Source organism: Ceratotherium simum, chromosome 27, assembly GCF_057802395.1.
Source record: "Ceratotherium simum simum isolate JZ-2026a chromosome 27, ASM5780239v1, whole genome shotgun sequence".
Taxonomy (NCBI): domain Eukaryota; kingdom Metazoa; phylum Chordata; class Mammalia; order Perissodactyla; family Rhinocerotidae; genus Ceratotherium; species Ceratotherium simum.
Window position 1 is genome coordinate 5,437,986 of NC_141926.1, and position 144,179 is coordinate 5,582,164.

Genomic DNA, 144,179 nt, shown 5'->3' on the forward strand with positions numbered 1-144,179 from the left:
GTGTTTTCTCCCAGGTGAGCTGCTTGCTATCTCTAGGAATAGGCTAACCCTGGGAGTCCAATCTCTCCTGGGTCAGCCAGGTCCCAGATGTCAAAGCACCAGAAAACAGAAAATAAAAGACATAGTTAACACATTTGGCTTATTTGTACGAGATTTTTTTTTTTTTTGTGAGGAAGATCAGCCCTGTGCTAACATCTGCCAATCCTCCGTTTTTTTTTTTTTTTTTTGCTGAGGAAGACTGGCCCTGGGCTAACATCTGTGCCCATCTTCCTCCACTTTATATGGGAAGCTGCCACAGCATGGCTTGCCAAGTGGTGCATCGGTGTGCGCCTGGGATCCAAACCGGTGAACCCCGGGCCGCCGCAGCAGAGCGTGCGCACTTAACTGCTTGTGCCACCGGGCCAGCTCCACACATTTGGCTTATTTGTATGAGATTTTTATATGCGAAGGACAGAGGGCCTTTTGGTTTTGTTTCATGTTGTTTACCACGATGACACACTTAAGACCTCAGCCTGTGGAATCTCATCTTGTGGGGTGAGACCTTCCTTTCCCCTTACTCCTTGACTTGTTTGAATCTGTCCTCTCTGTGCCCCCTGCCTTCCACCCCAGAGTTTAAAAATATTTTTAGTAACAATGTGTACCGGATAGGGCTATTCTGAGGATGAAATGTCATAATGCATCTAGTATGCATGGCCAGAATTTGCTGCTTAATAAATGTTAGCTTTTGTCCTTACAGTTGTTACAAATATTTTCCCTTGTAACATTTTGATTTTAGCATACATCATGTTTAATTTTTAAAAATAATTTTTCTTTCAATTTCCAGTTTTTAACCTTATCAAGACAGTAGCAAAATGGTTGAGATCATAGGTCTCGTAATCAGACAAGCTGGCTTTTTGAATCTGGACTCTGCCACGGATGGGGAGACCCTGGAGATTTTACAGCCCCTCTCCGTGACTCAGTTTCCTTCCCTCTGCGAGAGCCAAGTAGACAGGCCAGGGGCTGGAGATGTGTATTTGGGGATTATTTCCAAGATTTCCTATGCATCTAGCTAGCATATTTTGCAGATTATATTTTGGAGAAGAATGGAGGAGTAGACATCCTTGGATAGTTGCTGGGATAAACTTTAGTTACACACACACTTGATAAAAGTTGCTTTTGAAAGCCACACAGAATGAAAAAAATAGAAGCGCAAACGTCAGACCACAAAGTTTTACAACAGCACCACCTAGTGACAAACGTGCTAAATCACATTTGCAATGCCAGCCACCACTTAGGGAAGGCAAAATAGGAAAAACCAGCATAGAAAACACAAGTGAAATGAAATCAAATTCTCTCCTTTGTTATTAGGAAGCAAATATCCAATTCTGTTTCTCCAGTAACTAGTTCTTCACCTCATAACAGTCTGAAATCCCTTTCCTTTTTTTTTTTTGGTCTGGGTATTGTCCAACAAGAAGTGTCTAGTCATCGAAAGAAGCATATTTCCCAAGGATTGGTGTAGCAGCCAGATCACGGCTCATGGGTGATGTCCGTCTCCATTAATTAAGTGCCATTTTTGCTTTGCACAAGTTGGCGCACACCCCTCTCTAGACTGACCCACTCAGCTGGGTCCTTACTGCCCAAATGATACATCACACTTCTGGAAGGTGTGATTCCGCATCGCACTTGGGCTAGAATGTGGTGCAGAGAAAGAGCTTGGCTTTCGGAGGCGGACAAAGTTGGGTCCACCTCCATGGCAAACACTTTTCTGACTGTGTTTTCCTCGGTATGTGAGTTGGAGCTGATTTCCCGTCTAGAGAATGGGGAGAAAACCATCTCTTTGCGGGGTGACCGTGTGAGGGAGACGGCACAGGCATTTGCGTCTGGACATATTTGGTCCCCAGGACGAGGCTGAATACCCTGTCCAATCCTTGTGGCTGCTTACATCTGCTTACTGGGTGTCTGATCCACACTCGGTTTCTCTCTGCTCCTGGGATGGTTCTCACATCTACAGGACTTCATTCTTCTCTCATTTTCAGAACAGTTTACAGCTTAATGAATGGCCCTGGACCCTCCCTCCATTCGATTCTATCTTGGATACTTCCCAGGAACCCACAATAAAGTGATAGAGGTAAGCGGACCACGACACGCCACCAACAGCAATTTCAGGCGTGTGACCTGAACCTAGTAATAAAAAAATGCCAAACCCAACAAGTTGGAAGTATTATTTATTCAAACAAACCAAACTCTTTTATTTCCTTTTCAATGGTATACAACATCTTAAACTGGTGGAACATACAAGTATAAAAATAAGATCATTTTAGAAAACTCCAGGTTTGAAGCGCACAACAATTTGGACACAGGTCAGTAGCTACAGGGCCACTTCTAGGATGGAGTGGATGCCTCTTTACTGCTACTCTTGGTCCTACCATGACTTGAATTTAAACCAACACGGTATACTAAAAACAGAGGAAAATCCCAAATGGCAAATAGAAAATAATCTTAAGCATTTTCAGAAATACAAATTACACTGAAGAATTGTGTATTAAAGGATGTTCATCTGAGATACACACAGAAATCCGTTTTGCAAAGCACTGTATTTAGCATCCTTTTTAGAATACAAGGCTTACAGCTCTTTGGCCAGTACAGACACACTGCTAGAGCAACAAAGTCACCTTTTTAAAGAAAAAATGAGTGGCTGCTTTAAGTGACCGAACATAGGGATTTTAAACTTTAAGCATATTTAACTTATATACTTTATATATAACTCATATACTTAACTATATACTAGTGCAAATTAACAGAGATAGTAGGAAGTACATCATTTTAGATTACAAACATTCAGCTTTTATTAGCTCGTGACAAATCTCATTCATCCTCTTTCCTCACATTATGTTAAGTAATCCCAACGCTAAGTAGAATTTCAAAACTCACTGATGAGAATGTAAAACATTATATCTACAATTAGGAAAATGAGAAAAAAAAACCCCAAGTCGTTACCACTAGCTACAAAGAACACAAAATTGTATACGAAACTGGAGTTAAGTAAGTTTACTTTTGGTGATTTCCATTATAGATCATTAGATCCTTAATTAGCTTTGTTCATATTTTCTTTATCTCAAAAAGATAATCTTTGAATGTTTCCTTAATTTTCATTCAGAAGTGTTAACTTCAAAAACGTGAAATTTTACCTCAATAAAGGTAAAATGAGGCAAACTGAAATCTTAGTTATACCAGGAAATTTTCAACAACCTCTACATACAGCACTTAGAGAAAAAAATAAGCCCTCCCTTTTGGACACTCTTGCCTTCTTACGATATTCTGATCCGTGCATGCACCATGAATAAAAACACATATAGTCCAACCTAAATGAAGAAAATTCTGTGGAAAAACATTATTGGTAAAGGAAGCAAGGTTTCAAAGATGCTCAATGTTTTGAGTCTCCTTTTAGTAATACCATTAAGATGACAGTTGTGCTTAACTCATTTGAACTCGATTTTATAAATCTATAATTTGTAACTATATAATTATAAATCTATATTGACAAAATATTCTACTCAGATTGATATGTGTGGGGTACACCTGTGTGCTACGTACAATTCAGACTTTACCCAGTTGGTCCCATACAAATCATTCTCCACCTGTAAAGGGATCTACCCACTTCTCATCGCTGCTCGGTAGGCACGGGCAGACCCTGACCAGCGGATATCTAGTGGCGAGACAGGTATTCTACCAGCACAGCCTCTCCTGTAACCTGAGATGCTAACTGGACACAACAAGTACCCAAAGGCTTCACGGGACACGTAGAGGCCCTGGAGCATCAAAGATCAGGCACTCTGGAGTCACTCTTGCCTTGGGCTGGATCTGAATGTATCAGGAACCTTTAAGTGCCTCTTGACCCAGCCTTTAGCTACTGGGCGCTTGCTCTTGAAGAGCAAGTGTGCTGTAAAATTACACAGTGCAATGTGGTTTGGAAACACTGGACATCTGTATGTGATATCTGATTATAAAAAACCCAGAGAAAGCTCGGGTAGGGAAGAAAACACAGTATGGATTGGTTGAAGTTGTGTGTCCTCAAACAACTAATGTGACCAGAAGTTTTACAGACACATGGATGTCACTTACGAGGCCTGGCTTTGCTCTCACTTCCCCATTCCTCAAATATGGCTAATAGCTGTGTCAGGCTGTCTTCACCCGCCCCCAGGAAGACATTCTCACCAACCCAGGGCACTCGCCCAAGGCTGAAAGTCATGGGTTGTGTTTCACTAGACTCTCCAGTGGAGACTAATGACTGCATTGACTCTGAATAGGACCAGGGTGAGCTCCAGGATGACATGGACCTGCGAGGGATGCTGGTGGCCCCTGGGCCACACTGATGCACAGGTGCTCAGAGGCTGACAGCAGTGACAGGAAGGAGCCTTCTGCTCCCCTTCAAGCTCTTCTTCCTGGAGGTGTCTCTGACAGAAGGGGTTCCCAGAGCAGTGTGGTCAGGAACCTGCAGGAGTCTTTCCACATCAGTGGGCTGGCCCAGCATGGTTGGGGGGAAATGGCTGCATCTGAGTTGCTCTGGCTTTCAATGAGACTCTCAGGGCAGCGGCTGCCAGGACCCTCTCCCAGATGCTCAGATCTCAAACTTTGCCACCTCCCCTTTGGCTCCAGCCTCTTGACCCTGCCCTGTGAACTTCCTAGTGCACAACCTTGAACTGGCAGCCTAAGGACCGTGTCCTGCTTGGGAGTTCAGGCACCTCTAGTTTTACTAGGACAGAGGGGATCTAAATACGGCTGCAAAGCAACTTTCTCTTTGACAAATTATAAATCCTAAGAGGTTCCTTTGGATAATTCCTAAAAAGTAGGCTGTGCCAAAAACTTGGGTGAAGTGAGTAGTCTACGACATACAGGGATGTCGTCAGTCCCTCCAGACCTTTGTGGTCATCTGCTGACCAAGGGATATGACTTCTTACCCAACCTCCTTTCCCAGATTCTAGAATTTTCCAAGTCTCAACCATCCTCTACTCTCTGTTCCTTGAATGAACCAATCTTCGCCTGGATTGGGCAATGCAAAGCGTAAGGGGCCACATTTTTTCACTTTGTCCATGCTGATATCCGACACACGACTCCAGCTTGAATATTCTTGAAGTTTGGGATTTGTGGCTGCGTAAAATAAATCACATCTCCAACAGACTCAGCAACTTTAAGGGTAAAGAAATCTGAGGATTCCTGCAATTAAAGCTACTTTTCCAAGACAGCAAATTCTTATTTTGTTAGCATACTTTTGATTATATTTTTATTTTCCTTCCCCACTTTGAAATGTATTTTTCCAGCTTGCTATTTAATTGGTAAACTGCCATAGGTTCAAATCTGAAATCCTTAAAACCCACTAGAAATGTACACAGTAACTTCTGTGGTGTGGAGTTTTCTTGGCACTAAAAACCTAGTCTCTTGGCAAAACCTGTAATTTTACATTTTGTGGTGTTTAGTTGTTTTTCGTAAAAAAGAAAAAATCTTAGTGGCAAGTTTTTTCCTCTGAACAGTTCTGTAATCAATTCTAATAAGTTTGTGCAAGAGAAAATGCACTGGGATTCCATCCAATTACTTGGTTTCCACTGAAAAGGATGAAGTCTGTGAAACTCAATTATTGCTGTTTATGGAACAGGTGTTGGGCAGTGATTTATTCCCAAAGACATCAAGTGGCACCAGGCCAGAACTTAGAACTGAACTATGCTGAGCAACTCCACCATGTGGGGATCTGGTAAGAGGAATTTAGCAAATTTTCATTAGTGTGAAGAACCTATTAAATAGTGAAATAATCCTTCCTCACCTCTTAAGTGAATTAATGGAATTTCCAAATCACAACTGCTTTGCAAAAAAACTCTCAAAGCTCTGCAGAGTTGTTAATGCTGCATCACTGGGAATTCCTTTCATAATTTCGAACCATAATTGACCCAAAATTTATCTCCAACCAAAAGCTTTGCATTTCACAATGAATCAGTAGAGAATCCTTCCAAATATTTGGGAGTGGACTGTGTTCAGGGAAACATTCTCCACTGTCACACTCAAGGAATCTGTTTCTTTAATGTTAGGTACTTGTTTTTGATTCTAAGAAATACAAAATAGTGTACGATAAAGGTCAACCAATGACTTGTGGTTTTTTTAAATTCTGGAGGAAAAAAATAGAATCAATCCCCAACTCATTTCTTGCTATTTTCCATAAACAGCTTCAGTTGAAGACAGGATTTCATTTCAGCTTTCCGAATAACTTATCAAGGATATAAAGCATCACCCTATTTAAAAAAAATTGTTCATGGAGAAGCATCCATTTCCCATCAGAGAGTTGACAAGGTTTTGACAACAACCTAATGTTAAGTTGCATCTTTCAGGAAAGGAGCATCTTCCAGCATTTTCCACAGTGTGTTACAAGGTAAAAATGACACCCTCAAATGGTTGCTACTTCCTTTCCTGTTCAAAGCAAGCCTCCTTGAGGGTTTTCCAAGCCAAGTATCAATTTACGTAACTCGAGGAGGTGGGTGTCACTAACAGGGTTTTGACTCAAAGTCCAATTTTCAGCAGCAAAGCATGCCAGGAAAACAGCCCACATTCAATCGTCTATTTCATCCCTGTCGCTAAGTTATGCTTTTGTAATTTAAGTATTTCCATTAAAATGTCACATCCAATGACATCTGAGATGAAAGGGTAGAGAAATTTGATAGGAAATACAGAGTATTATAGCAAACTTCATTCAAATACCCTAGCCTGACATCTAACTTGCTATTATCATGTATTCTGGGAACAGTGCCTGCTAATATGCAGCAACATAAATGTTCCCCAGCTCAGAACCTAACATGAGACAAGGGAACAGAAGACACCTGTATGAAGAAATACGGAGCAAAACTAACTGGGTCATATCTGCAATTCTCTCTTTTCATTTCAGGGGTTCAGACTTTTCACAGCAAAGGGAAAAAGCACAGTCTAGGGGTGTTGCCTTCAAGTGTGTGCAAAGTGGCCCACAAAATAGGAACCAGTGAAAAAGCCAACAGGGCAAGAAGAGAATCAGACTTCCAGAGACTTCTAACTCTGAAATGTATGTTGAAATTATCCCGTCAACTAGCCGAGACCAGAAATGATAATGAGCATCTGACGACAGAATCCCCTCCTAGCGTCCCATTCCAAGAGGGCATTGTTCCTGCCATGCTTGAGCTATATCTTGAAGAACACAGAAGACTCATGTTCTTTTTAAGATGCAACTTAAACCTTCTCCACAACAATCTCACAGATTCTTCTGGCTGCTGGAGAGTCTGCAAGGACACCATGACACGTATAAGTGGCCCCACATCTCTTTGGCATGGTCATATATTTCTAAATATGGAGGTGACCTGGGGAGCCAGTGAGGACCAGATAGCTGAAACATCCACATGTAGCCTATTTTGAACACAACAGTCCAGCTGGAGAAGATGCTCCATAGTTAGCCCTTCCAGTGGAATTTTATTATATACCCAACTCACTCCAATAGCAACGCAGAGTGAACAGCGAACATGGCACAAGAACAAGAGAGAAGGGCTATTGGCTTTGAACCCTTCTCCTAATTACCTCAGATCACATAAAGCTGACTACACTGAGTTAAAGTCTTCTGCTTTTCTTTGGCAAAGGCCTTAAATAAATGATAGCAAGTGGAAATTTCCTCAAATAAGGATACCACTGCACATCCAACTCATCACCAAAGATTGAACATGCCAAGGGGAAGAAGGATGTGGGTCAACTGCTCAACAGGTTTATTTAAGCTGATTCAGATGGGTGTGCTTGAGTCTAGGGGATTCTGCAAACAGAAACACATGGTTTCAAAGCACAGGAAGAAGTGCGCGTTCCCTTCCCGTCCTTTGCAGGTCTTGCATCTTCCTTCCCTTGAGAGCTGCTTAGAAGTAAGGGCATTTAGCCATTTCCCTATTTCCCCAAAGGGTAACAATAAACCTACCTTCAGAGAAAATTTGGAGAAAGAAACAACTAAGCTAGTGAAATAGAACTTGTGTTTCGCATTAAAACCCTGTTTATTAATTTTAAGGGAGACTAAGCATATGCAAATAATGACAAGCTTGGTGACAGAACTTCTCCAGGTTGATGTGCAGTTCAGCACCTGTTACATCTCACCTGTTGGAATGAGGATTCTTTTAGGTGAGGGCAGCAGCTGGAACCAGGCTGCCTGCACTCACACCCAGGCACAGGACCCTAGGCAAAGTCTCAACAGAGGTAGACTTTTATACCAACAATACTATGGAAGTAGCAAGTACAAAAGAGTAGGTTTCCTTCCCACTCTACCACGATGGACAGAAGGCCTTCTATCTTCAGAGGAGGCTGGTGAAGGCTGTTTGGTGATGATCTCCTCCTTGAGGACTCTAGCTCCCATTCAGAGCACAGAGAGACCCAGAAAAGGGGCTTACTGCTTCTTTTCCAACTCAGAAGGGGGCAGGATGGTTATATCATCAGGCTCCAGGCTTCTTCTTCTGCCATCATTTTGCAAGCCTTCTTGTATGACTCTGATTCAGGCTGAGGCTTGGTGCAAAATACTCTTAAATGCAATTAATACAAAAAGCTTCCCATTAGCTAAGAGGAGTTATAAACTATATGCACTCATTTCTCCAGAGATGGGAAGAAGAGGAGAACTAGCCAAGGCTTGCTTTTTTTTTTGGTGGCACACCTAGACAGTTTGGCATAACCAGTCACATAAAGTCTGAAGCCCAATTCACTCTGTTTTGGTTTAGAATGAGGTGTTTTTTATTATCATTTTTCTTGGAAGTAGGAGAGAAGGAGGAAGCTTTAAAATTAAGAATCAAAATACAGTGAGTCTGGAAGGCATCTGGGAGCAGAACAGAGATTTAAGACTAATTGACATAGGAAGAAACCTTGCCTTATAACCCCTGCTTGCTGCACTTGAAATTTATTTCTCTTAATAGTTGAGTTCAAGGTTGCCTGAGTTCAGGCTTTGCTCTTCATTTCCAGCGATGTCGGACGAGAGAGGACTCATCAGTGACAACCTCGGGGTGTTGGGGGTCTTGCTGACACCGGGATGGAAGTAGCAGCAGGATGATTAAGATAAGAAGGATGATTCCACACACGCTCATGAGAGTATAGGAGACAATCCACAAAATGGGCTCATTCAAAGGCAGGGTGGGGACACAGTTGCTGGCTATGTCGTCGGTTGAGAAAGGTCCAGAAATTTCAGACACCAGAGCACCTGCAATTTCTGAGGAGACAGAAGGGGGGAAATCCACAGCTATGAAATGAGCAGTCCATCTCTAACATATGACAAAAGAGATAACCCCTTGCCTTATCAAACCACAGTCATATCAGCACTCAGGTTCCAACGGCTCAGGCATCTAAGCATGCACCGAGGAGGTCTCAGTGGCTACGTGCCTTCAGAGGGTCCAGTCCCTTGCAACTGGAACAACAGCATGTTTCAAGGTCTGCAGGTGCTGAAGCTGTGTGGTGGACAGCAATGTGCAGAAGGGCATATACGGAAGCATCAGGTGCTGTGTGGAGGGCTAGCAAGGCTGCATAGCAAGGCTATGCAGGTGAGAGAGCATCGTGGGTCAGTGCCCGGTAGGGACAGCTGTGTTGGTGGTGCTTCCTGGAGAAGTGGAGACGAGCAAGGAAGAGTAAGAAGGAAGGGCAGTAGTGTCTGTAGCAGAAATCTCAGCCGAAACTGCCTGAATCATGGGGCTGTCCCCTGGCGGAGGCAACCCTAGTTCGTGCTCTCTGGTGGATTCTAGAATAGTGTCCTCACATCAGCCTGTTCCACACTCTTAATGGGTTCCAAGATCACCTGGGTTGGACCGGCCCAGGAGACTCTACCCCGCCCTACCCTTGACCTATGTCACATCTACAGTGTACAGAGGACCCAGAATCCAGAGTGGTAAAGGGGTGCACCGTTGAATTCATGACATCACTGGTAACAAAGAGTAAGAGAGCTAACACTCATCAGCGACTTCTGCTAGCAGACTCTCAGATAACGCTTTTACTGGGAAGGAAGCTGTAAGGATTTCTTAAAGCAGGTTTGGGGGGCATCAGTATTTCATTTATCTACACTAGACTTACCTACTCCTTTCGAGAGTATGGATTTGTTTGACATCTTAAGCTTTACTTGGAAAAAGAAAAAGACATAGATAGGCCTTGTTACCCATTTCATCCATATTTAATTGCAGAAATGAATACCTAGGCACTAGAAAATAACATTGTTAAGCATTTAATTTTTCTATAACTAAAGCCTCAAGATCCCAAGGCCTACCAAATAAGATCCTTTTATATTGAGGAAAGAAAAAGTCAAAATAACAATGGAATAATGGCCTTAAAAGAATGGTTTTAAAGTGAGGAGAAAAACAAACTTGATTAATACATTTTCTACAAATGTGGATTCCATTCATGTGGGTTCACGGCTTTTTCTTAAGTGCGCTGGAAGAGAAAAGCAATGAACAAGAGCCTGAAAATACCTAAGCACAGAGGGATGCTAGCCCGCAGCTAGTCTAGACCCCCAAGAGCCTATAGCTGTGGTCAGCAAAGGATATTCCACAGGCCAAATCCAGCCTGCCATCTATCTCTCTTTGAAAACCAAGTTCCTTTGGAATGCAGCCATGTACATCCATTCATTTACATATTGGCTGTGGCTACTTTTGTGCTATAACAGCGATGGAGCATTTCTGACTGAGACCACCTGTACCATAAGCCTTAAGTATTCACTCCCTGGCCCTTTACGGAAAAAGTCTGCCCACCCCTGGCCTATAGCACGAAAATGCAAATATTGAACAAACATTTTAAATAACTAAAAATAACCCTACTCTTCTTGTTACAAAGGCAATACATATTTATGGTAGGAAACTTGAAAATATGACTAAATAAAAATAAAGAAATAAAAGCACTCATAAATTCAGCACTCAGAAATAATTAATGTTCATATTTTAGAGGATTATCTTTTTCTATGCATCAATTTTCGAACAAAGATGGGATCTTGTAGCACATGCTGTTTTGTAAACTGTATTTTTACTTCATATGTGATAAAAATCTTTTTGTGTCACTTAATTTTCAACCATGCTGTTTCTATGACAACACCAAAACCATATTCCAGACGTATCAAATTTGTTGACCAATTCCTATTTGTGACCATTTAAGTGGTTTCAATATTTCCACCATCATAAACACTAATGTATGAAACATCTCTTTTTTTTTGCTGAGTAAGAGTCACCCCAAGCTAACATCTGTTGCCAATCTTCCTCTATTTTGTATGTGGGTTGCCACCACAGCATGGCCTCAGATAAGTGATGTAGGGTGTATGTCCGCGCCCGGGGAACTGAACCTGGGCCACTGAAGTGGAGTGCGCCAAACTCAACCACTAGGCCATGGGGCTGGCCCCTAATGAAACATCTTACACCTAAATCTTTGCTCACATTCTTAATTTCTTCAGAATGAGTTACTAAAAGTAAAATTATGGGTTAAGGCATGCTCACTTTTACACATCCAGATATACGCTGGCAAAATGGTCCCAAGAGTGACAGAGGCAGTATACATGTCACCAACGTGGTATGGGAGCGCCCAGTCCCCACACTCTCACCAGCACTGCCAAATAGAAAGAGGAATGATGGTCCTCAGTCCAAGATTCTAATGTTTACAGGTTTTTTAATTACTAGTTGGGGAAATCACTTAAAAAAATACACTCATTGGCCATTTATATTTCTATTATAATTTCTATCTTTTTCTCATGGATTGGTAAGAATTCTTTATATGGTAAAACTTTATGCTACAAATGTCTTTCCATAGTAGGTCATTTGTCTTTTTTTACATATTTACTTGATGAATAGAGAAGCTTTAACAAATATAATTATGAGTGAAACGTGCTTAGTGCAAACCATGCTTAGTTCAACAACACCTTAATACAGGAGAGCATAAAGAAATGAAAAATGCCTTGAAACCACTTCTGTTTCCAGACAAGATGGAGTAAGAAGGCCAGATTTAGCCTCGCATCTGAAACAACTAAATCATTGGACACAATATATGACAAAAAAAACAAAAGGCTGTGAAGATACTGGAAATTGGGCAAGGAGAGACAGTTAATCCTGAGACATGAGAAACAGCCGAAGTGAGCCCCACAGTTGCCCCAGCTTACTGCCCTGAGAAAGTGTCTGGGGTGTGGCACAGGAGACGGGGACATGGGCAGAGGCCAGCAGAGTTAGAGCTTGCAGGGAGAGTAATGGAGAGGAGACAGCTGCACAGAAAGAAGTTCCACGTCTCTCCAGAGGGCCTCCCTTGAGCCCTCAGCTGAGTACAGACCAAAAAATGAGTGAAGGCCAGTGAAGAACCACTTGAAAGGTTTAGAAGGCACAGTGCTTGGGGCTCACAGAGAGGGCTGAGAATAGCGCCTGTTGCCAACTGTTTCCTGTTTACTCTTGTTTCCTAGAGTGAAAAAGAAAAACGACAAACCCAAATCCCATTCACAGGGCATCAATTAGAGACTAAGGGTCTTTCCTCTGTAACGGGAAGAATCAACCTTGGACTAAGCACTGCTCTGATCCCATCTAATGAAGCTTAAAGGAGAGACAAGAAAGGATAGAACTCTTTCTAAGTAACTTAACTATAACCCAGAACAAATCTCAAGAATATTTCTAAGAACACAAAAGTATTCAGTACCCAAAAAGGTAAAATTCACAACGTGAGGCATCCAATAAAAAATTACCAAGTACACAAAGAAGCAGGAAAGCAACTCCTAACAAGCAGGAGGATCAATCAACTGAAACCCAGCAAGAAAGGACACAGATGATAGAATTAGTAGAGACGCTATTAAGACAGTTATTGTGACTGTCTTCCACCCAAGAAGCTAGAGGAATTATGAGACATGTTAAATAGAGACACACAAGCTGTAAAAAAAGACCCAAATCAAACTTCCAGAGATAAAAACTGCCATATGTGAGATGAAAAATAGACTGCAAGGTATTAATAGCAGATTATATAACTGCAGAAAAAAGACTAGTGAACTTGAAAACATAACAATAGAAACTATCCAAAATGAAACACAGAGAGGGCAAAATACAAAAAAAAAAAAAAAAAAAAGAGGGATAGAGAACATCAATAAATTATAGGACCACTTAAAGTGGCTAAATACACATGTAATCAGGGCCCCAAATGAGACGAGGGGATGGGAGACAGAAAAAGTATTTGAAGAAATAATAACCAAAAAATTTACAGATTTGATGGAAACCGTAAGCCCACAGATCCAAAGAACCCCAAGCATAAGAAACGAAATAGACTACACCAGTGAATTGCTGAAAACCAGTGATAAAGAGAAAATCTTAAGAGAAAAAAGAAATATTGCATACAAAGGAACAAAGAAAAGGATTACAGAAGATTTCATGTCAGAAATAACACAAGCTATAGGACAATGGAGCAATATCTTTAAAGTACTAGAGGGAAAAAACCCTGTCAACCTAGAATTCTATACCAAAATATCTTTCCAAAAATGAAGATAAAATAAAGATATTTTCAGACATACACAAGCTGCAAGAATTCATCACAAGCAGATACACACACATACACAGTGGAATATTATTCAGCCTTAAAAAAGAAGGAAATTCTGTCATTTGCAAAAACATGGATTGACCTGGAAGGCATTATGCTAAGTGAAATAAGCTAGACACAGAAAGACAAACACTGCATTATCTCATTGATATGCAGAATCTAAAAAACTCATAGAAGCAGAGAGCAGAATGGTGGTTGCCAGGGGCTGGGGGAGGGATACATGGGGAGATGCTGGTCAAAGGGTACAAAGTTTCAGTTATGCAAGATGAATAAGTTCTAGAGATCTAATGTACATCATGGTGACTATAGTTAACAATATTTAATTGTATACCTGAAATTCGCTAAAAGGGTAGATCTTAAGTGTTCTCACCATCACCAAAAGAAAAGAAAGAGAGAAAATGGTAACTATGTGATGTGATGGGTATGTTAATTAGCTTGATTGTGGTGATCACTTTACAATGTATACGTATATCAAAATGTCAAGTTATATACCTTAAATATATATAACCTTTATTTGCCAATTATACCACAAGAAAGCTGAAAAAAGCAAAGAAACCATCACAGCAGCTCTGCACTATAAAATACACTACAGGAAGTCCTTCAAGCAGAAGAAAAAGATATCAGGTGGAAACCTGGATCTACACAAAGGAATGACGAACATCAGAAATGGTAATTACGTAGGCAATTATAACGCCTTTATTTTTAATTTTAAATATTTAAGAGGATAATTGATGGAACAAAGCAAAAATAATAACAATGTACCGGGTGGTTCATAACATATGCATAAGTAAAAAGTATGACAGTAACAGCGCGAAGGACAGAAGGGGGAAAATGGAGTACGGTCTTGCAGGTTTTTATTCTATATGAGGTGGTAGGTGGTGACAAATTCAAGGTGTGGACTACAAACACTAAAGCAACCACTAAAGATAACACAACAGAGAGTTACAGCTAATAAACTAGCCAAGGAGATAAAAAGACATAAAAATACTCAATCCAAAAGAAGGCAGAAAAAGAGGAAAAAAGGAAAAAAGAACAGATGAGTCAGAGAAAACAAAGAGCACGAGGACAGACTTACACACAACCATATCAATCATCACATTAAACATAAATAAACAGGCAGGTGGCAAGATTTTTCTATAAAGGATCAGATAGTAAATATGTTAGGCTTTTTAGGCCTCATATGATTTCTGCCACATATTCTTTTTGAATTTTTTTTACATAATCCTTTAAAAATGTGATAATCATTCTTAGTTCACGGGCCACACAAAAACAGGCTCCATGCCAGATTTGGCCCAGCAGGCTATTGTTTGCCAATCTCTGGTGTAAACAGCCCAATTAAAAAGCAGAGATTGTCAGTTAGATAAAAAGCAAGACCTCACTCTATGCTGCCTACAAGAAACCCACTTCAGATGTAAATACTCAAATACATTAAAAGTTGAAAGATGGAAAAAGATGTATCAAGCTAATGCTAATTGAAAGAAACCCAGAGTAGCTACATTAATACAGACAGAGTGGATTCAGAACAATGAGTATAACCAGGGATAAAGATGGTAATTTCATAATGATACAATGTTCAATTCACAAATTGGACATAACAATACTAAACATTCATGCTCCTAATAAGAGTTTCAAAATACATGAAACAAGAGTGATGAAACTTCAAGAAGAAATACACAAGTCTACAAATAGAGTCAGAGATTTCAACATCCCTTTCTCAATGATAGTTAGAGCAAGTAGACAGAAAACAAGTAAGGATATAGACTATCTGAACAACACTATCAACCAACTTGACCCAATTGACAATTATAAAATACTCCATCCACACAGCATATTCTACACTGTTTTCCAGAGCATACTTACCAATATAGACTATATTCTGGGCCATAAAAAACAAGTTTCAGTTCATACTAACTAAGTTTCTGACCACAGCGGAGTTAAATTAGAAGTCAATAACAGAAGGATATCAGAAAATCCCTAAATATTTGGAAACCACATAATACATTTCTAAAACTATATAACTTCTAGAAGAAAACACAGGAGGAAATCTTTGTGTCCATGGGTTGGGCAAAAAATGTCTTAGCTACAACACCAAACAGCAGAATCCATAAAAGAAAAAAATTGATAAATTTTATTTTATCAAAATTAAGAAATTCTCCTCTCTGAAAGACTATATTAAGAGACTGAAGGGGCTGGCCCGGTGGCACAGCGGTTAAGTGCGCATACTCTGCTTCAGCGGCCCGGGGTTCGTGGGTTCAGATCCCTGGTGCTCACTGATGCACCACTTGTCAAGCCATGCCGTGGCAAAAGTAGAGGAAGATGGGCACAGATGTTAGCCCAGGGCCAATCTTCCTCTGCAAAAATAGGAGGATTGGCATCGGATATTAGCTCAGGGCTGATCTTCCTCACCAAAAACATAAATAAATAAATAAAAATAAGAATTTCTCTAAAAGAAAAAAAAAAAAGAGACTGAAGAGAAGGGAGAAAATATTTGCAAGTCACATTTCTGATAAAGGATTTGTACTCTGAATACTGACTCTGCAAAGTCAGTAATGAGAAAGCAAACAATTCAATACAAAAATGGGTAAGAAAATTTGAAAAGACACTTCACCAAAGAATATGTGTGAATGGCAAAGAAGCACATGAAAAGATGCTAAGATTATTGGCCATTACGGAAATGCAAATTAAAACCACAATGAGATACCACCAAATACCTACTACAATTAAGAAGACTGACCACATCAAATGTTGGTGAGGATGTCAGGGAGATGGAACTCTCATACACTGCTGGTGGGAACATTAAATGATACAGCCAACCTTGAAAAACAGTTTGGCAGTTTCTTAGGAAGTGAGATATATCCCTATCATGTGACTTAGTCATTCCACTCCTTGACATATTTACCCAGGAGAAATGAAAATATATGTCCAAGGACTTCTACACTAATGTTCATAGTAGCTTTATTTATAATAGCCAAAAAACCTGGAAACAACCCAAAAGTTCAACAGGTGATGGGAGTAAACTAATTGTGGTATGTCTATACAATCAAGCATTGCTCAGCAATATAAACGAATGAACTACTGATACATGAAACAAAACGGATAAATCTCAAAATAATTATGCTGAGTGAAAGAAGTCAGACAAAAAAGGAATGCATGCTGTGGTTCCCTTTTTATGAAATTCTAGAAAGTGAAGCTAATCTACAGTGACAGAAGGCTGACCAGTGATTACCTGGGGGTGGAGTGGGGGTCAGCGAGGGCTGGGAGGCAGGCAGAACAAAAAAGAAGGAGGAAACTTTTGGGCTTAATGGAAATGTTTATCAACTTGTTTGTGGTGACAGTTTCAAGGGTGCATATATATGTAAAAACTTATTAAGTGCACCCTAGAACATGAACTGTTCATTTCATACCAATTTTATCTCAATAAAGCTTGATTTAAAAGAAAGATTTAAAAAAAATCAAAAGAACAAGAAAGTCAAAAAAGTATGTTAAAGAATAACACATGTGATATGATCACATTTAGGTTAAAAATGAAAAACGTAATCAAACCCAGTTATGCTAGGTACATGGGGATTGATTTTAGTATTGTTCTTCAACAAAATACTAAGTGGAAGGCCCAAGTTTATGCACATTTTTTCTTATATTATATATATATACACACACACAATAAAAATATAAAAAAACCCAACAAAATAAAAATTTCTTCAATGTATATGTATTAATTTTATAATCAGAAAGGTTGTATATATGTTTTTTTAAGTTTTTGAAAAATAGCACCAATTTAAGGCTGTCAGACATAATGCATTATGTGGAAACAACTGCAGTCTCACATTTGCTAACTAGCTGCTCAACATTAAAGGAAAGATGGTTTAAAATTACTTCTGGAGGATATTTTCTAGCAATGCCACTCATTGGACATTTATTACATACACCACTAATTCTATGGCCATAGAACAGATTCTCATTTTTTATATTAGAGTTATTTATGAGAGGCCATACTATGCAGTGATGAAGAGCATGGACCCTGGAGCCAGACCTCTGGGGTTCAAATCCTAGCTCCCACTTATGAGCTGTGTCATCTTAGCCAAATTACTTCTTTGCCCCTCAGTTTCCTCACCTGTAAAATGGGTATAATAACAGTGTCTACAAGTCACAGTCTTGTACAGATAACCAAGTTAATAGGAGTTAAGCACTTAGCATGGTGCCTGGGGGAAGGTCAGTGCTTCCTACGTTTCAACATACTGTCATTTTAAATTCTTTCATCAATGTCTTGGGTTAAAATTTTAATGATGCATTTTCTCTGTCTTGACCCCCAGAAGGTCAGGACGCAGTTGATAATGAATGCTTGAAAAAAATATGTCCATTTACCAACTATAAAAATTATAACGGTCGGGTCTTTTTTTGCTATAGCTTACAAAATAAAGCGAACTATCCCTGCAGACAAATTAGTTGATACTGAGATGCTGAGTGGACACGGTTCACCTGGAAGAGTGTTCTGGAGTTACAGGACAGGCGTTGTGGACCCAGGGCTATTTTGCTCTGCAACCACGTGAAAGCCACTTAATTACCCGGAGCCTCAGTGTTCTCTTCTTTAAAATGAGGAAGTGGGGCCGCCTGACCTTTGTCTTTGAGGGCCCCTGCCTTTGGCATCTTTTGATTGTGTTCTAAGTAGATGGCAGAGTATATCCCTGAAACCCTGTTCTTTTTTTTTTAATTTTTATTTATTTTTTCCCCAAAGCCCCAGTAGATAGTTGTATGTCATAGCTGCACATCCTTCTAGTATGTGGGACGCGGCCTCAGCATGGTCGGAGAAGCGGTGCGTCAGTGTGCGCCCGGGATCCGAACCTGGGCTGCCAGCAGCGGAGCGCACGCACTTAACCGCTAAGCCACGGGGCCGGCCCTGAAACCCTGTTCTTAACAGCTAACTTTCCTATTTTAAACAGGAACATGTACCAGATGATCCACTTTCAAACTGCAGCAAGGAAAATTCACAGTGAAATGACTGCCACAATCCATGATATGCCTCAAGCTGTATAAGCTGAAATCTAGACAGCTCTCGGGTGCTAAATGTCTCAATCTATAAAAAGAGATGGGTGGTATTTCAGAAGCTTTGGATCCGTGAAGAGAGCTGTCAATTTTAACACTCTATTATTTTCCTTGCTATAGGAATCTTGGCCCCGGCAACACACAGGCAGTTGTAAGTGCTGCAGTCCCCAATATCTGGTCCAGGTGTGTGAGAGTCTATGCTGAAGACCCAGGTTGGCCAGCTCCACGGCACACCGCGACCACCGCTGCCTTATTTATCTGTCTCTGATGTGAGACTAGATAGTGACTCTCCGTAGGGTGGGGGGTGAGTTGAGGAGAGGCAGGGGCAGCATAAGAGAAGCATCTGAAGACCTTTTCCCAAAATATCCATCACCCCCCTACCCACCACCATTCTGATATCCCCTGGTTGAAACGGACGTGAGGATGTAGACCATGTGGTGTTTAAAAAGCTCCTCTGGGGACTCTGATCAAAGAGCTCCCATGTACTGCTACTCCCTTCCCCACCCTGCCCCAACCCTTATAGAAAAGCCTAATGCTATAAGCTAAGTATTATCTGATAAGCACAAATTATTATGAAAACCAAAATGAAAGACACTGGGAGAGAAAGGCAGCTCCCAAAGGTTTTGGCTGCATCAAGTGCTGGTTAGTGCAAAGGTGGAACTTCGTCCTACCATAACACACAGAACTGAGGATAAAATATAACCCTGAATTTTAAAACATGGAGCTGAGCCCAGAAATAGGCCCTAGGGCTGGGGTTCCAATGCCCAGGGTGGGCAGAAGACTTGAGCCCAGCACCAAGGTGATGGGTCCTAGAGCCGAGATGCCAGTGAAAGCCTGGTCCATTGGTGGAAGGAGCCGGAACATTCTACCAACAAGAAAGGCTGACTCTTTCCGAGGTCTGAGGTGGAGTGGGCAAGGAGGGCAAGGAAGAATCTCCTATGAAAAATGAAGCGTCCACACCTCTACCCCAAGCATGGCCGGCATCTAACTTGACACAGCTTGGTGTCGAAACCCTGAAGTTCTCATGGTCTGAGGACACTCAGCTGAAACAAATGCAAAATTACTTTATAGCAACATTTTTACAACCCAAGGCACACTGAACTCTCTCAGAAGGAAAACAAGCACTCCCACTAAAGATAAACTCACAAAAAAAGTTGCAAAGCAAGTGAGAAAAAAATCCATGATGAGAGAACAGTCAGCAGACACAAAAACAAGGAGATGAGCTCTCCATAAATGACAGAAAAATAGAACAATATGTTAGAGATTACACAAAGCTGTGTTTAAAGTGATTAAAAATTCACTAAAATATCAAAAAAAATTTTTTTAACTAAACAAGCTGATTCAAAAGTTCATAAAGGAAAAGAAAATGAAAGAATAGCAGGGAAGTTTTGAAAAAAGAAGAAAAAAGAGAAACTAATACTCTAAGACATACCAATGCAACAGAATAGAAAATCCAAATATAAATATATATTTCCCCAATATTTGTGGGATTTGGTATGTAATAGTGGGATTTCAAATTAGTGAAGAAAAGGTGGATTATTTGATAAGTGTTATAGGAACAATGGGGTAGTCATCTTGAGGAATAAAGGTTTAACCCAGATATTCTATGTCAAAGTAAACCAAACACAAAAGTATTTGAATAAATTACAAAAGAATTTAGAGAGGAAGGCCACTTAAAATGTGACATTAAGCCCAAGAGTCTTAAAGCAAAAATTGATATATTTAAATACATACAAGTAAACATTTTTACACTAAAATTCATTGTAAGCCAAGTTTAAAAATAATTTACAATTGAGAGATTAATTGTAGTTTTTTTCTCCAGACAAATGGTTAATTGCTCCATTACATAAAGAGCTCCTATAAACCAATATGAAAAACTAAAAACCCAACAGAAAAAAATGGGAAAGACATGAGTGGATAGTTCACAGAAAAGGAAAAACAGATGCCCTTAAGCATCTGAAAAGAAACTCCACCTTGCTCATGTAAAGTAATACAAATTAAAACCACACTGTCATAATCTTTTTCACCTATCAAATTTGCAAAATTCCCCAATGTGTGACAACACCATGTTGGTGAGGCTGACTGGAGAAACAGGCCATCATATACATTGCTAGAGAACTGGTATAGCCAGTGATAAACGAGTATTATCTCTTTGGAAGGCAGTGTGACAATATTCATCAAGATTACAAATGTTTACCCCCTTTAACCCAGAAATTCTCCTTCTAGTAATCTAACTTAGAGGTATACTTTCATATGGTGAATGGACATATATAAATAGTATCCATTGCAGCACTGTTTGTAATAACAAGAGACTGGAAACAACCTAGATGTCTATCAATAAGGAATTGGTTAAATAAACTAGAGAACATCCATATAATAGAAGATCATGCTCAAAAACAAATAAATAAAAACAAAAAACATAACTGCACCTCTGAGGGAATGGGGCACTATGTAATTCCTTGTACCTTTTGAACATTACCTAGCCAGCTTTGTTAATTAAATAAAAATGATAACAGAGATAAAGGAAATAAAAGCCACAACAAATTACAGAACACTACAGAAAAATAAACTAGTATATTTGAAAAAGTACAAAATGGAATTTCTAGAAATGAAAAGTATACTCAGTGTAATTAAAAACTCACCGAATAGGTTAAATAGTAAATTGAACACAGCTGAAGAAAGAACTAGGCCAACATAAGATGTATCTGAGGAAACCACATAGAATGCAGCAAAGGTAAAGAGAGGAGAATATGAATGAAAGGTCAAGGGACATGGAGGAAATAATGAGAAATCCCAAAATTTATCTCATAGGAGATCCAGAAGAAGAGAATAGGAGGATGAGTTTGAGGCAATAGCGGAAGAGGTAACAGCTAAAAGATTGATGATGGAAAACATGAATTATCAGATTCAGAGAGCACAACAAGTCTTGAGCAAGATGAAAAAATAACTCATATCTAGATACATCATGGTAAAATTTCAGAACGCTAAAAACTTAAAACAAAAGAAGTCTCAACAGCAACCAGACAGAAGAAATAGATTACCCCTGAAGGTATAATAATTGAAACGGACTGAGGTCTTTTCATCAGCAATAATTATGGCCAGAGAACAATAAAATAGCATCTTCAAAACAGTAAAGGCAAATGGTCGAACTAGAATTCCATATGTAGCTAAATTATGATTCAAGAGTTAGGGCAAAATATGAAATTTACCTTTCATACTTTTATAAAAGAAATCTTTTATTTAATTAATTAATTTATTTATTGTGAGGGAGATCAACCCTGAGCTAACATCCATGCCAATCCTCCTCTTTTTTTGCTGAGGAAGATTGGCCCTGAACTAACATCCGTTCCCATCTTCCTCCACTTTTTGTGGGACACCGCCACAGTACGGCCTGAGAAGCAGTGCGTTGTTGTGTGCCTGGGATCCAAACCTGGGCCACCAGCAGCGGAGCGCGTGCACTTAACCGTTATGCCACGGAGCCGGCCCCTAAAAGAAATCTTAAAGTATATTCTTCAGCAGAAAGGAAATTGCTGTGTAGCGTTTCATGGAATTGATAGATGACAATTTGTTTATCCATTCTCCTTTGTTGGACTTTGGGCTGTTTTTAGTTTGATGAAAATGACAGTTTTATGTAATTAATGTAATTACTAAATGATGTAGTACTTTAGTTAGTTTTATGAATAAAGCTGCTTCTGGTCAAGTCTTTGGGTGGACATACACATTGAATTCTCCTTTGTATATACCTAAGAGTGAAACTGATGGGTCATCGAGTAGGAATATGTTTAAATCAGTAGAAACTGTCAGTGAGTTTTTCCATCCATACTAAAGAATTTCAGCAAACTGGGAATCCCTTAAGGATTAGAAAGGAATTCCACAAACCTACTCCATGCATCATGCTCAATGGTGAAATATGATAAGCATTCCCAGTAAAGTAAGAAAAAAGACAAAAATGTCCATCCTCACCATTTGTATTCAATATTGTCTCTAAAGGTATCACAAAGAGAAAAAATAAAATAAAATATATAAAGATTAGAAATGATAAAAAACATTATTTTTTTTGCAGATTATGACTGCTTTCATAGAAAATCCAAGTGACTCGAACGGCTATTTAAAAAAGGAGAATTCAACAAGGTGGCTGGATAGAAGATTAATATACAAAAAAAATGCATGCCTACATACCAAATAACCCATTAGAAAATGCAATTTAAAATAATTTCATTTATAGTAACAGTAAGAGCTAGTAATAAGTATACATGTAAGACCTTTTTGGAGAAAACTACAAAACATTGCTGTAGGACATAAAAGAAGGCCTAAACAAATGAGATTTAGCACATTCATGGGGAAAAGACTAGTATAGTAGAAATTTGATTTCTTCTCAAGTTAATCTATAAATTCAGTGCAGTTCTGATCAAAATCCGAATATGGTTCTTTAGGGATCTTGACAAGCTGAATATAAGGATAAAAGTATCCAGGAGAATTTTAAAGGGTAAGGAGAAGAGTCAAGCCCCTGCCAGATATTAAGTCTTATTATAACTATGTAATTTAAAACCATATGTTATAGCACAGGGATAGACAACTACGCCAATGGAACAGAATAGAATGCTCAGAAATAAACCCACATATATGTTGGGTCTTGGTATATGACAAAGATGTTATTAATATTCAGTAGGTATAATATTTAATCTGAATTAAATACTTAATCTGCAAAAAATATTTAATCTGAATCTAATCAAGCCTCTAGACCTAAGTTCAAGTTTACAGGAAATATGACATCAAATAAACATGTTAAATGATACCATTAGGAAATACTCAGGCAAATCTAAATATGATCCATTCTACAAAACAAGTGGTCGTCAAAAGAAAGCTAAGGAAAACACTTTTGGGACAAGTGGGGAAATTTTAATATGGCGTAGGTATTACACGATATGAGGTAAATATTGTTAATTTTTTAGATATCATAATGGCGTTATGATTATGTAAGAGAATGTCCTTATTTTTAAGAGATACACAATGAAATATTTAGGGGTGAAATGTTATGATATCTGCAACTTATTTGCAAATGGTTCAGCAAAAACTATATACACAATATACACATATACTGATATATGGCAAAATGTTAAAAATTATTAAATCTAGATGGTTAGTATGCATAGTATCATTGTATTCTTTAAGTCTCTTCTGTATATTAAAATTTTTCTTAATAAAATATTGTAAAAATCAGAGGGGAAACATATATTCAACAAATGATGCTGAGAAAATTGAATGTCCGTATAAAAATTAGATTCCTACTTCACACTCTAGAAGAAAATGAAAAAAAGTATATAGCATTTTTAAAAGAAAAAAATTCTCTATTTTCTCAGATTAAAGAAGAATTTCATAAATAAGGTACAGAAAAAAAAGTCATAAGGGGGCCAGCCTGGTGGCGTAGTGGTTAAGTTCGCTCACTCCGCTTCGGCAGCCTGGGGTTCACAGGTTTGGATCCTGGGCATGAACCTATGCACTGCTTATGAAGCTATGTTATAGCAGGTGTCCCACATATAAAGTAGAGGAAGATGGGCATGGATGTTAGCCCAGGGCCAATCTTTCTCAGCAAAAGGAGGAAGATTGGCAACAGATGTTAGCTCAGGGCTAATCTTCCTCTCTCTCACACACACACACACACACACACACACACACACACAAGCCATAAGGAAGACACTGGTAAATTTTATTTCACTAAATTAAAATAAAATGCACATAAAAGACACTAAAAGCAAGCAAAAAAGCCGGAGGGATTAGAAGAAGATATTTGCTGTGTACATAATCCAGAAAAATTAATATATCAATTATGTAAAGAACTCATATACATCAATAAAAAAGATAAGTAGAAAAATGTGCACAAGCTGATAATAGAAAAATTCACCATCAGAGAAAAAGCTCAAACTTTCCATAAACATTTGAAAAGTTGCATCATCTCAGAAGTAACCAATTACAATGTAACACACACAAATAGGCAAAAGACAAAACAAATATGATAATACTTTGAGGGAATGGAAATTTTTATATAATCCTGGTGGTCCAGCTACTTTGAAGACAAATCTGACAGTAGCCAATAACTGAAGACCGGCATACCAAATCATCTACAAATTCCATTTCCAGAATATCTCATTCACACGCACAAAGATGTTCACTGCAGTACTGTTTATAATTGTAAACATTAGAAACAACGTTAATCAAAGAGGGACTGGGTAAATATCTGGGTATATTCATACAATGGGATACTACACAGCAGTCAGAATGAATGACCCAGGATTCCTATCAATATGGAAAATCTAGAAAATGTAATGTTGAGCAATCAAAGCAAGTGAACAAAGGATACACCCTGTACCACTGCATTCCTATAAATTAAAAATACCAAAAAACTCCAACCAACTTGTGTTTTAAGTACTTTATATGGCAGGTGGCTTCTAAAATGACTCCCAATGATCTGCTTCCTGTTATTTACTCTTGTACCAGGGTTGCTCTGTGCAACCAACAGAATAGGGCAGAGTGATAGTATGTCACTTCCAAGATTAGGTTATAAAAAGACTGTGGCTTCTGTCTTGGGTGCTCTGTTGCTCTCTCTCTCTCTGGGATCACTTGCTCTGGGATGACCACGCACCCTGTCTTGAGGACATTCAGGCAGGCCTGTGGTGGGGTCCATATGGCAAGGAACGGAGGGCTCCTGCCGACAACCACATGAGTGAGCTTGGAAATGGACCCTCCAGCCTTGAGATGGCTGCAGCCTCAGAAGTGACCTGGACCAGCATCACCCAGCTAAGCCTCTCCTCACTTCCTGACCCTCAGCAAACACCAAGGTCACAAAGTGCTGCTAAATTTGGGGTAAGTTGTTACACAGCAATAGATAATGAATCCAAGGTACTCATAACTAGGGAGTGAAATTATAAGTGTGCAGTAATTAAGAACAGAATATACACCAATATCAAGATAAAGGGTAACTCTGGGGAAAGTGGTGGGGTGGGCCTTTAGCTATACTTATTTTTTATTTCTATGACAAATTCTTGAAGAAAATATGACAAAATGTTAGCATTTGTTAAATCTGGATGTTCTATAAGTGTGTACATAATACATGATTTCCTGCAACTTAAAACATTTTGTTATTATCAAACATGTTATAAATTAAAAATAAACACTTTTAAAAAGAAAAAAGGCCAGCTATCTATTCCATTTATTATGGTGCTATAGACCACTGTCTCGCTCCTAATTGCAGCCCTGAGCGAAGTGATTACTTTAATGGCTAAAGAATTTGCAGTGAAGAGGAGACACAGCCGTGTGTATTCCCACCGTTAGTAAAATCTATTGTTCAAGAACCAAAACTTTAAATATTTTAAAAAATAGCAACAAAAAACTTACATAAGAGCACCTAACAAAGAATTCATGATGAAATGCAGGAAAAGATGTTTCTCTGCTTAGAGACACTTAATATTAAACCATGTCCAACAGCAATCCACTTAGGAAAGGTACGGTAATTACGCTGTCCGTGGTACTAAGTAAAGTGGACCGTGTACCGGCTGTTGCCATAGTAGCCCTACGGCTTTAAAGCAAGTAGCCCTTGCTTCAATGGTATTTAACAAGACAACAGAAATTGTGGGGAAAATTGGTTTAGTTCTCAGATTCTCTGGGTTAAGAGAAGTAAAATATTCACAGTTGGGAGATACAGTAGTTTCTGGTTGTACAGCCCCAGGTCTCCCTCGATGATGAACTGATGGGCTGGAGGAGCTAATGCACATCTGACAGGTACACATTTATTTACTCACAACTAAGATAAAAAAATGACACGTCTCAAGGATTCTGAGTCTGTTCACTAATACAAAGTCAAAGCAGTCGACATCCTATTTAAGAAGCTATATCGCAACCTATCAAATGTGTACATGGGGTGGGATGATTTTAGTTATATGGAATATGAACTGGCCTAATATTCCAGACGTAACTTTTTCCTTTCACTATTTCTCTTCTTCCGGTCTCCAAATTATTATTTTGCTTTTCAGGAATGACAGTATGTTGAAACAATGATATGAAGCATCACTTACCTGCTTTCTTGTCCAGAATTCCCATTTTAAGACCATGATTTAGGTAGTGAGAAATAATAACTGAAAACTCTCCCTACTGAGTTAATTACCAGTGATCATTTGGCATTTTGCCATCACACCCTCATCTCCGTGGCTCTCCTCCAAACTTTTCAGCTGGTTCTAGATCACAGTGAGGTCTGGTCAGAGTTGAGGCCACCAGCATGGTCAGTGAGCATTCCTGTCTGTCCTACAACTAGATCTAATATTTAAGGCTTTTTTCATCAAATTCGTATTTCCTTTCCTTCATTCATGGTGGTCTTGTATTTCACAACGACCCCACCCTGCAATTTTCTTCTGTGCCACCTCCTTGTCATCAGTTCTTTCTCTACCTTGCATTTGCATATTTTTTCCTCTCCCTTAGCATGTTACCAGCACAACTCTGGGATCTCATTCTGTTCCTGACCCCAAATCCAATGTACCAGAATTTTTTCAGTCCTTTGAAATTCTAGCTTGAAACGCTCTAGCCCTGGTGGCCACTTACCTGTTGCATACTCTCTCTGCTCGTCTCCAGAATTCAATCTCATGCCCACTTCTATGATTTGCCTTTTCCTTGCTAACTTGGGCTGATCCTCCCACTAAAATGTGTGCTGTGGGAACACTCCATTTCAAGCAAACCATTAAATCTGAAGACATTTTCCAGGTTTCAGGGGTTTAACCGTCCTGTCAACTTTGTTGTGTTCTCCTGGTTTCTCTGAAGACCTGCCCAATCCTCAAGTGAGACTGGCAGAACCCTGCTGCTGTGTCTTCCTCATACCATCTCTTCAAAGGAATTCTATGAGAAAAATGGGCTCCTTGGTCTCATTATTTTAGGATTTCGAGAAATAGCAATGACAGGTGTTTACTTCTTATTTCATGACGAGGATTTCTTTAAGGAAAAAAAATACACACATCTTATCTATGAATTGTCTTCTATATTCTTTTTGCTTTCACTGTAAAAAATTATAATTCATCCCTAAGGCCCCACAGAGTTTTTTTATTCCCAGTACAAGAAGCCATTTTAAGTTTAATATGGGAGAGAACTGTAATGACCCACATTTACTGAGCATTGCCATGTGCCAAGCACTGGACTGAAAGGTTTACATGGATTATCTCACTTATTGCTCTTAGCAATCCCACAGTACACTTTATTGAGAGGATTTTGATCACCGATGATGGGCAGGAGAGAAACAATTCAACAGCAACTGACTTGTTATCAAGAATTGCTTCCAAGTTAGTTAATTGACACAGAGTACTCTAGTTAGGGCTCCCTGTCCTAGGAAGAACTGCTTACCTGCACAGGGGCTTGCCGCAAAGCCCACCCTCTTCCGAGCTCTGTCAAAGACCACATAGAAGCCCTCCATCACGGTAGCACCAATCACCAGCGCATTCGTGGAAGGTGAAATGCCGAATCGGTAACATTCATAATTCAGGCCAGGCCCCATCATGGGCTGAATGTAAAGCTGTTCATTTCAGAGGAAAAAGCAAACAAACAAGAAAAGCACGAATCAGGCAACATCACAGCATCGTGGAGGTCACAGCGTGCTCAGAACCCTCCAAGGTGCTAGGGGGAGCTACAGAAAGAAAGAGGAGGATATCCACTCTGCCATGCGGGAGTTGAGATTATGAGCATGGTGATAAACATCACTGAAAATGACAGGAATATGTATACCACTTGTAACGGAACATAGGTACACCCACACGGAAGACGTCCATCTGTCTGTTCGTCCATCTATCCATCCACCCACCAGTTATTTACTGAGCACTTAACATGGCCTAGAGACTGTCCTTGGTACCAGCAATGCAAGGATGAATGACAGAGATGCTTCCCATCTACGGGGGAGGCAGGTAAGTAAACGTAGAGGGGGAGGTGCTCCAATAGGCCCCATCTGTTGGTAATATGAACAAACTAACTCTGTCCTCCTCAAAACTCTTTCTTCACTTGCCCTCTAAGAGAGGGTACTCTCTCCTTCCTCCTAACTCACTGGATGCTCCTTCTCAGGTATCTGTATTGAGTTTGCTTCACCTCCTCACCTATAAGCATCAGAGACCTCCTGTGCTCTGGCCTCCTCTCTATCTTTCCTCCCTGGGGTGACCCATGCAGCCCCATGGCCCTAAGTACAACCGGTGTGCTCTGTGCTGAGACTCCCAAATCTTTATCTCCAGCCCAGGTCTTTGCTGCCATTTCCACAGTCTTATGTCTACCTGCCCACTTGGCACTCAACTGGCCTCTCAAACATAACCTTTAAAAAATGAACTTTGGATATCGCCCCCAATCTGCTCTTCTCTCAAGGTTCTCTGTCTCAGTGAATCCATGATACACCCAGTTACTCAGGCCCTAGAGCACTTGGTCAGTACCTCTTACCCTACGTCGAAACCATAACCAGAGCCTGCAGGCCTTCCTTTGAATCTGAATCTGATCACTTCTCCCATCTCCATCACCACCACCCTGGTCCAGGTCTTTATCATCCTCTTCTCTCATGAGCTACTGCAGTGGTTCCTAACTGGCCCCAGGATGCCATCTTTCCTAAGAGACGGTGTCATCTTCTACCAAAGAGAACTTCAAAGTAGGCAGCATGATGGAGGTAGGATGATTTCCACCGTAGAAGAGGGAGAAGCCATCAGAATCAGAGAGAAGACACAGCTCAACAGATAAGCAGCTCTGACATGTGTTAGGACCACTTCTTGCAGGTGCTGTGCAGTGTTAAATAAACACAAGATCAGGCCCTTGAGATTCCCTGGAGGCCAGAGTCTGTGGGGAAATGAGTCAAAACTTAAAAAACAATTAGCGAGCAAATCAGTATCATATCAGTAATAACAATCCCTCTGTTTTTTAATGGCAAAGTATTTAAATGTAGGCAATTAAAAGAAAAGAGTGGCTTAGTATGACAAAATGCCAAATATTTTAAAGAAAGCAATAAAGCGTAAAATAAATGAGACAAAAGACCTTTTGAGTAATGGTTTCCCCTGAAGGGCAAAAGCACGAAGAAAGACTTGGAGGAAAAAGGCACGACTCACATAGACAGAGTCCTGGGCCTCGTGGCTGGAGGGCGTGTGAGAGGGCTGGGGAGGTGGTGATTTTGGAGGGAGCAGCAAAGACCACAGGGAGACCAGCAGGGAGGGGCTGCCATGTGATGACTCTGAAGCAGACGATGCCAGGTAGGAGGCAACCCGAAGATCACCACGGCGGGGCAGAGCAGTGGTCGTTAGGACTGGGAAGCACACGAACAGTATTTAAAATTTGAACAGAAAAGGAAATCAGAAGTTGTGCTGGAGGGGGCCGGCCCCGTGGCATAGCGGTTACGTGCGTGCTCTCGCCTGCTGGTGGCCCAGGTTCGGATCCCGGGTGCGCACCGATCCTGCTTGCCAGGGCATGCTGTGGCGGCGTCCCATATAAAGTGGAGGAAGATGGGCATGGATGTTAGCCCAGGGCCAGTCTTCCTCAGCAAAAAGAGGAGGATTGGCATGGATGTTAGTTCAGGGCTGATCTTCCTCACACACACAAAAAAAAGAAGTCTTGCTGGATTAACCGTATGTGATAAAGCCAACACCTGAAGAAGATGAAGGTCATTGCACTTGCCACATGCAGGTATGATTAGGGGAAGAGGGTTTTGAGGCAGGGAGGTGAGCAAGTACACAGCTAGACATCGAGCAGCTGCTGTGTCCGGAGAACTGTTCCGGCAGTGAGAACCTCTCACTGATGGTCTGTAAACCCTCATCAAGGCATGGAACCATTCTGTTCTTCACTATATTCTTGGAACTGAGGCATTTAGTGCATGCAAGGCATATAGGAGGGCCTCCATACATGTGGGTCACGTGAATGAGTGGTGCTAAGCTGGATCTGTGTTAAATGAAATCCCCAACTTCTCAGGATCCACTTAAATTAGGAAAAGGTGGGGGACACTTAGCTGCCACCGAAACACTTTCATTTAAGGTTCCATAAGCAGGACGTAGGAATGTACATGAACACACACATATCTACACACACTCCTACCTTAGAATGAACTAATTCCATAATAAATCCCAAACAATTATCAAACATGATGCAACTGATGATACTGATGCAAACAAGATGAAAACTGAATTTGTATCTTTTACTCTGTCCTTCCTATGTGTGTCCCAGCCGACTTGCAATAAAAGTTCCAGGCTGTAAATTTTGTAACATGTTGGGAAAGCAGCAGTATTGCTGGATCTCGGAATAAACTGCCTGCCTTAAACTAAAATAGCACAAACTGACAAACCAGTGGTATTTAGACTGAAACTATTTACGTTTTTAGGGTTATGTGAAAAAAAAAATCAGAATTCGCCTGTGGGCTAGAGTTTGGGGCTGCAAACAGGGTCCAGCCCCTGTATGTCTGGAAAATAGTGTTGGGGACAGGCAAAATTTAAGATAATTTCCTTTGACCTGACTTTTTTGTACTAGTAATCATTTGCCTATCTACTACTGCTGATGCCTGGAAGGTCCTGGGTAGGGGCCCCATTCTAAACCTTTGGTGACAAGCACCCCTGGTGACTGCCCTAAAGGGATTAGGGAGGAGGCTGGGCAGGCAGAGCTGTGGTGTTAGGAGATGACCCCCCAAGTGCTGACCCTAAGGGGCGTGTCACTGGCATAAGCCTCATAGGACTTATGAGGTTCTCATCAGGTGATCGTTCACAACTGCCAGCGAGCTAAATCCTTTCCAACATGGCAATGAAAAGAAAATGGAACAGGACATTGAATAAGAAATCAGGAAAACAACAGGGAAAGCAGATTTTTAAAAATCAAAAAAGTGAACATGTCCAAGTCAACCAAAAAATATCTACAGCCTCATAAGGGATAAGAATACTGAATTCTTATGTAGAGATATGCAAATTAAATGCAACACTCCCAACCTTCCCTCATAATATTCCTGTGCTCACCCAGGCTCAGTCCTAAAAGCAGTTGTGATCCCCGGTGAAGCTTCAGCTCTGATGGCTATTCCCCGCCTGGTGTTACTACATTTCCCCTGAATGCCTGCTTCTTTCTCTTGCTTCTTATGAGTTGCTGACTGTGCCAACCAACCCACGTGCCATTTGTTTACCAGTACACATTCACCTTTGTCCTCAAGGTAGATTTCAACTTTAGTTACCACACATTGACGAAACAATGTCCACGTTTTGCTGTTCGACAGACCAAAATTGAATCATAAAGAGCACATTATTTCAAAGATGCTGCAAACATATCATTCTAACATCACTCTATGCCGTGCCATTCATCCAAGGATACTGCAGTCTTTTGAAAATGTCTTTGGCAAGTATGATTATTTCTCCTTTATTGTTAATGAGACAGACACAGAAAGGGCTAACAGACTTGCTCAAAGTGACAGTGTGAGTCAAGGGCAGGGCTGAGGGTGTAACTCCAGCCTCTCGTGCTCAGCCTGTGTGTCCTCTGTCGAGCTGTATTTGTCTTGAGGCTTCCAATCCTTTCCCCAACCACTCTCTATTTCTGGAATGCACATCCCCACACAGAAAGGTGGAAATGCGGTAAAGGCAGGATTATCATTTACTTTTTTTTCTTCTGCAATTATTCCTCCTTCCCTATCGCCCAAATCCCACCCCTTTCTGCCAATTTCACCAAATCACAACAAAGACACGCTGATTTATCCATTCAACAAATGGTTATTAGGCACCGCCCTCCACTGCATGGCAGTGCTAGGGAAGGAAAGATAATTTTTAAAACTCGTGGTTCTCATCCTGGAGGAATTAAAAATTTAATTGAGGAAGAAATATGTGTGTGTATGTGTTTTAAGAAAATAGAAGTCAGATGAACAAGGCAACAGCATAGCATATCTCCTGAAGATATGATCTCACGCCAGATGAGTAGACTAGAAAATGTGCTGTTGAGTTTGAAGGGCAACTCACAAATGGGTTATTCTGCTCAGCAGAGGTTCAACAAAAGAGGAGTTGTTTGAGCCGGGTCTTGAAGGATGGGAAGAATTTGGAAGCACAGGCGGAGTGGGGAGGAGAGGGCATTTCAGGCAGGGGGTTGGTGGAAGCAAAGGTTAGGAGACGGGAGCAGGCAGGAAGCACTGGAGGACAGTGACCAATGGGTGGAGGGTCCAGGGGGTAGCTGGCGAGCAAGGAAGCATCCAGGGTCATGGGAAGCCATACCAGGGAATCAGTCCTTCAGCATTTAAATAGTGGGGACAAGCTCACCGCTCTGAGCAGGGAGGCTGGGTCGAGACTTGTGGTTTAGGAAGATTAATCTGGTAATAGTTTTAACAGGAAGAGAATGTGGGGACTTGGGATACACAGAGGGTACTCGGGACGTTCTTGAAGTGGTGGGGAAGGGACATGAGTGACATGAGTGAGGGCTATGGGAAGGAGGGAAGAGGAAGAGGAGAGAGACGTGACTAAGGAAGGCAGAACTTAGTCTGCTTACTCAGATGCTTAGGAAGAAGAAGGAGCCAATGATTTACTGAATATGGAAGAAAAGGATGTCTTCATCCCTGAGAATCCAGTTTTATTCCTTATTTATAAGAAAATAGGAAAAAACATATATATTGGTGTTCTGGTAGATGTTGCAAAAATGTCTTTAATTCTTGACCTTTGCCTGTAGTCATGCCCTTGTAATGTGACTTTGTAGCTCCTCCCATTGGGAAGTGGCATCTACTTCTCTACCCCAGGAATCTGGGCTGGCCTCGGCCTTGTATGGGCAGCACTGGGCAAGAGATAGTGGCCAGTTCTGGGCCTAGACTCCAGGGGCCCCAAGTGTTTATTCTCTCTTGGAACCCTGCCACCACTGTGTGGGTCAGCTGCTGGACAGTGAGAGACAATGGCGCCCCCCTCCATTGACATAGCCACCAGATAGGTGAGTGAGGCCATCCTAGACCAGCCTAGACTGAGGCCAATCACTGGCTGACCAGAGACACCTGAGTAAGCCTGGCTGAGCCCAGCAGACCTGCCCAGACCCATGACCAGGAATAAATGCCCATTGATTAAACCCACTGGGTTTTGTGGTTGTTTGTTACGCAGCATTATTGTGGCAATCAACATCTAATGCAGGAGTGATATCTGAAGACACGCATCATGCATGAAGTGCTTTACTTTTGTATGTTCCATGTTAAACAGAGAAAAGCACCAGTCCGAGTTCGTACCTGAGGCAGGATGGTTATACGGAATGATCTGCTGGAGTTCTCAGCTCTCAGGTAGATGGAGATTTTAGGGAAGTAAGACCAAGGTGTCTCCGAATTTGTCCAACACGCCAGCTGGGACCCAGTCCAGAAACCATCAGAGAATTCTGGAATCTAGACAAAACAGGATCGTGTGAGAGACAATGACTAGTCTGGCACATCAACAGGAAGCAGCTCCCAGTTCTCCGAGTAGCCTCACCAGATGCCCACAAGGATCAACAATGTTTCATTTGGACAGCTCAGTGGAGACATGAGTCCCCTGGAAGAGTAACAGTGATGACTAAATAACAATTACTCACATTACTCAGGCACGTGGAGCACTTATGGTTTTAGGCTCCGTTATAAGCCCTTTGCAACACTAATTATTTAATCCTCAAACACCCCCATGAGTGTAAGTGACATTATCCCCTCCGCTTTACAGATGAGGAAACCAAAGCACAGAGAGGTGAAGTACCTTGCCCAAGGTCACACAGTAGTGGGCAACGACCCTTTAGAAGAGAGACCAGATCCTAAATGTGGCCCTTAAGGCCCTTTCTGGCATCACTTCTCTGAATTCCGTAGGCCCAGCAAGTTTTCTCCTGATGCAGAGCCCTGTGTGGGCTCCCTGTCCTTCTGGAACATCTTTCTCCTCCTCCAGATCTCAGCCCAGAGGCCACTTCATCCAGGAAGCCCTCCCTGACTGCCCCACATAATACTGGTAGCCCACCGTGTCTCTCTCCTCCTTGGCCTTTCTCTTTATAACAGTTGTCGTTTTGTATTTATTGGTGTTATTGGTTAACTTGTTTCTGGCTAGGATCTGAGCCCTTGAAGGACAGATGTCTGTTGTCTGCCTCCCCTTGTAGTGCTAACATTTAGCCCATAGGAGAGACTCAGGAAATCTTTATAGGAAAAGATTATTGGCCAAGAACACAAGACGTCCACCTGTGCCTCTCATCAGGGGACTAGAAGGCGATGCCACCCGCGCATGTCCACTAGTTGCTGAATCTGCAAGTTAATCACAGATTGCACCCACACCATCTCGCCAGGCCCAGCAAAGGTTCCCAAGCAGAGCCTGTCCCGTGCCTACAGCTCCCAGAGGGGAGGACTGTGGTGGCTGTGCCTCTTTTCACATGTCCAGCCCAGTGCCCTGCTCAGGTCAGAGCTGGAGGTGTATGTGATGGGGCCGGGGTGCAGATGTGTGCTGGGAGGAAAGGGGTGTCTGTCAAGGGAGCATCCCTGAGGAAGAGACACATGGGTTGAGTTGAGGGGCAGGTGGTGTTGCTTAGGAGGCAGCTCAGGGAGCAGAGAGGTGCCTAGGACCCACCCTAAGAAATGGGCCAGCAAAGGAGACCTCTGGGAAGAGGGGCCCAGGATGGAAGACATCAATGGAGGAGGGTGTTAGAGAAGCCAAGAGACCCTCCATGGAGGAAGCCAGGTGATCAGGGATGCTGTGGAGACGAAGCAGGACAAGAACTGAGAATACTGTGGGTGTCAGGGGATGAACACTGAGTGAGAGCCACGTGCTACACAACCACACATGGCAGGTGCCGACCCCCCTCCCAGGGCAATGGGGGGAAAATGCCCTGAGGTCTCTTTGTCCATTGTAGGTGGGCGAAGAGACTACAGGGCACACTAATGCTGCCATTAATATATTTTAACCTTTTATAAAAGTTGTCGATTTGAAATATGCATCACAGGAATGAACCCCTTGCCAGATGAGTTGATAAGGGGCGGGGCAGTCATTTTGCTGGATTCGAGGAAGATCTAAGGGTGGCTGGGCCTGCACCGAGGGCACAGAGCTCCAGCGTGGGCGTTATGACAAGCTGCATTTGCAGATGAAGAATGAGGTGAGGCTCAGAGGGGCCATGTAACTCACCTAAGGGACACAGCACAGAATTGGATGGGGGACCGTCTGCCTCCAAAGAGGTGACTGTAAGTCTGGAAGGCCTCCCTAGGGGCTGAGCCATGTGCCCTTGGCGGACAGTTTCGACTCTCAGATTGCAGAGTTCTAAAGTCAGAAGTCATCTTAAAGTGGGTGTCATCCTGCTTCTGGATTTTACAGATGGAGAGGCGCTGGGACCCAGCTACATGGGCGCCGTGGCTGGGCAGGAAGGGATCCCAGGCCTCCGCCGTACACAAAACTCCCCATCAGGCTCATTTCAAAATACAAACCTACAAATCATTCATTTCTAAAGTCCTATCTAAACAATCCAGGCCAAGAGAGAGAGCCCAACCTTTGTACTGTGTCTAACTCTCCAAAGCCAGCCCTTTCCTTAGTTAGAAAGAAAACCCAAGCCAAGAGAGCTGGCTGAGATGAACCCAGGAGATAAGAAGAACAAACACATCTTTGGTCCCCACAGAATGAGACACGGACACCATCCACCTTGTTGAGCTTTCCCTGCCCGAGACAAACAGCCTTCCTGATGCAGGCACTGAAATCAGAGAATAATTTTAGACAAGGCAAACAGATTTCGTCATCTCCTTCCTCCTGCCTCGTGGTTTTCTTAGAGTCGCTGCTGAACACATGCGGCCATGACCTCAGGAGGGCTAATGCCTGTCGGGGCCGCCCGCTTTCTCAGGCTTGGAGGAGGGCTGAATTCAGACTCCGCAGACGCCCGGGTTGGTCAAGGGCTTGCTGGAGTCACACGGTGACGTTACAAGCGTGTCCTTGGGACAGTCTAAGACATTTATAGCTCGGAATATTAAATTTGAAGATGCTCACATTAATTCTGCTGAGGACATTTTCACTACTGAAGAAAATCAGCATATTGCCCCTTATTTCAAGCACGGTCTGATTTTCAGCCAGCGTTCTAAATGTAAGGCACCAAAACACTACCTGCCATTTTCTCTGATTCAGCAGAAATCAGACAAGGTAGGGGCTTTGCTCTTGGCTGCAGCTGCTCCAGGCTGCTGCCTTGAAGATTTTAGTTCAAAAAGGGCCTCTGTGTTATTTCTTTTTCATTTCCCCTCTGCATCCTTTTGGTTTGCCTGCTGTTCTTCCCACCACAGTTCTAGACTTTTGAAGTTTTGGTTCAGGACAACCAACAGGCCTCTCTTCTTTCCATGTTTCTGCTGTCACCTGTATCAAGGCAGCTGCTGTGCACTTTCCTATCAACTGTTTTTTGAATTCAGCCATCCCAGCAGAGCGGTGGCATAGTCAGCCCTGTGTTAGCACCAGGATAAAGGCTTTGTGCAGGAAACACTCATTGTTGGTGACCTGGCGAGGGTAGCCCTGCGTGGACAGATGCTTATGAAAACACCCAAGAGAAAAATGTGAATCTCATGTCCAAACAAATAGTAGTCGAGCCGTGGTTTGGACATTAAATAGAAGCTCCTCTTTACCATGCACCCACTGTGCCAGGCATGTCACCCCAAGCCCTCACAACAACCCGCAGATGAAGATGGAGGCTCTCAGAGGGCACAATATCCTTCTCCCAGGCGCTCATCTCATAAGTGGCAGAAACTGGACTAAATTCAGTTCCGTCTGACCTCCGAAGCTGTCTTCCTTCCAATCAATGCCCTTTGGTCCATGCTGCTGCCTTAAATTAACTGGCAAGTTGGGGTCACACTGGGAATACTGTCAGCCAGGTCCCCCAGAGGCATGTCGTCCTCGACCATGATTTTAACTGTATTTCAGCAATGACCATAAGGTAATTATTATATCTGCCTGATGGACGTTTGCCTTCTGGGGACCACATTTTTTTTTTTTTTTTGTGAGGAAGATTAGCCCTGAGCTAACATCAGTGCCAATCCTCCTCTTTTTGCTGAGGAAGACGGGCCCTGAGCTAACATTTATTGCCAATCCTCCTCCTCTTTTTCCCCAAAGCCCCAGTAGATAGCTGTATGTCATAGTTGCACATCCTTCTAGTTGCTGTATGTGGGACACAGCCTCAGCATGGCCAGAGAAGCCGTGCGACGGTACGCGCCTGGGATCCCAACACGGGCCACCAGTAGCGGAGCGCGTGCACTTAACCGCTAAGCCACGGGGCCGGCCCCCTACATTCTTTTACAAAAGTAAGAATTAAAATCCCAGCATGGCTTGGATGAAGGCCAAAAAGGAGTAAGGTTTTTGGTTTATTTGTTTTGTTTTAAAGACTACAAACATATGCCTGGTTTACTATTTACTTTAACATACAGTTGCCCCTTGGTATCTGCAGAGGATTGGTTCTACGACCCCTGTGGACACCAAAATCCGTGGATGCTTAAGTCTCATATAAAATGGCATGGTATTTGCACATAACCTATACACACCCTCCTGTATACTTTAAATCATCTCTAGATTTCTTGTAATACCTAATACAATGTAAAAGCTATGTAAATAGTGGTTATACTGTATTATTTAGGGAATAACGACAAGGAAAAAAGTCTGTATGTGTTCAGTACAGACGCAACCATCGTAGGCCTTTCCATCCACAGGTGGTTGAATCGTGGAGACAGAACTTGTGGAGATGGAGGCCCGAGTGAAGTATATTACCAAGTGTTTCTTTTCTTAGATTAAAAAAAAAGTGCTACACCAACTACACTGTTATTTGAAATACTAAAAAGCACTGCACCTTCAGATCCAAGTCCTCTGAGGTTAAAGTGAAGGACTTATTTGCTGGTTAATGTCAAAGAATAAGATTGTGAACTTAATAAGATTGTGAACTTAATAAGTAATAGTTAAGAAAAAACTCCAACTCCTCATAATACTCAGATGGAGACTACTAGAATAACACACAGTAACACTCCCCAGCATGTGGTCATGACTCGTTCTCCAAGATTCAGCATCCTGAGGACTCACCAGAGACGTGCGGGCCACGGCTTCGACCACCGCATCGAACACCTTCTGGGGCAGGCGCAGCAGTGTGGTGCCACTATCCACGATGGCCTTGTCCGCGTTGTACTAGAATGGGGGAGAATGGGGGGAGAAGGCACACGAGTGACGTGGCACTCCATAGCAACACATGGTTCTAGGCCGCCACCCCTGTGCATCTGCTGTGTACAAATTCGTGCAGCCCTGGGACCTCATCGGTGGCTACAGTTCATCTTATATTCTCGGAACTTGGGAACTAAGGATCTTCTAACCCAACAGTCTCACTTCACAGATAAGGAAACTGAGGCTAGGAAAGGGAAGTGGCATGACCAAAATCAACAGCCCTCCCAAGGCAGCGCTTTTCTCTTATTTGGAGATGTCCAAATTCCCTTGTCAAGGAGCCCCCAGGGGCAAAGAAGGAAGATCCGTTTGTCTTTAGAGGTTGAAACGACACATTAAAGGCCATTTACACCAATCATACAAAAACAACTCTCTACTATCCCACTAATGGAGAAAGAGAAGAAGGAAGGGTAGTTTTTCTATACCCGATATTTGCATTTGGAAGGAAACCTGAGCTAGATACAGTGAGAGAATCTCACACACACACAGAGGCATTGCCAGCCCTGTCCTCACCTCCACCATCCTCTATGGGGCCAAGTCAGGAGAACGGAGGTCAGCGGGCCAACACCAAGACAAGCCACTCCAACCACCAGGGACATAACTACGAGCAAGGCCACCCAGGAATGGAATAAGTCATGGGCAATGTAATCCTCCCGCTTTTAAGGCAAATCCATGAGTCAGGACCAAATACACCACTCAGGTCAAAAGGAAATAAGGTGTTGCTAGGTAGCAGGGGGAAGGAACGAAGAATTTCGAGAAATTGAAATATACCAATTTATTCTTACTCTCTTTAAATGTAAAATTATTTTCAGTTTAGAAACAAAGTTAATTTAAATATGAGCTAGTTCAGAAAATTATCACTTTTTGTATACATAAGAAAACAAAATATATGAAAGGCCTGTAGCAAGCTGAAATGTTGTGGTGGGATGTTCCGGGTCTTGTTTGTTCTTTTGTGGGGTGGGCGGCCTATTGGGGGGGCAGGAAAGAACCAAGAATCTAAGAATCAAACCTCTAAATATATGCTTATACTCTCTAATACACACACACACAACCACACACACACACACACACACAGTTTGTGTTTTATTATAGGCCCTCACATTTGATGCTACCATTGGATTCTTTATCAGAAAATAAGTGCCTTTTGACAATAAACAGATGTGAGGACTGAAACATTCTCACCGTGGAATGAACCATCACTTCATGAAGATTTGACTGGTTTTTCAGAGGCATCCGTGTATATGAGAATTTATGGAGGAATGTGATGGTTACTATGAAAGGAAGTGGTGACAGGTAGAAATATAATGAAATGTTGGTGGTTTTTATAAACCATCCCGAAAATGTTGTAGAAGACTGAGGCTGCCTCAAGTCCTCCTCCTCATCATGTCATTACGTGCCAGAAATAAGCTGAAACGCAGTCAGAGGGTGTCAAGAAGGTTAATAAGAGATCTGGTTTCACAGCTCTGCACATCTGCCTCCTTTTAGCACCAGGAAGCCACGCACATCTTTAGAGCATAACTTTTCTTCGAGTAAGAATTGTTGCTGCAGGGAAAGGGGGGTTAGCTGTGAATAGAGGATAAAGCTGATGATTTATTTTTGGTTTCATTTTGCTTATTTTTTGTCCCCTTGCACTGATAAAAACCTGTTTATATCATCCTCTTAAACAGAGTTCAGGGACCATCGGGCCAAGATGAATGGTGAACGGTGTAACTGTAGAAAGTTCTCCTCATTCACCATCTTATGATAATTTTTCCCTATTAAGCCGAGTAGTTGTAAGGAAGCAATATTTTTTGTGGGGGCGGGGGGTCACTGATTTAAACTTGCCATACAAAAAGGCCTTGTAACCTTTCACGTCATGAATCTGATTTATCTTGTAAGCAATGTACCTTCTGATTTCATAGTCAGGTCCCAGCTGTAATATTTAAGTGACCCAGGCACACACAGACAGGTAGACACAAAGAGATCACAGTGTAAATACCTCTCTGCAGTCCAGATTAAGGCTCTGGCCTCCGATTTCCAATTTCAAGATTTCTATCTGATAATACCACTCCTCCTTAATAGGGGTATACCAGATGTCTCCTCTGTACAGACTTGGTTCAATTCCACCCAAGACCTGGGAAGGAACATATTTACATGTATAAGAGAAAAAATATGCAGGCATATAACAAGCTACACAGAGAAGTATGACTCATAAGATGAAACTTCACTGAATCAGTACTTTCCCTTTACTGTGATATTATAAAACAAATATATATGCTTGAAAATTAAACAGTGAATGTTTTGGGGCCACATATCCAAAGGTCAAATAATTTTATGCCCTAGTCTAATCAAGATGTTTTGGTGGTCTCCCTTATCTAAAGGAAATGTGTACAATTCCAGCTTTACAATATGGAGATTTCCACCCTAAAGAAATGCAATAAAATAGTTAACCACCTAGACCGACAATAATTTAGTTCCTCAGAAGACAGAGGATGACATCCTGCCCCACACATCTGCACGGAAAGCAGAACAAAAAAGCTTCCCTGATTAAAACTTCATTTTGCAAAACTTTCTAACATTACCCCACAAATCCTAGGCTACCCTCTCCCCTGAAAAGGGGGTAAAATAGGTGTTAAGAGCAGATGTACTGTTAGCAAATGAAAGTTGCTGAGCCTGTTTTTCATGGTCAGAGAGCAAAAGGGCCAGCGGCACCCACACCAAAAGGGGCCCTTCTTGTGCATCCTCCTTATCACTTCCTACTTTAGAGGTCCGGGTGCAGGGTCCCTCAAGGGGATGCTCTGGCTACAGCACATCTAGTGCTGATGGCCTTCATTCTGTTTCAAAAGAAAACTTTTTGCTCCGAGTGTGTGTGTGTGTGTGTGTGTGTGTGTGTGTCTGTGTGTGTTGAAAGAGAGAGGAGAAAGCACAGACAGGTGTCCCTCCCCAACCTATTTGCCTCCCCTACCCAGAGTAAGGCCCCTCACCAAACCCTCCATTGTTTCTCACTTACCCCTCCCCCGCTCACAATGCCAGTTCCCTTTCAAAGGAAAATTTTAAAAAGCTTTAATGGAATTTGGGGAAGTGATGAGAATCATCTTTTTAGATGGCAGGATGATTAGCAAAGATTAAAACCAATACCTAATTTTATCCACTTTTGTAAAGGTTCTGTAACAAGGATTAACACAATTTTACAGTACTGATGTATGCCTACATGTTGAATTATTTCTATCAGGGTCTTAATAAAACAGAAAAACCAGCCCCACGGATTTGTGATTTTTCACCCCTTGAAGACTAAAAGATACCCACAAGACTACCTCCGTTGGTACCAGGTCCAGCTACTGGCAATCCCGCCCCACACATCTGCATGGAGAAGACGTTGGGGATTTTTGCTTGTGTCACGAGGGAATCAAAGAATGTCTGCAGAGAACTTGATGGCTGCAGGGGGATGAAAAAGAAGAACAGCTTCATGACTCATAATGAGGCCACGGAGGGACCCAACGTGGACACCAGGCATGATAAACAATATTATATTTCTTTATGTTTAATTTTTTTGTGGTTAAACAATAAACAAACTTATGATTAAGTACAACAATTTGGAAACCTCCAGCAGAACTTCCTACTACTTGGTATTTTTCCTTTTGGTACGGCTCTGTTGTAACAATAAGAGAGTGTTTCCAGAAGCGATGAAGAGACTGTCGCATTCATCATCATGACCGCCTTGTGAGGTGGGCGTGAGAAGAGGTGGAAGTGGGTTACCAGGGTAGGTGGTGGATCCTGACCTTAGACACGTCAGAGTAAGGAGAGGAGTGTCTCTAGGAGCTGCCTCTGCAGCTTCAGAAAAAGTTCGTATTCACTTCTTTCAGTCATAGTCATCCCTCAAACAAATGATGACCCATGAGGACAGTTCATCTCTGATCCCAGACCCTGGGAGGTGGCTTAGCTCTGCCAGCTGTCTACTGAACTATGGTGATCAGGAAAGTAGCAGGAAAGGAACAATACTATACTCCTGAAGGTGAAAAACCCTGTTATTCCTCATTACCACATTGCAGTAGACCTAATTTGATCTGTGCCTCCCTTACACGCAGCCATACATTCAGAGGACGCCCCCATTTCCCCAGGACTCAAAAGGAAGAGGGATGGCCTGTGAACAGTTCTGAGTTGGGGGTGGGCCTCAGGTGCTGGTAGTCATGACGGAAGGTAATAGACTTGAGGTTAGATTTAGCTCTGACAACTGGGACACAGTAGAGTTAGTCCCTACGAGTTGTTAGTGCTTGATGAAAACATAACTGTAGCAGCATAGATGCTGTAGGCATAGTCTGATCACCTATAGTTAATATAGGAACAATTATTTATTATCTGTAAGAACTAAAACTATAATTCTGGAGGAAGTGAGACTTACAGCCCTATTATCAAATATATATAAATCTTCCCACTTGTTTGGTTCATTTGTATGTGGCCTCCTACTTGCTTCCTTCTTAGCTTCTGTGGAATCTCCGGCAGAATCTGGCACAATCTCTATATGTGATCTTTGTCTAAACACTTTGTGTTTGTGTCTGTGAGTGACACGAAGCCCTGTCTTGGAATGGGTGGGTCTGCTGGTGACCCAGTCTGGTGTTCTTTAGTCCATCTGCTTGAGAAGCAGGAAAGTCAACACCATCTGGAACTGGGTCCTGGCTCCACCACTTAACCGAGTGACTTGTTCCTTCGTTTCCTTATCTGTAAAATGGGGATAATAGTAGCCTCCAAGAGCTGTTCTGGGGCTTAAATGGGTCAATACATAGTAAGGGCTTGGAATAGTGCCTGGTACACGGTAAAGGATCTATTATTCTGTCGAGTGATTCTTCAGCAGGACTGTGCCTCAGGATCCCTCGAGAGGTTTAAAGCACACAGTTGCCCAGGACCAACCCAAGAGAATCTGATTCAGTAGGTGTGCAGCTGGACCCAGACATCTGCAGTGTAAGAGAGCCTAGGTGGTTCTGATGCACATCCTTGGTGGGAAGCACCTGAGATCGACCAGAGGCCACCACACACTGTGACCACCACTGAGCGCTCAGCTAAGCTAGTTCAGAAACACCTTTGGAACGCCAACCCAGACTGCCCTTCCAGTCCTGTTTCCAGCCATGCTTCCTACGAACCCTGTTACTGCCTCCTCAAACCCAGGAACCTGAAGCCAACTGTTGGTAATCTTGGAATTTCATAGATGAAAAGATAAAAGGTCATGTGGGGAGTCTGGACTCCCAAAAGAACCCCGAAATAGTTTATTCTCAAGGAAGTTTTACATACTGTTAATTCCAGATCATTTAGCTTTACTCTGCCATCTTCCAAATAATCAGCACAAAATCCACCATACTCTCATCTTTCATTTTCAAAGTCACAAAAAGGTGAAATGTTTTGCCCAAGGTCACATTGTCAGTGAAAATATATTTAGCAATGTAAGTTATAACCAGTCTGCAAATCTCACATTAAGCTCACCCTACCGTACTAAGGAAAAAGGGGACCCAGAACCCATTCGGGCTCTGCAGCCAGAATGAGGAGTGCTGCTGGGATCTGTGCTCTGGCTGCCTTTCTGACCCTCAGTCTGCAGATCTCTAAAATGGGGGTAATGTGGCCTTACAACGCCTGCCTCATGGGGAGGTTGTGAGAATCAAGGGCATCAGCATCTTGTAATGTTCTCAGTCTAGTGCCTGATGGGCTCTTCTTTCACCTTGAGAAGCCACAGGCTTGGTGAACTGTCCCTGCCCACGGCCCCTCACCCCCATCCTCACCTCACCTCCCTGAACCATTTGCTAGTAAACTTGAGCCGGAACAAATGGTCTCAGGGGGAGAGAAAACAGGCCCTCCCTTTTGGATGCTCATGGACCAGCGCGGGCTCTGTTGTCACCGGGCCTGCTGCTCTGTAGCCACTTAGCTTCCTTTTTGTTTCACACTTGAATCTGGCTCAAAGCCTGAGACTGAACAATGAGAGGCCAAGGTGTGGAGTCCGGTTACAGGCAGGAGAGGTGACCTCTTCTACTCTGCTGAAGTACCCACAAACTGGCCCCGGTCTCCCAGAGCACAGGGACACACCCTGGCGTCCAATCCTCCTGCCACTGGAACCCTTCTGGTGGAAATTCCCAGCGCATGAGCAAGCCTGCCTCCCTCCTCCTGCACACCAACACTATTTTCTTTCGGTCGGCCCAAGGACAGATATTTGAAGAACATTCAACTCTATCTTTCCCCATTTTGTGGAGGTTCTGATGCTCATGTGAGCACGGGTTCCCAACTTCCTCTTTGGCACATCACTGCTTCGAATGGCTGGTGATCTCCAAGGCACATTTTCAAGTGGCCCATATTCTGGCTCCAGGTGTCTCCTCAGAGGGCTTCTTGAGTGACAGAAAAGCAGCAGGATGCTCTTGGCCTGGTGGGGGCCGAGACCTCTCTCTGCTGATGTTCCAGGGTTACCTGCAGGCTCCATCTTCGTGCGAAGGTATGAATTTAATAAATGTGTTTTCTTTTAATCCTACCCTAATAAAAACTCCTAAAAAACACCATAATCAAAGTGATTCAGATTCTGTTAACATTTTTAAACAATACAACTAAAATAAAAACAAAGGACAAACAAAAAAAGGAATCCTATAAGTAGATCTTGCAGGAAGGTTCTTGGTAAATTGTGCCATTTACCTTAAATTTTAAAAATGATCAGAAATACAATTAATTGTGTGACCACTGGTCTGTTTCAACCACTAGGTTCTCACTGTCTCTGACAGCCTAGACTCATTTGTCGGCCCCTCCAATGACTGGTTTTCAGAATCTCATCCCATCACTTGATTTACGTAGATCCTGGATTCTTCTTACCTTGGCCAGGGTAGCATAAGCAAGTCCAAGTATCCCATTCCATTTAATCCCAGGCAAAAAGAAATTCTCTGACTCAAAAATAGTGGCAATGTTGACAAGAAAAGAACTGTTGAAGCCTTTTGGGATGGTGACAAGGTCCTCCCCAACGAAGCCGGTCCAGCTCCCTTGCGTGTACTTCACGGTGACGTCAAAGCCCTTGGAGCGGTAGGTGCTGGACCTGGAGAAAGAAGAGAAAAGGCATCGATGGTACTCTGTCCATGTACCCATGTCTGACCCAATGGCCGGTCATGGTGGCAAAGACAGCTCTCCTGAACACAGAGAGACCACTGTAAGCAATTCTTAATAATTAACAGTGTTCATGTTCACGAAGTGACACTTCTCACAAAACATCATCACTAACATTTAACAGTGTTTTCTGTGCCATGTGGAAGGGAAGTACTGGGGTTAACACGTAGCCCCTGAGTTTAACTCTTCCCTGTGCCCAAGTTGAACCCCATAAGTCCAGTGCTTTCCTTACTGCATTAGCCTTTCAAGGTGCAACCAAATCTGGGCACCTCTGGCCCTCTGGCTTTGCAGGGACCCTGCGCTGCTGCTCTGTGACACAGGGAGAGGCCGGCAGCCTAGAACAGGTGCCACCAGCTTGTGCCAGTAGTGGCCTGGAGTTCAGATTTACACAACCAACCAATGTGATGAATAAAGACTAAGCCATACCCGCCAACACCATGGGCCTTCCTCCTCAGAGTCCACATACCTCCTGATGTCACAGCTTCCTTCTCAGGGCCGTCCCCCAATGCCCCAAGGCTAATTATACTCACACCAAAATATGGGGGATGAAGCTAATGACATGCTGTGACACAAATCACTGTGACACTGTCTACAACCCCACATGCATACAGCTCTAAGGGTAAGAGATACTGAAACAGAATAACATTAACAAGATCAGACAATGGACAGGGCAGAGAAAATCCTGCCCTCGGGATTTCAGGGACAGACAACAAACAAGTGAATACACAAAATTCCAGGCAGTGATAAAGAGTGATAAGAGCTATCCAGGAAAGGAAGCAGGGGGAAGGAGGGCAGTGACATTTGTGTGTGACCTGCGTGCAGACAATGAGCCATGTGGCTCTCTGGGGAAGAGACATCCTGGAGAAAGGACAGCAGGTGTCAAGGCCCGGGGGTGTCCAATCCTATAAAGTAATTCTTACATCCATTTGAGTTTGAAAACTCTGCTGGACTCTGGGAAGGAACCCAAGGATAATCTCTAGGCAAACATCTGGGCGTTCACACCACCCTCCCCGTAGGAAAAGGATCAAGTTCCTAAGAGAAATGTCAGATCAGCAAATACATCATTGTAAAGAGTTCCTGTTTGCCTGCCGTTTTCATTTCACTCTGTTTTAATATTAAGTCTCTGAACATTAATATGTAATAAGTCTTTGTTGTAGGATTACATCAACTAGCACAGTCTTGTTTGGCTTCAGGGAGGAAATTAAGTCAGAGATGATATGATCTTTTTCTTTTTTTGTACATCTTATAAGCTTTAAAAACATTAACACCCTTGGGCCAGCCTGGTGGCGCAGCGGTTAAGCGCACGCACTCTGCTTCAGCAGCCCGGGGGTCGTGGGTTCAGATCCCAGGTGCACACGGATGCATTGCTTGTCAAGCCATGCTGTGGTGGCGTCCTGTATAAAGTAGAGTAAGATGGGCACGGATCTTAGCCCAGGGCCAGTCTTCCTCAGCAAAAAGAGTAGGATTGGCATTGGATGTTAGCTCAGGGCTAACCTTCCTCATGAAAAAAAAAAAAGTTAACACTCTTGGGGCCAGCCCGGTGACGTAGTGGTTAAGTTCGCATGTTCTATTTCAGCGGCCCTGGGTTCGTGGGTTTGGATCCCAGGCGCGGACCTACACACCCCTAATCAAGCCATGCTGTGGCAGCATCCCACATACAAAAAATAGAGGAAGACTAGAACCGATGTTAGCTCGGGGAGAATCTTCCTCAAAAAAAAAAAAAAAGTGAATAGTCATTAATTCAGTAATTGCACTTCTGAGAATTTGATTCCAGAGGTTCACGTACAAAGAGAGACATTATGTTTTATTTATAATAGCAAACAGTTGGAAACAACCTGAATACCCAGCAAAAAGGAAATGGTTTAGTCGATTACGGTATAGCCATATGATGAGATTATGTAGCATTGAAAAATGCTATTTACTAAGACATTTTCAATGACAAAAAAAATTGAGTTAAAAGAAAATATTGTGTATGTGGCAGAATCTTCTTCAAAACAACTTATTCACTCAGATATTAACAGTGCTACCTCTGGACGGTGGGGTTTTGTGGGGGAGATGTTCATTCTTATGGTTAGGCTCGTCTACATTTTCTGCATATATAACTTTCATAATAAGGGGGAAAAAGTTATTTTTAAAATGTCTGGCAGACAAATTTTGGAGAAATTTAATTTATTCTAACTTCATAATGGAATATAAAATATGAAAAATTTTAATTTTAATATTTTCTTACTATTTTAGTTCATTCCACCATGATCTTAAAGTGAGAGCAGCATTAAGTGAACATTTTGTGTGCGCACAGCTCCTGACCAGGGCAGACACAGATGGAAAAGTCACAGTGGTTGGACCCTGGGCATACAGGGAGGACTAAGGGACCCACCAGAAATGACACAGGTGAAGTGCACAGTCAGGTCACTGAAACATGGGCACTTGAGGATTGGCTGAATGCCAAGTTTAGTGCCAGTGTTGATTTGGGTGTGCTGGCACACAGCAGGGGCCACACACATTAATATTGAATAGCAATGAAAATACTCAATCATTCAGTCCCTTTTGATAATTTGGGGTCATTCTTCAATGTCGAGAAGACACTATTGCTCACAGGAGAGGCTAATTATCTTGAGATGCTTGGAGAATATGATCTAGTATAGGGTAGGCAAACTTCTTTTGCCAAGGACCAGAAAATAAATTTTAGCTTTTGTGGGTCACATGATTTCCGTTACACCTGCTCGGCTCTGCAAGTTTAATGAGGAAGCAGACACAGACAGTGCATAAACAAACACGCGTGGCCGTGTCTCACTAAAACTTCATTTACAAAAATAGGTGGTAGGTCAGATGTAGCCTGTGGGCCCTGGTTTGCCATTCCCCAAACAGTCTAAAGTACCATGCCTTTCTTTGGAGAAGCAGTTATATTTTTACTCTGTCCAGGCTACAGAAAACTCAGTAGAATCTGCTAACGTTAACAAGAAGAGCCCGAACATCTGGTTAGCATGTCTTCTATAGTTTCCTGACCAGGTTGCTATTCCCCTCATGAGGGGAACATTCTGGATATTCTGGTGCCATTAGCAGAGATATGAGAGGTAGCTGGAGTTACACTGCCTGGGTTCAAATGCTAGTTCAACCACTTATTAGCTGTGTGTGACCTGGGTCAAGTTACGTAACCTCTCTGTGCCTCACTTTCCTCAACTGAAATATGGGAACATAGTACCACACCTCATGCGGCTAATTTTGAGGAGGAAAAGAGTTAATACTGTAAAGCATTTAGATCCAACCCTGGAACAAAAATAGCTATTATTGTAACTATCTAATCACTTGCTACCTTTATTCAATCTATGAGCTACCATTAGAAAAGGTTAGAAAAGGTGAGAACTTTTTTTTCTAGAAAATGTTCCTATAGAGTTACTCTTACTGAATATCCAAAACCATCCCATTTTGAAATCCAACTACCCCCATGACAAAGGGGCACGTCTGGGGGGGATGACTTGGTTAAGGTGGTCCACCTTAACCGAGGGGAGGTGGGGGAGCCTTCCAGGTTTCTAGACCAGTGTTGTCCAAGAGAACTTGCTGCAATGACGAAAATATTCTCCATCTATGTCGGCCAATATGGTAGCCACAAGTGACTACTGAGCCCATGAAATGTGATGATAGTGTGACTGAAGAACTGAACTTTCATTTAAAGTTAATTAATTTAAATTTAAATAGCCCCGTGTGGTTAGAGGTTACCTTTGTAGAAAGCATAGTCCTAGATAATGTAAGAAAAAAGTAATTCTAAGCTCATATTCCCTGAGCTCCTTAAACTAAACCTAAAAGAGCAAAAACCCCAGAGATGAACTGGGAGCAGCTCTAAGGGCTATTAATGTATAGTTTCCAGCACAAAACTTAAAAAGAAAATGCGTTCCTCCGTCTTCATGTTCTAACATTCTACCTCTTGGTGCTAAAACGCTTTGGTTCTCAATCGCTCTGCACATTAAGTGATTATATTGAGAGAGAACCCTAGATTGGCTTCTCCTTTGTAGCGTCCATCCTGAGTGCTCAGAAACAGCAACCAATCAAGGATGTGGGTCGCCAGGAAAAAGTCTGCTCACAGCAATAAAATCACTTCGAACCAAATTCAGGAGATGTTCTGCCTCTGATGAGAGCGTTCAGGGAACGCGGGATTGAAAAGTGAAATTAACTGAACTTGAGGAGGGAAGAGCCACAGAATATTTTATTATTTTAAAAGAACCCCATTATTGTTTTCAGAGAAAATAAAAAGAGAAAGTTTGGAAGGGCAGAATTCAAAAGAGTTGAATCCTTGGGTCCGCAGCTCTGCTTCTCCTAAGTCATCCCACCAGGGAACATCCTAAAGAACTCTTCCCGAGACTTCCCTGGGGCTCTTTTGCACATTTCAGAGTTCAGAATCTACCTTCAAGGTTGCTGGCCTGGTCCAGGAGACAAGATACCCCTCTTACTCTTCCACGGTTCTGGAAGTGACCAGACCAGAGTGGATTGGGCCACTGACAGCCAAGGGCTGCTCAGCTAGCCTGCCCATCCTGCAGGTTCATCAACATCCTCAGCAATGGCAAATGCTCAAGAGCTCCAATAGGGCAAGTCCCGTCCTGGACAGGCAAACAACGGTGGACTTGAGAAATTATCTAAATAATCAAGCAAAAATGTCTGTCATCATCACGTGGGGATATGAGGCATTTGGTCTCCAGGGTCCAGTTCAGCCTCCTTAAGGAGGTCACCAGGTAATTCTCTGATATCCTAATTCTACTTACACGCATCAGTTGAGGAAAAGAAATTGCTCCCTTGCCACAACCACACTCTGTGGGCTTCACCCCAGATGGAGTATGGGAGAAGGAATACTTTAAAGGAACTATACTTAATTTACTCAATAGATTAGGAGAAGGTCAGATGGACGAGTATACTGGACATCTCATCAAGCTGACTGGCTGGAGGCTATTTTACTGGCTAAAAAAGAAGTGTATCTAAAAAACCACACCATTGTCTTTTTGCTATATAGTAATTCATTGGAACATTCACCGCCATGAAAAGCAGGCTTCTGATGGGAACAAGCTACAAAAATGACTAACAGTAGCCTGACATCTCATTCCATAAATCAAAGAGATCTTGTCAAAGAACCCCAAGCCAAATCTCCAATTACTGGGAAATGTTTCAGGAAGCATTAAACCTGAATATCCAAAGACTGGGGGACTTGAATCAGAGGGTGACAAACCCAACCTAAACCTTATTATAACTAAGGGAGATCAGAGGGACAAGCAAATACAGAAACATCATAGGGCAGGAAGCCACATCTCAGAAAAGAAGGCTTTGTTAAAAATTGAGGAAGGAAGTAAGAACATTCTCTTGGCTTCCATCAAATATGATGGTGGAAAGTGTACCTTAGGCCAACTCTAAAGTTAGCTGAAAGCATTAGACAAATTAATCATACATAATTTACATTATGTTTCTAGTTCATATCTTTACAATAATAAATACATAAGTCTATGCGAAGTATGGGGAAAAAAATAGAGGAAAGGAGAAAAAAGAAGGTTTAGAACACCAATCTAAGCAGGTACTTAACCTGCAAAACACGCATGTTAGTAGGGGTGCAGTTGATGGAACAGAATTTGCCCAAAACCCCGAAATGTGACACTTCACATCTGATTCAGCTAAGAAGAAACATGACAGGCTGTTGAAGAATGGTTCTCTCTAAAAGAAAGGCAGTTTTAGGGTTAGAGGCCCAAAATGTGGGCGATGTTCTACAGGTACCAAGTAAATTTCAGCAACACTTGCAAATAAGGAGGGCCAGCTGAAGTCTGAATGATGGAAGTGCCAGTGGATGACACTGACAACGGAGGGGACATCTGGGCTTCCCCTGCACATCGGTGGCTTCTGTTATTTCTCTGTTTGTCAGTGAAAGGAGAAACAGATGAGAACCTTGAGTGCCCAGAAAGCTGAAGGGAGCCCTAAATTCTCTTGTGGGGTTAGCAGGAGGGAAGGCCTAGCCATCTGGGGAGCTATGGATGTTCTCAGGTGTTTCCACCTTAAGTCAGGTGCAAAGGAGCCAGAGAAGTTCCATATTTAAGTATGAAAAAGAAGGACATCTGCTACCTGAACACAAACCTAGTTAGCAAGGTTAGCAGGTAAGTTAGAAAGATGTGTCCTACCAAAGCCTGAAAGAGAACCATGGTCCAACCAAACAGTGAACAAAGTGGAAGGTAAATGAGAAAGACACCAGTTGTCTATAGTTGATTAAATACTGTACACGTATTAGATGGCATTGTACACAGTATTTGTACTGTTGACTATTATTGACCCTTGAATGTTTCAGTAGCTGCATCTGCAAAAGGGTGTCTGGCTTGAAACGTGCACTTTGACCTCTATCAAACCCTGGCTATGGGCAGCTGCCAAAGAACTACCATTTACCTACTGGGAAGGAAATAACCATCCATGGTGGCAAATTTGCACATTTAAATCTATAAAGGAACTATACACATCACTCTAACTTTGGCTTTACTACGCTGTACTTTCTTTTTTTTTTCTGTTGTATCATGTGTCTATAGATGCGTGATGAAAACCAAAATTACTCCAGGGGGAGGAAACCTGCTAGCATGGCATGGAACTCAGCTCCAGGTCCGTGTGTTCTGAGCCCTGCGGTAGGCATGGGGAACCTGGGTAAATGTAGAGACTATAGCCTCCTAGTGGAAAAGATATAGGGCTAGGATTGCTTTGTCACCGAGATAAACATTTTTTACGTAGTTTCGATACACGTTGCATTTTCAAGGACTGCAAATACTTTATAAATTGGGGGGAAGGTGATACTTTGGGGGGAGTTTTACCAAGATTCTTCACCTACTTGGAAAACCATATCACCAACCCAAGCTGCTCTGGGTGTCTGAGTCTATTTCAAAAAACTAATAAACCACCTTTGTTAGTCTACACTGGGTGCCACACGCTCGCGGTGATGCTCACAGCCTCGTGCATACTCCGGCTTCACGTGTCTCCACTACAGTCGACCCAGAGTATTTACATATTGAGGTACTGATCACCTTTCCATCAATTACCTCTTACTCTCCCTATATCACACTGGGGCATTTAGAGTCATGTATGTGGGTGATTTATGATACCTTTGCATTTCACTTCAGGGCATCACAAAGCACTCATTATCAAAAAGGGGTGATGGGGCTGAAGGTTTGGGAACTGCTGACCTAAAAGCTTGAACCTCAGCAAATCTCTTGGCCTCCTCGTTCTCTTGTGCTACATGAGGGAAAACAAGAGGTCTGGACCAACTCGAAGTTCTGTTCTACAATGAAGCAGGCCAGAGTGAGCAGTTGGGGGTGGGGGCTGGTTAGGGCAGAGGATCTGGACGAACCACCAATCTGAATAGGAAAGGGCAAAGGGGTGCCCATGCATCATAAGCCCACCCCCTCCCCTGCCTGCACACACAGAGAAATATCCTTCCCCCACTTGACATGTATTTGTGGTTACAGCCACAGCTTCAGGGCACATGTTAGTCTTCTTGATCACAAAGCCACCAGTGGCCAGGAGTTTCATCCTGGAATATCAACGAGGAAAGATTATCAATACACTGAGTCATAAACTGAACTATAAGTTCCTTGAAGGAGGGGCCAACTAGCTATCTCTGTATAGCACTCTCTCCCACTCCCCTCCAGCTGTACACACGGGAGACCACACCTCTTCGAGCCACCACAATGGGAGACCGAGATGTGGTACCCGCAGAAAGCAGATAAGCACTACTTTTACACACGGCAAAGCCTTCTGCCTATTGAAATAGGCTGGTATTTTCAGAAACTTCTGTTATTATCCCCCCCCTTCCATTTTCCCCTCCTTTTTTCCCCTAGCTAGGTTTATTCCTGGGAACAAAAGACTGCAGCTGAGGAAAGTGAGAATGGAAAACACGAAGAGGACTTACAGGAGGGAAATCTGATGGGACGGTTCTGAGTCTGTCGCCAGTTCACGACCCTAAAAGCCCACCACATGTCAGCCTACTTGTTTTATCTGTTGAGTTTAAATTTTAGGGTCCCAAAAACAGATGTGAGATCAAAACGTGCACAGCATGAGAGCAGCTCCGGGACCCCACGGGCTCCTCTGGAGCTGAACGGTGACAAGAGGCCCCAACTCTCCCTGGACCACCCCCAGGGCTGCTCTGCAGCTCAGGGCCCAGAGGGCGCAGAGCTGGCTTTATTCCGGAGACCTCCATCTGGCTCCCATCTTTTCTCATAACCCCACCCCACAACGGCTAGCTTGGAGCCCTGGTCTTAGGCCTAAAGGCTTTGTGCTTACAACACTTATCCTTTCCTAACAAGGCATGGACGTGTCTCACCCAGAAACACCTCCCTGCACAGGAATGGTTTCAATGAGCCACACCTTAACCTCTGCTGAACTTCAGGGCCACAGCAAAGGTGGCTTTCAGGGCCTCGCCCAGAACAGTCTCACACTCACCCCCAAGCTCCTCTCTCTGCTTGAGGCCACCTCCACTTTAGGACAAGAGGGCCTGAATAACATCAAAGGATCAGCGCTCTCTGCAACTCAGGTACAACCACAAAACTTCTGTCTGACTTGAGTTTTTATAAAGTGAATCTCACGGGACTGCGCCAAGGCTATCAGGAGAATCCCCTTATAGATTTCCCTGGAATGAAAACATACACATGTGTATATATATATATATATATATATATATATATATATATATATATAACACACAGATATACTCACAAAGGTATACACATACTCACAAACATATACTACACATACACACAAATATCTACACATACACACAAATATCTACATATACACACAAATATACACATATCCACATATCCACGTACACGCAAATATATACATATACATACGAATATACACATAAACACACAAAATATATACATACATATATCCCCCTTAAAATGAAACGGACTTCTGGCTGTTTTGTTCCAGCATATTTTGAGGTATTTGTGTGACACTCCCAAACCTGGCCATGCCCAGCCACGGACCCATCACTCACCTCTTGGCATCAAAGTAAGAGTCTATGTAGGGATGCGGGGCACCCGCCACAGCGAAGTTGCTGCTTCCAGTGTCAACGAGAATCTGCAGCTTTTAAGGGGAAAAAATAAAAACCATCAGGTTACTTGAATCGGGTAACATTCTTAAATAATTCGTTTCAAAGGTAAGTACTAAGAACAATTTGTTACTTGGAAAAAACTTATATTGATTAGAAATTTTAAAAACGCTGTTATAAAATTGAAATCTGAACATAGTCCAGTAAGAAGCTTGCAGCAGAAGGGGGAAACAGTTTTGCCCAAGATACATACATGCCTTAAAAAAAATAAATTCAGTGAAATAACTGGAATTTCCTTTTTAAGCCATCGGTACTTGCTAACAAGGTGAAGCCCTTCCTCACCCTGGGCTGTTGGCCAGGTGGGTCACCTGGCTGGGATAGCCCTCTTCCTGTCTTTCCAATCTCACTTGGAAATCCTGATCCAGCGGGGCCTCCCCTCCGCAGGATGCCTCCCTGGCCTCCTCCTGGCGGTTGGGATTCCCTCATCTCTGCTGCATAGCCCTGAGAACACCTGTCACAGGTATTCTTTTTTAGTTTTCATGAGGTGTAATTTACATGCAATAAAAATGCAGGATCTTAGATTTTCGACTGGTGAGCTTTGACAAGGTATGCGCCCAAACCAAGACACAGAAATTTCTATTATTCCTGAAAGGTCCCTTTACGCTCCTTTGCAGGCAATCCCTCCTGGTCCTCACAGGCAACCACTTTCTGACTTCTGTCACCACGGATCGGTTTCCCTGGTTCCTGGACATTATCTAAATGTAATCGTGGGGGGTTTTCTTGAGTCTGGTTTCTTCTGCTCAACCTGTTTTTGAGCTTCTCTCATATTGTTGTGTGTATCGGTACTTTGCTTCTTTTTACTGTTGAGTAGTATTCCTTTGCACGGATATATCACAACTTATCTATCTTCCTCTTGATGGACATTTGGGTTGTTTCCGGTTTTAGGCTATTATGAATAAGCCTGCTATGGACATCCTTGTATAAGTCATTCTGTGGACCTATGTTTCCATTCTCTTTGGTAAAGACCCAGGAATGAAAGTTGTTGTGTCATACGATAGATATATTTTTAATATTTTTTAAAAAACTGCTGAATAGTTCTCCAAAGTAGATAAGACAAGTTACACTCCCACAAACAATGTATCAGTGGTCCATCTGGTTCATTTGCTCCACTTCCTCTCCAGATTTGGTGGTGTTGGTCTTTTTTATTATGGCCATTCTAGTGGGTGTGCAATGGTATATCTCACTGTGGTTTAAATTTGTATTACCCCAGTGACCAAGGATATTGAGCTACTGCGCTGTATTTTAGTTGCTTCATCGTTTCCCCTAGTAGACAATGATACCCAAGGGTTGGAAGTATATGATATCCATCTTTTTATGCCCAGCATCTATCCCAAGTACAGACACATAGCCAACTCCTTACAGAATGAAGACATCTTTTAGAAATAAACAGAATATGTAGATATAAGCCCAAATATTGAGAATCAAGTTCATAAAACTATAGATAAGGAAATCCAAGTTGGTAAGTGTTTACCTAGATTATCTCATCACCGATCGTGCTGTTGCTCTTGTCAAAACCCACGGTTTTGCTAAATCCAGAGTTTTCGGTCCTCCTCTTACTGACCCATTGGGAGAATCTGACTCAGTTACTCCCTCCTCCTGGAAATAGTTCTTCCCTTTGGATTCAAGGACACTACACTCTCCTCATTTTCCTCCTCCTTTTCTGACTACCCATCTCAGTCCCATTGCTGGGCGCTTCTCATCTCCCCAGTGTGCTGGAGTTTCCCAGGGTTCCCAGCTCTGGAACCACTTCTGGGCTCCATCCACACTCACCCCCGTGGTGAGCCCATCAGGTCTCACAGCTTTAAATGCCTTCCGAGTGCTGATGATTCCCCAACTTCATCTCCAACCCAGGCCTCTCCCTGAGCTCCAGGCTTTACTTACTCCACACCTCCACCTGGACGTCTAATAGCCATCTGTCAGGGGTTGAATTATGTCCCCCAAATAGATACTTTGAAGTCCTAACACCTGGTACCTGCAAATGGGACCTTATTTGGAAATAGGGTCTTTGCAGACGTAATCAAGTTAAGATGAGGTCATTAGAGTGGGCCCTACTCCAATATGACTGGTGTCCTTATAGGAAGAGGAGAGTGCCATGTGAAGACACAGACACACAGGGAGAACCATGTCAGCCATGTGACAAGAGAGGCAGAGACTGGAGTGATGTGGCTGCAAGCCAAGGAATGCCAAGGAGTGCCGGCGAACACCAGAAGCTGGAAGAGGCAAGGAAGGATTCTAATCAGATCTCAGAGTGATCATGGACCTGCTGACACCTTGATTTCGGACTTCTGGCATCTAGAACTGTGACAGAATAAATTTCTGTTGTTTTAGACCACATAGTGTGTGGTACTTTGTTATGGCAGCCCCAGGAAACAAATACACCATCTCAAGTCTGACATGTTCAGAACTGAACCCCCAGGTCCCCCAAACCTGCTGTACCCACAGACTTCGCCACGTCAGTCATTGGTGGCTCTGTCATGTCGGCTCAGGCAAAACAGCTCAGAGTCATCCTTAATGCCCCTCTCTCCCTCATGCCCCACATCCAGTCATGTCAGGAAATCATGTTGGCTCTACCTTCAGGTTTATTAGGCATCTGAGCTCTTCTCATCACCTCCACCAGTGTGGTCAATGGAACCATCATCTTTCCCTAATCAGTCTCTCCACAGCCACCATGACCCTATTAAAGTATAATTCAGAGTTTGCCAATCCTGTGCCCTCCCACGGCCCCAGATGTCTCTCAGCGTAACAGCCCAAGTCCTTAGACTGGCTGCCAAGTCTGTTGCCTGTTCCCTGACCTCACTCCATCCCTGCCCTATGGCCTGGAGTGAGGTCAGTCCCTGCTGACTGCCACGCTGTTCCATGAGCAGGCCAGATGCTCTCCCCTGGGGTCTTTCCACCAGCTGCCTTTGCGGATGCAGAGTGCTCCTACCAGATACCCACGTGGCACACTCCACCACTTCCTCCAAGGCTTTAGTCAATGAGAACTTCTCAGTGAAGCCGACCCTGATCATCCCTTTTTTTTTTTAATAATTTTATTTATTTATTTATTTTCCCCCCAAAGCCCCAGTAGATAGTTGTATGTCATAGTTGCACATCCTTCTAGTTGCTGTATGTGGGACGCGGCCTCAGCATGGCCGGAGAAGCGGTGCATCGGTGCACGCCCGGGATCCGAACCCGGGCCGCCAGCAGCGGAGCGCGCGCACTTAACCGCTAAGCCACGGGGCCGGCCCCTGATCATCCCTTTTGACCTGCAGTTCCCAGTCCCAGCTGGCACCCCCTCCCCTTCCTCCCTTTGCTCCCATAACCCTCACCACCTCTGGCACAATTACAGCATGGCAGCCATCTAACAGCACCTACTATTTGCCAGGGACTCCTGGAACTGCTTCATATATATTAACTTATTTAATCCTTACAACGGTCCTCTGAGGACAGCAGCATCATCAACTCATTTCACAGATGGGGAAACTGAGGTGCAGAGAGGTTGACCTGCCCGCTCATGCAGTGGCGGGTGGCGGAGCTGGGGCTCAAATTGAGGTTGTCTTACTCCAAATGCATTCTCTTAACCCCTCGTGACCACTCCCCGGGCTCTGTGAGCTATCCTACAATTTACTCGCTCATTACCTTACCCATTGCCCTTCACCCACTAGCATGAACACTCGAGAAGGCAAGGACTGTTGCCATGTTCTTCACCACTCTGTCCCCAGTGCCTGGAACAGGGCCAGGCACAGAGTAGGCGCTCAGATATTTGTTGAATGAACAACTAAATTATTCTCCAAGGTAAAGTCAAAGACACTAACTTGGCCCTTGATACAAAGAAAATACAGATTCAGGAAAAAACAAACAAAGGAGACACAGTCCATGCACCTGAACCCGCTGCGTGTAGGTTCCACAGAGGCAGTGTTTGGGCTGCTGGCTAAATACCACAGCAGGTTCCTGCTTCCCTCCGGACAGAGCTCCCCTCCTCTACTAAGTGTGAGGCCTTTCCCCACAGTAGGCTCTGGAAATAGTGAAGAATAATGAACAATTATCCTGGGAGCACCTGCCTGGGGCTGTGGACACAACAAATGCGATGCCCACATTTTCTCAAACCAGAATCTACTTTAGAGAATTCCCTCCCCACCGCTGAAGGTCATGTCCATGACAACTCTGCAGGAACGGCTGAGAGACAGATCTGGGGCCTGTCGGAAAAGAACGATAATTTCCCCTCTACCCTTGTAGGTTCTTGGCTGAGACCCTGAAATTAAAGAAAGATTAACATCAGAAGTTTAATAATATGTACACCTCCTGTAAACACAGGAGAGACCCAGGAAAACTGAATAACTCACTGAAATGACCCAAGCCATCACCCAAATACCTTCTTCAGCCACAGAAAAAAGACATTGGGGGTGAGGGGTCAGTTATGGCAGGTGACCAGGAAAAGCACAGTAAACAAGGGTAAGGTGGTTATGCAGATTTAAGTCCTTGCCTTCTCCAGTGATAAGTTTCTAGAGACTGAGTCATCCCCCTCTTCCTGGTACAGTGAGGGAGACACCCTTACAAATAGGGATTTCCCTTATACATATTAATTTTTCTTAAAAAAGAGTAACTTCTCCGTTTTCAGAGCTTCTCCTGTATCTGCAGTTTCTTAAAGATAATCAGCCGAAAATAATCCTATGAAAGGAGGCATATTTTGGGGTATCAAATTCTGCTCCACTTCAGGACTCAGGCCTGAAGTATATCTAAAAGGATGGTGATGACATACCTAGAGACTATAAATGTCACTTTATCTATCTCTACTTTAGGAAATGAATCCTCTACCCTTAATTTCCACTTACTAACACACAGTCACTAGAAAATTTGCAGGGTCTCGCTCCCCTTCAGAGATGTTGGATTGATTTTAGATAGAATGCAATTTAAAGACATCTATTATCTGGTTCTCCATTCAAATATTTGATGCCCAACAGCTCAAGTCCCCAGTCCCACAACTGGGATTGAATCTTATCTGAATTTATCATAAATGTTTATCTGCGTGTACTTGGATTTTACTGGAGAGGAATTGGTGATGCCTAGGAATTCTCACATGGTTCTATGAAAGAAGACATGAGTGGAGCCTTGTAGAACCAGAGAAGTCACTTCAGAGGAATGGACTTGTGTGCCTTGTTTTCTTTATCTTCCAAACTGGACCAAACCACCCACATTCCAAGAAGTCAGGAGGACAAGAATATCCTGTCTGTAAAGACTGATAAAACTGGACTTTGTTGATGACCGAAGCACTAACCAATCAATGAAGTACAAACTCAGCCTCGCCTCATCTGGCACCAATGAACTCTTCCTTAATACAACTCACCTCATCTTCTTCCCTTTTTCCCATAAAAACCCTGAGCCCCTCTCCTGTAATCGGAACACGTTTTGGGTTTCTACCTGAATCTGTGCTCCCTGAATTGCAATTCTAGTTACTCGAATAAATATTGCTGTTTAAACTGTAGTGATTTTTCGTCAGTCGACAGATGGAAAGGTCGCCAACAGGTAAAAACAGGAGGAGGGGATGGTCTGTCGGTCAGTCCCGCTGGGCTTAATATTCCTACAGGAATATAGATGGAGTTGTCTCTCTCTGCTCCCAAACACTCGCATTTTCAGTGTCTAACCACAACATGATTCTCGAAGGGGGTAGGCATATCAGAATCTCTGATTTTGTTTTTTTTTGAAAAATCCCTCAACTTCAATTCTTTTAAGAGATGAGTTTATGGCCGGCCCCGTGGCTTAGTGGTTAAGTGCACACGCTCCGCTGCTGGTGGCCCGGGTTCGGATCCCAGGCGCGCACCGACGCACCACTTCTCCGGCCATGTTGAGGCCGTGTCCCACGTACAGCAACTAGAAGGCTGTGCAACTATGACATACAACTATCTACTGGGTCTTTGGGGGAAAAAATAAATAAATAAAATAAAAAAAAAGAGATGAGTTTAGACCATTTACATTTAATTATACTCATTTTTCTTAATTCTATCACTTCCTGTGACACATTTTCTGTTTTAATCCCGTTATTTAGGATTTTTATGGAGGCCCCATCACTAGGCATGATTGATTAAATTGTTAGCCACTGGTAGTTTATTCAACCTCTAACCCTTCTCCCCTCCCCAGAGGTGAGGCTGAAAGTTCCAACCCTCTGATTACAGGGTTGGTTCCCCATCCTTAGGTGCTTTCCCAAAGCCAGCTCACTAACATAACACAGTGGTTGAAAGGGGCTCGTTATGAGTAACAAAAGACACCTTTGTCACTCTAATCACTTAGGAACGTCCAAGAGTTTCAGGAGCTCTGTGCTGGGAACTGGGAAGACCAAATACATATTTCTTCTTATAAATCACAGTATCACAGACATCAGTGTGAAAGCATCACCACCCGGGACCTTGCCCGTCACTGGAATGAAGCCCCAATATGCAACTTGTCAAGGACCAAGGCTATCGTTCTAACAGCGGACGCTCGGTCCAAGCTGGCATAAGCTAATCTGTGTGACCCACGGGGCCCTGAGTCCTCATCACTGTCTCCTCGAGGTAGATGTAAATGGCTCCTGGAGGCAAGATAAGCTTTTAAAGTTGTTGGGTGAAAGAAAGCAGCAGAAGTGAAGGAGAAAGAAAACAATAGAATTCCTTTAGGAAGCAAGTAAGGGAATTTCCGGCTTTTAAAAGAAGAGTGTGGAGTTAGGCAAGACACTTCAATCATCTTAAGGAAAAAAAGAAAAAACAATTGCATAACAGTGAGAAATACTTTTTCTCGGTCATTACAGGTCACGAATAATAAAGGCTATAGATTATTGCACAATGCCATCCTTCCTCTCCATGGTCCCGGTCAGTCAGGAAAGCGCCATCTTTACAAGCCTTTCCTGGGTCTCGCTGGCGAACACACACCCAACAGCCCAGGAGGACGTGTGGAAAGGCCAGGCGCCCAGCAGCCTGGTTCTCAGACTGGCATTCCACATCCGCACCCAACGCTCCTGCAAAACCAGGCACGGTCAAAGCAGACACAAGACTATTGTCCTTGGCATAATGGCCCCAGTGACGTGGGACTATCTTGGTCGACATTTCACTGTTCTTTCCTGGGTGTGGAATTCTACCCACAGCCTCCACATCGTATCAGAACCGAGTCCTCTTCCACACCCCCGTCCTCACTTCTGCCACGATGCACATTGTCCCCGCTTTGCAGAGGCAGGGGACACAAAAGCGGAGCAAGTTACACCAAAACATAGATGGCATTATTTCACACAGTGACTTCTTCTAATTTCCCAGGCATTTGGTAGGACCATATCTCCCCCAGCTGTTTCAGCAGAAGCCAGCTTTCAAGAAAATTCAATTTGGAGTCACAGCTCTGCAAAGCTGGTTGCCGCCTCGGTCGCTCCTAGAATATATGATTTGAGGAGAGAAATTGCCCCACTAAACAAGGCAGCTGCAGAGTCAGGAAGGGATGGATATCCAGAGAGCAGTAAACACTCTGGGTTGTCAAGTAATGTTTCTGAGCCACAAAGAAGCCAACACCTTTTTCTGTGTGATGACGCTGAAAATGGACATTTCTCATGTTGATTTCTCACCAAGGCCATGACGTCCTTTTCACAAGAAGTCTCAACCGCAAAGGAAAAAAAATAATGCCGCTTGTCCTATAAATTCTACATGATCCACTCTGAAATGACTGACACTCAAAGGGTCAGGGTGCAGGTTTCTTCTGGACGCCTCCCTCCACTCCACACACCATCCTCTCCTGCTTCCTTTATCCTGGGAATTTCCTAAATTATTTCCTGCCTCCTTGGGTTCAACTCCACACACACACGACAGTCTAACCCCAGGACATGTCATTCAGCCCCATAAAGGGACATGGAAAATACACACGTAGTCTCAAATTCGGAGAACGTTCTGACCTTTCAAAGCACAACAGAAAATGACTCAGATGCATGTAAGAAAAACAGTACCACGGCTTTGCAACGAGGAATGCAGAAACGCTGCCAAAGGTGGAATGTCCCAGACCAGACCCTGGGAGTCACCACTTCCTTCCCGACATGGAGCAGCCTCCTGTAGAACTCACATTCCATTTCTTCCAAAAAATAGTACCAAGTGACAAAAATCTGCTTCCATGAGGAGCCGAGGGCCTGTATTCCAATGGTCACTGGCTTTTCACGACTCAGAGCCCTTTGCGGCATCAGGGTCCCAGGGGCCCTTGCAGGGCAGAAGCGGGTCCTCCCTGTGCCGGCCTGCAGTGAGCAAGATCAGCAGAGGTGATGGACACATGATCCCGGCCCCTGCAGAGTTTAGCATCCATCGGGATAGAACAAAGTGTCCGTGGGCCTGCCCTCCCAAGCTGCCTGTGATCCAAGTCGTGAGATGAGACCTAGGAAGGTTCAGAGCTGCGGGAGTTGACAGGGCAACTTTTTTGTCCACTTCTTAAAGACAGCAAAACCCAAAACACGCTCCCTGGAGCTCCTGCCTTTCATCCCCTTCACAGCCGAGCACCAGTGGGTTAGCTCCTGTTTCAATTCTCCACTTCCCTGTCTTTCCACAACCTACTGAAATGGGGCTTCTGCCTCACTGCTGCAGTGCTGGTCAAACCCACCAATGACCTCCGTACTCTAAATCCACGGCCACCTCCCAGCTCTCCACTTACTCGCCCGGCCTGCAAACACCACTGGCCACTACCGACCAGTCCCTCCTTGAAGCTTTGGAAACACCACCTCCTGGTTTTCCCGCCATGGCCCTCCCCTCTCAGTCTGTGTCACAGATACCTCCTTCCTGTGCTCTTGGAAACATCTTACACGTCGTTCCCGAGAATTCTGTGTCACCAGCCCCTGACGCATCGTTTTCATGCAGGAGTCTACCTGTCTTCTCCAGATAACATCCTCAGCACAGGGCACTCTCCAGGAGAGGGGGGCCCACATGTGGGTCATCTCTTTATCCTCAGTACCCTGGACAGTGCCCAGGACTCAGTAGGTGCTCAATCAACAGATGTTACATAACAGAACAAGAGTGGAGACAGAGAGACTTTCACTGAGTGAAGACTAAGTAGGAGAGACGGATATTCCAGGCAACAGGAACGTGTTTATTCATTTATACAAACAAATCTGTATTGCATGCCTACCCATTATACACAAAATGTTGAGAGGCCAAAAGGTCTTAGATGACCTATTCTAGAAGACAAGAAAGAAGACGTGAAAATTCTAGTACTCCCGAATGAAAACTTTCTCCTTTGCAGCACGCTTCCTTGACAGTGTTCTCCAGTTCTAGCACTCCCACCCAAATTTGCGTAATGAGATTTTACGAAATAATCAGGAAACAGGGACAACCATTACACACAAGTTACTGGTGAGTGGGAACTGGACACGTTTCTAATGTCAACAGTTTTTTCTCCCATGTGGAGAGGGCAGTCTTGTCTTTATGTCAACATGGCCCTTCACTTTGCTGGGCGGTGACAGAGCACGCAGGGTGTGGAAGTCAGCAGCTGGGATCAAGTGGCGCTCCACCACTCACGTGCCTGTGCCTGGGCAGTTCCTTCTTCTGCTCCCTCATTTGGGGAGGGGGCGATCACTGCTCTCCTGGGGCACTTGTGAGGGGTAAATGCATGTGAGTTAAGTGCTCACATGGTGCAGGCTCTTGAGGGTGAGCAATAAATGCTAGCATTGATTACATGTGAAATGTTTGGCAGGAGGTGGGAAGACTGAGGTCAGTCATTGGTGGCCGTCAACACAAACTCCATGACATCCCAAGGAACCTCTGGTCAAGGGCTTGTTCCAGAGCGATTTGAATCTAACAGATTCTTCAGGAAGATTCCTTTAGGAATGTTCTCAGGGACAGTCAGGACTTTATCACCATGCCTTGCTCTGCCTAGACAAAGCTTGTTTTTAAAGTGGTGCATTTTGTGGGGTTTTATTTTCCTCCTTGATTCGATTAAAAGCCACCCCTCACCTCCTCTGCCACCCGGCCGAGAGTAAACTACAAACCACACTCAGGTGGTGTCTGTGAGACCCAGGCTGTCCCACATCCTCCAAAAGGCCTCCCCATTGCAACATGATGCATTCCTCTCTCCCCTGATAGCCCCTGTCCCTGATTTTGGCCCCTTGGTTATCTGGTGTCTTTTTTTGGCCTCTCATTTCTCCACCTTGCATATCTTTTCTCTCAATGAGCTTCTAAGTTGCTTGAGGGCAAAGCCCTTTTTCTTAGTCTCTTTTTGATGATCTCCAGAATGACTACAACTAATAGGAATTCGCTAATCACCTGACCCATAAGATGAAGAAGAAATATGCATGAGCTCCACCGGGGAGTGGAGGGAAAGCAGAGGAGGCGGCAAACCTGCCAAGAAGCTGAAGGAAGCCGGAGAGAGTTCGCTAGGCCAAACTCCTGATACACCTGTGCAAAGAATTTATTTAGATTTTCTAGAATTGGCTAGAGTGGCTAACTTAACTTCCCAGCTGTTCTATAAAATAATCTCGCATTTACCTCTTAAATATCCAAGGATAAGCAAAGATAGAAGCGAGGAGATAGCAGAGGTTGTTGGTGCCCACCACACGCCCCGGTACTCACTCCAGCTTCTGGGGTTTTCTCTAACTGCAGGAGCAAGCCCCCCCGCAGCATCCAGGGCAGGCCTGACATGCTAGGAAGTGAACGCTCCCGGGAGCAGCCCCCAACTCAAAATACACAACAGCTGGTGGGTTGAGACCTCCACTTGCTTGCTCCTCGGGTGGGCAGCTCCGAGTGTGCCGTGGGCCACCTCCCAGAAGTCCCGGTAGGACTGAGCCCACTGCTGTAACCTGCTCCTCCGTGTGCCTCATTTTAACCTTGTCCTCCCTCCTGCCCCTCACTTCCCTGTCCGCCACCAGTGTCTCAGGGTAGGCAGAAACAAGAGATGGTTGACTCAGGCTAACCTTGCCTTATGCGCCCCAAATACCAAATACCCTTTAATTTAGAGTCCTTGAGCAGAAAACAAACAGAAGTGGTCAGGAGAGCTAAGAGCCTCCCAGGGCAAAGGACCATCTGATGGTTCTACCACCTGGTGGAAACCCACATACAGACTGCGCACGTCTCCTACTGTCCCTCCTTAATCTGATGATGCATCGGGCAAAAACCCTACAGAAAGCCATTTGCTAACTGCTGCCATAAGGTCCAATGTTGCAGTGAAGGGAAGAACTGGGTTAAGCATCTAGTTGGTGCTTAGCCTGAGATTTCTCAGATATCACTGTCTCTTTTTCAGCAGGTTAACAGATAGGAAAATTAGCAGATAATTTAAATAATGGCTCATTTAACACAACGATTCCTAATTACATTAGCAGCCCATCTGCTGATGTCTGCCAGCGAGAAGAACCCACAGCCGGGGAATCTTCCCGGCCCGGCTCCCCGGGGCTGTTTGCCCACAGTCACTCTGTGCGATTGTAGGCGCTGATCTTGTTAATCAGGTTCTTTCAGCTCTTCAATTCTGGAAATGAGTCTCATTTACTTAAACACGTCTTGCTGAAGAAAGCAAAAATAATTGCCACACGCCATTTCTCCACAATCTAAAATTAAAGTTGTTGTTATAAACAAGGGGAAAAAATCATTTTCAAAGGGCTCCCCTTAACACAAACAGATGTTACAGAACTTAGCTAAGAGCAGCTTGATTATCCGGTTTATTCCGGCTGTGAGTGTGTGCGCTCGCCTGTGCGAGCACTTTCACCATTGCAGCACTGGCTCCTTCTCCCTGCTGATTCCCTGGCTCTTTCTGGGAAAACCACGACTGCCAGGTGGATGGTGGGAGGGGCACGGGCTCACCTGCCTGATGCAGGAACGTGGTGAAGTTTTCCATGGATACTTAGGGCTTGGCAGGGTAAGACGGGCTGCGGAGGTTGAAGTTGAGAGAGCAGAATCTAGGGTTGGCGTGGGGGTCCCCGTTTTAAGAGCCTAAGAGTCATCCCAAAATCAGAAGCCTTCTGGACATGGGAGCTACCAATACTTCTGCAGCTGAAACCTCTCCCTGAGGTGGCGAGGCGGTTACCAGAGGGAGTGGGGAGCTCCCAGACTGAGTTTTCAAACTTTTCAAACAACCCATCCCTGTTAGGAAGAGTGAGATGGCTGGAATTCTAAGATGGGGGGAGCTTTTATCACACACCATAGCAATGCCCTTCAACGTGCTGGCAATTACGTCCATTCATAAGATGCTGGCTTCAAGTTCATCTTCTTCCTATGGTTCCAGGATACACCCTGCACTCTCTCTAAAGCAGAACAGCAGGAAAAAGTACCAGCTTCAGGGTCTCTTAGACCTGGATTTGAGCCCTGGCCTAGCCTCCTATTGGCTGTGGAGCCTCAGGAAAATTACACACCCTCCCTGAGCCTTGGTGTCCTCATCTGTAAGGTGGGATGATAAAGAGTGTTGATCTGAGCAGACAAAAAATAACATGTGTGACACACCCAGAATAGTGCCTGGACATGGGGATGTTTTAATTTCTCAAAGAGGGCTGGCATGGCTTTATTTTTCCTCTTGTTACAGGGCTGCTGACTTCTATCACTGTGTGGAACAGGACTTGGAACATGACTTGTCAAATTACCCAGCAGCCTTTTCCCTCCGAGTCTCCGCTCTGTGGCTGGTCTGGACACAGACCGGAAGTGGCATGGTAAGCCCCAGAACCAGCATGCTGTATTCAGCAGTCCTCCCCCGGTGCACAGCGGCTGGTCCTGCAGCCGGTGATGCTGAGAGGGATGTGAGCACGGACGAAACATCTGGGAGCGACCCGTGTGTCCGCAGCACCTGCACTTGGCTGGAACAAGGCAGAGTGCCATCCAGGAACGCCTTGATCCCGGGGCCACCAATACTGCTTTCGCTCTGCCTGCCTCTTCTTGCCGCCCTGGTGAGCAGCCACTCCGTCTCCTTTCCAAGGAGCCCAAGCTCCTCCCTTCCCTTTCCCTCTGCTATACTTCCATAAAGTCCCAGTGTCCTGTCTCTTCTACTTCCGGCATCTTTCCTGAAGCTGTTCGTTTTCCTCTTTCTCCCCTTCCACCTCCTTGGATCACTCCAGTGGCTTCCTGTCCCTAGATCTGAGCACAGTGCCTGGCACCCGGTAAGTGCTCAATAAAGGTTTGTTGAATGAATGAATGAATGGTGCCCACACATCACTGAGGCCCTCCCATCCGAAGAGACTCAAATCCAGTTAGTTTGAGCTCTCTGGACGGGTTTTTCCAGGGTCTGATGCCCTCCCGGGGTTTTGGCGAGTTCAGGCTCTGCCAAGTGCAGTGACTCTTCTGGCTCTGGGGATCAGCTTCCGCTGAGCTATCAGTTTCTCTGGCGTGGCCCTTCCAGCGGCTGTTCCTTTCCCTTCGGGGCCACTTCAGCATGGAACTCACATCCTTTCAGTGATGGGTTAGGGTTAGGGCTAGGGTTAGGGTTAGAGTTAGGGTTACCCAGGCAGAGACTAGGAGTGGTGGGCGGGGTGTCCAATGCCCCTGTCCTTAGCAGCCTGCCAGCCACAGCCTTGCTGCCCTCCTCTCCCCGCCCTGCTTCTCAGCTCCCGCACACTGCAGTAGCTCCACATCCTCTTACTGTCTCTGCCGAGCAAACGTGGGACTATTCAGGGCCTGTCCTGGTGAACAGCCTGGACGACTCTGAAGTTTTAAGTTTTTCCCTCCTCACATCTCCTCTCAACCAGCTCCTGGGAGTGCAGGAGAGCGGCAGAAAGATGTATTTTCCCACTGATGGGAATTACACACACCCTACCCCAAATCCCAGAAGGTAAGAGAGCCATCTGGGCATCTGAGATGTTAGATACCCTTTTCACCACTGTGGAAGACAGATCCCGTATGCACTGCCCAGACCCCCTTCAGCGCAGGCTGAGCTGCCTAGCTGTGGGAGAGAGGTCAGCTGGCCCCGTTGTCCAAAGTCTCGCCCTTCCTGGGGACAGTCACATGTCATGACTGATCAGTATTGGAGAATAAAGGCCTGGCCATCCCCCGCTAACTCAAGACGACTCTACAGGGCCCTACTAGCTTCCGAGCGCCCTGTGGGGTGGCCGAAGCTGTCTTTGGGCTTCAGCACAGCTCGATCCCTCTTTGCCCACTCCTGCTTCCTCGCCCGCTTGCACAGATGTGGGTCCCCAGAGCACACCACGAACACCCTGCAGCTACACTCTGCTCAGAGCCTGCTCCCGGGGAGGCCAACCCACGACTCCCCTCTCTGCAGAACAAATGCTGAATGACCACTTCTCAAAGCTCGCCCCTCTGAACACCACCTTATTAGATGTCTGAGCCTGGTTCTTAACTGGTATGTCTCCAAAGGAGAGAGGTCTGAGCCGCTCTCCCAAAGCAGACCAGCCAGGTGTCAACCCATCTTTCACCGGCCAGGGATGGAGGCCCCAGTCAGATCTGGTCTCCACTCTGCCACCAGTTGGCTGGACGATCATCTTTTGGCCTCAGTTTGCTCATCTATAAAATGGAAAGAATCACGTCAGCCTTTAAAATCAGTGTGTCTAAGTTTAGTTGTCCAAAGAGTTCAGACAAGGAAGCCATTTGGAGTGTGGGTCTCCCCCAGTATGCAGGGACACCCCACAAGGCCAGGCAGACTTCCTCCAGGCAGAGTTGGCATAAGGGTCAGCCCCTGGCAGCCCAAACTGAGCATTGGCCTCCTGGGCTCCAAGGACAATTTTTAACAGCGTGTAGCAATGGCATTAGTGTACACTTGGAAAAGCAGAGAAAATAATCCTCTCAATCCACAGCCCTAATGGAGCTATGTCTGTTGGATTTCCAGCGCTCAGTCTCATCCTCACATGTGAGTGCTGACTCCTGGCTTGTTTCACTTAATGTTCTAAGGCTCCATCCATCTTTCAGGCTGCTGAGACTCGGAGACGTCATTGCATGCAAGTCCTAGGGGTGTGATCAAGTATCCAGGTCTGGCCCCTAGACCGGTGACCGGCAGAGCCAGGGCCAGAACCAGGAGCCAATTCACCACTGGGCTCAGAGCTCACGGAGCAGCAGGTGTCACATCTGAGGGCAGAGAGCATCACACCTGAAGAAGGCATCTGGCTGTTGGCGAAGAGGCTGCACATGGTGGCATTATCTGCAGGGATCACGACAGCCCAGGGCCTGGTTCTCTGCACCTGGGATGCAGAAGCCAAGCATGGACGAAGAAGGGAGCCACCGTAGGCAGCCTCATGTCAACCAAGCCTCTGGACGTAAGAGCTAGGAGCCAGAGGGTGCTTATGTGTTTGCAAGGAGATATAGGGTGATGGGTGGGCCGGATGCTTCCATTTGCTGACCAGCCCTCCCTCTCTCTCTAGACAAACTCGGCGGGGGGGCGGGATAAAGAGCACAAGGGGTGCCCTTTCTGTAGAGGATGTCACAGCCCCCAGGACCTCCCTGGGCTGTGGAGTTTCCCTCAGCCTCTGAGGTTACACAATCTACCTACTGGCAGGATGCAATCCCACTGCTTGAGGAATGAAGGCGGATATTTAAACAGTCATGTATGAAAATCACAAGGCTGGACCTCATTCACTGATGCCAATAAAAATAACAATCTTTTTTCCCACAGAAAAGAAAATGCCCACTAAACTTCTTTCAAGAAAGCACTATTAAAAGGACAAAAGAAGCTTTGTCTCCATATTTTGGCGATCACGGGGGGAGGGGGCCAAGGAGGGAATCTTCTACAGAGGGCAAGTTAGCCTTTTCCTTCCCAAAGAGACAACTGAAGCCACTTCCCAAAACCCAGGACACATTTCCAGGGATTTTTAGGAGATGTCACTTTAGCTAAAAATCAGCTCTTTCTGCACATTTTCCAAAGGAGTTGAAACAGATTCTCATCAAATGCGTAATGTCTTAACTCTCAAGATATTTCTGGAGTTTCACTAAACGTTCCCTTTTGCTCAAGAATTGATGATTGCAATTGAAAAGCCATTTCAGATCTGAATTTTCAGAAAAAAGACATGGGATTAACTTCACCCTGGTTCCCAACATTCAGATCATGTTGTTTTTTAGCAAATTAGATAAAAAGAAAGATTAAGTGCTTATACTTGCTGCAACAACAGGCAAGATTTTCAAGTTATGATTATTATAAAAGGGTTACTCTTCACTATTGTTCTAGGTATTAAGATTCTTTTTTTAAAAATTTTGGTAAAATACACATGTAACATAAAATTTACCATCTTAACTTTTTTTTTTTTTTTTGTGAGGAAGATTGGCCGGCCATAAGCTAAATTTGTAGCCAATCCTCCTCTTTTTGCTGGGGAAGATTGGCCATGAGCTAACATCTGTGCCTACCTTCCTCTATTTTGTATATGGGACACCGCCACAGCATGGCTTGATGAGCGGTGTGCAGGTCCACGCTTGGGATCCGAACCCGCAAACCCTAGGCTGTCAAAACGGAGCATGTGAACTTAACCATTATGCCACCAGGCCAGCCTCCCACCTTTTCAGTGCACAGTTCAGTGGTGTTAAGTACATTCACATTGTTGTGCAACTATTGCCATCATCCATCTTCAGAACTTTTTCATCTTGCAAAACTGAAACTCTGTCCCCATTAAACACTAACTCCCCGTTCCCCTCCCCCAGCCCCTGGCAACCACCGTTCTACTTTCTGTCTCTATGAATTTGACCACTCTAGGTACCACATATAAGTGGAATCATACACTATTTGTCTTTTGTGACTGGCTTATTTCACTTGGCATAATGTCCTCAAGGTTCATCCATGTTGCAGCAGGTGTCAGAATTTCCTTCCTTTTTAAGGCTGAATAATAATCCACTGTATGTATGCACCACATTTTTTCTTATCCATTCATCCATCAATGGACACTTGGGTTGCTTCCACCTTTTGACTACTGTGAATAATGCTGCTATGAACATAGGGGTGTACAAATATCTCTTGGAAATCCTGTTTCAAGTCTTTTGGGAAGATTTTTTTTTTCAATAAATATTTAATGAGGAATATTTACCATGTGCCTGGGCCAAGGAGACAAAGAAGATGGAGACGATGCCCCTTGTGGAATTCACCACTTGAAGCTCAGACAAAAGACCAGCCTTCTTTTTTACAGTGGTTTCCAGTCTCTGTTGAATTGTTTTAGAACTGGCTTGCCAACCAGCCTTGCTTGGTTAGCCTATCACAGTTTATCTATGAAAACACACGTACAATACTATCATTAAGTGCTTTGAAAGCAGAAAATGCGATTTAAGTTCTAAGTGCCACAAAGATACAAAGGCCTTCTAGCAATGTTGACAACACACGAATATGTTAATGGTAAGGACTGATAATCTAAGATTCCTCATCTTCATCTCAATGTGGAATGCTGTGACCTAGTCTTTACAATGACATCTTCTTAAAATCTAAAATGTTATCTCCATTTTACATAACCTCTTGGCATGCTGATCTGATCGGCCCAAACTTGGAATGTGTAACACAAAAAGGCCATTGTTTTCAGGTTTGCTACACTTTGCTAATTTCAGGCCAGCCATTTAAGAAACGGGCTATTTCTATGTGGTTTGTAAAAGGCTTTGATATTTTTTTTCTTGTTAAACCCATGAGAAAAAAAAGGTATTTTAATAGGCATATGGTGATCAAAGATATCATTTTCTGCTAAAAAGATTTTTTTAAAGCCCTTCCAAGTAAATTCCTCCCAGGAAAGACCTTAAATCTCCATTGATCCACATTTTTATGGTGTCCAGATATTTTGAAAGAATGCTAACCCAGAAGGGAAATGATGGATGCATCCCTCTTCTGCTTCTATGCCAGTGAAATACCGATGTTTTCCTCATTAGGGTATAGAACAGTCACACAGAAATCTTCCAGAATATTCTAGAGATGGGAGAAACTAAGACTTGGCAAAAAAATTTCAACATATTAACTTTGGCAAAATCTCCAACATACATGTGACAGCTCCTCTGTATCATCATTAAATACATTTGATGCAGCAAAAGTAGAGACAGATATCATCCACGTCCTCCTAATTCCAGCCTCTCGCCATAGGCATTGGACCCACTGCATCATCCGCTCAGGACAGCATGCCCTCAATTCCCCCATCTCTCTTCTGCATCATCAATTTTTTCCTCCTCCACCAGGATCCCTCCCACCTGCTTACAAATAGGCTGTTATATTTTACATCTTAAGAAAGACAACAACACACAACCTTCTTCACCCCACAGCTTCCTCCAACCATGGCTCCACTTCTCTCCATGCCTTTTACAAAAAATCCCCTCATGGTCTCCAAATCCTCTCTTCCTTTTCTCACTTGAACCCACCACCCCATGGAAATAGCTCTTCTCCACATCAACCATGACCCTCATGGGCCAAAGCTAATCATTAGACCTTCTCTCTGTGGGTCCATCATGGGACTTGGCACCGTTTATGACTCTCTACTTTCCTCAGCTTCTGAGATGCTACCATCTTCTAGACCTCCCATCTCTCTGGCTGCTCCTTCTCAGAGCCTTGAGCACATTCCTCCTCACCTCCCTAACCTCTAAGTTTTGAGGTAACTCAGGGCCCATCCTTGGAGCTCACTCCTCTGTCTAGACTGAGTCCATGGGGGATTGCATCTAATCTCATGGCTTTCCACGTCTCCTCTGCACAGTTGACTGTCAAATTTAGGTGTCCATCTGGGAGCTCTTATTTGAACTCCAGACACATATTCAACTGCTACTGGACCACTCATCTTAGATGTTATAAAAGGCATCTCAATTTGGCATTTCCAAAACTAAACTCCTAATTTACTTTCTCAGCCATATAACATAACTCTCATCAACAGCCATCCCACGCCCCTTTTCTCTCACCTCCTCTCCCACAACTCACCCTCTGTACTCCTGACTGGGGCCTCCTTGGTGTTCGTTCAATATGCAAGCACACGACCTTCTCAGGCCCTTTACACTGGTTGTTCCTTCTGCCTGGAACACCCTTCCCCACATACCTCACTCCCTCTTTCTTCAGGTTTCTGCTCCAGTGCTCCCTCATTAGGACACCTTCCCTAGCCATCCTACATAAATTACTAGCACTTCCTCATGCCCTGCATGCCTTTGCCCATGTTTTAATGTTTTTCATAGCATCTTCTACCATCCAAATACAAGATATTTACTTGATTTGTCCGTCTCTTCCCACTAAAATGGAAGATCCAAGAAGGTCAGATGTTTTTGTTACTGTGGCTCACTGCTGCCTCCTCCGTGCCTAGAATGGGGCCAGGAAAGTATTAAGTGCACATCAAATATTTGTTGGATGTATTTAGTCACATGTAAATTACAGTAATTGCCTTAACAAAATAATAACCAAACTCAGCCACTAGAATAGATTTTATTAAAAGACACAAAAATTGAAGAGTTGAAATGAATTTTAGGGGTCATTGTTTTGTCCATTAGAATCACCCCAAGAATTAAAAATACATATATGTGGAATCTCCAACACAGAGAATGGAGCCTGGAATCTGTACTTTTAACAAGGTCCCAGGTGAGTGATGATCAGCCAGGTGTGGGGACCACTTATCCAGTCTGACCTCGTGGTAATGCAGCAATGCAGTCTATAGTCACCCCAACAGGTGGTCAAGTTTCTGCAGGATGCCTCAGTGATGGGAAGCTCATTACCTTATGTCTTAACTTGTTACAAGTTCAGGGTATCCATTTTAGAACGTTCTTCCTTCTTGGTTTAATCAACAAATATTTATGGAGGACCTACCCTGTGCCAGGCACGATGCTCCACCCTGGGATGAATGGTCCTCAGGGAGCTTCCAGTCGGCTAAATCGTTCACAGCCCCCACTGCTTCCCAGCAGCCCTCCACCTGGCCTCTGCAGAATGCCCTCTTCCACGAGGCAGCTCATTGACTATTTGAAATGAGACAGAATGTACCCGCCCATGAGCCCATGGAGTCCCTCCTCAGGGTGTGGGCAGGATGTACATCTCCTTGGAATCCTTCAAGCCACGGTCATGTGACATGATTCCTGCTCCTTCCCATCATGGAGCTTCTCAGGATCCCATTTAAGTCAATATCGAGCCTTCATATCACCTTCCAACAACCCACTAATCAAACATCTAATTATTAATTTCCCTACTTTTCCACTAAACATTATCCATTCCATGATATACACAACAAACATCGGATTGCAGTCACACCTGCTCATTTAGCACAAAGACCTGTGAAAATAATTCAGAGTAAAAATTGTATTACATGATTTCATAATTCCCTAAAACATTAAGAAGTATATAAAAGCCGACATCAGACAAAGATGGGATTTGCACTTGATAAAGATTTTTTAGAGCTCCAATAAACCCTGCCCCGTTCCATCAGGGCCTCTAACTGTTAGCATCCAGCTGAAGTTTTAAAACAATCCAGTTTTAGTTTTAATCACGGACAATGATCCTAAAAAATGCTGGGTTTGCTGGTTTGGCAAATATTGATTACTGTTTGAAACTGCCACCATTAACTCAAACTTTAGCTCCTCCACTGCCAAAACAGATTTCCCTCAGAAATGAGTCTGAGCGCAGACTTTAGAAAAGACATTTCCCCACACAATTTCCTGAACTCTGATTGATATGAGGAGAGTCTTGCAGCCTCACTACAGAGCGTTAATACGCTCCTAACTAGCCCGTCCGCCACACCTCTTGGTCCCTGGACAAAATGGAGATTTGAGCCGCTGCTCAGCCTTAAATCTTCTCTCCCCGGAGGAGGCTGCCAGGTCTGGAGATCAATGAACTGCTGAGACGGAGACGAGACCATAAGAGTCACAGCTGAAAGCCTCATAGTCTTAAGTGCCAGGTTTTGTACAAAACATTCCGATCCTTTTTGTTTCAAGTGCTTGGAGGGGCAGGCTGCTAGATGGTCTTGGCCCTTGGATAACTGGCTCTAAAAGAAACCATAATTTTCTGATTCACCTGAATGTCACGATTTTGCACCAAGTGGCTGTGTCTTGATTTGTGAAAAACAAATAAACCTAACTCTATTAAATGTGTTTCTCCTTAGTCTTCCTTCAGTGTGGTAAGAGTGGAGGGGTTTCTGGCACATAGTCACTGCTCAGTATTATTTCTGTTATATTAACATTCACTCATTGAAGAACAAAAGACTTAATAAGACAAATATTTTGTATGGTTCAGAAGTAAGGCCAGGAGGGATATTATAGCATAGAGATAATTCCCCGTTCTCATTCTTGCCAACATGAAATGGTCATGACGATGGTGAGCGATGATGGGAGGGGAGGGGTGGGCACCTGGGATGCCAGCCATGGAATCTGAGTCAGGGGTGGGAGGCCAGAGCCAGAATGGTCATATACATTAGGACCTGCTCAGGAGCTGGGGCGTAAGCCGAGTATATTAGTTAGCTGGGGCTGCCACAACAAAATACCACAGACTGGGTGGCTTAAACAACAGGAATTCATTTTCTCACAGTTCTGGAGCCTGGAGGTCCAAGATGGCAGCAGGGTTGGTTTCTACTGTGGCCTCTCTCCTCGGCTTGCAGACATCAGCTCCCTTGCTGCCTCTTCATGTGGTCACCCCTCTGTGCACGTGCACCCCTGGTGTCTCTCTGGGTGTCCTCATCTCCTCTTCTTATGAGGACTCCAGTCACAAAGGATTAGGGCCTATCCTGGTGGCCTCATTTTACCTTAATTTCTCTTTAAAGGCTGTATCTCCAAATGCAGTCACATTCTGAGGTGCTGGGGGTTAGGGCTTCAACGTACGAATTTTGGGGGAACACAATTCAGCCCACAACAGGGGGCCGGGCCAGCACAGTACAGGGATAAGGCCCTGAGACCCCGCAGATCACACGGTTTCAATCCAAGACCCTGTGGGTACGAAAACACTGCCGTCAAATCCAGAGTTAAGAGGCGAAGGCGGTGACGATGGATTTGGTAACTACCCTAGCTTCTCTGCTTCTCTGAGTTTCTCCAGCTCAGCATATTTTTAATAATATTTTTAAATGAATATTAAATAAAATAATAAAATTATAAAACTAGAATAATTTTATAAGCTATCTCTATATAACTTTATATTTATATCTTTAATATTTATATATTTTATAATATACATTTTACATATTTATATATTTTATGTTTATATTTTAAATATAAATTTATAAATAAATATAAATTTTAAAATAAAATTATATTTTACAATAAATATTGAATAAAATAAAAATTTTATATTTACAAAAAATATTTTTATGTTTTTACCTTTACAAATGAGATAAACTGAGGCCTGAATTTAACTCTCAAAAGATTTGGACAGACTCACAACTAAACACAGTTTTGCTCGCTGTCACCATCACCAGCTGCACTAAGCAGGGAACTAAGCAGGGCCTGGCAGAAGAGGGGGTCCTACCCCGAAGTTCATGGCACAGGGTTGATGGAGAGCTGTGCACGACATGTGGGAGGGGTAAGGATGGCACAGGCCGAGGTGTCCAGGGCCGCAGCGGTGGGAACCTTCCCATCCCAGCTCAAAGGGGCAGCATGGGAGCAGGAGCTGGAAAGCGGACCCGGGTCAGAAGCTGTGGTGGTGGAGGGGAACGCAGCCCTGTGAAAACCACATGTCCTAACTCTTGCCCTACTGAGCCCAATTCGAAGCCAGGAGAAAAAGGAGCCTGTGGGGTACAGTTCATGGGAGTTGGCTGCCTTGACATAGGACAGAAGGACCTGTCTCAGGAAAACTCCCTACTGCTTGAGACCCCGGGCCGTGCCATTGTCACCCGGCACCCAGATCAGATGCCTCCTGCTGGGCACTGGGTAGGGCCCCCCTGCCACCCCCAGAGGGGTCCCGAGCACCTTGCTCCTGGCGTCCTCCCCCTCCTCCTCCTCCTCCTCCTTCTGGCTTCCACCAGAAGATGGTGGGGAAGAGGGCAATAATGGCGGCAGGAGGAAGGAGTTGGAAGCTGGGGCAGCCAACCCGCCCGCCCACATACACAGGCAGAAAAAGAGCAGCAGATTCCAAGCCACACCCTGACTTCTGAGATTGTTCTTGTAAAAAAAAGTGGGCTAAAATTCAAGGAGGTGTGATCCACATCAGCTAATCGGAAAGAGGGGTGAAGTAGCCACACGCACGCTCTGCATGGCCATCTCTGTTGGGAGTTGATATTTATGGTTGAGATAAAGCTTTCAATTGTTCAGTTCTATTCTGGGACTGCTCTGGTAGAGGAGCTTATTAAAGAAGGCAGCCGGTGTATTCCCCAGAAGGCCAAGTGTCAGGAACAGACAGGCAAACAAACAAACGGATGACTGTTTACTCAGCATCTGTGCTCTTCCAAGAACTGGCCTGAGCACCAAGACACCAGACTCAGGTCAACAATGGGCAGCTTCTCTCCAATCAAACCAGGCCCACCATTCCTTACAAGCCTCCTGAATTCTCACACACAGTGACTCTGAACATTTTTGGATAAACTGCCCCATCAAGAAAAATATTTCTGAGTACTCAACCCCTATATGCATATGTATCCATAACTTAGGGGCTACCAGGCAGCTCAGTGCGGTAGCTCAGAGCGCACGGTCTGGGACCAGCCCACTTGTTTTCAAATTCTGGCTCTGCTCTCATGAGTTGTATTGCCTCAGCAATGTGCCCATCTGTACCTCAGTTTCCTCATCTGTAAAATGGGGATAGTGTATGGTAAACTTCCATCTTCCCTAATGTCAATCAGTACCTCTAGCAAACTAACCAGAAGGTATTATTTATCTATAGTGTGTTATTTTTTTTTCTTAACTTAAATTCTTTAGAAGATTTTTACACAGGCAGGAAATTCTGTTTGCAGGTTAAGGGTTCAAAAGTGTTTTTGTAGGTAGCAAACATATCATTTTTAGTAGTAGAAATCAAATAACGATAGAAACATTTAAAGACATCATCTTCAAAAAACTCCACAGCAGGAGTTCCTTCTGAAAAAGCAGTTTCTAACTCTGTTAAAATATCACCTTAAAGGGACATATTTGTGTTATTTTTTTCAGTATCTAATAGGTAGCATACTGCTGCCAGCCACTTATAATCACAGTAATAGTCAGCAAATGTGGAACTCTGGCTTTCTGGGAAATGAAAGCACGCAACTCATCTCTAGAGGTCTTGTTTTTTAAAACAAACCAGACCAATGATGTTCTGAAGCCTGCAAATGGCTGTGACAGCTGTAAGCAAAGGAACATGTGAGCGAGCAGAGGGCGTGCTCGCTGAGCTGGAGAATCACTCCAACTTCAGAGACGTTTGTCCTGGACAATCTCGAGACAGAGGCAGTATCCACTTTCTTTCTTTCTTTTTTTTTTCTTTGGTGAGGAAGATTAGCCCTGAGCTAACATCCATGCTTATCTCCCTCTATTTTATATGTGGGGCACCTGCCACAGCATGGCTTGATAAGCACTGTGTAGGTCTGCACCTGGGATCCTAACCTGCGAACCCTGGGCCACCAAAGCAGAGCGTCCAAACTTAACCACTAGGCCACCAGGCCAGCTCCCTGTATCCACTTTCTTAGACACATATATCCTCTCGTTTCTCCACTTTGCTTTCCTCACTTGAAGTTTTTAAAGATATTCCTCATTCATTTCAGTTGCATCATGTTCCACAGTGTAGAAGTACCATCGTTTACTCAACCAGTCCTCTTTCAATAACATTTAGGTTGTTTCCAATCAATTGCTATTACAAGTAGCATTACGAAGAATAGCTTTGTGAATTGCTTTTCATATTTTTGCCCTATTTAACTTTTGTGTAAACTCCTAGAAGTGGATTTCTGAGTCAAAGGATAAATGCATATGTAATTTGCCTAGACATCTCCAAACTCCCAACAAGTTGTGATGGTGCATCATTTGGAATGTTTTTGGCTGCAAGTAAACAGAGAACTATAGATTTAGTGTTAAACAAGTAGGGGTTTATTTTTCTCCATATCAAGAAGTCTCTAGAGATAGTTGGTATTAGATCAACATTGACAAGAAAATCCCAGAACTCTCACTCAAGGTCAGAAGTTGGCCATCCCTGTTGAAGGCTTTGCATTTTCATCAAAGGCAGGAAGGAGGAGAAACTGTAATCCCAGCAACACCTGCCACTTTTTTTTTTGGTGAGGAAGATTAGCCCTGAGCTAACATCTGTGCCCATCTTCCACTATTTTGTATATGGTACGCCACCACATACATGATGAGCAGCCAATTCTCTGGCCAGCCTCATGGTTCAAATCCAGGTGCGTAGGTCTGCGCCTGGGATCTGAACCCATGAACCCCAGGCTGCCAAAGCAGAGCTCGAAAACTTAACTGCTATGCCGCTGGGCCGGCCCCAACACCTGCCACTTTTTATCAGGAAACCATAAGCTTTCCCTGAAATCCTCCAGGAGACCCACATTCAGGTCCCACTGTCCACAGCGGTAGAGTCACAAAGCTTCAGGCCAGAGAGAAGAGATTGGGAAGGTGTCTTAATTTGATCACCCAATTGATACTATCTGCCACAGGTCAGGTAACAGACTCAAACTAGACATAGATATAAAGCATGAAAATATATTCCACACCCTGCCTATGCACAGCCCTGGACTTCCAATCAGCCTTTTACTGCTTCTCTTCTGAATAGGAACAGGCAGGAATCACCATATATTTGAGGAAAACCACTAGCATGAGACAGAGACCATGACAAATGCCCCGAGAAAAGGAACTCAGAGGAAACAGAGAAAAGGCAGGAAGCAGAAAGAAAACTTCAAAGAAAATCATAATTAATGTCCTCAAAGAAATAGAAGATATGCCACTCTGAAACAAGAATAAGATACAACAAAAAAAGGAACATTCCGAGAAAAAGAAAGTGCTCTTGAAAATTAAAATGAAGATGGCAGAAAGGAATACAGAGAGCAGAACCAATGACAAAGAGGTGGGAAATGGGGGAGACTATGCTAGAAGGCCCAACATCTGGATGACAGGAGGCCCATAGAGAGAAAAGACAATTGCTAGAAAATGTCTCAGAACCTAACGTCATGAGCTTCTAGACTGAAAAGGCTCGTTAAGTGCCCAGCATAAAAAGAAAAGACCCATACTAAAATGCACCGTCAGGAGATTTCAGAATACAGGTCTAAGAATATTGCATACACAATATCTCATGTATCTCAATATCTTGTATATATTCAAAGTTCATATTCAAAGAATTAGAAATCACAATTGCATTGGGCTTACCAACAGCATCAATATAGAAGATAAGGTAAACATAGCTTCAAGACTCTGAGGGGTATGTGGAGATGCTGTTTGGACAGAGAAGCCAGGACTGCCGGGCTTCCCTGTCTCCACTAACTCACAGGGTAGGGATCCGAGGTAATGCAGACCTAAGGGGCCACAGGAAGTGGGAAAGTGTACCAGTGCACCATCGGCTGTGCCAACCCCCAGGAGCCCAGCGAAGAGCTCTGGCGAAGCTGGGCTGGAGCATGAGGCTTAGATCTGAGGTTTAGCAGGTCCTTGCCTCCCAGAGTCTGAAACACAAATACTGGAATTTTTCAATTCTCCGGCCAGCCTCATGGTTCAAACCCAGAAGAATGAGTTGTGCGTCAATAGAGACCGAGATGAGAACGCTCCAAGTGAAGCACAGCTCAGACATGGAGGGGAGGGCGAGGATCGTCTTCGGGCACACAGGGACCCCACCCTCTATAAACAGCCCAGCATGTGGCCCGCATCCTGAGCAGCCCAGTGGGCACTGTAGTCCCTCCTATTTGGGTGAAGCGAGCAAGAAGGTGGGGTAATAGAAGTTGCCCACGTCCTGCAGGGTTAATGAGCCAAAATGTACATACATTTACTGATTGAAGGATGAGAAAAAATATTTTATATATTTTTGAAATTTGTGTATACTTAAGAATTGAAGTTATTTAGAATATGTGCAAACTATTAGATAATAAATTCTTATGCACACAAAAGCTATGGGAGCCACACTTGGTAAACTTAATGATGGATTACATGTCAGTGTCAGTGGATCAGGAACTTGGCAGAGTTTTGCAACCTTTGCTATTTTGTAACCTAACTGCTATTTGGCATTTCAAGGTGCCAGCCATTCGAAAAGTTTTGAAAGTCCTATGTTCAGAGCATTCCATCTTCAAAAAAGGTTCTGCGGTTGCTTTTAACCTCAAACATCATCTCCCTTTGCCCCCTAACCATTTCCCTTGCCCAGTGCCTACACATCACATCTTCCAGAAGAAAGGTCAAAGTACACACAACAATAAGAGGCACAATCCAGACTAACTCACAGAGGCTTCCGTGAGTTATTCTAGATCACTTTAGGAAGTCAGGATTTTAAAGGAAAGCTTTAAAACTCTGTTTGTGATTCCTGGGCTGAAATGATGCTCTCAAATACATTCAGTGGCAGAGGGTATCCATTTTTTTATTCCTCAAATATTAGCGTAAGCTGTGCCAGCCACACTTCCAGGTAGGAGGGATGCAGTGGCCGCAGCAGACTCTGTGGGGACCTCAACGATTCTGTGCACCTGACCCTGAAGCCTCCACATGCATGTACCTGTGACTGTGCCTGATGCCTTTCTCTGGCCAGCTGCAGAACCACAATGCTGAAGAGTTAGTGCCCCTGGGAGCAGCCCTCAGCCCAAGACTGACAGGACTGGGTGACAGACGCCCAGCTCCCTTGCCCCTCCGTTGGGACAGCTGAGTCTTTCCGACATTCTCCGAGATCCCCGGGGCTTGAGCCCCACTGCCCTCACCTGTAACTTCTCCATCACACACACTTCCCCACCCTCTACCCATGATTCCTGGGATCCTCTGCCAAATAAACTGCCCATACTCACATCCTTGTTTCAGTCTGCTTCTGGAGGAACCCAACCGAAGACACTGTTGGAAAACATAGGCAATAGTCTAAGTGGTCTCCTGCACCCCACCTGCCCCAGGATCTCTGAGTTTAATTTTCCTTTTTAATTTCAGAGACTCTCCTGGCGAACCATGTTTAACTACCCTCCCGTCCCCCAACCTCTCCCTCCCTCCCTACACACACACTGCCTATACGCAGCGTGGTATGATGTTTTCACACTCTTTGCAAGGCCTTTTTCTAATAAAACCTAATCCCAAAGCACACTTTCAAAACAGATGAAAGCAGAGCTGCTCCGGAAGTGGGGCACGTGGGAGGCACTCCCCAGGGCGCATGTGCCCTCACGCTGTGTGCCCTCCCAGGTAGAGCCCTCACCTGCCTGGCCTCACCTGGAACCTGGTTCCCCCAGCGTCTCAATGCTGGGTCCTCTCATCCTGCTGGCCAGAGCCCAAACTGCACCTCCTCAAAGAGGTCTTCTGGAACCTCCCTCTCTAAAGCAGCCTTTTTCCCCATGCCCATTACCAGGTTGTACTGTCTCACAGTACTTATCTAAAATTCTTTTTACTTTCTTTACGATCTGTCTTTCCAACAAGCACAGAGGTTCTACAAAAGCAAGGATCATCTTTGTCTAGTGGACTGTTGCATCTCAGGGCTTAGCAGAGGGCCTGGCGTACAGTAAGTGCTTCATAAATACGCTGAATGAAGGAATAAAGCATGCTCATCCTTTGAGTCTAGTTCATCTCTTTAATCCCCAATCACTCCAGTTAGAGGTGATCTTTAACTCTTCCAATGCCATATCACATCTAGCACGAAGAACCATGACGTCAGGAATAAGACAGGACTGTAAAGATCAGAGGAGATCAACAGGTGTCTGTACGCTGCCATTCCCCACTCGTGCCCACAGCAGATGGACATGCTCCCCTCACCGATCTGGGCAGCTGCTCCCAGCCCAGCTGAGTTGACATGTTGAGTTACCAGGATTTCTCCCCCTTGACACTGTTGACATTTGGGGGCAGGTAATCTTTTGTTGGGGGCGGAGGGCTGTCTTGTGCATTGTAGGATGTTGAGCAGCATCCCTAGCCTCCATCCACTACATGCCAGTTGTAACAAACAAAAATGTCTCCGGACAGTGCCAAATATCCCCTGGAGGGCACAATTTCTCAGGGTTGAGAACCACCGAGGTAAACCTATTTGCCACCCCTGTGGTGGACTCTATTCCCATCCCCTCTTCAGAGGGCTAGGAAGCAGAGAACTCAAAGCTATCACACTTCCTTTTGCTTTAGCAAAAATAACCACTGTCCCACTAAAGGTAGGAGACCGCAAAACAAATTTGTTACTGGAAACATTGTAACAACTTCTAATTTGCCCTGCCTCTTATTGAACAAGTATACTTTTTAGAGCCATGCTCCCCGTGAGTGCTCAGCTGACAGCACTAATGTACAAACAAATGGTTACAAGTTAGTATAAGGTAACCACAGGAGGAGAGGAAGCCCCAGAAACTGAGATCAGCGCAGGAGAGAAATGGGATGTCTGCTGAATCTAATAATTTAAAAAGTGGCCCTTGTATTTATATGTCTTTTTTTTCATTTGTTTTCCTAGTAATTCATTTTTATTGATTTACAAATTATTGCTCCACGACGGACTGGAAATTCAAAAAGGACGCAGTCAGCACGGAGACTTTGAACAGCCCTGCTTGAGAGAACTTTCCCCGGAGGAAGCCCACGTTTCCAACCTGCCAAACACGAGGATGCTTTTGGAACACAATCTGCTTGAGGTGGAGATTTTCTAAACGGGCAGAGGAAACACGTAACCCAACAACAGCATTTAGGAAGATGAAAGAACCTACCCATTCCGTACAGGAAACCACGGTACAGAGGAGAATCTGGCCTCTGTGGCAGCCTCCAAATCGCATCCAAGGGCTGGCTGCTTAAGGAGGACTTGGAGACATGATAAAGTGCAGATTCTCAGGTCCCAGTGCAGAGAGTCTCACCCACTAAGTCTGGACTGGGTCCTGGGAAGCCGTATTTTTAACCAAATCTATCAAGCATTCTTAGTCCTTCCTGGGGCCAGCTGGGTTTGGGAAGCAAGGACCCCAGTTGTGGCCTGAGAGCCAGGAGCACCACCCTACCCTCTCGCTAGCGCTGAACCAGATCCCGCATTTTAGCACATCCCCAGGTGGCTTACCTGCAGACAGCCGATGAACATGAGAGCTATGGAAAGCTCTCACAAGTAAAATAGATTATAATCATCGAGGGTTAGAGCTTCTAGAAGGGATCGCAGGTCACCTGGTCAAATCCCCTCATTTACAGGTGAGAAAACTGAGGCTTGGAGAGGTTGAAGAACTTGCTGTCCCACACCAAGACTTTGGCAAGCAGCACATCTGGGATCAGCATCCAAAATGCCTAATTCCCAAATGACTGCAAGCCACTCAGTTCTGCCAGCTTCCCCGTGGCTTGTCCCATTTCCTAGGAGAGAGCCTGATGTAGCAGAAAGGGCTCTGAATGCCCCACTGCAGCTTCTGGAATCCACGCCCACCTTCACCAAGAAGCAGCTTCTGTTCTAGCCTCGCCTTGAAAACAGGTCAGACCAGATTATCCCGACCTCTCTGCTCCCCATACTTTCCACCTTTTTTCCCCATGGCACCGCCTTCTGAGGGGAATGCTTTGTGGGTTGTTTTCTGGCAGGTGGGGGAGGGGGTTGCATGGCTGACAAACTGAAGTAGGTCCCCACTCACTGCCAGTAAGTCCATTTAAATAAGGCCATTTATCCAGTGCGTGTATTTGAGGGGCTGGAGGTCAGCAGTGGGGGACGAGGCTGTCCTTAGCGAGGCCAGGTATAAATTCTCCTCCTCTGCCATTCCCAGTCTAATGTGAAATGGAAGGAACGAGGTCTCCCACCGCCCTTTATGACTCCATGGAATGATGAAGCTGGCCCAGGGCGTCACAGGCTGTACTGTCTTCAGACAGTCCTCTTCGTCTTCCTAAAACGGCAGCGCTGAGAATGTGTGTTTCTAGGTACAGGTATATGATGCGCCATATGAAAAAAATCCCAAAACGTCCAACCTGAGACCTGAGTTGGGTAGCAAGCATTAACTCAAAAGCAAACCTACTAGTTTTGCTTCCTTAGTGCGGTTATGTCAGCACACCAAGAGTATTTTTTCCTCTTTGAGAATCCCAAGAGCAAAAAAGCAACCATTTTTTATTGAGTAGCAATAGGCAAAAAAAAAATCAAATCGTTCATTTGGGCCAGGAGAGGGCAAAGGGGAGCCAAGTGACAGCCAATCCAACTGTGTATCACACACCAATTCTCCACAGTCTGGGAAACTCACCCAGAATATGGAACACACACCTTTGCTCACATTCCACCAGAAATACGTATGGAGAAGGTGGGCGGTCCACCTGCCTCACTGGTGTGTTCTGTTTTCCCAGGTGGTGTCTGTGGTCACTAATGTACAATGAGCCCCAACATCAACTTTTAGCTGATGCTGGGCAAGCAGAACAGAGTGACAGCTTGGAGGAATCTGTGACAGATGGCAATGGAGCCAAGTGTAAGCAGAAGGCCCGTTATTAGTTGTAGAGGAGGCTCTTACCTAGGTTGAAGGGAGAAGTGTCTCCATCACCCAGGACCCACCTCCTCCTGCTGCACTCTGCATGGAGCTGGGGGAAGAGTCAGCAGCCACCCACCTCCACCCTCTGCCTAGGTGCACTCTGAATCCAGGGGCCAAGGGCTTGACTTGCTCCATCCAGTGTCTGAGATATAAAATAAACCCCATGGCATGCTGCCAGACACCATGGGGAAGGGAGAACACTGCCTCTAACTTCCTCTCCACAGGTGCCACACAGCCGTGTCCTACCCAGAGGAGACATCACTCATGGCAAGAGCTGGCCATCAGTAACCTTTCCCTTTTGGCTTTTAGTTAGAAGCAGTCAGCAATCATCATAGGAGGAAGGTGGAGCCCCAGAGGAGGTTACACCCATCTACCTACAACAAAGGAAATCGGAGAGAAGTCTAGAAAGGGCGGGGCATGGTGGGAAGAGGTACTTGAGGGGAAAAGGTATGGATTTCACATCAAATAGGTCTGATTAAAAAAAGATGCCTTACAAGGTCTTTAAAACATGAAATCCAAGCTTTGAAGCCGTCTATTTCTGAGTTGTTACCAACATGAGTATTTGTGAGTCACAGGCATTTAAATACTGGTGATCTGAGCTCACACAAGTGGGCTTTTCCCATGTTACACAAGAATTCCAGCAATTGTAGAATTGGTACAACATGACAAAAGACATTTAAAAGTTTTAAGCAGTTATTTTCTAGTGAGGAAACCAACCCAGAAATACAGAAATGAATCTGAAACCCTCCCCTCCCCTCCTTCCACCCTGTCTTCTAGTACACTATCCTGTCACAGACTCCATGTTAATACAGCACCAAAACCACCATTTGCTACTGCCTTTAATGAAAATTACACTTAAATTCCAAATTAAAATTATTGGCAATTAAAAGATGGGATAGAATGAAAGAAAAAAAAATCCATAGAATGATAAACTTAGAATGAGCTTGTTGTGGGTCAAATTATGTCCCTACAAAGAGATATGTTAAAATCTTATAAAATTATACCCCTGTACCTGTCTTTATAGATGCAAGCTAAGAGGAGGTCAGACTGGATCAGGGTGGGCCCTAATCCAATGACTGGTGTCCTCAGAAGAAGAGGCAAATTTGGACACAGAGACACACGGGGGGGAGAATGTCATATGAAGACAGAAGCAGAGATTGCAGTGATGCAGCTAAGAGCCAAGAACACGGCAGACTGCAGGCAGCCACCAGGAGCTGGAGGAGGCAGGAACGATCCTCTCCTAGAGCCTAGAGGGAGCACAGCCCTGCCCACACCTTGATTTTGGACTTCTGGCCTCCAACTGTGAGAGAATACATTTCTATTGTTTTAAGTCACCTTGTTTGTGGTGATGTATTACAGCAGCCGTAGAAAACTAAGAACTTAATCATCCATCGATGAGGAGAAGGAAGCACAGGGAGGTTGATGACCTGTCCACGGTCACGTGTGTAATCAGTCCAGGATGATTCCCACCACACCCAAATCATTCATAGATAAATGAAGACGGTTATTGTTCAGAAGTCTGCATGCACACGCGGAGCAGTGGTGAAGTGCTTGGACTGTGGAGCGCTCAGACTGTGAACAGCTCAGGCTGGGCAGACTCAACTGATATTCCAGCTTAGCCACTCACCAGCATGGCCGTGGACAAATTACTTGGCCTCTCTGAGTCTGTTTCCCCATCTGAAAATTAAGTCAAATAATTGTCCGTACTTCATGGGGCTCTTTCGAGGATTAAATGAGGTGATATGTGCAAAATGCTTGGCATGGTGCCCAACACCCAATAAACCTGAAATAAACGTTAGTTATTAATATTACGGTTGTTAACGATTTCTTAGACGGCCCCTCCAAGCTGTTCTGAGCAATGCCTTGGCTTGGCCTTGCACAGTCCTCTGTCACAGGGTCTTTGATGGTGAATTCTTTCTCCAAAGCGTAGGAGCTGCCACCTTTCCCCCAAAGGAGCTGGTGAGAACGTAGCTTTTACCTGCTAGTTCTTGTAACCCCAGTAATCACTTTTTTTCCTCGTTCTTATCAGTTTACCACCTTGTTCCATCAGACGTCTTTTGCTGGCCATCCTTTTTTCCACCTCCTCTGCAGTAAGCTTAATGTAATTTGGGGACACTGGATGGCTTATTCTGAAAAAGACAAACTCCTAAGCTGCATATGCTTGGTACATATTTTCGATCCAAGGTCTTCCAAAAAATTGCATACCGAGAAGCAATCGTTAAGCCAATGTGCCATGATTAAAATGCAAGTCCCTAAAATAATTTCTTAGCTCTTTACCTTCAAATGTTTAAATAGGAAAATCGTTTTGCTGTCTGTTTCATCCATATTAGTGGAGATGACAAAAAATCTTTCAACAGAAACCCCAAAACCCTTTTTGAAGCCATTACAAGGTATGTACTGCAGAACTTTAGCATTTTCCACGGATTTATTGTGTTAGCATGAAAGTCCTTTTTTTAAAAAAAAAAAAAAGGAAATTGCTGTAATTATAATCACTTTAGAACACCATTATTATTATTAACAAGACCAAATTGCATGGTTCAAGCAGATGCTGGTTCTCTACTGTTAGAAAGAAGTCACATAATGCTATCAAACACCGGGCTCTCATCTCCATGCCAACGTGGTCGGGCTCTCACACGGGCTTCAGGCAGATGACTGTGATGTCTTGAAGAGTGTCAGACAGAACAAGGGACCTCCATTCTTAATGAAAGCGTTCAGGGAATGAGCACATTTCCAACGGTTGGCTTTCCCATGGGAGAGTGGGGATCTGTGGAGATCTAGGTCCTGCTGAATCTTCTCTCTCTCTTTCTTTCCCATGCATACCTGGATCCAACTATATATTCATTATGTCATGCCTTAAGCATTGCCTTGAAGGACGGGGAGGAGATGAGGGGACAGCAGGGATTGGGACAGTCCAGTTTGGGTCATACATTAAGTCCCTAATGCCTTGGGGTATAAGGTTCAGAGATCTCTGGCTGGAAAGGATACTTTGAAGCCAAACATCAAAGAAAAGAAATCAGGAGGCAGGCAGGGAAGGGAGCAGGCATCTGCCTGGTGGTTCAGAACCTGGGTTCGATTGCTGGCTCTCCTTTCTTTTCTTGCCCTGTTGCCCTGGGCAAGTCATTCAACCTCTCCAAGCTTCAGTGTTCCCATCTGCTAAATGGGTATAAGAACTGTGAGTGAGGTGGTTGTGAGGATCCCCAAGATGGCACACACAAAACATACAACACAGCGCCTGCTAACAAGAGGAGCCCTTCACACCATCTATGACTAGTACTTAATTCTCAAAAAATTTTTGGTTATTTACTGCCTGAATTTATAATTCCATTTTTCTCTCCACCTAAGCAAGTTTTATTTTAGGCTTTGGAGAATCAGCAGAGAATAAATGCACGACTCTTGGCCATTAACAGAGCAGGAAAGCTCACTCCGGGTTCAGAAGTCACCCCACGGCTGCCCCCCTCTAGCCTGCTGCAAACACCCTGCTGGTGGACAGAGACGGTGCAGAGGGAGACATTTCAGAGAGAAGAAAAGAATCCTGATGCACTTGTCAGTAACACCAAGAGTTTACAGTAAGCATTTGGAAATATCGTACACATGGATTTTGCTATAAAGCAGCTTATTACTAAATCAGGCCAGGAAGGAGGCACAGAATATTTCATTCCTCACCAAATGTAAAAATTAAATCTGGATTGTTAAAAACAGCCCTCCCTGGAAACATGCAAATGTTTAACTGAGAAATAACCTTGAATGAACCACTTCCTTGGCCAAGGTAAATATATAAGCAAAGGAACTCAACACATTCCTATTCATCAATTAAACTTCATCATTTTAAAGTAAAGGTCATTGGATCAATTAATAAAGACAAGCTATCATTATGAAAGCTTTCTTTTTTGTTGTTGTTTTTGAGAGCCCAAGAGAAATATTTTTTAGTTCTTCTCGAGGCTTTTTTTCCCTTCCCTTCTTCTCTGGATGGAGATGGGCATCCTTTCATCACAGCACCCAAACTGCCCAAATTTACGTTAGTAGAGGGAATTCTTTTCCACTCCAAAATCTACATGAGCTTTTTTTCGTCCAGGCACCCATTTCCCAAATGGTGAGTCATTTAGGGCCTGCTCCAAAAGATTATCCTGAGGCCACAAAAGAGCTTCATCCTCAATATCTTGTGAAATCTTGTGAAAGGAATCTTGTGAAAGGCAAATTGCATGAGGTTCTCACCACCAGCACATGTTTCCACGTGGTGGCTTTTACCAGCACAGAGATCTTGTGGTAGAGATAAGCTTCCTCAGCTGACTCTTTCCCATCCCCTCCTGCTGCCCTCCAGCCACCATGCCCCCTGGGAGATGGCAAAGACCACACTTAGATGAAAGGCAGCTAGAATCAAGGTTTTCAGCAGAACACATTTTTTGAAGGTTTTCAAAAAAACTAATTAAACAAGTATAGAAGTTATTCAGTAGAGTTTCTTTGTTTAAAAGAATTAGCATGGCATGTCTTTCCTCTTAAGAAAGTCTTGAATAATTTAATTAGAATTACACCACAGTCATGAGTATGTTCTATTTATGGGGGAATCATAGCTGAATTAAAACCCAAATGACAATGTTAAAAATAAAAATAAAGTATCCTCAGACAGTGTATTCAATTGATAAGGAAAACTTGACTTCAAATCATACTCAGATCAGGTAATTTGGAAGGAGGAGGAGGCCAAATCAACTCCTGGGGTTTTGTTTTCTTAAGATTACCAAGCCTGGGGGCATTTATTTCTTGCTACAAAAAGTGCTAATAAATGAAAATCAGAATAAGAGAAAAAGAAAGCTGTTTGACTTTATTTTCATTTTGTCATTGAGAGACCACTTGGTCCCCGGAAGCCTAGCTCAGCCCCTATTTTTTCCCAGTATCTTTACAGCACTTACTGCTTTCCACACACACGTGTGCAGAAGCTTCGCTCCGTGCAGAGGGGCTGGGAGCTGGACCCGCCAGGAGGAGGCTGCCAAGCCAACTCAGAGCGAGGGAAGCGGCGCCCGGAAACGGGGCTCCCTCGGCGGGCGGCGAGCGAGCCTCCTCGGACACGGTCGCTTTGAGCCGAGCTCACGTATAAAATCCCTTTTCAAGGGTGCTGCGCCTTTGGAGGCCGGCCAAGAGCCTCCTTAGCAATGAGACAGCATGGGGGGTAGGGGGAGGGTGGGCAGTGAAGGGAGAATATTAACCCAAAGCGATTCCCCAGTAATAACAGCATCGCGCCCCAGGCCCACAGTCTCCCCGCTGGAAGGTGTCTCTAGCCAGAAGGAAATCCTATTTTAGAGGCAAGTTACAGTTCTCCTCAGCCGCCAGCCCCAGGAGGGGGAGAGCTAACAAGTTCTGAAACACTTGCACACACCCCTTGGCTGCGCACCGGGCAGGGCTGCCATCGCTCCGCGTCCCGAGTGCGCGCGCCCCCGCTCCCGGCCCAGCGGAGCCCCTCGGTGTCACTCCAATGTGCTCTCCGGAGACTGGGGACAGCTGCTGCTTTGGGGGCAACGCCAAGCCGCGCGGAGGCATCGCTGGGCTCCCCCACGAGCCCCCCAAAAGCCCTCGGCTGCAGCCGGGGGGACGACAGAGTCGGCGGGTCTGGTGGGTGGGCGAGCAGACGCCCACTGACCTACCTTCTGCGGGGGGGTCCCGATCAACATCTCCAGGTAGTAGCCGCGGCCAGAGTCCCCCTGCAGGTTGTCAACCATGGCCAAGAAGTTGGCCGCGCCCCCGGCGGGCTCCAGGGCGAACGCCAGGCCGTCTGCGCCGGGCACGGCGCGGGGCTCGGAGGGGGTCCCGGGCCTGGGGGTGGGTGCAGCTCCGCGGCTAGTGGCCGCGGCCACCCGGAGGGGCAGCGTGAGAGGCGCGGGGGCCAGAGCCGGGGCCGCGCGCAGGAGCCACTGGGCCAGCAGCGGCAGCAGCAGCGCCCGGGCCGGCGCGCCCATGCCCGCGGCGGGGCCCGGGGAGCGTGCCCGGCCCGGCCCGTCCTGTCCCGTCCGGCGGCGGCGGCTCAGCGACTCGGCGGCGCGCGGGGCTGTGGGGCAGGGCTGGGCGCGCACCGGGGCCGGCGGCGGCGGATGGGAGGAGGACCGGGGGAGGAGGCTCGGGGGAAGAGGAGGAGGAGGCGCCGGAGCCGCCCCAGCCCGCGCCGCCAAGTTGAGCAAGTTGGTCGCCGCTGCCCCCTCTGGCGGGCGGCGGCTGCCCCGCAAGGGCCGAGCCCCTCCTCCGCCGCCAAGGTCAAAGCGGGGTTCGGGGTCGGCCGGGGTCCCCCCGGACCCGCCCTGTCCACCCTCGCTCGTCTCGGGCCGCGCCTCTTCCCGGGGAAACTCGAGTCCCGAATTTCCTCGGAACGCGCCCTGGCGGCCTCGGCCAACGGATGTGACGAGGCTCATCTGATACCAGGGGGAAAGTTTCGGGAACCCTTAAAGGGGCAGCGAAGGACTGAACTGGCCCATCGTCCCGCAGCGGCGGGGACTGCCAGCAGTGACTTGGGGGTCAGAGAGGAGAGGAGAGAATCGTAAAAGAGCTGTGAGCATCTGGAGGAGTCAGCGAGTCTGTGCCTCCCGTCGCCAAGTACATCCCTACCTCACTTCAGCGCGCCCGGGTCTGGCTGCTTCTCGGGGCATTTCCCGTGCGCTGCCAGCCCCCGCCCGCCCCCATTCCTGCCCATTCCCCCTTCCTCATTCCCACTTCCACCCCTGAGTGGTTTTGAAGAGGTCTGAGTGGAGGTTGGGAGGGTTAAGGGTTGGGGGAGGCAGGTGAGAGCTTTGGGGACTTTTCACTAGAAATCCTGGGCGGGGTGGGGGCGGGAGGGGGATGTGTTGGCTGCTGTTGCAGCCTGCCTGAGCCCACCGTTTCCCGCTGAGGAGGTGGCGTCTGCAGTGGACTCTGAGCCTGGGCTTCTCCGCCCCACGCTGGTCCGTATTGCAGATACGATGCTGCTGGGAGCTGCCCCTCACCTCACCCAGGACTCCTTCAGTCTACCTGGCAAGTTGGTGTTAGGATGCAGAATCAGGGCCGCCAAGTCTGCACCGCTGCCCTCCATCCCTCCCCTTCCTCCCCCTGCCGGCTCCTGGAGGATTATCTAATTAATACTTGTTTAGCCCTAGACACCAAGACCTCAGAAATGCGTTCAGTAATGCAAGCAATGAGGGTTATTTTATTTCAGGTACTAAACGCAGGGGGGACAATTATACACCTCAAGTCCATCGATTTCCACTGAAACACGGAGTAGAAAAATCTGTCTACCTCCTCCAGCTGAATTATGTTGACTGTTTTAAAAAACATGCAATGGGGCCGGCCCCGTGGCTTAGCGGTTAAGTGCGCGCGCTCCACTACTGGCGGCCCGGGTTCGGATCCCGGGCGCACACCGAGGCACCGCTTATCTGGCCGTGCTGAGGCCGCGTCCCACATACAGCAACTAAAAGGATGTGCAGCTATGACATACAGCTATCTACTGGGGCTTTGGGGGAAAAATAAATAAATAAAATTATTAAAAAAAAAAAAAAACTTAAAAAAAAAAAAAAAACATGCAAGCCCATCTTCAAACAATGGGGAGGTCGGTGCAAAGCTTGGCTCCTCTGTGCAATTTCCAGCTATCTGTACTCAAGATTTGATTTTTATTTCTGTCTTCTCAATTTTAGAATCAGGTCTAGCTCTGCAAGGGACCCTTTTGTCAGAGATCTTCAGCTGTATTGATTTTTTGATGACTTTAACTATAAATCACATTTTCCCCAAACTATGTCCCAACTTTAACAAATCCTCAGGCGCACAAAGAAAGCCAAGCTGGATCCTGTGGTATAATCTAAATTGATATTCCCCATAAATCTGCATAGTTATTCCAGAGCTATTACATTCCTATATTCACACTCAAATTCAAGGTTGTAGAGGAAGTGTAATTTTTAAAAAATGATTATTTATACTCCTCAATGTCCAGTCTTGAGGGGTTCAAAAAGACATTCAGACAGCTCCCAGAAGAATGTAACCTTGTAAAAAGCATACAGAATTTATTAAGGACATTGACATAGGGGCTACGTGACTTATAAGTTCAACATTAAAGATGTTTGCTCTCTCTAATAATTAAAAACCACAAGGGAAATTTTAAAAAGTCAAGTCTAATGAAAGTTTGTCCTTCATGAAACTCCTAACTCCATCTAGTTGGAGCATTTATGAGCTTTTCATTTTAAGAGGGCTAGTTTAAGTTTGTGGGTAAACAGATGAATTAAGATCTAGTTGCAGAGGAGCTTGTGCAGTTTTAGTGGATGGCAGAGCTGTCTCATCAGAAAATAATGCAGGCTGAAGTGACAGCATCTGACTGTCCCCTTGGTTGTCTCTATTTTTATGAATGGTTTTAGAGTGCTTGATCCCTACTCAGAGCTATGGTGCTGGCTGGATTTGGGAAACAATAGTTTTACCTTCCCGGTGTTTTAATTGAAATCATATGTGGCCATCCTCTGATGGGGTAGCATCGTTTTTCTTTTATATCATCCTTAAAGAACTTCTTCAAGAAAGAAGCCACTTCCCCTGGTATTGGTGAGCAATGCAGATGGGGAGGGAGGAGAAGGTGAACCCCTCGCTTGCCGATAGCACCCCCACATTCTCTTCAGACTGGCCCTTTCTCACTCACTGCACCCATAGCTTCCACCCTTCCTTCTCTCCGCCTTCCTCTTCCTCCTGCTCCCTCCAGCCTCAGTGAGAGCCTCCATTTTCAGCCCACACTTCCTTGGTCCACTCAGGGAAACCACACCCTACAGTGAGATGGGCCCTGCTTCCTTGGAAAGAGCAGACATCATCATTAGCAGTTCCTGGACAGTAGAAGGTAAGGAAGGGTCTCACCCTCCAGCCCAAGAAGATAACCAGGGATTCCTTCCAGGAATACGTGGTACTTGGCCAGAAAGATTGTCATCAGTGTTGACTGGCTCTTGCTGCTAGCTCTGAGTTCCTTTTACATGAATAGTTTGCAAACTTTTTGGTCTCAGGACCCCTTTACACTCTTAAACACTGGGGACCTCCAAGAGCTTTTATTTATGTGAATCATATCAATCAATAGTTACCAAATTAGGAAATAAAACTGAGAAATTTTAACAATATGTAATAACTTATTTAAAAATGACAATAATAAACCCATTACACAGCAACACAAATAACATTTTAATGAAAACTATAATTTTCAAAAAAATTAGTGAGAAGAATGATGTTATTTTACATTTTTGCAGATCTCTATCTGGCTTAATAGAAGGCAGCTGAATTCTCTCTCTGCCTCTGCATTCAGTCTGTCAGGAAGCCCCTGGAAAATTCTACCCAACACGCAGGAGAGAATGACTGTGAAAAAGGCAAATAACATTCTAGAATTATCATAAAAATTGTTTTAAGCTAAAAGACCCCCGAAAGGGTCAGACCACCATCTTTCTTTGGTTTCTATATTTGCGTCTTAAGTCATTTTCAACATATAAGGAGTCTTGCGTATCAGGCACTGTGTCATCAACTGGGAGGAAAAGGCGAAATAGGAGATGGTCCTTAGCTTTGCAGACTAGGTCAAAGAGCGCCTTTCTTTGTCTATCGAAGCACCTCCCAGACTTCGCAAGAGGAAGACACCAGCCACTTGCAGCCCAGTGGAAGCTTTTCAACCCGTCTCTTCATTCTCTGGTAGCTTCATTTTCTGCCTGCCCCCTGGCTCCTTCTCAGCAACTTATAAACAGGCTTTAAGCTCCCACTTCTCTCTCTCTATTTTAAAACCTGTCTTTTTTTTTTTTAATTATTTATTTATTTATTTATTTTTTCCCCCAAAGCCCCAGTAGATAGTTGTATGTCATAGTTGCACAGCCTTCCAGTTGCTGTATGTCGGACACGGCCCCAGCACGGTCGGAGAAGGGGTGCATCGGTGCATGCCCGGGATCCGAACCCGGGCCGCCAGCAGCAGAGTGTGAGCACCTAACTGCTAAGCCACAGGGCCGGCCCATCTATTTTAAAACCTGTCTTGATCCTACCCTGCTGCAGGTTTCTGCCCCAAGTCTCCCTCCCCTTATAGCCTCACTTCTTTTGTTTTGTTTTTTTTTTTTTTTTTGTGAGGAAGATCAGCGCTGAGCTAATGTCCATGCCAATCCTCCTCTTTTTTTGCTGAGGAAGATTGGCCCTGGCCTAACATCTGTGCCTATCTTCCTCCACTTTATGTGGGACGCCGCCACAGCATGGCTTGACAAGTGGTGCCTCAGTGCATGCCCGGGATCCGAACCCCGGACCGCCAGCAGCGGAGTGCGCTCATTTAACCGCTGCGCCACAGGGCCGACCCCAACCTCACTTCTTGAAAGTGCTGCCCGCTCCCCTTATCTCAATTTCCTGCTCCTTGACTCACTCCTCACCTTACAAAGCTCCACTCAGGAATTGACAGGCCATGTAGACATTTCTCCATCTGTATCCTTACCCACCCCCCTTGGCGCATTCGACACTGGTTTCTCAGCTCTAAAGAGTTACTGGATCTGGGCATTGAGCATACACAGCTGCTAACATCACACACAAAAACAGAGAGACTACCCAGTGTTCTGTGCCTCCTGATGGAAGTCCACAATAATGCCTGTGCAATGTTCTTGCCAAAAAATCAAACCTGAATCTGACTAAGCCTCTACATCACGGGTGGGCAAACCACATCCTGGGGGCCAAATCGGGCCTGCTGCCTGTTTTTGTAAATAAGGCTTTATTGAAACACAGCCACGCCCATTTGCTTAAGTAGTTACAACAGAGAATATATGGCCCTCAAAACATAAAATATTTGCTGTCCAACCCTTTACAGAGAGTTTGTCAACTCCTGCTCTAAATCAAAAGAGTCCCAAGACCCTTATCAGTCAATTACAATATAGAGACCTTATTTGGATCCTAATTTGAACAAAATGAAAAAATTACTTATGAGACAATTAGAGAAATTTCAACACTGGTTGGATGATGTTATGGAATTATTGGTGCTATTTTTAGATATAATAATGGTATGGAATGTGTGTGTGTAAGAGTTCTTATCTAGTGGAGACATGTGTTGTAATGTTTATAAATGAAATGAGATTTATTTCAAAATAATGTGGGTTGGTGGGGGAATGTGCCAGTCAATGTTCTCAGGGAAATGTGTAATCCTAACAATAACCCTATCAGCAGGCATCATTATTATTCCTATTTTACAGATGAGAAACCAAGGCACAGAGTCGATACTTGACAGCTGGGAATGGGATTCAGATTCTGGGGTCTGATCTCAGAGCCTATGCTCTTCACCACAGCACTGGGCCCACCCGCTGTGATGGGGCCTTTCTGAGGATCACAGAACGGTCAAGCTGAAGAGAACCTGCAGATGCACACCTGCTTGGGGAACGTACAGAAGGTGAAACGGGCTAGGTTGACCCTACAGACAGTATCCACATTGCTCGTTTAACAGACATATGTTGAGCCCTCCTCTGTGCCATGTACCACGTTAGAGCCGGAGCCACGTGGGCGAGTAGCGCCAGACAGCCCCTTCCAACAGAAATCACAGTTTAGTGGGAGACAGACCGTAAATACATTTCCTTTTTGGAAACACCACTCCAGCTTCTGGGGGGGAGGAAAGTTGGGGGGTGGCGAGCCCGGAGACCGGGAAAGCAGTTGGGAGGCCACTGCCAGAATCCACGAGGCTGGTAGCAATGGGCACAGCAATGCTAAGGGAGAAGTTAGCATTTAGTGTTGAGAGATTAAATCTTCACAACATGTGTGCATCAAAATTCCCTCTGTTTGCATGGTGCCAGTGCTGGTGAGTTTTCAGAGCAATGTCACTAATCCTGCCTCATCTTAATCCTCAAATAGTGGAACAGGGATGGCAGATATCTCCATTTAAGAGGGACATTGAGGGACAGGAGCACTGAGCTCCCACCACATCCTGGATGCTAATTGCTTCACATCTTCTATCCCTTATCCTCTGCGCTCCCAGGTAGGCATCATGTGCCCATGTCACAGGGGAGAACACCGAGGCACAGAGAGTTGACAGTCTGCCTAAGATCACAGCAAGTCAATGAGGAACTGAATTCAAACTCGGTCAGTCAGTGCCGAAGCCTATGTTCTTTCTAAGCCGTGTTGCCTTCTTAAAATGACTAATGAGGCATGTTTTGGGATGGAGGGAAGTAAGGATACACCTCAGACTTCCTTTAAATACTAACTTGCGCTTAGGCATTTAATATAGGTGCCTGCTTACAAAAAGCCATGTACACTTTCAGGAGCACGTTGGTTGGATAAATAAGGCCCGTCAGTGTTATATGACATCAGCGGGGCCCCCTGGGCAGGGCTTTCCCTAGAGAGGGGCTGCTGTAATCATATAGGTTTCCAAGTGTCTGTCTAGCACCGACCCTGCTCTTTCAATGAGTTTAGAGGTAACAGCCAATGGAAGGCACGTAGGCTCTGAGCTCAGAGACCTGGGACCAGCTTTTCTGATTCTGCCTCAGACCAGTGGAGTGTCTCCAGGCAACTTTCTTCTGCTCTCTGAGCCTTGGTTTCCCTATTTGTGTGTCTACTGCCCACCTCCAGGGGCCTGTTCTCCTGGACTCAGCATGAAGGGCACCTCCTGAAGTTGTGTATCAGTGTGGCTTATTTACTTGCTTTAGCAGACTCCTTGTTAGGATTAAATTATATTCCATGGTCCCTCGATTCTATTTGTTCACACTTTAACCTCTCCAAAGCCAGGACACAGACGCAGTACCCTGTGAGGCCGTGCGTTGGTGTTACTCCTGATGCCGTGATGGAAAACCACTCCCCTTGACATTTCACTTATCAAACCATTTAAGGATCGTTTGAGAAAGGTGTATGAGCCTTGAGGATTGTCTAAAACTTTCTGTTGATGCTGTCAGGTAATGTCAAGAAAGCCCAGCATAAATGCTTGCAAGAAGGTGACAGGCTGGGAGTATCCTGGAGACATCACTAGGAAACTACTTGTGTTAGGCAGGATAATGGTTTCCTAAAGATGGCCACATCCAAATCCCAAGAACTTGTGAGTAAGATTCCTTATATGGCAGAAGGGACTTGGCAGATGTGATTAAGTAAGGCCCTTGAGACGGTGAGATTATCCCAGATTATCTGGGTGGGCCCAATCTAATCACGTACATCCTTAAAATCAGAGAGCCTTTCTCAGCTGAAGTCAGAGGGAGCCATGATTATAGAAGAACAGTCAGAGAGATGCAATGTTGCTGGCTTTGAAGAGGGAGGAAGGGGCCACGAGCCAAGGAATGCAGGTGACCTGAGCAACTTGTGAAGGCAAGGGAACTGCCTCTCCCCCACAGCCCCAGAAAGGAAAGCAGCCCTGCCAGCACCTTGATTTTAGCCCCGTGAGACCCGAGTCAGACCTCTAAACTATAGAGGTGTAAGAAAATAAAATTCATGTGTTTTCAGCCACTAAGTTTGTAGTAATTTGTTACAGCAGCAACAAGAATCTAATACACCACTCATAGGAAACTCTATCATCTTACTTTAATGGCACAGAGGATGATATTGTATGGAAAAGCATGGATATTGATGACTCTGAGTCCAAAAATCATTCGAAGAGTTGGGGAGTGTGAAAATTTTAGGAATAACTTACCAGTTTATTTCACTTATACTGGAACGTCAAATTGGGTTAAAAACCTCTTTTCACAGATATAAAACAAAAATCTTAAGTGGTAAGAAAGTATCATTATCATGTCATAGTTTAATGGTAGCATTTTTCTTCTTAGTGGTACATGAGGTAATGGTTCTTTCTGCTGAGACGCATATCTTACCATGATTAGAGTTGGTGAAATAGGGCAACTCATGTGGAAGTATTTATGTAGCAGTCGCGCGATAAATACTAGTTTTCCGCCCCTGAAAATGTTGTCCTGGATTTTAAGACTTAACCCCTTGGCTATGTTGACTGGGATTTTGGGGTGTCTGTATCCACTGTAGTCCTTCCTTATTACTTGTTTCTAGGGCTTGGTCTGAAGCCTCTTTCTCACTCTGTAACTGGGCTTTTCCACCTTCCCATTGCACTAGGAACAGCTTCTCCTTCTAGAGATGGGGAGTCGTTTGGTTATGATCTCACAGATGAGAGAGTGGGATCCTCTTTAGCATAGTTAGCATCCTTCTGGAGTTCACAGATCTCTCTCATTCTGTGACTTTTGCATCATCATAATTAATTAATATTCGTGCCAATGCAGGCAGAGTCCATGAGTGGGGAAATCAGATGTGAGGTGCCGGCTGCAGACCGACTCATTCGGCTGCACAAACGTCTTCTTAATGTGCTGTATATATTTTGGTCACCTTCTGAAAGTCTCAATCGCTTCCCTTTTCTGGTAGAAGTCTGGAGGAAGACAAATTTCAAGCTAGCACCTGCAAAAACGTCTGTTTTGACAGGGGCCATTTAGAGAATGGGCCTGTCCTTTGTGTGGATTTATGAGTTTGTTGGAGGAAAAAAGTAAGAGAGTGAAGAAGGGAGGGTGTGAAGGAGAAAAAATAGGGAAGAGAGGGCAGGAGAAAATGCAAGTCAGCCTGCAGTGGGGGACAGCTGGGGATCTGCACTGGCCCACCGCCTCCCAGGAGATTTCTGTGCCCAGCAGAGTCTCAAAGCCCCTGGCTGGTCCGGTTGAAATCAGATCAGATTCATCTCCCATGGGAGAGAGAAGCAGTGTGGCCCCAGAAACCATCCTCTCCTTCAAGCTCAGGGCACAGAACCTCCTCCTCACACCCCTCCGCCCCAAACTCAGGGTGCAGCAGCCCCTAGTGGGTCATCTAGGTGGGGATGGGATAGGGGGATGGGAAGGCAAAGGACCTCAAATGACATATAGACCAGGCAGGGCCCTCCCTACACATAAAGCAGCCAACCGTGGCATTTGACCTCATGTTACCCCCGTGGGCTGCCTGCTGAGTGATGCGGGACATCTGGTCTGGCAAGACCCTTAGCAGATAGCAGGGACCCAGAGGGGAGAGGGCAGGGCATCTTTTAGGATGCCATTATAAAAAAGGTAGGGACGAGGGCTCCGGGCAGCAGTGAATACCCAAGCATGGCCAGCCTCTGCCATGAGCTTCCCTGCCTTTTCCTTGACCCCTGGGAGACACCACTAAAATCCCACCAGCAGAAAGAGGCTGGAAGGGTAGGTGGGCGAACCTGGAGCAGTTGTGGTAGAATTCATTAAAATCTCAGAAATTCCACCAAACTGTCACACACAGGGTGACTATCAGCCTCTGCCTGCAGACTAAGGGTCCATAGACACCCATCTGGCTCAAATGGCAGCCACACCCTGCGAGCTGGTTCTTAGCCCTTGCCCACCTGCCCCCCGATCCTGCCTCTGCACCATCCCCAAGCGGAAGCATGTCTGCTGACTCCGGCGCCCAATTCTGTTCTCTTGACTCTCTCCCAAAGATTCCTGCTAACCTGGTGACAGAGAAAGCCCACACTAGCTACCAAATCCATCACTCTTAGCTTTTACTTATAAATATGTGCAGATCATGAGAAATTCCCAGACACGTGAGGAGAATCAGCAGCTTAAGGAGGGTCACTGTGCTGGGAGGGCAGTGGAAGACTTAAAATATAATTCTAAAATTTTTTTCCTCAGGGAAATTTCAGAAGCTATTAGATGAAGGAAATAAGAGCTTTTACTGTTAAAAAAAATGGACAATTGGAGCTCAGAAAAGAATTCTTGGCGATAAAAACATAATTTTTGAGAATAAAAGAAAAACTCAGTGGAAGCAGTAAATGGCAGAAGGGACAGAGCTCAAATCTGATGTGACGAACTAGCAGCTCGATGTGGTTTAAGGAATTGCTGCACCCCCAGAGCAGACAGACAAAGAGGCGACAACCATGAAAAGCGCTATTTATGATGAAGGGAAATCCAGGAGATCTCTCCTTTCACATCACGTCAGGTTCCAGGGAGGGAGAATGGAAATGGTGGGGGAGAAGCGATGATGGAAGAAACAAGAAGTTTTCTTTGAGCTGAAGAATGTTGGGTCAAAAATGCTCCCCAAGGGCTGGCCCGTGGCTTAGCGGTTAAGTGCGCGCGCTCCGCTGCTGGCGGCCCAGGTTCGGATCCCGGGCCGCGTCCCACATACAGCAACTAGAAGGATGTGCAACTATGACATACAACTACCTACTGGGGCTTTGGGGGGTGGGGAAAGGAGGAGGATGGGCAATAGATGTTAGCTCAGAGTTCGTCTTCCTCAGCAAAAAGAGGATTAGCATGGATGTTAGCTCAGGGCTGATCTTCCTCACACACACAAAACAAATGCTCCCCAAATGCAGGGTGAAATTATCTAAAAAGACACTTAGAATTCCAAAGATAAAGGGAAAATTGTTTAAACTGTGTGTCCGGCTGGCTCAGGAGTGTCTCTTGAAGACCAAATGGCAGAAGACAGAACAGTCTATCCGAGGTCCCAGAATTCTGTTTTTCCTGTGGGAGGGAAGGGAAGAAAGTATGGTGCACCTTCACGTGCCGTTTCTGAAGAGGATCTTACTCATGAAATACTCCGACCAAATAAACAAAATGAATCAGAAGGGGAATTCAAGAAAAAGGAAGATGCAATCTATAAAAAACAGTGAGCAATGATACAAAGAAAACTTAGAATTGAATCTAGATGATTGTGGATAATATGACTGAAAAACTTCATGCCATTGTTAAGAAAAGATTCTTGAAACAGAGGAGGCAAGATGTAAAAAAATAAAACCACATAACAACCGAGAACCACAATTCCAGATTATTTCGCCAAGCTCTTTCAGGCGGGCTGGGAGGGGCAGGGTGGGAAGAAGGAGGAAGAAGGAGAGTCCACACAAGTCTCCCCTGGGTGAGGATGGGGCTGGATTGGGATGATGAGAGGGGGGTGGGTTCGGGGTTATTTGAAGAGGGAGAGGAGACACTGCAGGTCCCACAACAAGGATCGGGTCCTGACGCAGGATTCCCCTGCTGTTTCACCTCTTCACACTGCCTTAGCTTCCTCCTCTGTAAAATGGGAGATAAAACTTACTTCATTGATTATTGTGAAATTAAGACATAATACATGCCGACCACCCCATACAGAGCTGGCATGTTCTAAGCGCTTCGTAGTCACCAGCTATTATTTTAACTAATAACAATTATTATTATTATTGATGGTGACAGGAAAATATAGGTTCAACCATATTTTAATTTTTTTTTTTAATTTAAAAACCTAGGGGGCCTGCCCTGTGGTCTAGTGGTTAACTTCAGCACACTCTGCTTTGGGGAACAGGTTTGGTTCCCAGGCACAGACCTACACCACTCGTCGGTGGCTGTACTGTGGTGGCGACCCACACACAAATAGAGGAAGATTAGCACAGATGTTAGCTCAGGGACAATCTTCCTCAAGCAAAAAAAAAGAGGAAGGTTGGCAACAGATGTTAGCTCAGGGAGACCCTTCCTCAGCAAAAAACAAAACAAAACAAAAAACAAAAAACCCTAGGACTTCAGTTAAGCCGTTATAAAAACTTACAGAAACCCTTTCAATGCGCTGTTCTGGGTTTGGAATTTTGATGTTCTCCACCCCAGTGACAAGCCTGTGCCTCCATGGAGTCCTGTGGACTCCATGTAAAGACCTGCAGGAGACCGCAGGGTATGTCCTGTCCCTGAGTAAGCAATGCAAATGGCACCTCACTGACATGGGCTGGGTTGGGTTTGGAGGGTGGAGTTTGTTTGCTGTTTCTAGGAGGTTGGGGCTTCACCCCCTCTGGTGGGTGGGGACGTGGTCCAGAGCTAACAAGGAAGCACCTGACAAAGAAAGTCACCACCTTACAATTCTCCCTCGGGGCAAAGAGCAGGATGTAGACCTGTGTACACAGTGGGGTGGCAGCTGTTAGCTTTAAACCGCTGCCATGGGATTTGAATCACAAGCCTACAGTGTACTTAGTAGCTCACTTCAGCCCTCCAAAGGGCTGTACTTCCTTGTAGGATGAGGAGAAAATGTCCCCAGTAGTCTCTCTCATAAACTCCCGTGCCAGGTGCTCTCTTGGGGGTAGCCCTCTCTTAAGAGTCACGAGGGAGCGTGGGGGTGTTGATCAGAGAGGGCAGGGGGGTGCTCTCGGGTCTGGCCTTTGGGGCTTCCTGGGGTTGAGTGAGGAGGACCTCTGGTAGAAATTTATCTTCTTGTGAAGTATGTTTAAAGCCAGACAATCACCATTATAATGGTTGCGATTAATCAGCCACCATATGCCAGGCTCTTACATACTTGATCTCGTTTAATCCTTAAAGAACTGTGGGCAGTGGGCATTATCAGCCCCAATCTACACACAAGGCCACTGACCTGGAGAAGTTAAGGAGCCTGCCCCATTGTAGGTAGAGGAGATACTGGACCCCAGCGCTGGAGTAATAGAGCCACCCCATAACTTCAGGAAGAATTTGAGGGCAACATATTTCTTTAGGTTTTCCCTTCCTTGCTATTTTTAGGTTATTTCCATTTATGTGAGCCTTTAATTTGGTTTTGAAAGACAATAGTCTAATACATCCTTATATTATAAGGGTGTGGAACAGTAACATTCCTCCCGTGAAATGGAAACAACCTTGCTGTCTCAGTTCTTGAAGACTGCTGCTTTCTATTTATGAATGTGGCAATTTGGTGGTGAACCTGCCTTTCTCTCTGCCCGGGAATGTGATGGCTGCAGTGTTTTTATTTTTCTAACTGCTTGTGATAACCTTGGGCTGGGGAGTTTTGTACTTAAAGCTTGATGCTAAATAAATAAACTCATATCCTTGAGTCTCTGCTGTCACCACACTGGACGTGGAACTTGACGGAGTCCCTTGATGGAAACCAAGTGTGAACCCTGGGGATGAGCTTGCACAACCCAAGGAAGGACAATCAAGGGCATGAAAATAATATTTGGCTCTGAGCCCCAGAGTGGAGTCAGCAAGTTCTCAGTTCCATCTGACCTGAGCAGCAGTGGATCCAGGGCTGGCCGTTCGCCTTCATTCCCTTTTCTCCTGATTGCTCAGCCACCTCTCTCTCTTAGTTTTCCTCCTTCCTCTTGGGTCTCTCCATCTCAGGTTCTGGTTCCTCCATCCTCTACCCCTTAGTGTTAGAGATGCCGGGGAGCAGTCCTTGGTCCTTTCCTGTGCCCTATCTGGTCTCACCAAGAACTGTGGTTTGAAATATCACACCAGTTTATAGTACCAGCTCAGCCCTATCCTCATCGCCCCACACTGCGACTACATGCCCTCTGCATCCCCACGCTGTGACTGTATGCCCTCTGCGCCATTGACAGTCAGCGGGGATTTCTGATAGACATCTCGAATTCAACACGATCAAAATGGAACTTCTGCTTTATCATCCTCCTCCTCTCCCCAAATCTTCTACCTGCTGTCTCCTCCACCTCATTTAATATCGCACCCATCCTTGTAGTTGTTCAGACCACAAGTGGAGGAGGCATCCTGGACTCTTCTTTCCTTCACACCCTGTATCTAATCATCAGGAATCCTCTGGCTCTACCTTCGAAATGTACCAGAAACTGACCACTCACTATTTATTTCTCCTCTGCCACCTGGTCTGAGCCACCGTCATCTCCCACCTGCCCTAGCCTCCTGGCTGGTAACCTGGCTGCCACTCCTGTCCTCACGGTCTGTTCTCTGCCCAGTTGCCACAGTGATTCTGTTAAAATATGTCTCATTGTGTCGCTCCTCCATTCAAACCCTGCAATGGTTCCCACAGGACCCACGTCCTATGGTGACCTGCCAGGCCCTCTGTGGTCCCTGCAGCCGCCCTCTCCGACCTCTCAGGCATGCAGCCTCATTGATATTCCAGGGAATGCTCAGGTGCACTGCACCCTTAGGGCCTCTTTGCTGCCGGTGCTTCCCTCTGGAGCGTTCCCTCTGGAGTGTTCTCCCTCTGGAATGCTCTCCCTCCGGACAGAACTGTACTCTCTCACTTCCTTCAAGCCCTTGCTCAGAGAGTCTCTCTCTATTTCTAATTGCAGCCAGCTCCCTTTCTCCCCACCCTGGCCCAGGGCGCTCCCCGACCCTCATCCTCCTCTGCTTTTTTTCCTTCCAGTATTTCCTCCTTCCTCCTCCCTCCCTCCCAACCTCCGTTCCTCCCTTCCTTCTTCCTTTTTATCCTTCTCACTTTCTGAGTTTCACTTTCATGGATGTCTTCTATCAACCAGGACCAGAACCTCAGGGCCAAGCATCTCAGGTAGAACAGAGAACCTGCCCAATGTCCAGTGGAGACCAGCTTGGGAGGCTGGCTAACATTTATTGGGCACTCACTGTATACACAGATTTAGATACTTGACCTTCATTAAGACATTCATGACCATCAACCCCATTTCATAGAAGAGGAAACTAGGGTGCAAAAGGGTTAGGAAGTAGCCTGGAAAGTAAGTGGTAGGTAGGTAACGGGTAAGAGATGATTTTGTATTTGAGAGTATTTTGCAAAATGTGGTATCCTATACAGGCTTAAAGAAAGCATCAGAGCTTTGTTACGTGTGCATTTCCAGAGGGTAGGAAGAATAGATTATTTCAATGCCTGAAAAAATATTTGCTGCATGAATATTTTACAATATTAAAGAAGCAATGTTGTAGGGCACGATTAACTATATCATTAAAGGCTTCACTGACAACTCTCTGGAGCTCTCACTATGTAACAGGAGCTTTAGATGCGTCCTAACTCCCACAACAGCCGAAGGTCCCTTCCTCGTCGCTGCCTTACAGGTGAGGAGACCCAGGCTCTAGAGCCTGGTTACTTCTGCAGGGCTGTCCTCAGCTCCTGCTGACCCGGACTCACGGCTCTCCATCTGGTTGCTGGAAGTGAACTGGGCTGTGTTTCACCCAATAGCGGTTCAAACAGGGCTCTGTCCATCCTGTTTGAGGCCTACCATGTCCTAATGCACTCGGGGGGCGGGGGGCAACCACCCCAGTCCACAGTGACCTCTGCCCACCTCCATCACACACACACACACACCACACACTCACACCCACCACACACACACCACACAAATATGCACACACCACACGAATACACACACCACACTACACACACGTCACATACACACCCACACACCACACACTCATACCTACCACACACACCACATATACACACATACCGCAGCACACACACACACCACAGAACACACACCATATCACACACACACCCACACACTCATACCTACCACACACACCACACATACACACACACATACACATACATGAGCAAACAATCTATTGATGGATTATAAGCCATAAGCCATTGGCATCTGCTCTCAGAGTGTTGGCACAGGTTTTTGCTTGGCCCTGCCCTATACTCTGACTTGGGCAGGTGCCTCTAGAATAAAAAGAAAGACAATTCTGCTGAAAGCATCAGCAGAGACGGTTGCTCTGACTTCCTCTGGGCACTTGGGGTCGTGGTTTGGAACACGGAACACTGCAGGGTCGCCCTGGGGATAGGAACTGACCCGAGAAGCTGCCCCATTTGCCCTGCAGAGAGGGGTTCAGTCACGCCCCCACACTGATAATCTGCAGCCCTCTGCCAGTCCCACCCCCCATGTGCCCCATTACAGCAATAGCAGCTCTTCATTTAACTTGCATGAAATGCCTTGTGTACATGGAAAATTAACAGTGTTTGTTTAGCCAAGATGAATCTACCCACGATAAGAATGTATAAACCCTGCACCACATTTTGTCTGCAAATATTTATCTCCGTTTCCCAAACACTGAATTGACAAGGGGCTTGGAAGAGCTGGCCAGTTGAGCAGTTCTTCTGGCACTTTCTCTTTGGCTTGTAGGTTTGGTCTCCACTGCTGAACGGTCTCGGGTTCTTGTCTGCAATCCCCCTTCGGAACTGTAGAAACAGTTGACGATACCTCGAATGACACTTGGGCCAGTTTATAAGCAGGTCCATCTTGGGAAATCCCTTTTGTGGCAAGTTCACTTTCTCCAGGGTCTCCAGCTTCCTCAGGCAAGGGGAGTATGCATGGGGGTCCTTTTAAAACATGGATGCAGATATCAGATCAGTTTGAATAAGTTCAGTCCCCGACTGATTTTTCCTCCCTCTGAATTAAACTTCTTTTTTCCTGGCTAGAATATTTTGGAAAAAAAAAAAATAAGCATACGTTGGTTTGTGCTGTGCGCATTTCTTTCAGCAGAGTCAATGAATCCAGCTTTGTGCTCTGCTACAAGCCCCGGCTTGCATCTCCCCCTGTCTTGTGTCCGTGTGTAGCACTGTACCAGGTAACGAAAGGATGTTTCTTATGTTGCTATTCTTTGTTTTCAAGGAACAACAGAGACCGAGTATTTCCAGACAAGTGAGGAAATTCCCAAAAGAAAGTGGCCGAAGAACGTGAACTTGGAGAACAGAGTTGAGAGGAATAAACCTTATTCCATGTCTCCTACTAACCTGCTTATTTTCCTTCCTCCCTCAGCAGAGACCCACCAAACTCCCCACTAACAGGCACAGGGTCATTCTCCATCCTGAGCCACCTGAGCCCGTAGGAGCCGAACTTCCAGACCCAGCTCAGGATGGAGCCTGTAGGGGAGGAAGATGTATCCTCTACCCACTCTAGCTGGGCTAGAATTAAATTCTGGCTGGGCTATGAATTAAAATGACATGAGACAGAATAACAGGAGAAAATCAAACAAAGCTTTATAACATGTAGACATGGAAGAGACTCAGGAAAACTGAGCAACTCAACAAAAAGGTGGAGGATCTCATCTTGAATATACTCTTGAGCTAAAGACAAAGAAGGATGTTGGGGGTAGTGGTTTGGGACTTCAAAGGGGAGGAAGACAATTCATGTGGAGATGGGAAAACAAATGTTTGGTTGACAGAACTTTGATAAGAATGGGCTTAGCAAGGACTCTCCCAGTCTATCAATACTCAGAGCTATCTATGGTGATGTCTGGTCCTGGGGACAGGACTTTTATCTTAAATTCTTTTAGGCAGGTAGGGGGAAGGCCAAAGTTTCTTTCAGAATCTTAAAAATAATCAAGCCCAGGCCAAGAGACACATTTTGGGGTGGCCAATTCTGATCCCCCACAAGCCTGTTGGGACTGGACAACCCTAGGCGCCCCCGTTGCTAGCACAGTCCATTGAAATGGGGACCTTGGGATCACGCAGTCCACATCCTGCTCCTTGGAGGCTTCATCTGCTTTGTTTAACTCCTGGCTCAGAGCCATATGGAAATACCAGTTTTATCATGCTAATTAATTAACGATCCATTGACCTTTTGGAGTAGGAAGCTTTGAACTCCCTGCCCAGCAGGACCCTGGGGGAGAATAAAGGTGCTTTCAGAAGACACAGCCCCTCAGAGAAGCCCAGCAGCCCAATCTGCCCCCACCTCAGGAATCTGTCCAAGTCCTCAGCTCCTGGGGCCATGTCAGCTGGCCCGGCAACCCTCTCAGGTGTCACCCACTTCATTATCCCCTCCTGGAGGGGTGTTCCAGAACATAAAGGTGACACTGTAATTGCATTTATCTAGCGGAGTCGGATCCATTGAAAACAATAGCGAGAAGGATGATGAGTTTTGGCAGCTGCAGTCTCAAAGATCAGGAAGTAATGGGGACACATACCTCGTTTTAGGATTTTGACCTAATGGCTTGACAGTGTTCGCAGAGGTAGGACAGGTGTCTCAGAACTCCTTGTGTTTCATGACCTTCGCTGGGCCAGAGGTTACGATGCTCCTGTCCTCTGCCCGGGGAGGTGCCCCGCTCAGGTGCGCCCTGGAGTCCAATCCTTGGAGTGAGGGTAATGGTATCCATCAGGCTCCAGGGAAGGTCCCTCTCCTGTCCAGGGAACCTCTGTGCACTCTGTCCCCCTTCATTCTTTTCTGCCTTCCTCCCTCTCAAGGTTGTCATCCCCTCTCCTCACAGCTCATCTTTCCTCAGCCTCCAGTGGTTTTAACCTCCCTCCGGAGGCGATCAGAACCCGCCACAGCGCTGCCTCCCAGCTGACACCACAAATGACAGCAACGACAACCGATACAGGAATCGCTTTTCAGAGCTCCAGGAAGGTTTTGGCTTCACCATGTCCTTTGCTCCTCACAACAGCCCCGTGAAAATGGGCAGACTCTGGATTATTTTACTAAAGATGCACTTATTAGGTTTTAGTAAACATTTTGCTTTTTTCAGACCTCACATATTTGAAAAAAGATTTCTTTGTTGTTGATCAAAATACAATAAAGCTTTTTGGGTGGATTATATACCCCACAATACATCTTTACCATCACAAAACCTAGGAGTAGAATGTGAATCTAATAACACCAATCACTCTCGTTTTCTCTTTACTGCAGAGTGAGAATAGATACCTTGCATTTTTACAGTGTTTTATATTTAAAAAAAAGCCCACATTCAACTCACAGTGTAATTGGATTGTCTCAGCAATCTTTCGAGGTAGGGAGGAGCAAGGATTATTATCTCTAGTTTATATATTGAGGAAACTGAGACTCATGTAAGCTAAATGATTTGTTTGGAGTCACAAATAACTTGTACACAGCACCACTAGAATTTGATTTTAGATTTTCTAACTTTTTCTACTATAGACTTCAATTTCTTTCCTAAAATTATGGTTTCTGGATATAGATACAAGAAAACAAGTGCCTGTGCACATGCGTCCATTCTCCCACACCAGATGCAGCCGTTGAGAGACGCGCCCTTCAAAGCCTGTTTTTCAGATGTCCTGTGGGACACAAGACCCTCTCTGACACTCAGCACACACTGTGCACTAGCGTTGCACGCTCTTTTCTCCAGTTTGTTCCATGGAAGCTGATGCATTGACACACACAGTCTCTGGTGGCTCTGCTGTCCCTGATGTGGCCCTGGGGACAAAGCTGGTGGAAGAATGTGGCCTGGTTGGACTCGCCTCGTGACCTGGGAAAAGAGGCTTTCTGGATGATTTTCCTGAAGAGTAAGTGGGAGCAGCCACATAATTTGGTGATTTAAGCCTAACGGGATAACAGGAGGGAATCACCGTGACTGTTTTCCTACCTGAAGCCCTGGCAGGGGGATTGTCTCAGCAATACGGCCCCTTTTACTGGACAGTGACCTTGACGTCCTGTCCCCCCAGAGTGTCACAGAGCCCTGTGTGCTGTGAGCTCCTGGTGGAGGAACGGGGCCCTCGGGGTGTGCTTGCCCACCACAGCTCAGCAGAGGGGGGCCCCCAGCGAGCCCGGGAACCTGTGTGGGGTCCTGAAGAGATGCACCTGTGCTCAGGAGTCCAGCAGGTCAGCTCAGGTAAGAGGTGAAGGTGAAAACAGGAGTGATGGCTGTTGGATCTGAGACACACCCAGGATGGGGGGAAGGAGTGAGGGAAAATTGTGGAAAATAAGGAAAGGACTTCAGCAAGAGTCCTAGGGGAGGACCAGCTGGTGACGAGTGGGGTCATCTTGTTAACTGGTCCCTGCTGGATTAGGATGGAAGGCCTGCTTTGTCCCCAGGCTCCTGAGCTCCCGTGGAGATGTAAGGAAAACCCAGAAAAACCAGTTTTGTGACTGGATATACTTTCTTCTCTGTTCTTTTCTAAGTGATCTCTGAAAGCTTTGTTACAGGAAACATCTATGTCACCTGCCCCCTGCCCAAGCTGGCCACTCCCCTGGCACCAGCAGCAGGCCCTTGCTGTCACGTTCCTCAGTGTCCTCCCTGCAGTACCATTGTCACCTGGTCCCGATCATCGTCCCAGCTTCCTTTACGCCATCAATCTTCAAACTGCGTTCACTAGGTTTTTTTTTTTTTTTTAAACCCAGATGTCCACTGTTGTTTTTCCACATAATGACCCCACAGTCACATTTATCCATGAGGAATTAACTCGCATTTCATCACGATGCCCTGCGTGAGTTTGCTCCCATTCCTGCCTAGTTAGATGTGAAGAGTGAGCCCTGCTTTCTGGAGGCACCGCTGGTTTGCTGACTTAGTGTTTATAAAGGTCTGGAGGAGCAAATGCATTCAGCATCGAGTTATACATGGCAGTCTGCTGTCCCAGAAAGGGCACAGACTTGGGAGCCAAACAAGCCTCAGAGCCATGGTGATGCCACCACTCCTTAGCTGAGGGACTTTGGGTAGTTTCTCACCCTCTCTGGCCCTCAGTTTCCTCCTCTGTGATTCGATGCAATAGTCCTCCCCTTGCAGAACAGCAAGACGCAAGATGCTGTCCCCAGGAAGCGTGGCACACGGGGCCCAGCACGAGGACTCCTCCAACGCGACCTCGCTTCCTCCGCCCCCTCTTCCCACCACGTTAGCCGGAGGCCCAAGGACACTGACGAAACACACAATTTATTCTCTCACTCATTTAAAAATGGCAATACCAACATGACTAAAATCAGAACACAGGTCCCCTCTGTGTTTCCTTGTGTGCAACAGGGAAAATTCGGAAAACCTTTGCTTTTAGACTGAAATTTTGGGTGGGTCAGATGCCATGGTCATTACTGTGGCTAAATGGAAGGAGAGAAATCTGGATGTTTAATCAAACATCTGATGGATTCTTCTCCAAAGTGCCAAGCTACCCTGGCTGGGAGACTGCTGGTGTTCAGTGCTAGGAGGTGGAGCCGATGCAAGCCCGGGGGCTGGAAGGCTCTAGACCAGATCTCAGCACCCACAGATGAAGCTCTTTGGACAACCGTTTCACTGCTGCCCGTTTGTGCCAACACCGGAAAGGCATTTGGCCCTCTGTTCTGAAGTCAGGTTTGTCAGAGGATGTTGGCGGTGTAATTCCCAGTATCGTGATTTGATGAACAATTTTCGGGCAGACGATGGGCCCCTCGTGGCCCCAGGCAGTTAATACACATTTGAGCTTTCCTAATGTACACACACGGAATACCTTCCTCAGAACCTGCAAGTGCTTTGTATAACCTCTCAGACTGTCATATTCATAGAAGGCATTACGTGCCTCCAAGTCACACAGCTGGGATGACTTGTCAAACACTAGGAAAAGCCCTTCAGCCAATTACACAGGTGAGATCACCAGAAGGCTCGCTCACTCCAGGACAGGTGGCTGCGTTTGTGGCCAGGCTCTTACAGCCATAGCTGTCCCTGCAGTGCATCTCTGCAGCTGCCTGGTGGAGTCTGCAATGGGACTTGGGGTGAAGGCAATGATGAGGGGGGCTGTGCTGTGGCTCCACGGCAGCCCAGGATGGGTGGGGGCACCAACAGAGTTGGGCCTGCCTCTGTTGAAGCAGTGCCCTCCATCCCTGAAGGAACCCAGTGAAACCCCTATACTCCATCTGCAGGTGGCCGGACTGTGTGTGTGATGGCCTGACACTGATGCTTCAACTAGAGGGACCTTACAGACAACGAAGCCCACATTTACTCCTAGGGGCCTAGGGAAGTTTACAAGCCGCTGGCGTGGGAGGCAACGGATTATTCCACAGTGAAATATTCCAGCTGCCCACTCCCTCCTACCCCAGGGACCTCCCCCTTTTATCAGTTTCCCACATTGGCCTTTTAAAGAAAGACCCTTGGCCAAATTCTCCTGGAGGGCTTGAGAGCCCTGCACACTCAACATGCCATCATTTCACTTTCTCGGTGGAAGGAGGTGAAGTGAGGCTGTGACAATGACTATTGTTCTCAATGAAGCTACCATGAAAGTCTGTGTGTTCCAGTCTCAGCTGGGAGGAACTGGGGGATCCTTCTTTATCTAGAAATTAATCTTCTTGCTTTTTTAACATACATTAAAGAAGAGGGAAAGAAGCCCTTGCCCCTTGTGCTCCTGAAATGAGGTAAGAAAGTTGGGATCGAATGCCTCAGTTATACCTGCCCTAATGTTGAGTAAGAATTGTTCTGAGTTGCTCACACACTGCTGGTGGGAGTGCAAACTGGTACAGCCACTGTGGAAAACAGTATGGAGATTTCTCAGAAAATTAAAAATAGAAATACCATATGACCCAGCTATTCCACTGCTGGGTATTTATCCAAAGAATATCAAAACACCAATGCGTAAAGATACACGCACCCCTATGTTCATTGCAGCATTATTCACAATAGCCAAGACATGGAAGCAACCCAAGTGCCCATCGACTGATGAACGGATAAAGAAGACATGGTATATGTATACAATGGAATACTACTCAGCCACAAGAAAAGACAAAATCCCCCCATTTGCAACAACATGGATGGATCTTGAGGGTATTATGTTAAGTGAAATAAGCCAGACAGAGAAAGACAAACACTGTATGATTTCACTCATATGTGGGAGATAAACAAACACATGGAGAAAGAGAACAGATTAATGGTTACTAGAGGGGAAGGGGGGTGGGGAGTGGGGGAAAAGGGTAAAGGGGCGCATGTATATGGTGACAGATAAAAACTAGACTATATGTGGTAAGCACAATGCAGTCTATGCAGAAACTGATATATAATAATGTACACTTGAAATTACACAATATTTTAAACCAACATGACCTCAATAAATAAAAAAATAAAATAAAAGAAAATAAAAAGAATTGTTATGGGTTGAATTGTATCTCCTGCCAAATCTCTATGTTGAAGGCCTAACCCTCTGTACCAGTGAATGTGACCTTGTTTGGCAATACGGTCTTTGCAGATATAATTATTTGAGATGAGGTCATTAGGGTGGCACCTAAACCAATACAACTAGTGTTCTTATAATAAGGAGAAATGGGCACAGACATACACACAGGGAGAAGGTTGTGTGCAGATGGAGGCAGAGATTGGGGTGATGCTTCTACAAGTCAAGGAACACCAAAGATGGCCAGCAAACCCAGAAGCTGGGGGAGAAGCCTGGGGCAGATTCTCCCCCACAGCCCTCAGAAGGAACCAGCCCCGCCAACCTTGATCTTGAACTTCTGGCCTCCAGAACCGTGAGACAATACATTTCTGTTGTTTAAGCCACTCATTTGTGGTGCTTTGTTATGGCACCCCTAGAACACTCATACAAGAATCATGCCTGAGGCTCAGTTCTGGGCCCTCATTTCTGTCCCGAGAAAGCATAATGACCCTGTACCGCCTTGAAGCAGGGCCAGCCTGGCCATTGCCTCGGGCCACGGACACTGGTGCCAAGACTGTGTAACACACTCCTGCCCCTTGATCAACTGACCCCAGCATCTGGGTGAGACAGGGGTTCCTGGGCTGCTTGGCCAGAAAACACCCCCTATGGCAGAGGCTGAGCACTGTGTGTGGCTTCTGGTCCTGAAAATTCTGGATCAGCGAGGGAAATCCCTCCTCATGCTGGCTGGTCTAGGTAGGCTTCCCAGTAAGATTTCTTTGGAAGAAAAGATTCTGTGGTGGAAAAAATTTGTACACAATTGATCCAAGCCACCCAGGTCACATTTCTATCTGTCTCTCGGCTTGTCGTTCAGGGCTCTCTCCTTCCATCCTGGGCTGCTTGTCCTGGCAGAGGCCTGCCCCAGTGGGCAGAGGTAGTCCTGGACAGCCCTCTGCCCTTCTGAGCGTGAGGCCATGCTTATTTTCCAGACTTGGAGCTCTCTCTCTTTCCCATCCCCCTTTGTTTCCAGAAGTGACTTGGATACATCTGTACTACCAACTCTTCTTCTCTTTTCTCCGAATGAAGACATAGCCAACCGTCTTCCCTGGTTTGTTTTTCCGCATCAATTTTCTAAGGTCACGGTGCCCTGGGCCTGACAGCTAGCTATGTGGGAAACAGGCAGGCATTTATAACCAAATAAATATTGAAATTATCCACAAAGCAAATGTTAGTGGTGACTAATAGCGGTAAGACCAAGGTCATTGGAGACCGTGCCTTCCTGATGTTCAGTACACGACCCACTGCCAGCCTTTAGAGTTCAAAGTGTGCTGGGAAAACCTTGCTTGTTCCCAAATGCGCAAATCCCACTCCAGGCTAGTGTGTCAAACGGTCTTCAGAACAAAGTAAGGAGGGGAGAGTTGTCTTGGATTTTCTAGAATGACTTGTGTGGTAGAACCTGGCACACAGTGGCCCTTGACACATGTGTGTTGGTTTAAAGCAGCCAGAAAAATCTCCCTCTGGCAGCCCTGCCCCCCAGTTTACAAGATGAATGGAAGAGAGTCAGTTCTGGAAGGCCCTAGGTGCAGAAGCTTCTGGAGACTATCTTCTAACTCCCTTCCATCAGCAGAAGGGTGATCAGATCAGGTCCTTGACCACTTTGGGCCCTGGATGGATGAGATCCAGGCTGGTGCACCTCGAGGTTGAGAGAGCTCCATGTTGGGTGGAGCATGTGGACGGATCTGGAGCAGAGGTCTCACAGGAATCCTGGCTCTGCTGTCTGCCAGCTGTGTGGCCTTGGGCAAATTCCTTAACTCGAGCCTCAGACTCCTTATCTGTAGAATGGACATAATAATAATATCAACCTTACAGGCTCTATACAGTTCCTACACATGAGGCACTTAGAACAGTGCCAGGCCGACTGTAGCTCTAAACACTCAAGTTTGTGAAATGAGTATATACAGCAAGCGGCTGGCTGTGGGCAGCGTGGGGCCGAGAGGCAGCGGCCTGGCTGCCTGGGTGACAGAGGACAGGCATTTGGGGTAGAAACGCCTTGCAGAGAGAACGCTAGGTGAACTCTACCTGCGTCACAATTTTGTTTCCTGCCCCGCTCTCTCCATCAGAATGGAAATGTCACGTCAGACTCACACCATGGATCCCTTTCCCTGCCAAAACGCCTCTTCTAAGCAGTGAGCAAGAAAGTCGTTCGAGTGGCTAAAGCCAAAAGCCCATTTGGCAAGAACGCTGTTTTGGAAAATGATCAGCAGCGTGGGTTGGGGTGAGGTTTTCTGTGCATTTCCATTATTTCCCAGCTTCACGCCCCCTGACTGAGCAACGTGCGGCTGCGTGAAGGCCGGGCAGCAGATGGACAGAGATTTTTCTCAAACTTCTTTCTGAGCCAATTTCAAAATATATATAGAGAAAAAAACCTTGTTTTCCCTCTTCAGTTTTGAGAGGTTCCATATGCAGACACAATTGTAAATTTCTTTTTTCCCCCATGAGATGCTTGCAGGTGGCAGTATGGGAATGGGAAGGAGTCGGTGTTTATGGAGGAATTTCTCACCTCCACGCCCATGCCCTTTCCTGCACTTTCACTGCCTGTAATTCAAGAAATGGGTGAGTAGGGCTTTTGCTGAAGGGTGTCTGTGTGTGTGTGCGCGCGCGTGTGTGTGTAAGACATAATATGTAGGGATGTTCAAAATGACTACAGTGAAAATCAGCATTGGGTTAATTCTATGAGGCTAAATAGACAGAGTCGGGAGGTTTTGGTCTGCTCAGTTCTTAGCTTGTCCAGGTCAGCCATGCCATTGATTGGTGATTGACTCATTCAAATACTTATCGAATGCCCATCATAGCCAAACACGGGTATAGGCACTGGGACCTCGGCAATAAACAAAGCAGGGAAAAAAGCGTGCCCTTGTGGACCTGACCTTCTTGGGCAGGGGGTGGGGCGTGTTGGCACAAGGAGATGCCACATCGCAGGCAGCCGTGAACACAAGCCACAAGCCACAACGGAGGGTCAGGGGACTGGTATGGGGCTCTCCACCTCACCCACCCCCAAAAGCTTCCGGTTTCCTCTAAGTGTCTCCATCTCTGGCCCCGCCCTCCTGGCTCCCTGGGCAGATGGAACCCCCACTGCCACCTTCTTTGAGGAATTAGACACTTCTGGGTTCAAATCTAGGCTCTGCCACTTACCTGTGGTGGCACTGGGCAAGTACAGTTTCCACATGTGTAAGATGGAGCTGACACCTTTCCCTAGAGCTAGCATCAGAATAGAGAAAAGTGCCTCGATTGGGGCTGGTACCCAGTTAACGTCCAGTAAGTGCCCTCCGTACTTACTATTCTTCCTGACATGTCAGACTCGAGGAATCCAGAGGGCAGCTTCTGGCTCCAGGCTGCTGCAAGACCCTCCCTCTCTCCCTCTCCCGGGACTCCAGGCAAGGTGTTTGGCGTCCGGGATCTGTCATCTCCTAGAACCCAGGAGCAGATGTTGGAGCTGTGGCCGCAGCCCACCCTCTGGGAAGTGTGCCAGAACAGCAGTGAAGGGGCTGTGCCCACATCCTACAGGCTACCCCACACCTTGTCCCTGGCCTGGAGTCGTCAGGAGAGAGGGAGAAAATTCCACGGCTTTCTCAGCCAGCTGGACGAGGGAGACCCTTCTTCTGTGGGTTGCCTGGCTGTCATGTGTCTGGCTTCTGTGTCCACTTATCCAGGGGGTCTCAGCCAGGAGCAGCTCCATAGTCCAGCTGCCCCTACCTTCATGGGGAGGACCTAAGACTCCTGGGCTGCTAGAGACACTGAGATTCACTGTCTCCGCCGGGGACAGAGCCAGTGTGCAGGGGGCATGGACTTGCACCTGCCAGTGCTCAGGTTCAGTTCATGGCAGGCCTGGGGTCTGGAGGGGAAAGTTACACAGATGGAGGACCCTGCCCACCTTTCTGAACTGATTGATGTCCTGGGAGACTACAGGCCAACTTTAAGCTGGGTCTCTCCTTCTCATTGCTTCTTCTCTGACAAAGGGGCACAGGGATACTCCTGCAGTTACTTCCCAGCACAGGTGCCCAGAGAGTCAGGCCACACCCACCTGCAGAATGCTACCAGCTCAGCAACAAATGGAGGAGCCAGTGACCCCAATCCCACACCACCAACAGCAGAGCTCCCAGCCTGGCACTCCCCATGACAAGAAGAGCCAGTGCCACATGGAACGGCAGGTTGCTAGGTGGGTGGTGCACCTTGTAGGCTGGAACCTGCTTGGGGTGGAGGAGTGATGCTCTTGAGTCAGTTAAGGGTCGCCCCTTGGCCCGGCGGTCCTGGCCCACACACGCCTCCATCACCTCCCTCTGCTGCTTTGGACGTGCCCTACGGCCTCAGGCACAAGCCATGTAAACAGGCGATTGTGTGCGTGCTAATGCTGTTCATTTGCTTTTAATATAATGATATTTACTCTCCAGGGACATCGCTCCATCAATCTTTGTTTACAGTGTGTATGACACATGCCGGGGATTGTGGGAGACAAGGGGTATAGCCAACCTGGTGTTTGGAGTTCTGGAGGCTCCAGATCTGAAGAGTTCTGGGTTTTCAGTGATCCCAGGACTTAAACAACAACAACAGCAACACTAACAACAGAACAGCACATCACCACCACCACTACAACCACCACCACCACCACAACAACACAACAGCACCACTGCTCCACAGCAGGACCTGGCCAAGGAGAGTGAGTGGCCCTAGAGATGAATCCCATGTGCTGAGTGGCCCACCACCTGGTAGGATGAAGGGATGTTGTTTGATTGACAGTCCCCTCAAAAGCCCAAGCTTTCCTCATGAAGGAGAGGCAGACTTATCCTCTACCCACTCTGGGTCCTTTCTGGCTGGGATACAAGTTAAATTGGCATGAGACTGAATAGCAGGAGAAAGTCAAACAAAGCTTTATAACATGTATACATGGGAGAGATCTAGGAAAGACTGGGTAACTCGACAAAATGGCAGAGGTTCTCTTCTTAAATAGTGTATTCAGGTAAAGACAAAGGAGGATGTTGGGGGTGGAGGGAGTCAGCTATGGGAGATTACCAGAAAAGCATAGTAAACAAGAGTAAGGTTATTATGCAGATTTAAGGCCTCGCCTTCTGCCTTCCACACTGATAAGTTTCTAGAGATGAGAAACTTCTCATCTTGGTACAGAGAGGGAGATACCTTTACAAATAGAGATTTCCCTTACAAATGTAAATGTTTGGTAAACAGAACTTTGATAAGAATGGGCTTAGCAAGCAGTGTATCGACACCCAGAGTTATCTATGGTGATGGCCAGTCCTGGGAACTGGCCTTCTATCTTAAATTCTTTCAGGCAGTTTGGGAGAAGGTCAAAGTTTCCTTCAGAGAAGATAATCAAGGTAAAGAGACATATTTTGAGGTGGCCAATTCTAATCCCTCACACCCAGAACAGCTGAGAAGTATGGTGATGATAGCGGTCAAGATGAGAAAGAAAACAAAGCAGAGAAAGCCAGACGGTGCCCCAGGGATGATTTGATTTGGAAAAAAGGTGTGTCAGGAACTTCTTATGCTCCAATTCAGATCCTTGGGACCTCTCTTGTGCCTTATGTTCTTTTCGGGGCGGGTCTGACCTGCTTCACAGGCATGCACCCCAGGTGCCAGCTCTTGCTCTGGCCTGTGCGTCTCCCCTCTCAGCCAGGCTTCCCTGCCCACACTACCTGCAGCACCTCCTCAGAGCCACTCCCATGGGTGCCACCTGCTTAGAGGCCTGGGGTGGGGGGTCCCCTCCAAGGGACGCTCCCGAGTAAGGTTTATCAGGCTTCTTGAGGTGCTGTCCTGGGGGTTGAATGGTCTGTTGCAGAGGCTGGCTGGATAACTGGTCCTCCCCTCAGCTCTCCCTGCTCCCCGGCCTTTCTCCCCTGTCCCTCACTTCTGCTCCCCGGTTGTACTCACCACTAAGGCAACAGCCGTGAGCACTCTGCCCCTGACTCTGCTTTCTGGGGAGCCCAGGATCCCCCCCAAAGGTGCCCCATGGCACCCATCCACTAAGACATGCCCTGAGAGGAGGGATCCCATACATTCCAGTGGGGGCCATCACTCAGGGAGCAAGCGCTTCTGCATCGCACAGCATCTTAGAAACATCTCATTTAATTTGCATTGCAAACATGAAGTAGGTATGATTTTGTCCAATATTTTGAGGTGGCCAATTCTAATCCCTCACACCCAGAACAGCTGAGAAGTATGGTGATGATAGGAGTCAAGATGAGAAAGAAAACAAAGCAGAGAAAGCCAGACGGTGCCCCAGGGATGATTTGATTTGGAAACAAGGTGTATCAGGAACTTCTTATGCTCCCCTTCTTATGATCCCCTTTGGGGGGATCCCGGGCTCCCCAGAAAGCAGAGCCAGGGGCAGAGTTCTCACGGCTGTTGCCTTAGTGGTGAGTACAACCGGGGAGCAGAAGTGAGGGACAGGGGAGCAAGGCTGGGGAGCAGGGAGAGCTGAGGAGAAGACCAGAGATGAGAAAACCGAGGGAGAGAATAGTTAAGTTCCCAAAGCCGGTGAATGTAACGCAGGACTAAATGACATGGCCCTGACACCACAGCTGCTTTCCAGGAGTAAAGAAGAAGCTATGGGAGCAAGAGGGAGGGCAGGAGGTGAAGAGGAATCCCAGGGACCCCACAGGCCCTTGAATGGTCCCTGGGTAACAAGCATAAGCAGAAAAACCTGTGTGTGTGTGTGTGTGTGTGCACGCACGTGTGTGTATGTGTTATACGTGTGTGTGTGCACATGTGTGCACATGTCTCTTGAAGCTCAGTACTTCCTGAGGCAGTGGTGTCTCATGTGTGGTCACACCCACTGGTGGAGTTCAGCACCACGGGGGTGACAGGAGTCGACTAACAACATGTGATGGAATAGTCCATGCGGGGACCAGCTAAGCCCTGGGGGCTGTGGACTGTGTGGGTGCGTCCATGAGAAGGGGACAAAGGGAAGGGGACCCCAGTGTGCTGAGATTCATGGAGCCGGCAGCCTCTTTCATGCAGGTGGGCACTGCTGAGCCTGCAGGCCGTGTGTAGGGGATCATCAGGCGTGAAGATGGGGATGATGTGCGGGACCCCGCAGCCACCTGTACCTGGTGTTCACAAGACATCAGATGGGAGGCAGGGCTCCTTCACATGCAGCAGAGGCCACATGCAGCTGCCAAACGCAGTCACGCTGCCTCTCGAAGAGGCGGCGGGCATCGTAGGTGACTCAGGAGGGATGCGCACAGACATGCCAGGGAGAAGGCCAGCATGGGCCACGAGCTTCCAGACATCCAGACTGAGAAAGGGTTTCTGCTGATACCCTCTCGATTTTCCAACAATGCATCTTCCAAGGTCCTGAGTTAGAGCTCCTAGACTGGTGGCTCTCACTTCTGAATGTATTTAAGAATCTACCTGGGTGCCTGCAAAAAATTCAGATGCACAGCCCTGACTCCACAAGCCTGATTCTGAGGGCCAAGTTGGAGCCCAGGGCTCTGCATTTGACAGCCACCTCTCGGGACTCTGCTGCAAGTGGTTCAGGACCACCTTTCAGAAGTCCTCTCCACCCACACTGAGTGAGTGATTACTGGAAGAAAGACCGGAGAGTGATAAACAGTGGAAAAATTAATGAGTAAAGGCAAGTGACAGAGCTGCATATGTTTTCTGCAGTGTGCCACATTAGGATCTTCTCTTTAAGAAGGTTCTGGAAGTGTATAATAAACTGTAAACTCGACCTGTCTGCCCTGCACCCCAATTGTGCTGAACTTCCTGTATTTCCACCCCAGTTGCCTGAACTAGAATCCTGATCTAGAAACCCAAGAATCCTTGACCCTCCTACACCTGATCGTCCTCTTTACTTCACTCTTACTTACCCTTCAGGTCTCAGCTTAGATGTCACTTCTTCCAGGAAGTCCTCCTTGACAGTCCACAGTCACATGCAGTTTGTGCTTGGTGACCTCTGTCATGTCCCAATGACATGTTCCGAAATCCCTCCCCCTTACTCTGATGGCCTGTGGACTCCCCATGTCTCCATAAAGGGGACATGTTGGCCTTGCTTCTTGATGCATCCCTTGTGCTCAGCACAGCGCCTGGTATGGGCAGTCACTCCATCCTGGTCTGTTGCCCAACTGAACGAATAACATTTGCATTCAAACTCTCGTAAAATGGAGGTGGTTCTCAAATTGGAAACGATCACGTTAAGTGATACTGAGACCGGCTTATTCGGGGGAGTCCATTTCTGAGGTTCCGGAGAGCCAGGGTTTTGCTATGTGAGCTCTGATCTCTGCTTTCATGGAGGTTATCTGTGGTTAGAGAGAAGATGCATCAGTTCAGGGCAGTGTGTGTGTCTGAGTGACCAGGACATTAAGAGCCACAGGCATTTGGAGAGAGAGACGGATTGTGGGCTGGGGTGTTCAGGTGGGTTGGCTTGGCTCTGGCCCAGAAGTTTAGATCCGTTTTGGATGGACCAAGTGACATCAGATGGTGACGACTGCATTGAAGGACATGAAACAGGGCTGTGATGAGGAGGGAGTGTGGGTCGCTGGGTGCTGAGTGATCCTCTGAGGAGGTGACTTTTGCTCTGACTCCTGATGGTTGAGCGACAGCCAGTCAGGAGAAGATCTGCCCTAAACAGCATTGTAGGAAGAAAGAAATACAAATGTAAGAGCCTGAAGTAAGAAGAAGCTTGCAGGTTTGGGGGAAAGGAAGAAGACGGGGGTGGCTGAAGCCTAATGAGAGAGAGCGAGAGTCTTAGGAGCTGAGCTGGCTCCCAGATCTTGTTCTAAGTGTGGTGGGATGCCACGGGAAGGTGTTCATCAGAGGAGAGACATGACATTATTTACTCTTTCTGAGGCCACCCTGGCTGCCCAGTGGAGGAAGGACGGCCGGGGGCTGAGAATGGAAGGAGGGAATCAAGTTAGGAGGCTGTGATGGTGGTGGCTTGTGAGGCTGGTGGAGGAGGGAGAAAGGTGCACAGATTTGGGGACTATTTTGAAAGGAGAGCTGGTGGATGTTGCTGATGGACTGATGTAGGAGACAAGGTAAGCTGAGAAATTGAGACTGACTTGAGAAACTGGGTGGATGGTGATTCCATTTGTTGAGGTGGGAAGATGAGTGGGGAGAAGTGGGGCCAGGGCAGTAGGACTTTCGGTTGAGTTTGAGGGGCCTATGACACATGTAACTTAACTTGAGTTCCCTCCAACAGCAGACCTGCAGCAAGAACATATATGCATTTATTTGGGGAAGCGATCCCTGGGACTGGGAAGAAGTGAAACCGAGAATGGGGAAAGCCACTCCATGGGGGTGGTCTTAAAGTGATGCCCACTGTGGGCTTCTGGGCTCAGTCCTGCTGGGGAATGGGAAGGGGGGGTGAGCACCCACTAGCTCCCATCCCCCACTCTCACGGGTCGCCCCAGGGCGGGTTCACTCTCTTGCTCTCTCAGGGGTACGATTGCTCCCACTTGGCCTAGCCAGTGGGCTTCTGTAGATACCCAACATTAGAGCAGCAGAGCAGTCCCGGGTGGAGAGCAAGGACGTGCAGGGCCCCAGGGGGGAGGTGATTTCAGGGGAGCTGGTTGCACAGCAATGGCTGGAACAAAAGGTGGGCTGAGAGAGGACGTGAGGTGGTGCTTAAAATACGCCCAGCACAACATCTGAAAGAGGTCCTGTAAACAGATGCACATATGAGCGTGGAGCTCAGGGGAAGGTTAGGCTGAGCTATAAATGCAGGAGTCATGATGATACTTAGAGCCATAGGCAGCTCAACCAGGGCAACGACTGGAGAGGAAAGATGAGTGGGCCTAGGACTGAGCCCTGAGGCTTCCCCAGGCAAAGGGGCTCTGAGAAGGAGCAGAGTAGAGGGGAAATGAGGTAAGTGGGTCTCAGGGAACCCTAGGAAGTCGAATAAGGACAGAAAAACCATCAATGGTTCTGGAGTGGTTTCAGTGCAGCAGTGGGGAGCATCCTGATTGGAGGGGGGAAGAGAGGCTGGAGACTGTTTCCCAGACATCGGCTCTAAGGGAGGGGACAGTGAGGCAGGACGGAGAGAACTGGGCAGCTGCTGCGAGGCTGGTGGAGAAGTGCATCCCTCTTGTGTTCCGGGAATTTCATTCCTGATCCCACTCTACATGTGTATTCCCTTTCTACCCTCACAGCGACCTTTCGCGTTATCTGTTGTTATTCATAGTTTCTGGTTGAGGGAAGTGAGACTTAGATTTTGTTACTCGCCCACATTCAGAAGGGTAAGGGGCAAGGATGGGATTCGAGCCCAGTGTCATGGGCTTGAAGTCTAATTTCTTTCTGTGACCACACCCTTGTAGAAGGGGCGAGAGGCTGGTGTGACATTAGGGGGAGTAGTAGACACAGAAGGACAAAGAGCAGGAGTTCATTCTCTAGATCACTTTCTCTGTGTAGGAACTCAGGTTCTGGAAGGTCACCTTATAATTCTAAGCTATTTTGGAGAATGACCAATAACAATTTAGTTTTCTGCCGGTGAAGTTCCTGTGATGGGGCTGCTTATTACAACGTTACTGATGCCATTGGGACAGAGCATGAGGGAAGCAAAGACTAGGCATTGGACATAAGATACTGTGAAAACCATTTCTCCACGTCCCCCATTCTCCTAATCCCTTTAGATTTGCTCCACTGAAGACCTAAGAGCTCAGGCTCTGAGGATAATTTGCGATAATAAGGTAAATAGGTAACAGTTTATACAAGTTTTCCATTTGTCTACTTTTCTACCACAAATGCTCCCAGGATGGTGTTGACTGATCATAGCTAGTCCAACCAAATCAGCAATGGATGAAATGGAGGCCGAATAAAACAATGTTCCACCAGTTATCTATTTGAGTATGGACACAGCCGCCCAGGGAAATCGGTATATATCTTGATTAAAGCCTTGAAAACTGAAGAAAAATTAAGCTCAGCATACTCAGGGAGAACAGCTGGGCGAGTCTTTCTCCCTCTTGAAGAGTTGTTACCAACGATGACCTCTAAATGACCAGCAGATGTCAGTATAATGTAGGTCTAGCTGGACCCTGCATCTAAACAATGAGCGGGGAGACAATGAGCGGGGAGAACTGGCTCTCGGATGTCTAAGGCCCCAGGAATAAAGGACTGGCCTAGACCTGCAAAATCGTCATGTCTCATATTCTTGTCTTGCCGTAGCATGAGCAAGTGTTTGAGGAAAAACTCTTCCTTTTTCAAAGAAAATGCAGCAAATAGTCAAAAGACTGAAGAAAACAGCAAGCAAATATTTACTTACATTAACCTCATTCAAACATCCTAGGGTAAATACAGTATAGGCTAGAAAGAAGGCAAAGAAATCTGATCTGAAATTCTAGAACATTCTAGGAATACGTTTGTGGCTATAAATGGTATCCACAGCATATTGTTGATGGTTTAAAAAAATAGGCTATATTAGCATGTATGATGTAATCCTTTTATAAAAATGTACATTCTATACATTTTAATTTTCTAAAATTAAATAAAAACATTTTATTTTGTACAAAAATAATAAAGTTCTTAAAGAAACAAACCATGTGGCTTCTCTCATGCAAAGTCACACACCTGGAAACGTTTTCAAACTTTCTTTGTGGTGACAGGAGCTTCATGTTGATCATTCTTTCTTGGTGGCCATCTCTCGCTGAAGCTAGAAAGGGGGTAACCAGTTGCCCCCTTTATACTTTGTCTCACATTTCTCGCCCTTAGATGTTTCTAGCACAGCACAAAAGAAACAAATGTTTGAGAAAGACTAGTTGAATGAAAAGACAAATGAGATTTATCATGTCCCATAGGAATTTACACCCTGTGAGGAACAAAACACACACACAGATAATTGTAGTAAATATAGTTAATGTTGCTCTTTTGCCAGGAATGCTCTGCTCCCTCCTCCTCCTCACCTGACTAACTTATGCTTATGCACCAGCACCTCCAGGAAGCCTTCCTGAGCCCCCCTATATTGCCTAAGGGCAGCACTCACTCTTGCACTTGCTTCTGTGTCCCAGGGCCTTTGCACGGCTGGAGCACAGGGGTAAGCGAATGTGCCAGGGGTATCGGCATGCCCAGAGCAGCCCTTCATCAGTGGTGGGTGGGAGATGGTGGTAAACACCCAGCTCCTCACCCCTCACAGGACACCCTGGGCACAGGTGCCACAGTCTCCCAGACGTCCCCAGTGGAGTCAGGCCAGGTGCCCACCGTGGCAACAATGCACTGTGTGTGTGGGCTCCTTCCCTTCTGTATCTCATTTCTCCATCCCCCACCAGTGCTTCTTGGGGTGACCTCCCAAATAAACTGTGAGGTCGAATTCCTGTCTCAAGGTTTGCCTCTGGGGGATTCAAGCCTGGAACAGGGAATAGTCCCTATCCCAGCAGTACCAGACTGAATTAGATTTGCCCATTTTCTGGTCTGTGTCCCTCACAGCCTTTGAGACAGGGGGCCGTGTCTAGGTCCACCTCTGTCTCTGGACCAGAATGGTGTCTCAATAAATCTTTATTGATCCCTTGACTCTATCCAGAACTCACAGTATAATTAGCAGCTTGAAAGAGGGGGGGCTTGCTTCTCCCAGACTTTTCTTTGCCTACCTAATTGGAGAATAGTTAGCTCAAAATCTATTTCTGAGCAGAAGAAGCCGACAAATTCTAGATTTGCTTCAATCTGTGACCTTTTAGAACTGTTTTCTTTTTTCATTATTCATCCCACCCATAATTCTCTCTCTTCTGGGTTTGAATACTGACTCCACCACATATCATCCTGTAGGAGCCGGCTTGTTTCCATCACTGTGTCGGGGCAACTGCTGTTCCTTCTGCCTGGAATGTCCCCTCCCCACGTCCCCCACTCCCCTCCCTCCCTGGCTCTGTCTGACTCCTACTCATCCTTCCAGACTTGGAGCCATTGCAAAGCCATCTGCAAAGATGGAGCCATCTGCAAAGATGTCCTTTATCCACAGGTAGATGTCCCTCTGCTGTTTTCCCATGCGTTGGCTGTGCCTGTGGCAGCTCTAACAATAACACTCTGGGTTTATCATTGGAGAGGAGAGTGCCATAACCTAATGGCTAAGAATACAGACCCTGGAGGCAGACCACCCGGGTCCTCATCTCAGCTCCACCACCCACCCCTGTGCGACTTGGGCACATTACTCAACCTACCCAGGCTACAGTCTCTTTATTTAAAAAATGAAGACAATAACAGAGCCCACCTCACGGAGCAGTTGTGAGCTGTTGTGGGGATTAAATCAAAGACACGGTGCATGTGAAACAACTGCATAGTACCTAGCACATATAAAGAACTCAATGTATATTAGCTATTACGCTATGACTTCATAATCTAAGAGGAAGTCATGGCACGTGTGTGTGTTTTGGTGGAGTGCATTTCTGCAGAAAGTTCCCTTTCATATGAGGACTGTCAGTTTCCCTTTGCAGCCAAAAATCAGGAATTCTGGGGGCCTGGGACTGGAAAAAGCATGGAGATAAGGGACGGAGCTTCATGAAGTGAAAACATATTAACCAAAGAGTGAAAAGAATGTGGATGAACCCTTTTTTTTTTTTTTGCTGTTTTACTTGTGTCAAAAGCAAAACAGAACAAAACATTTAACACGCAGTTAAAATATGCACACTTTTTCACACGAATGCTTTTTCCCACATTCTTTACTCCAGCTGGCAGTCTGGTGTCTTCTTCCTGCAGGAGCCTCCCTCTCACAGCTCGGTCCCTTCGCACATGCTGTTCCTTCTCCCTGGAGCTGTCCCTGAGGCATTTCCCTCCAGCTCCCCTTCCTTGGGCTGGGCCAACTTCTCCTTCAAGACTTGGCTTATGACACCCACTTTGAAGGCACTTTATTAATACAATGGTCTGCAGAAGCTGGCCCATCCCAGCATGCCCCTATCACACTGTTCCTGTTTTCGTCACTCACCTTGACAATGATGCTTTGCTGTCATTGTCAGCTTCCTCTGTCTTTCTCGCCAGACTATTTTAAGTTTTTTCTTGGTGATTGCTCAGAGTTTACTATAAGCACCTTCCAACAACATAATTCCTTCCCCACTGTCGCTTCTGTCACATGTTTTTTCTTCAAATGTTATAAACCCCATAGTTATTATTTTCGCTTTCAACAGTTCATTAGCTTGTAAAGATATTATTAAAAAAAGAAAAATTTTTTAGACCTACCCTCATTTTTGTCTAATTTTTCCATTTCTGGAATTTGTGGCCATTATTTCTTCAAATTTATTTTTTATGCTCTCTCTTTTCTCTCCTCCTGAGACTCCAATTATTCGCTTATTAGACCACTTTATTTTGTCCCATAGGTTACTGAGGCTCTCTTCATTTCTCTTCAGCCTTTTTTTCTCTGTCTTTAAGTTGAGATAATTTTCATTACTCAGTCTTCAAGTTCAATGATATTTTCTTCTAAGGCGTCAAAACTGCTGTTAGATCTGGCTAATGAATATTTTACTTTATGCACTGTGTTTTTCTGTTCTAGAATTTCCACTCTGTTCTTATTTTATAGTTTCTACTTCTCTATGAGATTCCCCATAAGTTCCATCATTATACTCATGTTTTTCCTCTAAGTTTGTGATCATTTATAATAGTTAGTTTAAAGTCCTTTCTGCTAATTCCATAATTCTTGTTATGTTTGGGTCTTTTCCTAAAGACTGACTTTTTTTGAGGTAACAGGTCACATTATCCTGTCTATTTGCAGGTCTAGTAATTTTTAAATTTTATGCTGGACATTGTGGATGCTAGCTTGTTAGGTGCCTGGATTATATTGTCTTCCATAAAGAGTGTTGAGTTTTATTCTGGCGAGTAGCTAATTTACTTGTAGTCAACATGATTCTTTCAAGGCTTGTTTTTAAGCTTTTTTAGGGTGAGTATAGAGTAGCTTTTTCTCCAGGGCTACAGATCCTAGTTTCTGAAGTGTTTCTGAGGTGTCAACTGAGTTCTCATTGAGATTTATTAATTATGCAAGTTGGAGCTCCTACGTCTCTCAGCTCTTTGCATGTTCTGGAATCTCTGTTTGGCTCACAGCTCCCTGGTAGTCATTCTTTGCCTGGTCTTGTGGAGTTTCACACTACATACTCACAGCTTAGTATTCAGCCAGACTCAAGGGGACCTCTATATAGATTTCTGGAGCCCTTTCTGTGAAGTTCCCTCCCGTCTTGTACTCTTTGCCACACACTCCCATTGTCTTAGCAGCCAAACTCTTATCTTTGTCTTCTCTGCTCAGCAAGGTGACTGTGCTCTGCTTGGGCTTGCCTTCTCTATGCCACGATCTGGAAGTGCCTTAAGGCAGAAAACTGGGGAAATAATAGGGCTTACCTAATTTCCCCTCTCTCAGAGATCTCAGTCCTGCCATGTCCAATGTCCAACATCTGCAAAGTTGTTTCATATACTTGTCCAGTTTTATAGTTGTTTATGGTGGGGGGGCTAGTATGGTACCAGTTATTCCCTTTGACCCCTCTGGATATTAGGAGAAGAGTTCAGGAGGCAGGGACAGGAATTTTAAACCTGGGCATCCCCAGCTCTTACACAGTACGCAGGCTCATGGATGATGCTTGTGGGAGGGTTAATAATGGCCCCAACCAAAGATGCCCACATCCTAGTCCCCAGAACCTGTGACTATGTTACCTTACATGGCAAAAGGGACTTTGCAGATGTGATTAAATTAAGGATCTTGAGATGGGGAGATTACCCTAGATTATTTGGGTGTGCCAATATAATCACAAGGTCCTCATAAGAGGGAGGCAGGAGTGACAGAGCAGAAAAAGGAGATGTAATGATGAAACCAGAGGTTAGAGAGATGCACTTTGAAGATGGAAGAAGTAGCCGTGAGGCAAGGAATGTGGGCAGCCAGCAGATCCTGGAAAGGCAAGGAAACAGATTGTTCCCTGAAGCTTCGAGAAAGAATGGAGCCTTGCCAACACCTTGATTTTAGATTTCTGACTTCCAGAACTGTAAGAGAATAAATTTGTGTTGTTTTAAACCACTAAGTTCCTGGTAATATGTTACAGCAGCAACAGAAAATTAACATCGTGCCTTATAAATATTTGTTCAATGGATTAAGTGGGAAATTGAGGTTGCTCAATATTAATGCCTTGGTGATAATTAGCCAATTCTCTCAATCCTTTACAATTCTTGACAAGTTACATATGGAACCAAATGAGAACCCTTCAAAAGAGAAGAGCTGAAAACAGGCAGGAAAATGTTCCAGAATGTCAATGTTAATTGGGTAATAAGGAGGAGCTAATTGGGTCTAGGAGGAGCTGTCGCATCCTCTTGACACATGGTGAAAGAAGAGATATTTATGAACTCCTTCTGTTGATATAAGAGTCAGGCCTTTCCCTGTATCTGCTAAAATAATTCTTCTCCAAAATCTGTCTTCCAAATCTTTCCCCGGGTCCTTGGTGTCAGAAGGTCAGGGACCTTTAATGCAAAAGTCCTAGAGCAATTGATTGTATTAGTAGGAATGAAAACTATTGTCCAGATATGTTATATTTCATAGATAAGTTTAAGTGACTTGAATAAGCTCACACTAAGGTGAGATTCAAACCTAGGCCTTTCTGACCCCAAAGCTCAGGGCCTGAACCATCGTGTAATTTTGCCTTAGTAGAGAATGAAGCCCACATGAGTGTCTTGGGGACATTGCTCCAGCATTGCCCAGCTTTACCTGATCGGCTACTGAACAAACAGGTGAGTCCTTGCATTAATCTCTGAGTCCTTACCTTGAGGAATAAGCTACTTGCCTATTTTACTTCTCAATTTTCCCTCCTTGGAAATAAAACCCAGCCCTATTAATATGAAAGTAACAATTTTATTTATATCACTGAGCTTCTGCCCCCTCCAAAATTCCTCTTTTGGTATCCACTCTTCTGTAAGGTGCTAAAACATTCAACCCAACAAGTGAATGAAAGAAAAGAGGTCTGAGGATTCTTTTCAGCCTCACCTCTGTCTGCCAAGAATTGCTGGTGGTTTATTGCTAAAAGCCTTGCCCTTAATTGTGCCCTGCACAATTCCCTGTGAAGGCTTGTCCCTTTCTGCGAGGCCATAGCTCCAAGAGCTCTCACCTGTGGTCTGGGGGTGGTGTAGGCTGTTCTGCCGTAAGTGGCAGCTGCCCCTTCATGATGCTTCATCTGAGTCTCAATCCCTGAGCTAGAAATTAGTCTGCCTTTGTCCACACTTACTCTATTCCCCAGTCTCAGTGTAATTATAAATAACCCTATCTGTTCTAGGACAGGTAATTCAAGACTCACACTCTGTTGCCATTGGATTGTAATTATATAACCACATCTGTGCACCGCATGAGTTTTAAAGTGAAGTGATAAACATCAGCTTGCTCATGCTCAAGACCGGCACCTTGGTTAAGGCAGCTGTGTTTCTTATGCCCAAGAAACTGATATCAGGCCAGATGTTCATTAGGGAATATTATACATAAGATTCAAACTGCCGCTTGGAAAAACTAGGGAAGAACTTCTGGTATGTTGGAAGTTGATTTTTTCTGGCATAGCTGACAAAAGGAGAGAAAGAAAGAAGAGTGTGGAGTATTTCTTAAGTCACACAGACAAAATTAGTGCTGGGTGAAGCACTAACTTTAGAAAACCTGTCATGTGCTTGGGTTGTGGACGGCAATTTTAATACTCCTGTGCGCTTGACTTTTAAATGTCTTGCTGAAGATTTTATTAAAGGCATCTGATGGGGACACATATTAATTTAGTGCTTGCTCTAGCAACCAGATGCTGGTCAGGTTCTAGGGCATATTTCGGGCTAGAGTGAAAAACAAACAGCTATTTCTAAGATTATCGTCTTTGCTTGATTTATGCTGATTTCTCATTAGCATTTAAAATCAATTCCTTATTTTGATTTGCTATTAAACGTTGAGTACCCTCCCTTTCCTCCAAAGGGCAGAAAAACTAATAGAAAAGAGCTTACTTGGACATCTGATGGGCTCATCCCCAAATTTAATGTAAAGACATGATAGGTAATACATGTGCCTTTTGGAAGATTTACATTCGAAATTTGAAAAAAGCAAGAGACTTGCCTTAGATGGTGGACTCACTTGTACTTTGCCTTTATCCATCTGGATGGCTACCTCCACACTCGCTCGTGGAGTATGCTCTTAACCGCAGGCCCTCAATCTCCCCATCCAGCATGAACTCCCAGGGAGATAATTGCCCCTGGTCGTTTGTTCATTCATTCAGTAAATATTGAGCATCTGTTGTGTGCTGGGCTGTGTTCTAGACACTAAACAAAATTCCCTACCCTCATGGAACTTACATCCTAATGGCTCTGTTTTTATAACAGCGGAGAGGTGTCCACCAACACTCATAAAGGTCAGAATACTTCCTGCCACATTTACTCTGAGTTGTGGTACCTTTTGGTCCTTCTGGTGCAGAGAACATCATCACTCTCACCACCATTTTGAACATCATCACTGTCACCGCCATCTTGAACACTATCATTGTCACTGCCATCTTGAACACTATCACTGTCACTACCATCTTGAACACCATATCTGTCACTGCCATTTTGAACCTCGTGCATTAGATGTGTACCAACACACACACGTAGGGTTGGGTCAATCACACTCATTTCTGCATGTATCGTAAGTATACACGTTTGCAAGCCCCTGCTCTTATTTCGTTGTTTATTCATTAATGTGTTCATTTCTTTTTATCTTCATCCCCGACTCCCATTCTCCCCTTCTCCATAGGCAATCACATTATATGGTTTAATGGGTATCTTTTAATTTGAAGGAAATCATTTTAAAAGGTGTATTCTTGTTTTATGGGTACATATTTTGATTTTCTGTAAATGTTGAATGTGGCCTTTTGAGCCAGACAGCTGGATTCGAATCCAAGCTCTGCCATGTACAATCTGTTGACCTTGATCTAGTTACATTACTTCTCTAGGTCTCTGTTTTATCATCTATCAAGTGGATCTGGTAATACTAATCCATGCCACTGGATTGTTATGAGGATTAAATTAGTTAATATGAGTAAGGTATTCAGAGGAGGGGTCTGGTAGGCAGTCATCCCTCCATAACGGTTAGCCGTTATGTAAAGGCAGGCTGATCTTTTGCATTTCCCCACCAAATGCTAGAGAAAGAGACACTGATTAGTTTAGTTGATTAACATTTGTTAATCAGGCATCTCGTTGTCTCTTACTAGCTGATGTATGGGCCACCTGGGGTCAGTTGCTCAACCCCATGGCCAAATCAGTGGCCTCTTCTGGGCAGAGAACAACTTAATGATGTTCCCTGAGCAGGGCTTTTGGGCAGAACCATTGTGTTTAGAAGTCTGAGTCCATTGAAGAGACAGAAGCCACATAGTGGGTGAAACAGAGAAGTTTAATATAAAGAACTCCTAGCTATGATAGAAGACTAACCATAAGACATAAGGAAATACCAAGGAATGGCAGACTCAGAAGTTCAGATCTCATTGGCGAAGGTGTGGTTCATCCACTGGACAGCAGGAAGTTTGCTGGTGTGGCCAGGCCAGGGCTGGTCTGGAGCTACTGGGCAAGCTGAAGAGCACCCGCAGAAGTGCAGGTGATGTGGGTGTGGAAGCAGGAGCCCTTCAGAGCACGGGGTTGTGGGACAAGGCTGCAGAAAAGTTGTCACCAGGCCGAGGCTACAGGATCTTAGAGGGAGGAGTTCTGGGCTGGCCCTCCAGAATATCCTCAAACTGACACCTAGACCCACTTAAGCTGGCAAGTGCAGGAAGCCTCTTCCTTCTATGTGTCCCTCCACTGCCCTCTACTGAGAAAGCTCAACATAGTGCTTACAGTAAAGGAGAAATGCTTAGAGGATTCCTTGGTGGGTCACAGAGCATAATACATAGAAGGGTGTGTTCATTGCCGAGAGGCGATAATTGAGGTCAACACACATGTCCACTCCACACTCCATCTTGCTGCAGAAAATGCTGCCGGGTTAAGTCACAGGGAAGTCACCCATCTGCATCTGACACTCGGCCCATCTGGAAAATTGCTAGACTATGTCCAATATTTCTTGAGCATCGATTGTGTGCCAGGCACTGTTCTGGGTGCTGAGGGCACAGAGATAAAGATGGGCAGGTGTCTTGTGCTCATGGGGTTCACACTGTAGAGAGGAATTAGATAGATAAACTAATATACAAGAGAATATCAGGTAATGATCAGTGTCATGATGAATAAAACAGGATGGGGGCTGGTCAGGGAAGTCCTCTTGGGGGTGACATTGAACCTGAGGTCTAAATGTCAGGAAGGGAGCAGCAAGGGGAAGCTGTGGCAGAAAGGCATCCCAGGAGCAGGAGCTTGCCGGAAACACTAAAATACATCCCCCAAACTCCAAGCATTCATAATCTACCGGCCCTTCCCATTTTATAGATAAGAAAATTATATGTGTGAGTTGATAACTGAATCTATTATTATATATATTTTTTGTTATGCATTTAAAAAAACTCCTTAAACCATATTGCTGTATTTCCTTGGGGATTCTTAGATTTTCTGAGTGAAAATTTATTTGTGGCTCAATGGCTGAGTCTGCTCAAACAAGGGTCCACGGTAAGAAATGAAGGTGCGCCCCCTCCCTCACCCCACGCTCCTCAGAGACAGGCGTTTACTCATCCTTCCTTCTTTCTCCATCACCTCATTCTCTGCCTTCCTGTGGGAACCTCGGTCTCAGAGGTAATCGTGTCCTTTTTCTCCTTTGATGGAAGTCTACATTTAGGTACTTTTTTCCTAAGAAGAGCTCCACAATTCAAAACTCTCCCTTATCTTCCCTTCCATCTCTCCCCATCAAATCTCGTATCTAATCAATTACCACTTCTCAGACAGCTGTCACAGAGAACACAGGAGCTGATGAGGTGTTCCATACCAGCCTACTGGAGGACGATGTACTTTAATGTGTTACTTTGTCCCAGGTGTATCAGGGAACAGAAAGATAATTTTCTACAGTAATGCCTTTGGCATCAACCACAGGCAGATGGAAGAGATATTTGTGGATTCAGGGTAGGGAATTTATTCTTCCATGTATGCTCGAGCCTGGGCCAAAATAAAGCAAAATGAGCCCATTTTTTTTCTTACATGTGTGTGTGATCCAACAAGCTCACTGTATTTTTTGTTCCCATTGGACTTACTTGTTGACACAAAAAAATAAATAGCAATGGATGAATGGATAAACAAAATGTGGTCTATCCATACAATGGAATATTATTCAGCCTTAAAAGGGAAGGAAATTCTGACACCTGCTACAACATGGATGAACCTTGAGGACATTGTGCTAAGTGAAATAAGGCAGTCACAAAAGGACAAATACTGTATGATTCCCCTTATATGAGGCACCTAGATTACACAAATTCATAGAGACAGAAAGTAGACAGGTGGGTGCCAGGGGCCGGGGGAGGGGAGAATTTGAAGTTTTTGTTTAATGGGGACAGAGTTTTAGTTGGAGAAGATGAAAAAGTTCCAGAGATGATGGTGGTCATGGTTGCACCAAAAGGGGTGTGGACTTAATACCACTGAACTGTGCACCTAGAAATGGTTAAGAAGGTAAACCTTATGTATATATATTTTACCACAGTCAAAATAAAACAGGAAGGACACGTGTCCTGAGGCTGCAGACCCTGCTAGTTTCAGCAGAAAGAGGAGGAAAGGAGTAGCACATATTTATTCCTAAAAGCTGACACTTCATTGGAACCATCCCGAAGCTCTCCAGGGTAGCTAGTTATCTAGGGAAGAAGTGCCATTTCTTTCTTGGTGACTCTGGGCAACATTATTTTTACAAATGACTTTCTTCAGATCCTAATGCAGTCTGAGTACAGAGCTCCTTCTCTTCTGGGAAAAGGCCGAGGCTTTGAAAGTCCTCCCAGCCCAGATTTTGGTAGAGCAGGGGAGCTAGACATTTAACCGGGAACGAGCTGCCGGCTGGAGACAAATCCTTGTGCCTCTCGCACTGTTTATTGTTGTCTAGGAATGCAAACTCTGCCCCAATTAGCGGAGCATGCACGGGGTACTTCCTTCATTATTTGAGCATCGGAAGAACATTTTGCAAACATAAATGACAGTTTGTGACAGATTGAGTCTCTTATTGAATGTGTCTCAGTGCTCTAATTTGGCTGAGTCCTGAGCATATTGCAATATGCCTCCCCACAAAAGACTTTGCTGGGTTTCTGCCATTTCCCAGAATGTATATAAAGAGATGGCTAGTCCCTATAATGGCATCCCTCTCTAATGTATATAAAACACGTATTTACCAATTAACAAGCTATAGATGGGTAGCCAAATCTTAAGTGTCTGATCGATTGAAACCATTTCAAAGATCAGGTTTCATTAGCTCACTGATTACCATTCTATCTGATATGATAGATTATTTCACATTCATTCTATGGGGACATTTGTTTAGTCAGAAATCTATGTGCTCCTAGAAGGAGTAAAAATAACTAAGGTTTGGAATCCTAGAACATCTGGAAGAAGGAACAGCCACAAGTCAAAAGTCTTTGATGTTGGCTGTTGCTATTTGAAGAAGTCTAACAAACGTCAAAAATGTCAATAATTCTGGTTGCATATGATCTCAGGCACCAGTGTAGACACACTTTAGAAAATTAAGTGCTCAACCAGTGCATTTCATCAGTTACCATTCCCTCCGATTTGAGAGGATAAGCACCTGGAATAAACAACTGGGTTACTATAATTTGCCTGTTGTGGACTGCACACATTCTTCTTATCCACTTTTCTTTATTTTTAATGGAATTTATAAAATGAAACAACCCTCACACCACAGATTTCCTTCTGAGGTATCCTGTCGGGCTTGGAGCCAGCCTCTTGGTTGTGTCCATCAGATGATTAGATCAACCTGCTACAGATGCTGCATTAGAACATGGTGACACAGGAACGCTGCCTGCATCACGCCTTTTGCTGATGGGGTGGTGGCACATAGCTCTAGGTTCTGGGACAGCGTTTCAGAGGGTCTAGTGGGTGGCAGGGCCCGAGCAGGGTTTGTTCCCTGCAGTGGAGCCATGCTTTTCCCACCAGAGCTGCTCAGGATGTGATCTGGGGTGTTGTTCCTCCAAGCCTACTTCCCTAATCCAGTGAGAACAACCTAATATTCTTATACATTTGTTTCCTGCTTAACTAGCCAGAGAGCTTTCTGCTGTGTTCAACCGATCCCTGACTGATCCAATATTGTCTACAGATACATGTATTTGGAAGGTACTAAAAGATTGATTGGAAAAATGCACACCAAATCCCCAACAGTCATTGCTTTGGGGAAAGGAAGGAAGAGAATGGAGTCACAGCTTGGTAAAGAAATGGACTTCAACTCTATCTGTAACACTTTATTTATCTTATTAAACACCAAAACAAATGTGATAAGTTGTTTAATTCTTGGTAATAGAATATGGGGGCATTTGCTATATTATATATTTTTTACTATAAATTAAAAAATATCCACGGGACCACAAAATAAGTAAAACATTCAGCAACAACTAAAGCCTGGAAGGAGAAAGGTATGAAGCATGCCTGTTGGTGGTGGGTGGTGGTGGGAGGGGAGTGAAGGGTGCATACCTGTCAATGCATGCCTTGTACAGTCTACCATATGTGAACTACAACCCTAGATGTGCAGTGCGAAACCTGCACAGTGGCATTCAGCAGCCCTGAGTTCGCTAGTTGGCTGCAGGGAAGGATTCTCGTGCACAAGCTGTGGAAGATAAAGCTGAAACATTAGATTGTCGCTGGATGATGGAGTTGTGAATACCATGACAAGGTGATGAAGATTTTCAAGAGGAGGAACGACTTGATCTAAAAGTACATGTTTGGAGAATTAATCAGGCATCTGTATGCAGGATGAATTGGGGGGAGGGAATGGAAGCTGGGATACTGGTTAGACGATGGAGGAAGAGCCTGGGGAGCTGCATCACCCTGACTGGTGTTTAGAGGCTTATGTTCGAGCTGAGTGGCAGTGGTGGTCAAGCAAGAAAGCTGTGTCCCCAGCCAGTAGCCCTTTTTCTTCTCTCTCTCTGAGGAGGGCCCCTGGTAGCTGCTCCTGGAACATCACACACTGAGTGAACGTTTGCTCTGAACGTTGTGGCCCGGGCTCTTTCCTAAAGGCCAGTTCCTCTGCCATCTCTCAGACGAGGCTGGACACAAAGCGTTCGTTCCAAAGGTTCCTTCTGATGACTCAAGTAATGGCCCTTAAGGCACTAACATCCTGGCAGTGAGGAGCGAGGTTAGTGGGATGCTACTTTCCGTTTCACCGATGAGGAAATTAAATCTGAAAAGGACAATGGCTCCGGGAGGACACATCTTGAAGCAATAATGAAACCGGCACAGAAATGTGAAATTAACGTCCCCAGCAGATGACTTTTAAACCACGTGGTGTCAACGCAAAGAGTGAATCTCACCTGGTAACACCCCAAGTCTGGGCTCCTCTTATTCAGCTCATCTCGTCTCATAAGTTCACACGGAACGTATTTCCGCTTGATGGTCTCCCGCCAATTACAATGCTGGTGCTGTGATCAACTGAGAATTTGGATGTCATCTGGGTTTGACAGTAACTCCCAGGATTGCCGAAGCCACCAGAGGCCAGGAGAGAGGCGTGGAATGGATTCTTCCCTACAGCCAACAGAAGGAACAAACCCTGCTGACACCTTGACTTTCAGAACCGTGAGAGAATAAAGTTCTGTTGTCTTAAGCCACCCGGTTTGTGGTAATTTTTTGCAGCAACTCTAGGACACTGGCACAAGCAAGATGCAAGATTCTCATGTGATTTTATGATAAAATCTAAGTCCTTGGAGAAAATCTGTGCTATGGTGCTCTCTAGCTATAGCGATTTCTCCATGGAAAATGTGGAAATCCTTGTCTTTATCCCAAAGAAGATTCAGAAGGCTCCTCAGAGTTCATTGCTCTGGGCTTCTCCATGTGCTTCCCGTTGACTTCCTCCCTTACACGCCTGTCCACCTGGGCCTCAGGAACCCAGTTTCTGGGTATACAAACCAGCAAACTACTCACTGTGAAAACTTTCCATGAGTCTTCCCCCTCTTGGCTCTAGCTGAAACCTGCTTCCACCTGAGGACAAGTTTCCCACAGCCCTCTCACTGGGAGGCTCTTCCTTCACTTGTGCTCCTGGACCCCAGGGAACCAAAGTAGGGTCACAGGGTCTCACTCCTCACTGGTAATCCCATTCCATCATGCCATGATTCTTAGGAGGCCTGTGCCTTCTTGTGTTACCATCCTTCATTGCTTCTCCTGGCTGTCCTCTGCTCTCCACCTGGCCATGCCCCTCATCAAGGAAGACCTTTGCACTGGATCCATGGTTTAATTCTGCACTCTGAATTCTGATGTCCTCACTCAATGCTCTGCTTTCTGAACCTTTACCTCCACAGTGGTCTCCAATTCACTCCACTTTCGTTTTCAGTCTCAGAGTTTGTTATTACCAGAACCATCCCCTGCTTTTTACAGCCAAACTTGGTGAAAAATCATTTATACCCATGGCTTCCATTTCCCTCTCCCAATCAAATCCCAGCCCTCCATCACTGGGCATCCACCATACCCTGAAATGGCTGCTAAATCCAATGAATCCTTGCTGGTCCTTATTCACTTGCTTTCCTTGCAGTCTGTCCCACTGTGGACCACATTTTCCTTAAAAGATACTCATCCCCTGGGGCCGGCCCCATGGCATAGTGGTTAAGTGCGCATGCTCTGCTGCTGGTGGCCCGGGTTTGGATCCCGGGTGCACACCAATGCACCGCTTGTCAAGCCATGCTGTGGCGGCTGATCTTCCTCACACACACTCACAAAAAGATACTCATCCCAGGTCCTTGGCACTTGCGTACTCTCATGGTGTCCTGTCTACCTCTGCTGCTCCTTCTCCATGGGTTTGCGGCTTCATCTTCCCATACTCGGGTGTTGAATGTCAATGCTCCTTGGGGGCTGTCCAAGGACCTCTTTTCAATTTGCACAAACTCCTGAACTATCTCAGGCATATCTATCATTTCAATAATAACCCACCCTGATAACTCCCCAAACTGCCCTTACATCCTAGACCTTTCTCCTGAGCTCCTGCTCAAATGAGCCAACCTTGCCCATGAGACAACTCCATTTGGCTGTCCCATGGGTTTCTCAAATTCAAATGTGTTTCAAATGAAAATGAATCCCTTGCCCCCTAAACCTATTTTACCTTCTATAATTTCTATCTCAAGGAATACGGTAACATCTTCTATCAAGTTACCCAAGCCATAAAACTGGGTGTTTTCCTTGACTGTTCTCTCTCTCCCCCACTTCCCACCAATCCTTCACCTTATGTTATTTCTAGAAGTATCTCTTGCATGCATCCAGTTATCTCCATTTCTATGGAAACTACCCTCTTCCGCCATCTTGGATCTGGGTAATTGCAACAGCTCCCAACTGTGGTTCCAGACACCAACCTTCCCAATGCACTCTGAACTGCAGCCAGAATGGTCTATCAAAAATGCAAATATGATAATGTCTCAATTTCCCTAAACCTTTCAAAGTTTCCCCATGCTCTCATTCATGCTGTGGAACACCTTCCTCTCCAGCGCTACCACTTGCCTCTAGAACTCTTAGTCCTATCGTGGTGGACTGCTCACAGCCCGTGGCATGTGCCCATTCTTGTTCTCATTCTTATTCTGTCCCTCCCCTTGTCTAACTGCTAAGCTAAGCCTTTGTCCTTAGATTTTCCCCCGCCTGGGCAACTGGGTCCTGCCTTGGCCCCCATCCTTTGTTGACCAAGCCAACTCTTATTATCCATCCATTAGGACCGACTTCACCACCTCTCTAAAATGGTCCCCAACCCCACAGATGACATGCTCCCTACTTACCTTTTGTAACACTTGCATGCAGTTTACAAATGCCTCTGTACTTGTTGCACCCCCTATAATCTGTCAGCTCTAATCTATCACCCCTGATTCCTTCACTGCTCTATCCTTGGTGATTAGCACATCACAGGCGTTTAGTAAGTATTGTTCAATGAATGAATAAATGGGGGTTTGTGAGAGTGAAATATGATAGTGCGCATGGCTCGTACCCAGTTCATTCAAAAGCAGGTAGAGAGTTTGACTATTTTAGATTCTTCATATAAGTGAGACCATGTAGTGTTTTTCTTCCATGTCTGGTTTATTTCACTCAGCATAATGTCCTCCAGGTTCATCTATTTTGCTGCATTTGACAGAATTTCCTTCTTTTTTATTGCTGAGAGTAGAATGATAGTTACCAGGGGCGAGGTGGGGGGAGGGGAAACAGGGGGTATTAGCCAAAGGTACAAAGTTTTGGTAATACAAGATAAGTCCTAGGGATCCACTGTACAGCATCGTGCCTATAGTCAATAATTCTGTACTCTATACTTAAAAACTTGCTAAGAGGGTAGATCTTACATTAAGTGTTCTTATCACACACAAAAATAAAGAGGGCAGGAGAAAGTTTTTGGAGGTGATGGATACGTTTATGGCATTGATTATGGTGATGGGTTTGTGGGTGCATACTTATTTCCAAGCATATTAAATATGTACAGCTTTTTATAAGTCAATCATACCTCAACCAAATCATTTTAAAAATAAAAAACCAGGTAGATGGTATTGTTACTATTAAGAGCGATGATGCCAAGCCTGAGTGTATGGAGGTCAGTGCCGCCCAGGCCATGGTCCTCAGTGGATGCATGAAGGTCGCAGCAGGACTGTGCCTGTGAGGGCTGCTGCTCTAGGATAAGAGTCAGGGCCTGCCATAGCTGAGTTGCCCTGAAGAAGTGGTTCAAGTCGTAGCTGGATGCGGTTTCCTGTCCCTCATGGGAAATGTCACTTTGTTTTACATCAAAGCGTGCACCAGCACCGCTCAGGGAGACACTCGGGTCCTTGTGGGCACAAGCGCTGGGAAGGGGCTCCAATCATCAGAGAAGACACTGTGTGGGCCCCCATGAAGGGCCGACCTTTTCACCTTCAGATGGCGCTGTGGCCTGTGGGAGGCTGGGGTAGCGGGGAGAAGGAGGGGGAATGCTGAAATTCATTTTTAGGGAATTTAAAGACACAGCAGGACATTGTTTAAAGATGCCCACAATTCTGTTTGGTTAACTTGCAGAAATAATTCTCTCTGATCTTGGATAGATTTCTTAGGCTTTCTCACTCTCGGTTTCCCTATCTGTAAGTTGGGGCAATTTCTACCCATCTCAGGAGGGCTCTCTAAAGAGCGAAAGGATTGGAGGGGCACACTGTCTCCTCTAATCAACTTGTGCTCGGCTTCTAGCTGTTTTCTGGTAACTGCAGACCAGCCTGGCACTGCGGAATGGAGCCCACAGTGGGGTCCCAAGTGGTACAAGGACACCTGCTTGTGGGGAGCACTGGGCCAGTTACCTGTTTACTAGACAGAGGGTATACAGGTTTGGGCCACAAAAGGAAGGATGAAACAGTATGAAGACCAGCTTGTGCCAGGCTGCTGAGTTCATTAGCAGTAAGCAGATTTCCCCACTTGTAAGGAAGCAGGTCGCAGACCCTGGAACCAGGCTGCTAGGGCTCCAAGACCCCCCACTTCCCACTGTGCAGCAGACTTCTTATCTGCAAACTGGGAAGGTAATAACTTCACCCTCATGGGGTAGCCATGAGGTTTAATGAATTAATATCTGTGGAGGTCTTGGGACACTGACCAGCTCAGCATTAGCACGTGGTGGATGCTAACTATCGTCGTTATCATCATTATTATTGTCCTCAATGAAAGAGGGAGAAAATCCAGCGTATATGCAGCCTGTTGGTTTACTATAACCACCGAACTGTCTATGTGTTTCTTGGTGTAACTGTTTACCTGGGGTTAAAGTAAGGTTAATAAATCATTGGAGAACAAATGATGATTTAAAGCCGTCTGTGTTTAGTCATAAGAGATAAGTGCTGACTTGAAGGTTGTGCAGCAGGAAACACCGTGGCTCCAAGTCCAGCAGTAAAAGAGCCAAAGACGCATAGGAGAATACCATCAAGGAAGCCCAGGCATTGGGATTTGGGGCTGTGGCCTGAGCTGCATTTCTGAGCACTGAGCTCTCCTAACTTTGGGAGAAAGAGGCCATCCGCTGGCAGAAGCAGATGAGCTTTTGGCAACAGGCATCTACTTAGATGCTGAAATTCTGCACTTAGTAGTTGTTTTTCTTACTTAAATATAGTGGTTGTTTTACTTACATAAATGTTGGTTTGTGTTATCTTACTGCAAAGTCATTTTACAAAAAATTGCCATGGAGGTAGGTCATTAGGGAAAGTCATCTGTTTTCATCTGAACTTTAGAGAAAGCTTCCCTTCCTTCCTCCACTTCTTGCTTTCATTTTCCTTCATTCTTTTACTTCGATATATCAAAAATTTGTAATTATTTTTTGTTAGATACATAATTTAAAAATAAATTTAGATACATAAATTAAATACATAATTGTTTGAACAAATTCAAACATAATTGTTCTAATGAATTCAAACAAATTCACATTGAAGTAAAACGTGAGTTTCCCACCAAATCCTAAACCACTTATTCTCTATCTCCAAGCTGGCTCAGGGGCCTTCACTTCCCTACTACTGCCGCCACTTTTCCTATTTCTCTCTCTCTTTCTTCCTCCTCCTCCTCCTCCTTCTCCTAACTACTTATCTATGTACCTACTTACCTATCTTGACAATTTTCTTTCATTAATTTAATAATATGTTATAATCTTCTTTCAACATCATAG

General features: G+C 45.2%; 1 protein-coding gene and 1 long non-coding RNA gene across 4 annotated transcripts; one reads left to right on the forward strand and one right to left on the reverse strand.

Moving 5' to 3' along the window:
* Window positions 1-2,188: 2,188 nt before the first annotated feature.
* Window positions 2,189-92,532, reverse strand: BACE2 (beta-secretase 2). 3 transcript variants are annotated; one of them, XR_015548705.1, is made up of 10 exons: window positions 91,792-92,532; window positions 54,790-54,878; window positions 45,504-45,720; window positions 41,976-42,104; window positions 40,669-40,803; window positions 38,559-38,660; window positions 33,764-33,913; window positions 27,943-28,111; window positions 27,154-27,537; window positions 9,117-9,208 (listed from the first exon to the last, which is right to left on the reverse strand). XR_015548705.1 is itself a non-coding variant. In XM_087418063.1 (9 exons), the coding sequence occupies exons 1-9, from the start codon at window positions 92,101-92,103 to the stop codon at window positions 8,955-8,957; spliced, it is 1,557 nt and encodes a 518-aa protein (XP_087274189.1). In that variant the 5' UTR covers window positions 92,104-92,532; the 3' UTR covers window positions 2,189-8,954. The 3 variants fall into 3 exon arrangements, 2 of the variants coding, with proteins under 2 accessions (XP_087274189.1, XP_087274190.1); XM_087418063.1 differs by lacking the exon at window positions 27,154-27,537 and having other exon boundaries at window positions 2,189-9,208; XM_087418064.1 differs by lacking the exons at window positions 27,154-27,537; window positions 91,792-92,532 and adding an exon at window positions 84,736-86,183 and having other exon boundaries at window positions 2,189-9,208.
* A 1,731-nt stretch (window positions 92,533-94,263) lies between these two features.
* On the forward strand, window positions 94,264-102,271 carry LOC147913398 (uncharacterized). Its single transcript, XR_015548706.1, has 3 exons — window positions 94,264-94,976; window positions 97,324-97,517; window positions 101,719-102,271. It is a non-coding gene; the product is annotated as an uncharacterized LOC147913398 (long non-coding RNA).
* Window positions 102,272-144,179: the final 41,908 nt, after the last annotated feature.

Excerpts from the sequence above, each read along its gene's own strand:
- BACE2 (XM_087418063.1), bottom strand. The coding sequence starts at position 92,103 with ATGGGCGCGCCGGCCCGGGCGCTGCTGCTGCCGCTGCTGGCCCAGTGG. Across the intron at positions 45,721-54,789 it reads TCTTACTTTGATGCCAAGAG|GTCCAGCACCTACCGCTCCA; the intron begins GTGAGTGATGGG and ends TTCTTTCTCCAG. Across the intron at positions 42,105-45,503 it reads CTTATGCTACCCTGGCCAAG|CCATCAAGTTCTCTGCAGAC; the intron begins GTAAGAAGAATC and ends ATCCCCCTGCAG.